The sequence below is a fragment of the Tenrec ecaudatus genome, chromosome 2 (genome assembly GCF_050624435.1).
Source record: "Tenrec ecaudatus isolate mTenEca1 chromosome 2, mTenEca1.hap1, whole genome shotgun sequence".
NCBI classification, from domain to species: Eukaryota; Metazoa; Chordata; class Mammalia; order Afrosoricida; family Tenrecidae; genus Tenrec; species Tenrec ecaudatus.
In genome coordinates this window covers 43,490,848-43,635,026 of record NC_134531.1, presented here as the reverse complement: position 1 = coordinate 43,635,026, position 144,179 = coordinate 43,490,848, and the positions used below count along the sequence as shown (strand labels likewise).

At 40.2% G+C, this 144,179-nt stretch overlaps 1 protein-coding gene across 1 annotated transcript; it reads left to right on the top strand.

Moving 5' to 3' along the window:
• Positions 1–40,435: 40,435 nt before the first annotated feature.
• FGF10 (fibroblast growth factor 10) lies at positions 40,436–139,080 on the top strand. The gene is made up of 3 exons (XM_075541014.1): positions 40,436–41,690; positions 134,976–135,079; positions 137,421–139,080. Exons 1-3 carry the CDS (start codon positions 41,321–41,323, stop codon positions 137,616–137,618), a joined length of 672 nt encoding a protein of 223 aa, XP_075397129.1. The 5' UTR covers positions 40,436–41,320; the 3' UTR covers positions 137,619–139,080.
• Positions 139,081–144,179: the final 5,099 nt, after the last annotated feature.

Sequence of the window (144,179 nt, the reverse complement as noted above, 5' to 3'; positions counted from 1 at the left end):
ACAGTGATCAATGTAAGATATGAAAATAATAATAATATATAATTTATCGAGGGGTCATGAGGTTGGGAGGGGGTAGGGAGGTAAAAAGAAGAGCTGATACCAAGGGTTCAAAAAGAAAGTAAATGCTTAGAAAATAATGATGACAACATATGTATAAATATTCTTGATACAATTGATGTATGGATTGTTTTAAGAGGAAGGTGGGGGAGAGAAGGAGAACTGATCACAATGACCTACCTATAACCCCCCTCCCAAGGGGATGGACAACTAACAATGGGGTGGGGGGAGACATCAGACAGTGCAAGACATGAAGTAATAATAATAATTTGTAAATTATCCAGGATTCATGAGGAAGGGAGGAAGAGGGAGGGGGAAAATGAGGAACTGATACCAAGGGCTCAAGTAGAAAGAAAAGGCTTTGAAAGCAATTATGACAACATACGTAGGTACAAATGTGCTTAAGGCAACGGATGGATGTATGGATTGTGATAAGAGTTATACCAGCCCCCAATAAAATGATTTTAAAAAGTAAACTATAGGAAAGAAAAAAAAAATATCATAGAGTTTTTCCATGTTCTTTTCAAAACTCCCTTTTTATCCAGACAATGAAAGAAACGGAAGAGAAGAATATACTCGAACTACAAGAACAGTGTGAACACGTTGCCGAACCCTTCGGCTATGCTACCTGTAGCAGTTCGGTGTTGTGTCCCGGGCATTTGTGTAGGGTAGAGTCCGACCTTTTATTCAGATGGGTCGGGTCACAGCCTGACAACTCCTGGGCAGGGAAGGGGTGGAGAGGTGGTGGTCTTTAGATGAGAGAAACTGGGGTCTTCTTTCTCTCTGCCCCTGTGTCTTCCTGCTTGCTGGACTCCTCCTTGCCTACCTGCGGGGGTTGGCCCAGGTGGGCTCCCTGACTCTGAAAGCTGTCAGTGCCCTGGTATCTTTCCGCTGACCTTGGATCCACCCAACTTTACACCTACCAGTCTGGCATCGTCCTGCATACTGCTTCATGGTTTAGCATAGCAGGCCTGGAGCTATGTGATTCTGCAGAGGGCTGCAGCTAGACCGGGACGCAGGAACTAAAATCAGACTGGAATGCCTTCTTGATATTAAATTACTTCTTCATCTAAAGCTCATTCTGATACATATGTGTCAACTGTTTTTTTTTCTCCTTTTCCTTTTAACACCACAGCCTAGCACACTAAGGTTTCTTACGATACCTAACGTAATTTTTTTCTAACTTACTTTTAAAAGATATTTTAATAGCAAGAAGAAGACACACAATGAAATGACAAAAATTCACTGACATTGAGTTGGTTCTGGCTCAGAGTAAACTGATATGGCACAATACAACTTCCCTGTGGGTTTCCAAGATTATAGCTCTTTACAGGAGTAGAAAGCCTTATATTTCTCCTGTGGAGTGGCTGGTGGCTTTGAACAGTTGACCTTGAGGTTAGCAGCCAAACAAGTAACCAACTATGCTGCCAGGGCTCCTGTAATCAAATTAGCCAGTATGTTAACAAACAGCAGAGAGAGCGCCAAACTCATAAATTTTTATCTTGCTTCTGATTCTGATCCCCACTGTAGAAAGTGAAGAATTAAAACTGAAACAAAATAAATAAAGCTGGTTAGTGGCAGGGATGCTGCAGTAGAGCACAACATGTCTCTAAATGGATTCAAGTGTTTCTGTTTGGGTACATTATAGTCCATCTTAATTAAAGATTGCTGACAGGGATCTTTGTGAAACTAAGATGGACACGAAAGCTTTAGAAGATGCTAAATGACCATTGTTTTACTTGTTTTCAAAGTAAGCTCCATGAAGCATGGTCTAATGAACATGTCAATACTTGGTTAGCTTTGAGACATATTTTTTAAACATAAAAGACAAAGTATTTTTCCAATAGTTTTTATTCTCTGTGCAATGGACTCTGACTCATCTTTAAATAATCTATTCAATTGCTACTTCCTTGATGCAGTAATTTCCCATTCTCTTAGATAGGATTAGTTACATTCTTTTCTTCCTTCCCATTAATCTCAGAATAAACTTTAGTCATTGTGTGAACATTTAGTTTTCTATTCACATGATTATTTTCCAACTTCAAAGGAATGGGGTTTATCCCTCTTTATAGTCCTTGGGTTCTGTTCACTGCGTGATATCTATTTGGTGTTCTATTGAGATTTCAATATCAGAATCTATAAACATATCACACACTTGTCTACTGTAATTTTAGCCTTTACTCATTGAAACAAACTCAAGACCCAATTATTCCTCTTGATTGTGTTATTCCTAGTGATGTAAATCATGGAATTTTCCGATTCAAAATGCCTAGTTCCAGCCCATTTCAGGTCACTAATGCCTAGGATATTGACCATCAAGTGTTCCATTTCATTTTTGACGATTTCCAATTTTCCTAAATTCGTGCTTCATCAATTCCAAATTCCAGTCATAAAATTTTTGCAGCTGTTTCTCTTTACCTTGAACAGGCCCCATCAGCAAGTGAAGATCCTGAAGTATCCACTCCTGAAGGCTTTATCGGACTTAAGTTACCAAGGTCGACTCACCTGCAAGAAACTACCTTCTTCTCATCCACCTCTTGAGCCCCTCACCTGGAGAGGCCCATCTATTGGCAATGTCTCCAACAATGTTCCGCTTTCTTTGTTTAGGCTTGCAGTATTTGAAAATGCTTCAAAGAGATGCATAACGTTTTCAGAGGCTGACTGGTTTCAAATGAGGAAAGGCGTGCCTCAGAGTTGTAGGCTCTTCCCATATTTGTTCGATCTGTGTGCTGAACAATCGTCAGAGAAGCTGAGTGACATGAAGAAGAGTGTGGCATCAGGGTTACAGGAGGGATTATTAACAACATGCAGTTTACAGATGACACCAACTTGTTTACAGAAAGTGAAGCGGCATTGAAGAAGCCCTTGGTGATGAAGATGAAGAATGGTAGCCTTCAGTATGGATTACAACTCAATGTAGGAAAGAACAAAATCCTCACATCTGCACCCACAGGTAATATCATGATGAATGAAGAAAGAGCTGAAGTTGTCAAGGATTTTATCTTGCTTGGATCCAAAATCAATGCTCACGGAAGCAGCAGTCAAGAGATCAAAAGATGTATTGCATTAGGTCAATCTTCTGCACAATACCTCTGTAGGGTATTGAAGAGCGAGAATGTTACTTTGAGGACTAAGGTGCTCCTGATCCAATCCCTGGTATTCTCTGTTGCCTCATATGCATGTGAAATTGGACATTGTATAAGGAAGACCGAAGAAAAATCAATGTATTTGAATTGTGATGGTGAAGAGAAAGAGTGAAAGTACCATGGACTGCTAAAAGGACAAACAAGTCTGTCTCGAAACAAGTGCTGCCAGAGTGCTCCTTAGAGGCAAAGATGACAAGATGTTGTGTTACGTGCTTTAGATATGCTGTCAGGACAGGCCAGTCCCTGGAGAAGGACATCACACTGGCCAAGTGGAGGGACTGCAAAAAAGAGGAAAACCCTCAGTGGATGGATTGGCACAGTGCCGGGCACAGTGGGCTCAAGCATAGGGTCAACTGTGAGGATAGCCCGTGCGAGTGGGCAGTGTTTCATTCTGTTGCACATTGGATTGCTATGAGTCAGAACTGACTAGATGGCACCTAACAACAACAACAATGAGTCAGAACTGACTAGATGGCACCTAACAACAACAACAACAACAACAAGAAGACCCCGTCACCTCCATAGTGTACAAACTATGTCTCAAGTAGAAATTTTAGAAAAATCCAATTAGTGTGGTCATTGAGAGCATGGATTCTGCAGTCATATTTCCTGGATAAAAATGCCAGTTTTGTCCTACAATGGCGGGTGTTGGGACAAATCGCTTGCCATGGGCCTTGTACTACAAAGCAACCCCAAATACATTGATTACATAGATAATTGAGTATGTAATTCTATGTATACATATGTGAATAGATTTTTATATATGTATATTTGTGTGCTTGTATAGATAGATAGACAGATAGGTAGGCAGATAGATGTAACAACAACAAAAACCCACTGCCACCCAGTCTATTCTGAGTCACAACAACCCTATGTGGGGTTTGTGAAGCTGTCCAGGTCAGATAGTCTCCTTTCTGAGGTAGATAGATAGATAGATAGATAGATAGATAGATAGATGATAGATGGATAGATAGATGATACATACATACATACATACATACATACATACATACATACATACGTACATGCGTACATAGATACGCTAGAACATAATAAACCAGATAAATTCTGGCTGGTACATAAGCTAGATAAAAAGGTTCTAGTGATTGTTATTTTTGTTGTTGTTATTGTGATGGTGGGTGCTGTACTTTAAAAGTTCCATGGACAGACCACCAAGTCCAAAGAGAAGTGATCAAGAGAGCAAAAGACTCAAAACGACTTCCTAAGGAATGGTAAGGTATCTTGGGCTATCATAGGACACTGAGCTGGGAAGCGTGCATGGAACAAGCCAAAGACAGTGTTCTTCAAAATGAGAGTCTTCGTGTCCTTGTTCTAGGACACATAAGAGGAGACAGAAATAAAAAGACCGAAAGGAAGAAAATAAAAAGAAAATCACATGCAGAAGATTTTGATTCAAGGGAAGAAAGACTTCTCATGTTAGGTAGAATGGTACGTATGCCTCTAGGAATATTAAAATAGGATTTAGAGAAATTGTTAGCAAAGATGAAAAATATGAAATTGAATCATTGAATGGGAGGGAAGATCGAACTAGTTGGTTTGTACGGCCTTTCAACTCTATTCCCTTCATTTTTATAAAGGGACTGAGAGACGCAATGAAATGACTTGACCATAGATGTGTATAAGCTAATTAGCTGCAGAATCCAGGTTAGAATCTAAATTGCCTAATTCACAATCTAGAGTTCTTTTCTAGTAACTCCTAATATTTGTTAGAATAAAATATTTTCCAGTACCAATATGCCCATGTTCCAATGTAAGTGTATGAGATTAATACATAAATGAGAGCAGGTGATGTTTAGCAAATTATTTAACCAGGTGTCTGCCATTTTATCAAGCTGTAGTAGTTTGTGTGTTGCTATGATGCTTGACGGTATGCCTTGGTTTCTCAAATACCACGGTGGGAAGGTCCAGCAGAATTTCCAGACTAAGACTAGGTCTGACATTCTACTTTAGGAAATTAATCAAGAAAACCCTATGGTTCACCAGATAGTGCTCAAGGCTTTGACTCACTTAACTTAGGACACATCACCAGGAGGGAAAAGAGCATTATGTCTGGATAAATGGAAGACCAGAGAAGGCGAAGGAAGCCCTTAATGAAATGAATTGGCACGGTGGTCACAATAGATGCACATATGCCATCAGGATGTTGACACGAGAGATGTAGTGTTCCACTTGTCGTGTGTCAGAACTGACTCCAAAGCAACAACTCATAACAAACCCAGGCGAGACACATAGAAGCCCTTGGCAAAGATTAAGTAGAGCAAACCACCGGGAATAAAGTCGCTGAGATCTGGGGATATGTGCCTGGAGCTTCTCTGGTGACTTTTATGTGCTATTCCCAGACATCAAGCGATATATATGCACATCAGATGATAGGACATTCTATAGTACAGTCTAGATAAACTTGTGACTGTCTTTGTCACTTTTGCTTCATGGATCCTAAATTTTCATTAACAATAAATTTCTACTGGGCTCCCATTCAGTGACAGAATTAACTAATTAATTAATTAATTATTCTACCTTAACTACTTACTTATCTAACGATTATATTTATGTTTTTCAGGTAAAACATTCTGAAAACAATGAGATTTTTGTATTTGTTTTGTTGCTTGCACAGAGATATTCAACTGGAAACATGACAGAGCCTGATGATTAATTTCACCAATTGTGGGCGTTGGCCTTTCCAATATGGACCCTGGATTGATCTCTTTCAACATGTATAAATTTAGGAAAAGTATGTACCCTTTCAGTCTCAGCTTCCACAGCTCAGAAATTGAGAAAACAATTCCTATACAATAAAATTGTGAAGATTAAATAAAGTGATGCATGCTGGAGTATTATTTAATTTCTTATTTTCTTTATTTCAGTATTTTTAAGTTCCATTTCCATATGGAAAATAATTGAAAGTTTAGAAAAAGCAATTAGAAAATTATGACCTAAGCTAGAAGGGAAGAAATGGTTCATTTAGTGCTATGTTACTGCTGCCTATTGGCATTGGTTCCAGGAGAATTCTACTCACTGATTTTATTTTTCAACCCACTCACCGCCTCCCCCCAAAATATGTATTTTATAGAAATTCATAATTGAAAGAAATCTCATAGATGATAGTGATCACTTGCCTATCTAATGCCCAAATCCTTTCTATGTCTTTTCCATCAACTAGTCTGTTCGGGTAGCTCATCCTGCTGAGTTTCAACCAGATTAAGGAAACTGAATGAAGGGAAGATACATTTCTTTCACAAAAAAACAAAATGTTCTTTAGAATAATTTATTCAACCCTATCATGTTGATCACATGAAACATGAGCTATTGGTCAATGAATTAATGAATAAAGCATCACATCCAAGAGTCCAAGTTTATTAAGAGTAAAAAACGATTAAAATGGTCAGATCAAACAAATTTAAATGACTTTCTTATACTGAAAAAATCATTTGCTGTTTATCTGTAGTTAAAATATAACAGGGCATCCTATATTTTACCTGACAACCTGACACTTAAAAGAAACAAAAAAGGAAAAATATACAATGCAAGCCAAACCAAAACCTAAGAGCAAACATATGTGAAATCATAGATATTTATCAGTATAACAAAGGAAGCCTTTTCCCCCCAGAACTATGTTGACAGCTCTTTTAGAAACCACCACAATATATGTATTAAAGAATTGAAGAGAATCAGAGGAATAAAGGGAAATTGTCTTCAGTAACAGGGTGCCTGTTTGAAATCTTGCTAGGCTGCGGGTGTGACGGCCTCCCCCACATGGGGCGTGTGGGCGTGTTTGGGGACAAACCCTGCAGCGGAGTGTTTTCTCTGTGTTGCCGTCCTTCCTGGGAGGTCAGCGGAGCTGAGCAGCAGCTGGTCGTTGCAAGCGTGGACCTCCACGTTGGCGTTCACGGTGGAGCTTTAACCGAAGTACTAGACAAAAAGGAAAATGAGTCCCAGTTCCCAATGCCAAAGCATCGAAGAGGAGTGTCATATTTACTACCATGGACAGTCTCTGGATCTGACCATTTTCTAAATCATGGCAAAATGAGAAAAAAAAAAAGATATTAGCGTTGCCTCTTTTTGGACGAGTTTCACCTAAAAGCTTCCTGGAAAAGCAACGCCTTTCACTTCTTTGGTTGATTCTTTTTATTATTTGCTTGACCCTTCCTGTAGAATCTTCTCCCCTGAACACTGGGTAAAATAGATTATGTTTAATGATGGTGCCTGGTCTTTCCAAATGTTTCCCTGTTATTTGAAAAGCCTACTGTGATAACCTTGCTTCAGCAGCTTTCAACCAAGTTGGGTTGAGATGGAGATTGATCCTACAAATTGTTTTTTTTGACCAGACCTAATTTTTTGTTTTGGTTTTTTGTTTGTTTCTATCACTGAATGGCCTGCATGGTGCTTTGTTTAACTATTTAACAGTCATTACATTAGACTATCCTAAAGCCTACTGTTTTAATAATGGAACGAAATGGTGGTGTAATGAGGTGCACAGTGGGCTGCTAACAGGAAGGTCAGCAGTTCGAAACCATCAATCAGAGAGGCTTTCTGCTCCATGTAGGCTTGCTGCCTCAGAAATCCGCAGGATCAATTCCACGCTGCCCTTCAGGTGGACAGTGAGCGGCAATCGACTCCGTGTCAGTGAGTCTTTGCTATACACAGATATTTAATGTTCTTTTCTTCATATAATGTACTCATATCTCATACATTCTCTTATACCAGGGTTATATTAATAAATAGAATTAATATAAGATTCTGATGAGAAATATTATGGCCTCACCATATTGCCAAAATTACTGCTAAATGAACTTGCATTAAGAGGGAAGATATGAGACTATTTCTATTGGACTTTTCTGCTAAAGCAACACACAGCTTTCTAATGAGATCAAATTCCAATTCTGTTAGGAAACAGTGACTGGTTTCCTCCTTGGTGCCTTTCTGGACTCCAAGAATAGTGAATCACCCCCACTGGAGTGCTGGCCAACTACCCTTAGCTCACGGATCCTTCCATTTCTCTACAGTAGTGCTCATTATCTTTTGCAATAAATATGTCGTTGATGCTATTAGTTGCCATTGAGTCAGTTCTGACTCATGGTGACCTTCTATATAATAGAATGAAACATTGCCAGGTCCTGGACAGTCATAATTATTGCTGATATGTTTTGGTTAATTTTACAGCTAATCGGTCAATTTTTCTGATGTCCTTGTCTAACAATGGGTCCTGATGACTTGCCAAAATTGAGATTAAAGCATGTACAATGAACTTTGAAAAATCTTTTTCAATATTGTACTATTTTCACTTTTAAACAAATATGTAACTAAGATTGCATGGATTTGTAGCAAAATCATTAAGTCTACCTTATCTCTTAATTATCCATATCTAATACAATTTAGCCCAGTGGTTTTTAACTTTGGTTTTGCAAACTCTTCAAAACACACATGCCCTACCTGACTCCTAGTAAATTGAATGGCATTTTTTAAAACAGTTTTATTAGTTCTTAATCCACATATCACACAATTCAATAGTTCAATCATATCAAGAAGGATTGTAGAATCATTACCATAGTCTATTTTAGAACCAATTTACATTTTTTGGTTTTTGTTGTTTTATTTTTTTTAATCATTTTATTGGGGGCTCAGGCAACTCTTATCACAATCCATACATTGTATCAAGCACATTTGTACATTTGTTGCCATCATCATTCTCAAGACATTTGATTTCTACTTGAGCCTTAGGTATCAGCTCCTCAATTTTCCCCTCCCTCCCGACTCCCCCTCCATCATTAACCCTTGATAATTTATAAATTATTACTATTTTGTCATGTCTTACACTGTCTAACATCTCCCTTCACCCACTTTTCTGTTGTCCGTCCCTCAGGGAGGGAGTATATGTAGATCCTTGTAATCAGTTCCCCCTTTCTGCCCCACTTTCCCTCTACCCTCCTGGTATTGCCACTCCCATCACTGGCCCCGAAGGGTTCGTCTGTCCTGGATTCCCTGTGCTTCCAGCTTCCATTTGCACCAGCGTGCATCCTGTGGTCCAGCCCGATTTGTAAGATGGAATTGAGATCATGAGAGTGTTGGGGAGGGGGGAATGAGGGAGGAAGCATCCCAGAACTAGAGGAAAGTTGCATGCTCCACCGCTGCTACACTTCACCCTGATTGGCTCGTCCCCTCCCTGAGACCCCCTGCAAGGGATGTCCAGCTGTTCACAGATGGGCTTTGGGTCCCCACTCCGCACTGTCCTTCATTCTCAAAGATTTTTTTTGTCCTCCGATACCCAATCCCTTTGATACCTTGTGATCACACAGGCTGATACAGTTCCATGTGGGCTTTGCTGCTCCTGAGCCAGACAGCCGCTTGTCTACCTTCAAGCCTTCAAGACCCCAGATGCCACATCCTTTGATGGCCAAGTACCATCAGTTTTCCTCACCACACTTGCCTATGCAACTGCTTTGTCCTCAGCAATCATCTGGGGAAGGTGAGCAACATGGAATGGAATGGCAATAATTTTATGGATGGAAATGTCTTCTTACTAAATTGAAGATCTTCTGATGCTTGTAGACTTTCTGGCTTCCTAATTGAGAAATAAGTTAACCATGTAGTATTTTGATTATTGTTTTACTCTATGTGAAAAGTATGTCTTGAAGGTTATCTAGCTAGTCAATAAAAACTAAAGTCAGGATACAGAAATGAGGAAATCTTATTTCTGTATAACCTGGTATATCATTTTATAACTGCTAATACCTCCTTCTTTGATAGTTTTATCTTTGGAGGGAAATGTAGGAAAACTGCCTGTAATGTTCCTTAGTCACTGGAAGATTTCCTCTCCCTGAGTCACAGTAGGGTTCTTTGATCCACAAATACCTTTTATTGTGTGTAAGAATTCCGATTTGCTAGTTGATGAAAAGGAACAACCAATGTGCAGTCACATTATGCAAATGATGTTCTTTGGGTTAATCATTAGTAATCATTTCAAACTCGAGGAAAAGGGGTATTAATTTGAATTTTAATGACTGGTGTTTGTTCATATACTTTTAGAATAATTTGCAGCTTAAAGGAAAAGAGAATGAATAAATGCACTTTAGACGCTCTATCTTAATCCTGAACATATTGTATGCATTTTAAATAATGGTAGACAGAAGATACTATATCATAGTGATTCAATTATTCATTTTAATGTTAATGAACATTCATAGAATTTGCTAATCAATATGCATCATGATTAAACAGATAACTTCTCCAGCAGTTTGGAAGCCAGGCTCAGTCTTAGTAGGGGGCAACTAGCCCCTCTTGGAAGTGTGTATTCCTAAATGTCTAGAACAGCACTTGTTCTCTGAGTCATGTAAGACTGATGCCAGAATGATATCTTAGGATGGAATGTGGTCTGTTGATTCTTAATACCTATTCAAATATTAGTTTGTAATCAATTATTCAAGGGATGATTTTCCACCTCATGAATTATTTATTTCCTTTGTTTTGGAGAGGCCCGTGTAGCTGGCAGCACCAACAGAAGAGTCAAGCTTCAGAACACGATGTTAACGTTCACGGGACATTTAAGCACGGTAAGGAGGTACCAGTTACATCACATGACAAAAAGTCTAAGCACAAAAGTTTTCAAATGTCTCAGAATAATTCTGCTAAACCATAAAATATACCCTCCAAGATGCTACATGTGCCTTTAGTTTAAAATGAAATCGAACAGAGAGGATTTGTTTGTGATGTTTGATCTAGGAAAGAGGCTAATAGCAAGAAGTGCAGCTGATTTCATACTGTTAGAAAACTTACCACGAGTCTGTCAGTTTGTCATACTGTGTTGGCTTGTGCGTTGCTGTGATGCTGGAAGCTGGGTCACTGGTATTTCAAATACCAGAAGAGTCGCTCAAAGTGAACAGGTTTCAGTGGAGCTTCCAGACTACCAACAGGTCAGGAAGAAAGAATGGAGTATAGTCAGTGGGAGTGGTCCCTTCGGGATCTTCTTTTGCTGATGAGGCATGACACAAGATGAGAAGAAATAGCTACAAAATCTATTCACAATCCAAACTTGGAGTGCACGAAGTGTGAATTTAGGAAAATTGGAAGTCGTCAAAAATGAAATGGTACACATGGAGATCAATATCCTGTACATTTGTGAGCAGAAATGGCCTGATATTGACCATTTTGAATCAGAAAATCATATGCTTTCCTATGCTCCAAAAAAATAGAATCAAGAGGAATTGTTCTGCATTCATTTTCAAGAAGGACATTCAAGATGGTTCTTGAAGGACAATAGTCTTATGATAGGATTACTTCTATCCGATTTCTAGAAAACCCAGTTAATACAATTATGATTCAAATGTATGCATCATCCACAAAAATCCAATTAATACAATTATGATTCAAATGTATGCATCATCCACAAATGCTGGTGACACAGAGAGCGAAGAATTCTACCAATGTCTTCAGTCAGAAATTGATCAAACATGCAATCCAGATTCATTGATAATGATTTGTGATTGCAGTGCAAAAGTTAAAAACAAAGAGTAAGGAACAGTAGTTGGAAAATATGGTCTCGGGGATAGACATGAAACTGGGGATCACATGATAGAGTAGGTAACATCATGAGAAATGGAGAAAAAAGTTGAGGTTTTCAAGGATTTTTGTCTTGCTTGGAACCACAATGCATGCTCATGGAAGCAGCAGTCAAAAGATCAAATGATGCATTGCATCGGGTCTATCTGCGGAACTAGACCTCTTAAGAGTATTTTAAATTAAGGATGTTACTTTGAGGACTAGGGTGCACCTGACCCAAGCCATGGTCTTTTCTATGCATGTGGCATGGGAATTTTGGACATTGGATTAATAAAATCTAAGAAGAATTGATATATTTGAATTGTGGTTTTGGAGGAGAGTAGTGAAAGCACGCAGGAGAGCCAAAGGACAGAGAAATCTGTTTGGAAGCAGTAAAGCCAGAGTGCTTCTTAGACGCAAGGATGCCAAGACTTTGTATGACATACTTTGGACAAGTTTTCAGGAGTCATCAGTCCTGGAGAAGGACATCATGCTTGGTAAAGTAGAGGGGCAGTGAAAATGAGGAAGAATGTCAACAGCTGAATTGACACAATGGCTGCAAAAATGGGCTCAAGCCCATTGTGGGCTCACAGTTGTGAACATGGCACAGGACAGGACAGTTCAGGGTTTTGTTTTGTTGTGTACCTGGTCGCTGTGGGTCAGAGCCAAGTGCATGGGTGACCTGGCACTACCAATGACACGAGAAAAGCAAACCCAGGCTGTAGATGCCATCAATTGGGTTTGTCTATCCTGAGTGCACCAGTCCCCATGAATGACTTGAGTTGTTGTTTAATTCTCTCTAGTCTTTTGACATGAATTAAATAAAGGCATACTTTATAGTTCTCGTAGGTTGAGTAAATGAAGTTTAAAAATAAAGAAAATATAAAAATTAGTGTCAACATAGGCATCTAAAAGTTGAAAAAAAAACTCTTCTAATATCATGAAAAATAACAGCCTATGGGAAACCGAGGGACTGGATGAGACTGTAACGCAGCTAAATCCTCGATGCTCATAATTACGGGTCTAGAAAACCAACTCCAGTGGGGGAAGACCCTCACAGTTATGAGATATAAATAAATCTTGATAAACATTCTCATGACTGAACACAGCCCCTATCCCCCACCCCACCCCCCACAAAAAACCATCAAGGAACTGTCATCCAGGAGCTACCATATAAGATGAATCATTCCTATGTCTGGCTACTTCTCTATGCCTGAAGGTTATCTATAGATAAGAGCAATCAGGTTCTATAGGTGAACCAGCTGTAAAATGTAGCAAAACCCTCTTCTGACATCTGTTGCTGATACTAATCAGAGATTACTCCCCTAGGGAAGGCTCAGGGGCTTTTGAGGTCAACTAACACCAGGTCAAGACGATGATTCACCTCATTGCTTATTTATTATGTTTCCCACTTATGATATTACCCATTGACTATGTAATATGTTTACTGCATGATGTGTATGCCTTATGAAAGATCTGTAAGCCCCATTGTCCATACCTGTTGGAAAATGCATTTACTCTCTTGGTCCTGACATAGGGACAAGGAGCCCCTCGGTCCCACTCTGTCTATCTGTCTTTATAATGTTCCACAATTGCAAAGTCGCTCCTGAGAATCCGTTCAACTGTGAGGACCCCTTCACCCCCACAACAGCCAATCCACCAACTATGGCCACTAACCAGAGCCTGAGTACAGTGCGTTGGCTGAATTGATATGTTGGTGGCGTGCACAGATATTATTCATGGCGGTTACCAACCTGAATCAAGAAAATTCTGTGAACAGTGTTCTGTTGAAAGCAATTACTAACTCGGATCTTTTGATTATTGGGAGGTTTGGAGGCAAATGTTACTGCCAAAAATGGCAAGAAATAGCAAAATGATGAAGCAGTGAGATCTGGAACTCCCCCAGGTTTTACATTTTCCTTCTTAACCCATGTTATCAAAGTCATCCTGGAAGCCCCAGGAAACATTAAGAATGATTTGTAGTCACACATTTTCTAAGGGAAAGTGATCTACTAGAACTCGCACATTCTTATGTCCACACAGCTCCATTAAACTTAACTTAGATAGCAAAGGGAGAGTGAATTAACATTAAACACGCTCATACAATTCTTTTTGGGAACTTTCAACCATTCCTCATCGCTCCATTACCCTCATCAGAAAACCATAAAACTGTTCTACCCATGGGCCACTCCAAAGTCACTTTAGATTGTGTTTTCATATATTTGAGAAGTGGTTTTGCTTTCCTTTCATTTATTATTCGTTTGTTTGGTTTTATTTACTGGCAGAGAAATCGCATCAGGCAGAGATTCTGCCTGTCCTGATTCTCCATCTTCTCCCCAATGCCTAACCCTATGCTAAAGACATAACAGATGCTCAGTGAATATTTTTGAATATCTAAATGATTGAATGAGAACTTCCAGTTCCAAGCCCTCACTGCATCTGTTACTAATAGAATGAATGGAGAGCCTAGACTTGACTGCCAGCAAATATCCTATGACAGAGTGCTGATCTGCTTAGCAGAGCACTCTTTGTAAACACTTTCCTTTGTCATAGATGGCCGTCCTCATGCAGGTATTAATTCAAGGATTTGTCGAATACTTGCTTCATGTCTGGTTATCTAGCAAAAAAGCTCTGACGACACAGAACTTAAAACACTCAGTGTTAAAAAAACTTTTTAAAACAAAACAAAAACACTCAGTGACTGAATAAAAGGCTAATGCTTTGAACCCAGTAGCTATTCTGTGGAACAAAAATGGACTGTTTCTGTAAAAGAGATACAGCTTTGGAAATCCCAAAGGGCTACTCTCCTGTGCCCAAGAGGGTCACTCTGAGTGAGATGTGGCTCCGTGGCAGTGGGTTTAAGTTTGGTTGTAAATTAGTGAAAGACTACAAGGGGCCTCCCGAAAGTTCATGGAGACACAGAATTAAAAGACAATGAAAATTTTCCATGAACTTTTTGAAGGCCCCATGTTTGTACACATACGTCACCCACCCATAACACATCTAAGTCGAATTTATGCTATTGCTTTACCGCCTGCTCATTCAGAAGTTCAAATACTTTGATGCTCCGCACCACTTCAGTCACAAGCAGAGTCTTGTAGGCACTTACTTCAAAAGCATTAGAACCCTAGCTCCCCGTGTCTGCTGCTCCTCTAAGGTCTACCTTGACCATCACTACTGGTCTGGTTGCTTCGCCCAGGCCTCTGGACACTCCGATCAAAAATGCATATGCTTACTTACCTTTTAACTGGCAACCTTGCTGTGCCCGGCCCTCACAGTGCTCAGTTGCATCCCACTAACTTAAGCACCACTAGGAAAGTGTTTCAGTTGTAGTGTCATCACAATTATATCAAATAGGTGCAAAACTATGTAAGGTCCACCATAAGATCATTGTAGGCATTCATCATGTGACGGGATTGGGTAGGAGAACAGGTTGTGGGAGGAGTCATCTCGTATTCAGGGAATGAATATGAAGACACTGCCATGTCCCTTATGAAGATTCCCAGGATCCCTGGGAAATGACTCCATCATAGACAGCAGAAAGAAGTACAGGGGGAAATCTTAGGTGTGTGTTTTTTATGAGCCAGGTCTAGAAGAGGCAAAATCCGTTTCTATCATATTGCATTGGACAGAACTCTCACGGTGACAACTAATGACAAGCAAAACCAGGAATTGTAGTACGTAACCTGGGAAGCCACTTTCCAGCAACAGTTCATGAATTTTTGTTAGATAATTGGCTGTGCCTGCTACAGACTCTAAGCTCTTAAGGCTATTGCCAAGTAGCTCTTTCAGTTCATACAAGTCCTTCGTGTCCCCAAGATCTTGGACTAGCCTAAGAATCTGTCAACATGTCATATTTATAACTGCCATTCTACTTGGACCCTCAGCTCATGTCCTGAATTTACAAATTCTATCCAGCGGTTCCAGTGTTCCTTGCACTTGGCTCCCAGAACTTCCATTGAATCATGACTGATATTTACATAGTTATCATTTGGAACAGAAAACTTCCACACCCAACGAAATGCGTCAATAATCAGGGAGAGAAAACACGTATTTGCATTTACTAGAAATGACGTTTAATTCTCTCCATTGTTGATATTCATAACTTTACTCCAACTCTTCTGAATTTTTGAATTTGAAATGAGCTGGCGATAGCCTGGGACTTACACAGTCATGCTTAAGCAAAGAACCACAGGAATGCATTCATCTACCCATCCATCCATTCACCACACATGTATAACTCCAAGTCTCAGAGAAAGAAAATTACTTTTGTATTTCAAACCCAGATTCCTTACACAGATTAGAAACTACTTTATCATGGTCCATAGCTGTGGTAAAGAGATTAAGAATGACTTTTAACATTGGTTATTTGAGAGCATAGTCATGGACGGAAATTGGTGGAAGATTTAGAATTTTCATTTCTTTTTACATTCTTGCATTGTTTCAGTTGTAAGAAGAGACATGTCTTCAATTAGTATTTATTAGAGAAAATTCATTTTATAGAAATCATAATCATAATTTTTGTTTTTAAAGATTGTATATATATGATCATTATATTTTCAGGAGCGTTATTTTTCTCATATTGTCTGAATTAATATTCTTGATCTTTAGGTTCTAATATCCATTTCAATGGCTACAGAGAACTCACAGACAAAATTCACGATTAAGGAGTTTATTAAGGAAGTTAACAAGTTGCAATGCCAGTAAACTATGCTTAAGGTTAAGTTGTTTATCAGGACATGTTCCAAATTCTCTCAAATCGACTAATAAATGCCCAAAGGGCATACCACTCTGCTGAAAGCACAAGCCTGAATGCATACAGAGTTTAAATTCCCAGAGCTAGCAAACCAGTTCTCTAAGTTAAGTGCCCAGAGGCATTCCCCTCCAGTAAGCCTCAACCCAAGGGCAGTCTGCTTCAGTGAGTCAGCATGCCTGAATGACCTGTAAGTGCCCAGAGGCATCCCATCCTGCACACCAGTCTCCTTCCTGCACAAAAATGCTCAGCTTTCTGTGCTCTGTGGGTTGGGAAGTCCAGCACTCTGTTTCATGCTCTGGCTCCTGGGTACCCTTCTGATCCTCTCATGGTCGAGCTGTCTACTGGCGCCAAGAGGCTCACTGCTCAGGGATCTTGGGTCCAGATGACACACTTCACGTTGGGCTTTGTTGGTTATGACATTCCTCCCCTGCTTCTCTAAGGGTTACTTTAAACACCCCAGGATGGCACTCCAAGGAATCCTGTTTGCAATTACTCACAAGTATCTTTCTCTAGCTTCTTAGCAGACCCTTGAAGGCTGTTTGGTGGGAGTAAGAGACTTTGGTTAGAAGAACCATGTTAAATAATTCACCGCCCCTGCAATTATGCCCATCTTTAGTAGTTTACTTGCTATAGGCAGATAGAGATCAGTTTAAACTCCCCTCTGTAAATTATGCCTGTCCAATGCTTCCTGAATGCCTGATAGCTTTCATATCACATTTTAAAGCTTTTATTTAAAATGTCAAATCTTATTGATGTTAAATCTCCATTGCTAGTGATATATTTCATCTTAATGTAGTTTCCAGCTCCATATATCTTACGTTTCTTTCTTTAAGATTGAATCATTTTTAAATTGCTATTTTTAATTCTAATTTATTTCAGATGATTTTCGTTGGTAGTCTAGCTACTTATTTATTCATTGATTCTTTCTGCTTTGACTATATCTGAAGAATTATGGATGGATGGATTTCCCCTTTTAAATCGTGCTGTAATATCTGATGGCTGTGAGTAAATGTCTGCTCTGTTCAGCAGTCATGAGTTTATGTTGTTAGTTCATATTACCACCCCAGAACATCTTTGTTATACTTGACTTCTGTATTTATTATTATATTTCTGGGAGACTCTGGGTAATGCAAATGGTTAATTCACTGATCTGCTAATTGGAAGTCCACCTAGAGGCACCTCAGAAGAAAGGTCTGGTAATCTGTTTCCACCAAATAAGCCATTGAAATCCTATGGACCATGGTTCTCCTTTGACACACATGGGGTCGCCCTGCGATGGCATTGAGTGGGGAGCAACTGGTATGACCTCTAGGCTTATAGGTTTATTTTGATTATGGTTGGCCCGTAAACTCTCTCGTTTCTACTTTGTATTGTCATTGATTTACATACTTTTCCATAATAGTTCTAATAAAAATTATTTTTCCTTTGAAATAATATGTAATCATTACTTAATCATACAATCATATAAAATATGTTTAATGAGATGGAGTTGATATGCACAAATCAAAATCACCTGTAACACCCTCCCCCCCAAATTATGAATCCCTCTAAAACATTGAACTGTTTCAGTGAGCCCTTACCCGAAGTTTGTTGCACTCTGGCTTCCAGAAGCCAGTCCCTAGAGCAGAACTACTCTCACCTGTGAAGAGAGCGGTCATGCCTGGTGTTTCTATCCTCTCAGCTAATGATGGTGTGGGTCGAAGGGATTGTATACAAGCCAGCTCTCTTGACCGGGAGCAGGTGAACTCTGAGAGGTTGTCTTCCCTCCAGAGACCCCTGTGGAATCGAGTTGCAGGTAGCCTACAGGACGGGGGCCTTTGCCTAAAACACATGCTTGCTTGGCTTTTTCCTCTCCCTATCTTCCTGAGTCCACCAAGAGGCAATCGGTTCTGTCGCTTCTCCCACTCCCTTCCTGGTTTTTCCCGAGAGCATTTTTCTCCATAAATCACTTGCACATGAATTCTTGTAGGAAAGTTATACTCCAAAAATACTGCTATTAAATTTCCACCCTTTTATACTGCAACCTTCATTCATTAGGCCTCTGCTTTACGTTAGGTGACAACCAATTAAACTGTTTCAAAAAGGGATTAATGATTTAGTGTCCTGTCAAAGTTCTTAGATTTAATATAATACTTCTGCAAAATAATTGCTTATTGTACACCAATAACTTTAAGGGCTAAAGTTCAACTCTATTTGCAAATTGAGTTAATAAACAATATGTTTAGGAAAAGACATTTATCAGCTTTTTTTCTTCCCCCTATCAAGTTACATTTGTTACCATTTATTTCATGTTCCTAGAAATCCTCTCTGGTAGAAATAACTTCAGCCCTACTAACTTTTTCAAAAAATGTGCTTGCTGCCTGCTCTAGCCCAGGTCCTTTCAATATACTAGCTTACCCCACCCACCTATCTTTCACCAAGAGCAAGACTAGAAGACTAGACAGAGGTATTAGACCCTCTTGACTGATGTTATTGCACTACTTCTCACATCCTGTTTACCCACTGCTTCCTGGTGTGTCCTTCCCTGGGTTTTTGTGTCTTGGCTTTGACTCTCAGATTTCTTTGGTTTGACTATGTATTTGGACACATTTCTCCAACTTGGCCCTTGGCATCTCTTCTTGGAACATAATTTGGTATTCAAACTCTGTCGTCATGTGCAAACGCAAGCAAGAGGTACTTCTGCCTTCGGAGGAGTCCCCACAAACCAAACCAACAAGACCAGGTCTGCCCAGTCTTTCTTTCAGAGAGGACAAGCAGAGAAGTGGGACTTATTGACTTTTCCAAATGCTATTGCTTAACTCCCACCCCTACCATTGAGTCGATTCCAACTCACATGGACCCTTCTTAGGGTTTCCGACATGTAAGCATTTACAGGAGGAGAGAGCCTCATCTTCCTCTGGCAGAGCAGTTGGTGGGTTTGAATCACCAATCTTGGGATTAGCACTTACCCCACAGTGCAACTGGGGCTCCAATGGCGTAACTAGTGCTCTGGAAACTGAGTTCCATACATCTTAAGCACTTGACTATGGCTTTAATTCTAAAATATTCTTCTTCTCAGCTTTACTTGTAGTTGTTTGTTTCCCAAGTTCATCTTGAAAATACTCATGACCTATTTTCATTTAAATGACCCTACTTCTGCATTAAGAAGCTCTGGCGCTATAGGGGGTTATACATTGGATTGCGAACTATCATGTCAGGTTCAAACCCACCAAGTAGTCCATGGGGTAAAGGTGAGGCTCACCACTCCTGTAAAGAGTTGCAACCTTGAAAACCCACAGTGGGGGTTCTATCCCAGCAGGGTTTGTCTGAGGCAGAATCAACTCAAAGGCAGTGACTTCTACCTTTGATTTTGAGAGAAGACTTTCTCCAAGGGCCATAGCTTTGCTATGAGCTGGAAATGCCTATGATTCAGAACCACAACAAGGAACATTTGCCAAAACAGTATGTGCCCTTTTATTTGTACCATGCCAATACTGCGGGTTTGGCATCTCTGCGGGACTCAAGTCATGCACCTTTATAAACTTCTGTGAGTTAGGGGAACAAAAATAGTCTGTAGGGACAAAACCACGGCTGGAGGATGGATGAAAGACGATTTTCCAAGGGTGGTCTAATAGGCTAGCCCTTGCTACCCTCCAGGAAGGAGAGGGCACTTCATCGTGCGGGGAATAACCTCCACGTGCAGCTTCCCTGGCATGTTTTACCAGCCACACAAGTCTTGATTTTCTGAAAACATATTGCTAATAAGCCTCTGTGATCTTCCTGTGTCCTTGCAAGTCATCTATCAGGATTAGTCCTTAGAATTCACAAAGAGCTGTCACCATACACTTCTAAGCTGATCCCACACTTCAAGATGCTTTGTTTGAAATAAACCCACATATTGATGAACTTGAACGCAAAAAGCAATACTTTTTGACATACCTTCACACGTGCATCCACACAGGCAACCTCTGCAGAACTTGTCACCCTCCGATCCTCCCAGGTTTGGTCTCCTGTAACTCTGCCACTTGTTCAGTCTGCTCTCACTTTGTCCTGGATCATGCCCAACATGTTTCCACTTAGCTCGCCTATAACAGTTTTCTGACAAACTTCTTCTTTCCTAACTCTCTCAGATCCTTAATTCTCAGCTCAGGTATGATCTTGACAGCGAAGACTCACTAACATCCCTATTAAAAATGTAAAAACTTCTCATATTCCACTCCTCTCATCAGCTCTATTATATTTTTAATAGAATGTATCACTTTCAACTAAAACACATCATTCTTACAGTCCAGGTCAGTTTGGACGCAGTTTAGAATATTTTATATTTAATGCAAACCATTTTCTTCATTGGTAGTCAATCATTATTCAACCCTTGTTATCTTTTATTATCGTTATGTTTTCCAATATTTTTTATGGAGCACATGAAACATCAAATTCATATTTTGACCCTTGGCATCTCTTCCTGGAACACAATTTGGTATTTGAACTCTGGCATAATGTACCACAAATCCAAGCAAGAGGAACTTCATAAGATTTTATATGAGGAAAAAAAGTGGATGTTTGCATTGTATTCTATGTAACCTCCCAATACATCTCTATATTCATGACCTATCATTTGATCATGAACATTTTACTGTACTTGCTTAATCACATATCTTCAATCCTTCATCCTTCTCTCCAGGCGCAAATCCATATTATTTTTGAAGTATTTTAAAGTAAATTGCAGACATAAGGATTACTTTGAATTTCCCTGGCATCGATGAACATTTTTTGCATGCTGACTGTACTTTCATATATCTTATAATATAAAATAGCTATTCAAATCCCTTGCCCATTTTTAATGAGGCTGTTTTGAGTTATGTCAAAACAAAAAACACTGTTGTTGAATCAGTTCTGACTCACAGCAAGACTTGAATTTCCAAGGCTGTCTCTGCAAAAGCAAATAACCTCTCCTTTCTCTCCGAGTCTCCCAGAGTGCCTACGTGGCCATTAGCAAGTGAATGCTCACCTGAGAGTGCCACCAGGGCTCCTCTATTGAGTTATAGGGCCTCTTTATATACTTGAATTTCCTTCCCTTTGACATGCGCATTTTGCGACTATCTGCTCCCATCTGTGGTTGAAGGATTAAGGTTCAGCAGATCCAATTCATAGGGTTTCCAATTACCTGGGATGCGTGTGAAAGTTAGCTATGGAAGAAGGAAGGCTGAGGAAGAGATGCATTTGAATTATGAGGCCAGTACCATCGTCTGCCAAGAGAACGCACACATCTGGCAGAAGACTCCTTGAAGGTGGCAAGATGTCACCTCAACTACGTTGGGCGTGTTGTCAGGAGAGACTGAGCCCTGAGAAAGGACATTGTGTTTGGGAAAAGGGCGGGGCAGAACAAACAAGAAATACCTTCAATGGGATGGATTGACCCGGAAACTGCAGTGATTGATAGGTTCAAATATAACCGTGTGACGATGGCGCATGACCAGGCAGTGTTACATTCTGTTGTACATTGGGTCACTGGGCATGGGAACTTTTACCTAAAAGTTTGATGATAACTACTTGTACATTTTAGTCAATCATCCCCCTTGAATTGTTGTTTTGTGTACTATGTGAGATAAAGGTTTAGCTTGCTTTTCCCTTCTCCTTTTAGTTGTTTAATCTGGAGACACAATTACTGCAGCACTGACATCAATTTTCCTTTCCCACTTGATTGTTTTGTTAAAAACCAAAGCACTATATATGAATGGACATATTTGTGGAATTGCATATTTTGTTCTATTGATTTTTTTTGGTCATTACCTCATGGTCTTGGTTATGTAGAAGTACACTAAGTCTCCAAATCCTCCAACTTTTAAAAAGTGCTTTAAATATTTTGGGTCATTGTGGTAGTTACATAATCTGCTGTCAATGTTGGACTTGAGTGGATTAAGAGTGAGGAGGTGGTCTCTGGCATGTCAATCAAGATATAACCAATGAGACCTCTGTGTGGGCATGGTTTTCTCCTGAGAATTCTGGGAACTCCTGTATTTTCCTCCTTGGAGGTGGGAGACATTTCTCTCTGCTCACTCCCTGAGAGATGCTCTACTGACAAGACACATGGCGCTATACCCTGGGAGCTGGTGAAGCCACGTGGACCTACCGTGATGCAACCAGACCCCTAGAGCTGGAGAAGCCACGTAGAGACCCCAGCCAGTGCTGAGATGCTTACAATGCCACGGGATCCAAAAGACTTCCAACCCACGGTCCCTGATGTTTGTGAATTTGGAGTCATTGCATGTGTTTTGTGAGTCTGAAGAGGACTTTATAGATTGGTATAAGACATATGGGCTAATATCAACATCAGATTTATGGACTTGTCTGGACTGGGCTGGGATGGTTTCTCAATATTCAATTACTCTTATATATAAACCTCTTTTTATTCACATATGAGTCTCTATGAATTTGTTTCTCTAGTCTACCCAGGCTAACACAGTCTTATCCATATCGACATACAATTTAGAAGCATATAAACTGTTTTGAATAAGCTAGCTGGGATTATGATTGGTATTTGAGTGAACCTATAGAACAAATTTGAGACAATTAACAACTGATGCTGAGTTCATTAACATAGTACAGCTTTTCACTTATATAGTTCTTAATTTCTCTCAAGAACGTTTTGCTGTTGGCAAGTTCCTTGACCTAACTTACCTAACATGTTGGGTCTCGAACCACCCAGGGGCTCATGCCCCAGTCCCTTTCTCTGCTCTCCCTTCCATCCTGGGAGTACTTTCCCTGCCTCAATAAAATCTTTCTTAACCTACAAAAAAAAAAAAAGAATGTTTTGCTATTTTCATTCTAGAAGTCTCATGCGCCCATGTTTAATATGGTATCTTAGTATCTGAGATGTAGTCGATTAATATGGCCCCTTTAGCTATAATTTCTCATGTAATGTATTATAAATTCTAGACTCTCTGCCTGTGGCTATAATCCTGATTTGGAGGGAATTCTCTGCTAAGCTAATGATCCTGATTAAGGTAGGGTAAAGTCAACAGTTCAAACCTCCAGTCACCCTGTGGGAGAAAGATGAGTCATTCTTCTCCATAAAAAGTTACTGTCTCACAATCCCACAGGGCCATTCATTGTTCCTCGTTCTAGACAGGGCTGCTGTGACCAGAATTGGCAGCGGATGGTTTTCAGTCTCAACCATAGAGTAGCATGTGTACCATCAGATGAAGGACAGCAACCAGAACTCCCAGGCATTCCTCTATGCCTAAAAGCCATCTCTGGTCAGAAGAGAACCCTCAGGACCATCAGGAGCAGGACACATTGATTAGCTCTTTGGAGTGGCCTTCCGCCAAGCCCCATCCTAGATCAGACTCACTACTATCCAGTCAATGCCAGCTCACAGCCGTCCTATACGACGGGGTACAACGGTCCCTGTGACTCTTCAAGATTGTAACACTTTTTTTTTTAAGTTTTACGGGCACTTTATCCACATATCATACAATTCAATAGTTCAACCATGTCAAGAAGAGTGGCCAGTCTGACAGTAAAGCTGTTCGAGTCCCTCACTTGTGACCAGAAGGGATCTCCCATGGTTCAGTCCGACCAGACACTCTGCAGATGGATGTTGGGCTCCCACTGTATTCCAGAGCCTTCTACAAATTGGGTGTTCACAATTTAAGCTCTGATACTTTCCCTTCAGCGTATTTGGATTTTGTTATTGTCATCTTTGGATCGCACAGGCTGGTGTGCTTCCTCCATGCGGACTTAGTTGATGCTTCACCTAGAAGGCTGCATATTTGAATACAAGCCTTTAAGACCTCAGACTCTATTCTGATTGATAGTTGGGTACCACCTGCTTTCTTTACCACCGCTTGCTGTAGCATACCTATTTTCACTGATCTGTTCATGGAGGTGAGTGTGGATCAGGGCCATGTTCTAAAAACTAACAGTTCTGAAATTAGGGCTAGAATTACATGACCCCAGACTCCATCTGCTTGTCCCTGGATTATGAATGACTCTGGTTTACGTTAGCAGTAATGTTATGGCAAAACAATAAACAAAATCAGAACCAACAGGACAACAGAACAACAGCAACAACAAATAAATCAAAAGAAAGAAAAAAGGAAAACATAGTCAATCATCATTTAGCGCATAAGGTAATTGCATATATAATATCAATAATTTATCCAACAATATACAATTTAAGGTGCTGTTGATATGGAGAGTTTATGGGAGTCTAGTCTAATTGCTAGTTGTAATCCATGAGATGTTGCTTTGTACAAAATAATTTCTTTTTTTTTATTTCTTAATTGATTGATCTCTGTTTACATTGAGGATGGGGATTGGTGCTAGAGGGAAATTTTCTGCATCAGACTGTTGCCTACTAGACAAAATTTAAGATTGTAACTATTTCTGAGAGTGGGAAACCCCATCTTCTGAGGAAGATAGCTCATGGTTTCACACTGCTGACCTTACAGTTAGCAGCCCAAGGCATAAACCATCAGGGCTCCCGAGCCTCAAAATCCCCTGTTATGTTTTTTAAAATAATTTTCTTTTCTTCTTTTGATGGATGATTGCTCTTGGTTTATCTTGACTTTCACTTACTCTTCCTTATGAAATACTTATTGTGTTGTTAGGGATCTTGTTTTTTGGTTCTAATATTTCCATCTTTTTATAAACAGTTTTTCTCTCTGTTTAGATTTCCCATCATTTTATTATTAAGAGACCATTTCTCTTTACCTTATTGAATATAATTTACTTCATTGAGTGTGATATTATTTTTGGTAGGGGCTAGCAAATCTATTGCAACTAATAGCAACTCCATGAGACTGAATAGAATGACCCCATTCGTTTTTCTTGAATGTAATCTTTATGGCAGTGGATTTCCATGTATTTCTCCAAGGAGGTACTGAGTGAGTTCCCCAGCCCCGTGATTAAAAGCTAAACAATGAACCAGGTCCTCTGAGTATAAAACCAAAAAGCCCGCTGCCATTGAGTCAATCCAACTCTTCAGGCTCCTATAAGACAAAATAAAGTTATCCATAGGGTTTCCAAGGCTGTACTTCTTTATGGAAGCAGAATGTCACATCTTTCTCCTGCAAAGTCCATGGTGGGTTCAAACAGCTGCCCTTTCAGTTAGCAGTCAACCTTAACCACTTTGTCACTGGGGTCTGCATCTAAATAGCTAACACCTAAAACCTCACTGCCATCGAGCAGGTCCTGACTCACAGTGACTCTGTGAGCGGTCGAACTGCCCCTATGGGTTTCCATACTACTGTTTCATGGGAGTAGAAAGTGGCATCTCTCTCCATTGGAGCCACGTCAACCACTGGCACACCAAGCTCCTCACGTAAGAGGATAGTCCTTGAAAATCCTTCGGCATGAATTCCAGCTTTGAATCATTTTGGCAGTGACATCTATCTATCAATATGACATTGGCGATTCTTTAGTATTGCTTGATTGATTCACTGCAAATGCGACAGTGGCTCAAGTTCAGCTCAGTTTAGTTTGCTGACCTTACAGATCACAGCCCAAGATGCATCCACGTCACTACTCCCAGGAACAGAATAGGTAAGGTCATTATAATGATTTCAACAGTGAGATCAGGAGTGAAAATTAACTAACAACTCATGCAGATGAAAGAAAGATGGATAATTATTTCCTTGGGATGAATTCCTAGGATGAAAACTACAGAGTGAAATCTATGGAGTTTTTCCTTGTAATTTACTCTTGTATTTTTGGCAACAATTTCTTGTCAATTAATTCCTGTTGACTGAGAATTTACAGGAGCCAGATGACTCGGGTGTCACAGAAGACTCTCAAACATTAAAAATATATGTAAATAATAAAGGTCAATAATCAAACTGTAGACTCATGCCATTAGTCCTGCCTTCTATTACCCTTAATTTATTATTACCTTTTGTCAAGTATTTTGGACTTGACTTACAACTCATTCCCATCCTCTAGTACCTGGTTTATATCAAAGTATTTACAGAGATTAGCAGAAAAAAATTTTAAAACTATTTACGCAGAATTCCCCTTCACTCACATTTGTATTTACAATCTTCCAAAACAGCAACAAAAATATTTAAATTGTTTGTAGCAAAATACTGGTACAGTGAAAAAATGTTAGAAATGTGGAGTACACAACTTCCCCAACTTCTTCTAATTTGCTAGATAATTCTGGGCAAGTAATTTTTTCCTTATGGTTTGTAGTTGCCTCATGGACATTGGCAAAAGAGGAAAACTTTGGAAATATGGTTTGGAATGGGTTTTCAGCTCCATCACTCTATGAGCCCATGGGAAAATTCAGAAGTCACAGGGACTGATTTTCTATTGCCACAGTATAATGCAAAACATCTTTCATTACTCTAGGCTTCAAAAGATAGACATTTTTAGAGCTGAAAGGAGTCTCTTTTTTAGCCTAAGTATTAGCCTGAAAGCACATATTTCTAAGCGCAAGAACCAGCACTATACCTAGATTTCTAAACTTTTAGGTTCGGTGCAAAATGTCACGACTATGAGCTCTGTGTGCCTGCCAAACATTTTGAGGGCTTTCCTGCAAAGTGGACGTTGTAGGTGGCACTCTGAATGTAGGTCATGAAAGCACAGGTTATAGGGCCTGTATCATTATACCCTTCACTGAGAACCTGTATAGCTTTCACGTTCTTCGGCAATATGAAACTCAAGAAAGTGACACAAGAGAAACTCTACATTGTTTCGATACAACATTATCAGAAAATGCACTTGTTACAGAATAAAACACAGAACACCCCAAAGCAATAGCTTACACAGAATCCACACCAATAACGACCGATTCGATTATTTTCCAAATATTTTCCAGTATTAGGCACAATACCTTTATCTGCTACACATTTTGTTATTAAGAGCAATTAAAGATATATGGGTGTGTTACACATTCCCTCAGCTCCAAAGAAAAGCATATTACTTTTACTAAGCATAATAATCTTCATAAGATAGTGCTGGAAATAAAACGCCAACAAATTTGCAATCAGTCCTTTATTGATGTTGGTTGTTGTGAGGTACCATCCAGTCAGTGCCAAACCATGGCAACCGCATGAACAGCAGGAGGAAACATTGCCCGCTCCTGAGCCATCCCCACCACTGCTCCTGTACTTGAGACCATTGGTGCAGCCGCAGGGCCCATCTATGTCCTTGAGGGCCTTTCTCTTTTTCACTGTCCCTCCCATTTACTAAAGATGATGTCCTCCAACAGGGACTGGCCTCTCCTGACAACAGGACCAAAGTATGGAAGATGAAGTCTCACCAGCCTTGTCTCTCAAGAACACTCTGACTGTACTTCTTCCAAGACAGGTGGGGTTGTCCTTGCCACAGTCCATGGTACGTTCAACATTCCTCTCCAGCACCGCCATGCAAATGCACCGGTTGTTCTTTGGGCTTCTTTACTGAATGTCCAAATTCACATGCATGTGAGGTGGCTGCAAAGACCACGGCATGGGCTAGGTGCACCACAGTCCTCAATGTGACATCTTTGCCTTTCAGTACTCTGAAGGGGTCTCGTGCAGCAGATTCTCCTAATGCAACATGTTTGCTGACCTCCTGACTGCTGCTCTCCTGAGCACTGACTATGGATCCAAGTATGATAAAAAAAAAAAAAAACAACCCTCGACAACTTCGACCTTTTCTCCATTCATCATGCTACCTATCGGTCCAGCTGTGAGAATTTTGGTGTTCTTGATGTTGAGTGGCAATCCATCCTGAAGGCTACAATCCTTGATCTCCATCTGCAAGTGCTTCAAATTTTCCTCACTTTCAGCAAGCAAGCTTGTGTCACTTGTATGTCGCAAGTTGTTAAAAAAAGTCTTCCTCTAATCCTGATGTTACGCTCGCCTTCATAGAATCCAACTTCTCTATTTGCTCAGCATGCAGATTGAATAAGTGTGGTGAGAAGATACAACCTTGATGCCCACCTTTCCTGATTTTAAGCAAGAATTCCCCAGTTCCATCAGCACAACTGCCTCTTTATCCATGTACGAGCTCCACTTTGACAAGTTCCCATGTACAAGTCAGTCATTTAGATACAAAAACAACAACAACAAACAAACCCCAAACTCAGACTCACTGTGGACCATGTGAGCATCAGAGATTCTAACTCTTTATGGGAGTAGAAAGCCCAACCTTTCTCCTTCAGAGTGGCTGGTGGTTTGGCACGACAGACCTTGAAGTTAGCAACCCGACATGTACAATTGTGTCACTTTTAGAAAACATACTGATAAGAGAAACGCACTTTCTTCAGTCCCGCTCCTAGCTGAGCTTCAGGCTTCCTCTGCGGGAAGCTCACCCATGACCCAAAGCAAGAGAACAACTCCTTCTTTGCACAAAAGACGTGAGTGCTAGGGCCCAAAGTCCTAATCTGGCAGCCACTTTGATGAAAGGCGGACACGGAACTCCCCTCCATTTGCATGGCAGTCAAGGGTTCCTTTTTCCAGGGGCTGGTCTCTCCTGACGGCATGTCCAAGGTAGGGACCATTCAGTTCCATCATCCTCCCTTGTAAGGAACATTCTTGCTAAACTTCTTTCAAGACATGTGTTTGTTCTTCTGGCAGACCAACACCATAGTTCTAGCCCATCGACTACACACAAACAAAGCATCATGCTTGGTAAAGACGAAGACTTTCAGTGAGATGGTTGACACAGTGGCTGCAACAATGAACTCAAACTTCTGAACAGTTGTGGGGATGACCCAGGACCGGACACGGCTGACTTTTGTTGGACAAAGTGTCCCTTTGAGTTACACCAGACTTAATGGAATTTAACAACAACAAAGGACTTGTTTGCATGTTTTCCTCTTGGCCCTAGGATATCATTAGTAGACCCGTCAGGCAAAATATTTCACCTTTACCTCATGCCCACTCAGCTGCAATCCTGTTTCAGTTGTGCTTACTCCTCTTTCCTGTTGGGAAAACTCTATGCCATCGCCCATCCCCAACTCCAACACTGACGTGTCTGCCTACAACCAGACATTTTTTATTTTAACTAGTAAACAGGACGAGGGTATGCCTGACCCAAGCCAGGGTATTTTCAATCACCTCATGTGCATAAGGACATGCATGTGACTAAGGGCATTGAATAAGGAGACTAAAGAAAAATTGATATATTTGAATTATGGCATTGGTAAAGACTATTGAAAAATACTACAGATTGCTGAAAGAACAAATAAATCCTGCTCCTTACAGGCAAAGATGATGAGACTTCACTTCATGTACCTTGGGCATGGTGTCAGGAGAGGCCATTCCCTAGAGAAGGACATCATGCTTGGTAAAAACTAACCAGGCTGTAAAAAAGAGGAAGAGAAGAAGGCATTTGACAAGATGGACTGTCACTGACTGAAATGATGGTTGAAACCTAAGAATAATTGTGAGATGCAGAGAAGAACAAGGCACTGTTTCCCCCCCCCCCCTATTGTACATAGGGTCAGATCGCTATGAGTCAGAACAACATTATTTTGTGAGTCGACATTCAAAAAATTCAGTTTGTAATAAAGTCAATTCACCAGGATTTTTAAAAAAGGCTTTCAATGATGGAAACCAACATTTCTGAGACCCCCCCCAAAAAAAAGAAGAAAGAAAAAGATGCAAATGAAACTGGCTCCCAAACATTTATACAATTAATTTCTTCTGATATAGACTTGCATATTTTGAGTTTGCCTAAAAGAAAAATGTTTATCAATAAAAATGTTTCTAAGATCCCAAACTAATTATACTTTATATTGCTAAATCTGGAAGTTACTTTACATGCGCAAAAAATCTTAGGTTTCTATCTTTACCAAATATGTGGCTTCCTTGCTGTCTGTGTTTCATTCCCCTGGCTTACTTACCAAAAGATAAACTAGTCATTTTCTCCCCTCTGTCATTGCTTAGTGATAACTTTTTGGACTATTTCAGCTTGGACATTGATAGTGAGAGGTCCTGTCTTCAGCAGTGCTATATTTTATTCTCATTTAAAACTTGAACTTAAAAATGCATTAATCAAACTTCACAGAACAAATGCAACATGTAAGTATAGCGTTGAGTGGAAAATGGCAGCAGGGTGTCTTGCCTAAATTCTAGCTCTTGAGTAATGAGTCAATAGGGATGTTCCCCCCACCACACACACACTCCTCTTTGTTCCCTAAAAAAGACAAAAAGTGACCCGGCATCTCTTGTCTTTAGTGGTCAGATCAGGATCTTGTTTCAAGAATCTTCACTGAAGGAAGCTGCAAATGTTCACTAGGAATGTCCTCAAGTAGCTTAAAATGTTTGTTCTCTACTAATTATAGAGAACCCCATGTGCTACTTTTCAGCCTTAGGTTACTAAACAAAAGGAGGCTTTTTAAAAAAAACTCTTGGCACAAAAGTCATTGTGGAGTCAGGTCTCGGCTCCAAGGCAAGAAGGATAAGTTGCCTCAACATGAATAGGCAAGTCAGGGTGTGGACTCCCTAGACCGCGGCTGCTGGGAGAAGGATGTCAATCATGGCACAGAAGAGGCAGTGTGCAGAGCAAACCTCTGCCTTTGGGAGAGGAGCAAAGGCGCAGAGGGAGTGTTTCTACTTATGTGTGTACCTAAAACCCGGAACTTTCTAAAGAAGCAATACGATCAGGCACCTAAACAAAGAGACATTGATTCAAAGTAAAGGTTTTTCTCCACACGGATAGCCCCAAACTGTCAAGTAGCAACCCTAAGGTTCAATGTACTCAAGCTGAATGCTCAAACTTTGATAGACATAGGATTGTGTCAACGGTTGGGGAATAAATCCCACTCGACCGAGGAACTTGGGCAACGTTGTCACCTTTCTGGTCTTCAGCATAAATCGAAAGTATGGAAGTCCCACGTCCCTCTCTACCTCCTTGTTCTTCCCATCTTGTCGGGCTCAGGGATAAGGAACTCCTATGTCCATTCTTACCAAAGCAGCTGTCTATACGTGCCTCTCAATTATGGCTCTTTCCTGTTCTACTAGCCAGTCCTTAACACTGGGAGAGTGTAGCTGGTCTAGAAGTTGATCTCTGATACAGACAGGTAAAGCACATAAGTAACTAGACAAAATCCAGGACTAACAGACATAAATAGCATATGTTATATGTAAATATAGAAATACAAATATATAATGTAAAATATATAATACAGATGCAATTCACTATATAAACACAAATTACATATATTACATATAATATTGTTATATGTAGATCTAGGAATCAGAGTTGGCTCAATGGCAGTGAGTTAGAGTTTTGAGTGCGGTTGGGCTACTTAAGTTTGTTTTTTAAATCAATTCCAATTGAACTGATAGGCTTTATTTTTCAAGAATTTAAAGTAAGACTATATACGCAATAAAAAGTCTTCAAAATGAATATTTTTCTGTGTGTGTGTGTGCATGTGTGTGTGTGCATGTGTGTGTGACAGAGTGGGAGAAACAGAAGGACTAATGATAGTATTAAGTATGGTGATTTCTCTAGTCTTAGCTTCAAATTTACAAAATAAAGACATGTTTCTCCTGTATATTTTCTTATTTTGACTGATAGCAAATGTGGACAAGGCAGCAAAACAGACCAAAAAAATCCTCCAAAAGGTGGTTACCCTTCTGTAAAGTTGAAGAAAATGTACACACTGCCGTGGAGTCAATTTTGACCCATAGTGGCCCTGGAACTTAGCACAACCGCCTGGGATTCTCCTGACCGGAAACGTTAACCCTGGGCAGGACGGGGAAGCTTTGTCTTCCTCCCACAGAGTGGCTGCTGGTTTCTAACTGCTTAACCACTATGCCAGCAGGGCTCCTTAAAGTTGGAAAATGTACCTGAATTCATCAGCAAGTCATGACCTAACTGTTAAAGGTAGAACAATGGCTCTTTCTTAGAAATTTGCTAAAGAAATATTTCTCAGCCTCCATAATCTAAATATTCAAGATATCCAAACCTCCATCAGTAAATGAGCTAGAAATATGAACATCAGAATTTAGACTTACTTAGATGTTGGCAAAAATCAAAGACAAATGGAAACAAGTAGACCAATGGCCTAGTGGACCACAGAAACATTAGGCCTGGTGTCTGTGCTGGGGCTAGCTGGAATAAGGAAGGCCAGGTTGCCACTACCAACTGCTCTGATCATGACCATGTCCGAAGGTCCCACGTAGAGTTTGAGAACAAAATCATAAAAGAGACCAGTCTTCCTGGTCAGATAAAGACGAGTTCTAGTCTGGAACGGACTTGACCCTTATGACTCCATTTTCAGGCAAATCATCAATAAGTCTATAAAGGGATGTGTAGCATTAGCGAGGCACGCACATCCTAAACTAAGCAACCATTTGTGAAGGAGGGGCAGCATTTGCTCCAGGGGCAAAGTGCCCTGGAAGAGTGGAAAAGAAGGTGGGAGGCTTGGCATTGCACTGAGGGGATTGCGATGAGGGAGAAGGGGCAAAATGTGAGGGAATTGTTGAGAGGGAAGCTGATGACCTGCTCTGTAAACTTCCACTGTATTCACAATAAAAAAGTAAAAAGAAATTAATTTGAATAAAAGGGAGTGTTTTGTGTTTTTTTTTAATTGTCAGTCTAACAGCAGTGTCCTTCTCCCTCAGGTTTCAAAGGATCAAGAGAGATTTTCTTCAAATGTGTGGACTGTTTCATGTGTTCTTAGCCACAAGGTGATGATCTGCTAATGGGCCATGTGAGAGTAAACACTAGATAACTTTCAAACAGTGGCTAGTGAATACCACACAAGCGCAAACCGAACCCACTGCCATCGAGCTAATTGTGATGCACTGCAACCCTATAGGACCGTGTAGAACTGCCCTTGTGAGCTTCCAAAAGTTCAATGGGAACTTTTTATGGGAGTAGAAAGTCACCTCCGTCCTGCTTCGAGAGGCTGGGGTTTCGAACTGCTGACCGTGTGGTTAGCAGCGCAACCCATAACCACTACCGCCCCTTACTTCATCCCTAGCAGCCCTTGGAAGTTAAAACTACCTCTGGAGAAAGACAAAGGCTTTCTACTCACATAAGTAGCTCCCGTCTTGGATCGCACAGGCGCAGTTGTACTCGGTCCCATACGGTTGCTGTGAGTCAGAATCCACTCAGTCACAGTGAGTGAACAGCCCTTGAAATGGCTCTTTCGCTTTCCTAAATCTTTTAAAAAATAAAAGCCTGTAAAAAAAGGACAGTAGAAATAAAGGAATTAAGGAATTTACCAGTGTAAAAGGTTCAAGATTGCTCGGTTGATAGGTGGAAGGATGGGATGGATTCTTGCCTGCATCTGGACTTGATAGTGGTGATGTTATACCAAGTGCTGTAACAAGACGTTTGTGGAATTGTCTGGACCGTTCTCAAGCCGTGGAATTATCTGAATATAAATTTAGTTCATTCAGAAGTTTTGGATATTCCATCCAGCTTTTACGCATACATTCAGAACTGTCCGATTCTTCATCTAAAAATAATGCTTTAGGAAAACCCCAAAATGTTTAGGCGGTAACTGTCCTCGGTTTAGAAAATAACATTAATAGGTTCTTTCCTTTTATCTCATCACCCTTTAAGAAGAAATCACAGATAATCACACATCATTCAATTATTTTAAAGATGACTACAGATTCATGTGGTGTACCATTTAGATGTTTTAGATGTAAACTGGAAGAAGAAAGCTAGCATTTAATAAAGAGCTCTTACTATAGTTTTCTACAAATGCATTTCTTTGATTAACATAATTTATACTTTCATGCATTGTATTATTAAATTAATTATGTAAACATATTTTATGGAATACTTAGCAATCAAATGAATGTACTCTTTAATTTGAGACCTCAAAATCATAAACTAAATAAAAATGTTTGCCATTAATAATCAGGGCCTACAGGGCCAATGACATATCTCATTATCTTTCATGCATATTGAAGAATCAAAATGTGCTTTGTATTAATTACATTGTCTACCTATGTTACCTTGCATATACACAAAACTATGTTACTATGCACTAATTACAAAGGCTGGGAGGCGTATGGTACAGCAGTTGGTATCCTGACTAAAACCCAAAACCAAACCAGTTGCCATTGAATTGATTCCAATTCATGGTGACACCCTCCACCCCCACCCCACTCCCGTGGGTTGTAATGTAGAACTGTGCACTGGAATATTTCCATGTCTGTGACCTTTGGACATTTGCAATCTTATTAGTAGTAAAGTGCTTAACTGTTTGAGCCACACAGGGAATTCGCTTCAGTTGACATAAGTTAGGAGACTTCAGTGAAGTTACCTATTACAAGGGTCTGGGTGTGGCTAAGGGGCAATCAGAGAAGACCATAGACCAGCAACAGAGGGACTCTGTTATCACTCTTTGAGCTTTAGAAGTGAGCGAAGAAACTAGCATGGCAGAAATCTAGAGATAGCTGGAGTCCTGGAGGAGGGACCAGCTTGCAGATGTGGGGGGATAGACTGCCAGCAGAGTGACACTGAAACAAAGAAGAGGAGGAAAGGACGAGATACCCAAAGCTCTGTCTCCTTCTGTGCTCTGATCTTCTGAAGATCCTGCCCTCCCATTGACTAAGCAGACGGCGCATCTGCTACCAAAAAGACAATGGTAAATTCGCTCCAACAGAAAGAAGAGGTGGTCAAACCATATTTGCTGGCGTGTATGTTCTTAATAAGGTGCCTTGATGGTGCATGCATAAGCACTTGGCTGATGGGCCCAAACCCACCAGTCGCTCTGTGGGAGAAAAGACCTGGTGCCGGCCTCCTGTAAAGACTGCAGCCAAGGAAACCCTGTGAGCGAGTTCTACTGTTTCCTACAGGGTCACTCTGAGCTGGAATTGGCAAGGCACACAGCACCAATGTGCTTTTAATAAGAGGAACACAAAACATCAGGTGGATTAGGAACTCTCATTGGAAGCAATCAAAATAAAATGCTAGAGAACATCAAATCTGCATCCAGGAATCTGAGAACAAAAGGGAAAGAGCAGTTGGCTGGAAACATGAGGCCAAGATTGACAGACTACGAGGGAAACCCAGAGTGAGAGTCTGTGTCAGGGACCGACAGCATTCAAAGATCATCCTGATCTGAGGGGAAGCCAGGGAACAGAAGTCACAGTTTGCGTCAACTCTTTCTGTAAAGCAAGGGACAAATGGAAAAGGCTTTCTATGGCTCCCTTTCTCCTTCCAAATCTCTCCATCTGCTGAGTTCAAACTGACCCCTTTTGCCTCGTATTAATAACACTGCAACTAAATATTTTATCAGTCCATTTATTCGTATTCTTTATACATTTTGTTGCTCTGTTTTATTGATAAGACCCTTTACCAAGTAGTGTCTTGCTGACACCATGTAGCTTCTCAATGACCCTCGCTTACGTACCAAATAAATGGATGAAAAAAAATTAGCACATGGTTCAGGTCTCTTGGGTCAGGATTTTGACACTTGGCCTAACCCATCCCAGTCTGAAAGTTAATGTGCAAACATAATTGACTGCGTGAAAAAGCTTGAAATGCTGAGCTGGGCATCCAAACTAAGAAACGTAGAGGGTCTGAAGTTGAAGACAACACAGATCTAAACAGCGACGGTCGAGAACACAGTAAACAACAGCCATGTGTAAATATGTTTGGTGTCTTTGGTGCCAAGACCCAGAGTTCAGTTTTAAGGGACATTTCGGTGATTTATGGTGGGCATGTTCTCAAAGCTCCTTTATAGGATTTAGACGGTTGTTGTTTCCACCAGAAGTTCCTTTCATAGTCTTGGCCATCTTTCTCCCCAAGAACGGATCATTAAGTCTGTGTGTAAGGACTGTTATTGTTGTTGTGTACAGTCTAGGACATGAAAAAGCTAATGTTGGTTTCAAACTTTGAAAAAGAAAATCTTTATGCCAGTACCCGAGTTGTAATATTAACACACAAAAAAGCGGAGTCGAGTTATGAATGTACTTATTTAGAAGGTGCCCTCTCCAAATTTCTTGGAGAAGATTCTATATATTCATATCCCATAGACACTGCATTTGAAAATAAAAAATCCTTGGGTACCCCTAAAGTGTTTGGTATGCATTGCCTTTTAAATATGTTCATTGCACAAACTTTGATATAATAGTCCCCTTTGCCAAACATACACAACGATCATTTTGATGGGTCAGTTGATACTTACAAATTTAACGCTAAATTATTGTATTTCTTTGGTTAATCAATTGCAAAAGACATTTTGAATTCCCCAAACTAAGGTCTACTAATTAACCCTCCTCCTCACTTTCAGAAAGCGTTTGTGAAAGGAGTGGAAATGACCATGAGAAGAGCGGAGGAGAGAAGGACAGGTGTTGGGTATCATTTGGGATAGCAGTCGACGACCGATCACTTGAGGTCCAGCCTCTGCTCTGCCATTGTGGGGCCTGGGCATCAGTTGCTGCATCTGTAAAATGAATGAATGTGCTCCACTCCTGCTGCTTCTCTCTGGCTCTGAAGTGCTGCCGCTAGCCTGCAGGTTAAAACCTCTCTCCTTTTACTTGAAGCCCCTTGTTTCGAAGACAAAAAGGAGAAACCATTACTTTGTTTGCCTCCAATGTAACTGATTATGAGCCGCATCTCTAGCTGCAGCCTGGGAAGACCACAAGTCTGCACAGCGCCTGGCAATTAGCATCTCCTGGACGCATAAAGGGAAAATAGGCTGTAACATATGCTCACGGAGGCTGCCCCGCAGACTGCAAAATGCGTACTGCACATGTCTGAATGGGAAAACTGCCGGGCTGACTTTTGACCTGACTTAGTATTATTTGAAGCAGTTTACTGACACTACCAATAACATCACACATAATAGAACACACATCTTGTAACTGAACCACAGATAGTGCTGAGTAACAGAAATAATCCAGGAAAGACAGACTCAAAAATGTAAACTCACTTGGAGTCGCTACTGGAGGCTCTGGTAGCCCATAAACAGATTGCGTCTTCGAGGCCTGACAGCCGCATTTTAGAGGTCTTTAATGCCTACTGCATGGCTTGCTTTTCCAGGCCCCTGAGCATTTCTCAAACATCACATTTGACGCAAGGCCACGTCTATTTCTCTTAATTATTAAGAGAATAATTATAGTCCATATAGGAGAATATATGTAGTCCAATATTACTGGATGTATTCAGGATTTTAACCAGGGGGTGGGGGGGTGGGAGCATGCCTTCCAGAAGTTGGAGAAAAGGGAGAGAGAAAAAAAGTCTTTCAGGGCTCGTTGGTACCACTCTACTCTGGAGCTTGTACTATTTCTTTCAATTGTAGCAGAGAAACAATTAATAAAGGAGCCCATTAAGACCTGATTATTGCTGCTAAAAAAAAAAGGAAGGTTGAATTTCAGTCCTTTGAAGTAACTGAGAATGATTCAGGCCTCATTACAGAGATATAATCTACATTCATACATTTATGTTAGTGATTCAAATCTATTGGGAGAGATTGAATTCCGTTAAATAGGGCATCTTTCCTGTGGTACTTTTCTCAGGCTTTCTGGGGCTAACCTAAGAGGTGACCTAACAATGCAAAGTAGTGGGGTATTTAGGGATTCAACTGTGCTACAAAAGAAAGGCTGTCCTGAAAAGAGAAAGAAGAATGAGATATAATCTAAAAAGCCATGTCAGCTTTTCCTTTGGGCTGTTTTGTAAATGCCTTTCCTGCCATCACCGCTGTACAGAAGAGCGGCAAAAGGGCTCTGGAACTTTTAAACACTGCACCTGCTGTAACCAGATTTTAATATGGAAGCTTAAAGATGTCATTTACACCCCTCCCCATTTTGAACCTACACACAAATTCAATCTCTAATAAGATCTGAACAGTTTCTTCTAAAGGAGCAGAAAGTTGGTAGGGGTGTGTGAGAAAGAAACAGAGGAGAGAGAAAGAGTGACACTATCTTGGGATAGGGATGGTATGTTAAAAACAAACAAACAAAAATACAAACCTCCATGGACATCAGTAGTGTAGAGAAACACTGAAACAATAGCTGCCTGCATTTCGGAACTTTTCATAGCAGAATCTTTGTTGTGTAGTTTCATCAAACACAATATTTTTGAAAATTAACATGTACTTTTAACTAGATGTCAATTCAAACATTTGGATTCGGAGGAACTGCTTGGCGGAAACCCAACTCCCTTAGAAACATACACTTGTCAGCTCAGGTAGAGAATTGTGAACTTGGAAACTGGAATTAGCACTGTGGGTTCCTTTGAAAATATCCACGCTTTAGTTAAAGTGCACGATTTGTTTGACATATGCGGCTTCTTCTGCTTAACTTCCCGCTGAATGGCTACAGAGATCAGAACTAATTATATTAAACTTAAGACTCATCTGCGGTGTTCGCCACATTGTCGAAATCATCTGAGTAAGCAACGCAACGTGTTACAAGTAATGGAATTAAAACCCCGGGTCAAGTCTTAAATGATTGTATTGCAAAAGTTCTGAATACAAAGAAAAATAGCCAAGTGCACGTAAAGCTAAAGTCCGTTCCGAAAGCCAGATTTTTCTTTTCACTGTATTTTCTATTGACTGTCAAGACTGTGGCCAAGTATACGCCGTCCTAGAGATTCTAATTGGTCCTCTGTACAGCACCCCTTCCCAGCCGGTGCCTCCAAATTTCAGTTGAAGGTGTTTCAACCCTCAGGTTCACCTTGAAGTCTCTCTTCTCTCCCGTGGGGCCGCCTTCGTCTTACGTGAGCCCCTGGAAGTGGCCACACGTGCACACCGACAACTGCAACATATTGGCAACGTCAGATGCTTGCACTTAGGGCAATGCCCAATTGCCTCTTACAGTGCTTTATGCCAGTACTTTTCAGGGCTCCTTCCAGTTAAGTTTTCTCTAGTTTAGAGTCATTCCTAAAGAAGTGGTCCTCTATAGCCTCTGCCTCAGATGGAAAGGATCCTCAGAGCTGTTTTGCTTTGATTGCCTTCTGGGTGCCTCTATTCCTGGTCAAGGCTGCAGAGCCTGGCTCAGGTCAGTCTCCACCTGGGTAGTGAGCTTGTTTCTGTAAACAGTGCAGAGAGGTGGAGGTGATCGTGGAAGAGACCAGGGAGGACGACCAATAGCGCAACTAAATGTGAAGGCAGAAATAATAATAACAACAACAAACGCCCCTTTATGGCAAAGCGCAGAGAAAATCGCATAGAAAACAAAACAGACGAGGGCTATTCGGCCAAATTGTACGGTAAACAACAAAAAAATCTTTGCCATCGCAATAAAGTGCGTTCGCTTTGAAGTGCACGCGTGATTCAGTAACTGACTCATGTTAGCAATTAGAAATCGGTCATTTGGGTCCCTGATTTCATTTGCGCCAAGAGAGAGGCGACTTTTAAGGGGGACGATAAATCTCCTCGAGCTTAAAAGGCAGCGAGGGCCAAAGTGTGAACTTTTTACTTCAGCAACGGAAGCGAGAAATCAGTGATTCATTAAAGCGGAGACCTCCTTGGAAGCTGGCAGGAGAGGAGGAAAGCAAACTAATTATGTCTCCCTTGTCGGGGCTGGCTCCGACGAGTTTATAGTCCGGCTGTCGGCGAAGCGGATCCCCTGCACTGCCGGCTTGCTCCCCAGCCCTCTCTTCTTCCCGGAGGGAGAGGGAGAGGGAGAGGGGAGACCGCGGGGTGGGCTGCGGGTGGGGGTGGCCAGCCCAGCACCAGGCTCCGGGTAGCTCTCGAGTCGTTCTCACCGACTAGGGGGTGGGGGTGGGGTGGGGGCGGGGGCGGGGAGTTCCTCCGGGGAAACAAGTGAGGCAGGGGCTCCCCGGACGGGCTTGGCTGCGCCTGGGAGGCAGCCACGGTCGGAGCGCGCGAGGGGAGCGCTCGCGCCGGCCGCCAGCCCGGCGAGTACCACCCCGGGCGCGGCCCGAGCCCTCCGCCTAGAGCTCCGGGCGCTGGCGGCGAGCAGGGGACCCCGCGCACCGCGCGCGGGCGGCGCGCTCGCTCCTCGCTCTCGGGCTCTGCCCCCTCTCGGCCTCCACCCCCCCGCCCCCTCCCCTGGCGTTCCCAGCAGCCTAGGGTTTCAGATGTCCCACCGCCGTTTGACCCCCTCCCCCCGCCCGTCCACCCCTGCAAATGAGGTCTGACCAGCAGAGGCAGAGCCCACCGCGGGCTCGGCATCACTGACAGTGCGACTGCAGGCTTCAACCTGTTTACAAGCGGGCTCTCCCGAGGAAGGAGGTGGGGGACCAGGGCCAAGCCCCACGCCGACCGCCATCCCCCCACCTCCTCCCCAAACCACCAGTGACTTTCTGGAGGCTTCACATCAACAGGCACCAGCGAAAGGAGAAAGCGGGAGGGGAAGGAAACTGCGGCGACCGGGCAGCCGCGTCCGGCGCTGACAACTCCGAAGGGACGCGCGGTCCGAAGCGGCCAGCGGGCAGGGGCTGTGCGCAGCCGGAGCCCAGGGTGCGGACGCGCAGGGCGGCGCAGACGCCGCCGGCGCCCCGGGCCATCCCCTTTGGGTTCGGTTCCCCCTGCTGTCATCGGGTTTGTTTTACTGTTTGGTTTTCAGACTTTTTGTTTTGTTTTGCATCTAACATGGTGCAAAAAGGAGTGACGGGGAGAACAAAGTGACTCCCGGAGGAGCGGGGAGCGCTGGTGACCATCCCCACCACCGCCGCCACCGGCTTCGGCCGCCGCGGCCACCCACGTCCAGCGTCCAGCGTCCACTGCGGACCCGGGAGGCGCTGGGCAGCGGCCCCGAGACCAGAGCGCCGAGCGGCAGCCGGCCCTTCCGAGGAGTTATGGATGTTGGTGCCTCCACTTCTGGCCAGATCCGCGCCCCGAGGGAGCTAAGCAGCGACCGCCGCCGCCAGCTGTCTCCTTGCCTTGCACCAGGTCTTACCCTTCCAGTATGTGCCTGCTGATGCGACCATCTCCAGCGGCGAGAGTTTCAGTACAATGTGGAAATGGATACTGACACATTGTGGCTCAGCCTTTCCCCACCTGCCCGGCTGCTGCTGCTTCTTGTTGCTGCTCCTCGTGTCTTCCGTCCCTGTCACCTGCCAAGCCCTTGGTCAGGACATGGTGTCACCAGAGGCCACCAACTCCTCTTCCTCTTCCTCCTCCTCCTCCTCCTCCTCCGCCTCCGCCTCCTCCTTCTCGGCCCCCTCCATCTCCGCTCCGTCCAGTGCCGGGAGGCATGTGCGGAGCTACAACCACCTCCAAGGCGACGTGCGCTGGAGAAAGCTGTTCTCTTTCACCAAGTACTTCCTCAAGATCGAGAAGAACGGCAAGGTCAGCGGGACTAAGAAGGAGAACTGCCCGTACAGTAAGTCACAAACGCGTGCTCCGCTCCTTCCAGTGAGCCACCCCCCACCCCATACGGGGGGTGGGGTGGGGGTGGAAATCTCTTCCAGATGCGGCCCGCTAAATATTTACGTCCCCAACCCCTGGAAAATGATTAAGTGGAATACTTTCACACTAACTTTTACCCCCCCCCATCCCATGTCTACATTGTGCAGTCGCGCCACCACCACCACCCTTTCACCGAGCGCTCTCTCCATGACCCCCCACGCCACCCTCGGCCACCCAATCCGCCCCCAGACGAGCTTGTCACTCGCCAGACCCCTCGGGGCGCCCGAGAATTGTGGCAAACCGGAGATGCCCGTCTCGCACCCCACCTCCCTTCCCCACCTCCCTCCACTGTCTCCCTTCCCTCCGTTCTGTAAAGGAGTCAAGTAAACACATTTTCTTTCTTGGAGCTGGCAGTCTTGTTGAGAATTTGGGGACAGGCTCCTCAAGCTGAAAAGAATTACCCGCTGCCAATTATAAGGGCTTTATGGGAACTCTATTTAAGCAAGAGTCAATTTTACCCTCTCCCTATCCCCTCCTCCACTTACTCCACCACCTCTAGTAGCGGAAAAAGCACTTTTCTGGTTTTGATTTTTTTTGGGGGGGGGTGGGAGCAAAGGGGAGGGGGCGGGTTGTCCCTCAAGTTGGTTTGAGTGATTGCAGTCCATGAAGTTAGCTTTTCAGGCACCAGCGCGGCTATTTGTCTTCTGCCAGCCTTCCCTCTTGGTAACATGATGCTCATGTCGGCGTTGTCATGTCCTGTTGTGCTCGTTTCTTCTGAAAGCTCTCATGTTGCAGAGCCATACACTACAGCACTGTAAACATCTGGGCCTGCATTCACACAGACCTCACACACATTTCATTGTCATTCTCTTATTTTCAAAGTAAAAGTCAAAAGTCTGTTTCCATGGCTATGGTTTATGCCACAGGATAGCGTTCTCTCCTCACTACAAATCATTCCCCAGGTCTCTGGGTCTCTCTCGCTTGCTTGCTTGCCGGGGTGTGGGCTGGGGGCGGGGCAGGGGAAGAGCAGGGGTGCATATTGTGTCTCAATCAGTCCTGCAAAGCCAGGCGACTCTGCCGACTTCCTTTTCCTAGTGACTTTCAAGTGGTGGGACTTATTCATCCCCCTATTGATTGTTATTTGAAAGGACCCCGAGAGGAGGCTGTGGTACTGCAGACAGTAGACAATGACATTTAAGCATCTTTAATGACCATTTAGCATTATGTCAATGGTAAATTCCAGGTCACCTTTTCAAGGGACGTGTGTGTGTGTGTGTGTGTGTGTTAATCATTTTGAATTCCAAGCATATATTTGCCAGCTACCTTAATAAATGGGGGACAGGTTTCAAAGATCTTTGACCTGGGAAGGTAGAATGAAATTAACAATTGACTAGAATTTAGCGTTTTATTTTTAGATAAAGGATTTGTGAGGAATAAGAATTTTCGATCCCCTTTGGGACTCAACATGCACCTCTAACTTCTGGTTTTCCTCAACTACAGCTTACTTGATTAAAACTAGCAATATGTCCACATGTTGTAAAAATATTTGGCAAGTCTTTTTAAAGTGCTCTAGTTTGTGTTTAACCCAAGAGATGTTGTTACCTCATAAAATCTGGCTGAATTCATGTCATTTATGTTGAAAAAATATTTTGGCCTGAAACTCATTTGTTACCTAGATACTATTTATGGCTGTTGATTAAAAATGTAATTCCTTTAATGAAGTCTAAAAGAGTAGTTTTTGTGTCATCGAGTTAGGAGGACAGAGGAAAAAAGTGTCCAATCACTTGTTGAAGAGTGGGCTGGACTATTTTAAAAGATGATGATAATTCACATGGACGAAAGTTGTTCTTTGCACCTTAATTCATGGAGAAAAGTCAAGTGGTTATAAGAACATTTTGCAGTATTAAGCTTGACCAGTCTTTTTTTTTTTTAACACAACTTCATTAAGATATTGTTATCTTTTAAGTGTCTTTACAATGTGATACAAGAAAGGCCCTCTATACAATTATGGTATGTTTGACTTGAAATGACTGTTTTCTAGAATGAAAAATTAAATGATTATTGAAAAGATCTTCCAGTGTACACATTGGATTATAATTTTGCAATGACTCTCTGACTGGAGAAATCTTACCAATTACTACATAAAAACTGGTGTGGGTATTTTTCATCCCAACTGCCCCAAATATGCAAATATTTCTTCTGTATCATCAAGTGCACAAAATTATCTTGGTTAAAATGGCAAGCTAAATATCTTCTATGGTAATGCCATTTTAATGGTTGCAAATGAAAGGGGCGGGGCTTACTCTGTTAAATAATGCCAAGCCATAAATGATTTTGGCTTTTTAAGAACATCTGTATCAAAATATAGTAAGTGAAAAGCAGAGGTTGGAAAAGCCTTCATTTCACATGTGGCTGGGTAATCAGAACTCTGCTGCAATCTCCAGCTGGGCCGATTCCACTAAAGTGCCGGTATCATTAAGATATTGTCTAAATGTTGCATAAGTAAATGTGAACAAACGTTTGCCATGCCTACAGGGTAGCAAGCAGGTCAACTCACCCAATGGTAGCCCGTTAACTAGTAGGGTGTCTAACCTCTGAAAAGTGTGTCAGTTCCTTTTCCGAAAACCACATTTTAGTCACATTTTCCTAAACAAGTTATTCATTACTCTCAATCCACAAAGCTGTTCTTTTTGAGGTTTGCTTATTTGAAGATTAATTTTCTTTGTTACTTTTGACCTCAGTATTATTGCTGCTCAACTACAGTAACAGCTTATCTAAGAGGTTATATGCTTGTGATGGCTTGTGTAATTAAACCACTGGCTTTTCGCCAGCAGAATGCTAACAAAAGGGGAGCAAGGAAATTGCCCATATGTTTTGCAAAATCATTTTAAACTTCTACCTCCAAAGCTGGTTGTCAGAAATTCTGGGATTTTAAAAGTACCACATGTACGAGAGGGTCCACTCACTTTTTGGTGATTCTTGTAAAATCTTTGTGTGTGTCTGTGCGCGCGCACGTGGGCGTGCGTTGCTTTAACCATGATATGAAAGTGGAGAATAAAGGCAGCAGAAATGAATTATGTTTCTTCTGCTAGAAGTCTGAGAAAGCTTGAATAATTTAGAATAGCTGTGGTCTATCTGTCACTGGATATGTGCAGGCTCATTTGGGTTTTATTTTATCATTCTCTTCATCTAGAGCTTTGCCCTTGAAACATTACCACAAGGCTCCATTCTGGTCTCCTAGAAAGGCTGGATACAGCTGTTAGGCACCCTTGCAACTGGGACAAGGGGACACATTTCTAGACTTGACTGAAACAGCTGTGCACTTCTCCCAGGGTTGTCACTTTGGGGGGAAGGGGGGGGGTGTAGGGAAAAGACAATGTATTCCTAAATTCCAGACAGCTAAGGATGGTCCCCAAATGGAAAACCATGGAGAGTTTATGAGCCCTTCTGGGAGAGCAGTGTGGAAGAGAACAGAAAAGTCAATGTTTCCTGAGTGCTGATGTGTCTGATCCCTTTAAATATCAAGCGCATCTAATAGGCATTACAGTCCTATAATTTACCTGTAACTATCTACATATTTCCGATATGAGAACCATGCTGAGAAAGTAAATTGTCCAAGGTCATTCCGCTAGAAATTGGCAGAGCCAGGACTCATGCCTAAGTCCATTTGAATATAATGCCTCTAGTTCCACTCTCCGTTGCTCGCAACATTGATCCTGGTTCATGAGAATTAGAATACAATCAACATACACATTATCCAAAATCCGAGTTGCTTATTGCTGTGGACATCAAAAGAAGTTCTGAATGAAATGCGAACAGAAATAAAATAAATGAAACCAAAGTAAAATATGTCAAAGACATCCCTGCAGGCAGTAGTTTAGCATCAGAAGATGTTAATAGATTCTCTAAGTAACCTTTCTTTTGATATTTTGTTTGGGGATATAATTGCTTATGGACACAAAAAGTACAAATACATCACTCACTTATGTTAACAGAGGTCATTAGGAATACATGCCTATTTAAGAAAAGCCCAGGAGTGGCATTGTCTATAGTAATTGTTTACAGCTGAGAGCCAAACGTTTAATTGTTCCCACGTGTAATAAAATAATTTGATTGTAAATACCACTGGGAAATCAGGCTATTGCATAAGCCTCTGATAAGGATTCTGAACAGGGCAGGATCCGAGAGACCTGAAGTGACATTAGAAGACTTCTTAATTACTTAAAAATGAGTCTTCAAATCAAAAAAATACTTCACCACATAAAAATGACAGATTATTGTCTCCGATGTAAGGCTTGCGTTATTGTTTTCTGCTCAAAACAAGAGCTGATTGCGAGAAGTTAAATAAAGTGAGAAAAGGTGCGGTCGAGACACAGGACTCCACCATGGGATCCCAAGAAAAGCACAAGGGTTTTCTGCGGACCAACTTACATAGTGTGTATGGCGTCTATTGTGTCTTATGTATGTTGTGGTCGTCTCTGGAGTTGGGTTGCATCATTTGTGACTGGCAGCATTTACCTTATATATGCGAGTAGAAGCCGACCCGAATATCAGCAGAGGCACCTAATTTTACCACAAAAATGGCATTAAACATGTGCTGGAAAACTTGGCTTGTCCACGAGTCATACAGGAATCACAGCATGGAGGATTTGTGAAAGTGGCGGCTTTGTATTGAAGTTTCACACGGCGCTGTCTCATCACCCTTCCTGCAGTCCTACCAGACGCACTCTCCACTTTGGTGGCTTTATCATCAATCTATTAAAAGTGCACAATTTGAAAGCGTTCTTTCTTCATAAACCTGTTTTATAGGACAAAGCCGCAGTTAGGGAATCAAGTGACACATGGCACAAGATGCTGCAGAAGATCCCTTTAAAGTGTTAAAAAGCAAAAATTACACTTTGAAGACCGAGATATGCCCGACCCAAGCCATGGTATTTTCAGTCACCTCCTGTGCATGCAAAGGCTGGACAATGAAGAAGTAAGACCAAAGAGGAATTGACTCCCTTGAACTCTGATGTTGTCAGAAGAATGGGCAGATACATATAAGCAACGTGTACAGGTGGAGTGCGCCTTAGAAGCAAGAGAAGATGCCATCTCTCCTAATTTGGGCATGTAATCAGGCGACCAGTCCTTGGAGAAGGAAATCATACTTGGTCAAGTTAGAAAGTCATGAAAATCCTGAGAGAGCCTCAATGAGATGGGCTACAATAATTCGTGCAAACATAACAAGAATTGTGAAGGGCGAGCCAGGACCAGGCAGTATTTCTTTTGTACACGACAGAGGCTCATTAGTGAGAACTGGCTTGAAGGAACCTAATAACAGCAACCTTTAAAAACCCAAGAAAAGTGCTGATAGGAAGCACATGTTGAGTTTAGAGAATAAGAAGTGAGAGTTACTAATTTTGGGGTGTTGGGGATTTTAGTAATCTACTCTCCAGGGTTTGGACCATTCTTAAAAAAGAAAAAAACAAACAAAACCAAAAAAACAGGTGTTTTCCAAAATGATGTTCAAGGACAAACTTAAAATGATAATTATGTTTTATAGAACCAAAGTAATACTACCAGATACACATTTTCTTCTATAATGTTACTGTCCGTTTTAAAGCACAAATTCTTATCCCAGTGGATAGCTTTGGTGTTTTTGAGCTTGTAGTAGACCATGAATGAAGGAGTACTTTGAATTTTTGTACCTTAATGTTCAGAGGCAGACTATTTGTTATCCAAAAGGCTAACTTCCCCCAAGCCAAAATGTTGGCGGGGGGGGGGGGGGTAAGCTGACAGTCCATTTAAAATGGATCCAACGTTCCTCACATTTATGAGCTGCCTCTGGATAACTCCATGGTTCCTAAGCTTTGATGCCTGTATGCGTATCCAAGATGGTGGTGCAAATGATATGTCATTATTATGTTGCAGAAGTAAGAGTAATGCACGTGTGTTAGCTCAAGGTGATTTTAATCTCTCTTAACATTACACCCGTGAACCTTGCAATGAAGGGGAATTCAGGTGCTGTTCTCAGAATTATTCTTCCGACCTTTTTCAGCATTAATAGTTGATAGTTGATTAACGTAAGTAAAATTTGTTTCCCAGAAAAGTAAGATCTCTTAATGTTCTGGTGAGGTGGGGTATATGGCTTATGTTGGTGTTATATTAATGCCGTTTTATCGTAGCCTAGAAATTTGAGGGACCTCCTTTGGTCTCGTGCCCTTTGGGCAGAATTATCTTATGTAGTATATTGCTATGACTTAAGATCACTTACATGTGGCATTTGATAAATGGTGTTGGTTACTTGGTTTCTCGGGTTAAATATATATTTCTTTTCATAATCTGTACTTTAAAAAAAATCAATGCACATATTATCCATGCCCAGCCTATCAGCCCCAGATAACAAAGAACAACCCAGAGATGTGCTTTTGAAATTAATGAAAAGAAATCTATCTGTACCTTGGAAAGCCACGGGTGACTGTTCAATACTCAGTTAATAATTTGCTATAAAATGTTGAAGCATTGCACAATCCAATTATGATTTAAAACCAAGTATTTAATTGGTACAGAATTTACACAAATAGAGTTTCAAGATATCTAAACGGGAGACAGGTCATCCACAAAATAATGGCTTTAAAGGCCCCCTTGCTTTTAAATCAGATCAGTTGTGTTCTTTCTTTGAACACTGCGTTCTAATTGGAATAATTAATCAAAGAAGACACTCAGAGTAGATTCCCATGTAAGGTGGACAACTGGACAGTGACTTTTTACTGCTGCTAACACGTGCATCCAATTACCATTTGATAGATTCATAGTACTGGCAGTAAAGCATTGCCTCATTTTATACTTCACCTAATAATTCTTCAACCTAAGTCTGTCCACCTTTACCTATATCTAATCTGTCAGTATGCGTGTTATCATTAATGAGGAATTTTCAAATGTTTGGCATGCTTCCTATAATGAGCAATGACATTGAGACAGTAGTGAATTATCTAACCAGAATACAAGAACTAAAATACTCTTAACTTTCAATAATTCTCAGCCAAATGTACTGATTTCACTACAACTATAGTATACCTAATTTTGAGTAGCATGGGTTAATGACAAGATTAATAATCCTATTTAAAAAGTATTTTCCCTTCTGTTCCCTGTAGCTATTGTTTTTTTTTTTTCTGAAGGAACCTTGTGTTAACATGCGTTACTAATAACCATGAATGTCGGTTCATCCTCAATCTTTTTTGGAGGTATTGCCTGTGTGCCGAGGCCAACACGACATACTCCAAAAGTCTTTACAATCCAAGGCTCACGAACTTCTTTCTAGGAGCTGAGGCAAGTGAAAATCTGAAATAAGAATTGCCCCCCTGTGACAACCCTGACTCTGAGGTTGTGGTCCTTGATACTTTATCCCATTCTCTTACCGCTCCATGATTCTGTCCCCCTTTCTTGCCAATCCACTTCCCCTTAATTCTAAACCCCTTGCATATCTTTGAGGCCGGAGAGAGTCCTATGCCTTTGTTGCTTTGCGCCCCAAGTGACATAGAGTGTCAGGGACTTGGACTGTTTTGAATGTATAGTGCACAAAACAGAGAATTGATAGTCTATGCATAAAGCCCTTCAAAGAATATAAATTCAATAGACTCCACCAGTAGCTTTCCCTTTAACCCTCCCATGAGTTCTCCCTTAGCTTAGCCTAGCTCTCAGGCCAGTTTCCTATTGGTCTACAGTTAACGAGGATGGAAAAGACAAGCACGCTTCAAGAGATGGATGTTGACTGTCCGGTTACCGAATCCTCATCCTGTACGGTCCCCTGGCTAACTGCTGGGCTCCAAGTAGCGTCCTTATCAGTTCATTTTGCTTTTCTTCTAAATCACTTTAGTACAGGCAGCCCTTACCAGTCATTCCTTTTGCCTCTTTGCCTTGGTCTGGGCCCATATAAGAGAAAATAAAAGTAAAGCTGCTTTAGGAAATTGAATATTTCCTTCTACTATAATTATCCCTCGTCACATAGAAGGTGAATGCTGACGTGTGTGTGTGGAGGGATGTCTTGGATTTTCCCATCTTACAGAATTACACATAGATTGTCAAGCCTTCCGTATACCGATGCCAATGTAGTTTTGTCTTTTAACTGCATGCTTATCCTCACTTCACTGAATGCTTATCCAGTTAGCAATGAGGAAACTCTGCAAAATATACATCTCGAGTACTGTATAGTAGGCATGTTCATATCATTATTCGAGAGCTATTGAGGCACTGTGAAGAGCTGGAATATAAATTAATGTCTTCTGTGTATTTACATACCTCTTTCAGGACAGGACTGTTAGGCACTGATTGTTGAATTAGGTTTATTTTAATTATGCAGAATCTGAAGAATTTATTTACAAAAAAGCCAATTGTTTTGTTCATGTAATAATATTAAAAGTGGAAGTTCTTTTCACAATTACTTTTAATGATGTATTTTAATGTAATTTATTTGCATGTAATTTATTGAGAGAACTATTCAAAGAAGGAATAATATCCTATAACATGGAGGAAATGGAGAAACATGGCATTGGTCTATTATTTATGATTGAAATGCAATCTATTTATAATGTTATCAGTAACAGTAACTAACAAAACTTTAAACCAGACTTTTAGGACATCTTTTGGCATTTTAAATCTTCAATATGATGGCATCTAGGATCCAAGTGAGATGGGACCGATCATACAGTGAGACCGTTGGAAGCCAGCAGGAAGACAAAGTGGTCAGACAGCGTTGAGACACATCTGTGACAGGAGGAGGAAGCTCAGCAGGGGTGATGTAGACTATCACCCCGCTCCCCAGAAAGTGATCGAGCTAAGGAGACACACTACAAAGGGGCTGACACGACAAGAAAGGTGTGAGGGAAATATAAGGCCCCTGGCATTCCGCAGGATGTTAAATGAACTGAAATGAGACCTGTGATTTAAGAGGAGTCCCATAGCAGTGATCTCAGGCGCAGTATCAAACGGGATGTAAGTCCGAGTTCTTCCCAGAGAGGCCATAGGACAGAGTGATTTTAAGTGCGGCCTTCAATGTAAAGAGGTTGAATGTGCGGGCTTGCATCTAAGAGAGATGGCAGTTAAGTCCTCACAGAAGAAGCACACCTGCTGTGTGATCCAAGGGTTGTTAAAAAAAAAATCCAAGACTCTAGGATGGAATTCTATTAGAATTAGATTCTGGGCGCCTCGTTTTTCAGAGGCCTGTGGATGCCGATGGCTGCGCGGGGAGAGTCCTTGGCTGCAACCCACGGGGTCATTAGAAGAAATCCGCAGCCTCTCCTTGGGAGAAAGACAGGCCTGCTTCTCCGGAGCTAGCTGCAGTCCGGGAAAGTAACAGAGCCAGTTTTACCCTGTCCTATAGGGTCACGATGAGTCAGCACTGATTTGATGGCAGGGAGTGAGTTTATGGAGACAGTGAATCCTCCCCTCCCCCCTCTAGTGAGTCCCTCTGACCAGGAATGTGACTAGTCTTGTTATCAGACAGGGTGCATTCAAAGTGGCCTAATGCAGATGTAGTGAGGTTAAAATGTAACACCTTATCATTTGTTCTCCCTTTGACTCATTTATAATTTGTTCTAGATTTTACTGTTTTCTGCATTCTTTGGGAATGAAGGTTGTCTGTGATGTATTTTGTCATTGTTACTGGGGAATGGGTTGTATATTTTTCTCTATATGAAATCCAGGATAGGTTAATCTATAGAAATAATCACTGAATGAATAGCCTCTTAGGATTTTGGCAGGGAAGACTGAGGGAATGGGGAGTTAATACTAAGTACAAGAATGAAGAAAAGGTTCTAAAACCGATGGTGGTAATGATTTTTAGCGGACGTAAACCATTCAATCGTATAGTATGTTAAATTTTTTTTGAAATCTGAAAGCATGGGTGTGGAATAAAAGTGGGCTTTGAAACTACAAACATGAGTATTTTTGACGACCCCAAATTGCCAGGCAATAGTTTAGGACTTCAGACAAGTTTCTATCAGTAAAACAAGGATACCAGCAGTACTTACTCCTTTCCTACGTGGTAAAGATTAAGTGTGATTATTTAATCACTCATTAGATCATTTCATAGAATCTGTTCAGTGCCTACTTTATTTCAGAGACACTGTGAAGCACAATAAATACAGTGGTAAAAAAGGTGGTACTTTTTGTACTTCTAGAGCTTGCGTTCTCCTGAGAGGGTAACATAGATGATCAATTCAACAAAGAGATGTGAAATCAAAAGCCAAACTCACTGGCATCGAGTTGATTCTGACGCATAGTGACCCTATAGGGTACGTTAAAAATTCTACTACTTCAACCTTTTCTCCATTTATCATGACGCTACCAGTTCTACACAGAAAGGTACTGATATTATCTAACTTCCTATGGTCTGGATGATTTGCTTCCTCTCCACCCCCCTGGTCCCAGTTTTCACTGAACTCCCAGTTCTAGATATGTTAAATTGACTTGACTCTCACCCTGTGTTTCGTGGGCCCATATTGAGATTTTACACACACTACTGTGTTCCCTTGGAACGGTATCCCTGTCCTTATCCTCAGCCCTTCTTTCATATTTTAGGTAGATGTCATCTTTGGGAAGCAGAAGGCTTGTGCTCACAAAGACCCGGTATCTCCCTCGGTTATAACATGCACCATGTTTGAGTAATTCCTTCCTTGCCCATCTAGGACTAAATCCATTGTATATTATTATGCAGGCATGTAGTACTCTATTAGACATGTAATTCCTATTACTGCCAAATTAATTTTATATGGTATTGGGGAACACACATGAATCAGAGTTGAACTGTTCTCGTAAGGGTTTTTAATGGCTTATTTTTCAGAATATCCCTGAGCCTTTTTCCAAAGGGACCCGTGGGTAGACTGAAACCTCCAACCTTTCAGTTAACAGCTAAGCCCGGGTTCTCACTCTGTTAATCCAACCCACGGCTATCAAGTCTACTCCAACTTACAATGATCCTGTGGGACAGAATAGAACTCTTCCACTGGATTTGTAAGGTTGTAATGTTTATGGAAGCAGACTGCCTCATCTTTCTATAGCTAGTGGGTTCAAACCATGACATTGCAATTAGTATCCCAATGCTTAACCCATCGCACCACTATTAGGCCTTCAGGACTCCTATTAGGTAAATTGCTATCTTTAATTGTATGACTTAATCAAGTCAATGAGATTATCTGGTTCAGGTATTTGTTCTGGAAAGTGTGATCAATAGCCTATTTACTTGAGAAAACTAAAAGGTGATTAAAATAAATGGCTTTTTAAGTTTCTTTCCAAAAGCCCTGGTAACATAGTGAGTTACTAGTTGGGCTGCTAACTGCAAAATCAGCAGTTTGAAACCACCAGGCACTGTGAAGGAGGAAGAGGAGGCTCGCCCCTCCTGTAAAATTTAGTCTTGGAAACCCAGGGACGGGGTTGCACTGAGTTGGAATTGATTTGACAGCAATGCTCTCGGAGTTTCGAGAGATTCATCCAGATCGATTTCATGTGAATCTAAGAGTATGTAAAATCATGTAGTAACACAATCATTCATTGAATGCCGAGTATCCAAATTCCTACAAAGTTCTGCATAGAAATTGCTTTCTTCCTGAAACAAATTGTTTTTCCATATTTCTCCCAAATTACCTATTTAGGGCTATGATTAATTATGTTCAGTGGTGAGGATGACTTCACTCCCTTATGACATTTTTGCTGCCTGTGGCTGTTTTTCGTGTCAGAAGTGAGTTTGGCCTCTGGGATAATTTGGTGACACATAAAAAATCAGCAATTTTTAGTGATTTATTTAGAGAAGAAGAATAATGTACTGCAAAGAGTGGGAGGAAAGAGATAAGTGTGCAGTCTTGGCTCTGTCAAAACATTCCCTGTTATCTTAAGCAAGGCATTTACTTTATCTTGGCCTCAAAGAATTAATCTGTAAAAGGAGTGTATTGAACTATTAAGTCCCTACGCAACAGTAAAATAGCAGATTAAGGAGTATATCTATATTAGGAGATGATAACTATTGTAGTTTCAATAAAGGTAAGGTTCTGATCCCTAAAACCTAGAAATATTAATACCTTCTATGGTCAAGTGTTTGTAGACGTGAGTAACTTAAGAATGCTGAGTGGAGAAGATTATTCTGAATTACTCAGAGGGCCGCTACATAGCATGATATGCATCTTTATATGAAGAGGCAGTTGGTAATTAGGCACACATAGAAGGCAGAAAGTAATATGCAAGAGAGAAATTAGAAGGCATAATTCTGCCACATTTTAAGACGGGGGGGCGGGGGACTCGAAGCAAAAATGTACCTCCAGAAGTTGCAAGAAAATTAGCATAAACTCTTTCCTAGAGCCTTCATAGGCAGGTTTGTTGATGGTAGGTGCTATCTCCCAACCATAGCAATGCTTTTTTTTAAATACTTTTATTGGGTACTCTTAACATCTCTTATCACAATCCATACAGTCCTCCAGTGTGTCAAGCACATTTGCACATGTGCCACCATCATCATTTTCAAAGCATTCTCTTCCCACTTGAATGCCTGATATCAGCTCCCCATTTCTTCCCCTCTCCCTCCCCTGTCCACGTTCCTTCACAAACTCTTGATAAATTATAGATTACCATTTCAATATCTTACATTGTCCTCTGTTGCCCCTCACCCACTTTTCCATTATTTGTCCCTCTGGGAGGGGGTTCCAGGTTTATCCTTGTGATGGATTATACAACAGAACAAAACTCTGCCCAGTCCTGTGGCATTGTGTTTGAGCCTATGGTTTCAGTCACTATGTCAATTCATCTAGCCAAGAATCTTCTTTTTGCCCACTCGCTACCTAACCAAGCATGATGTTCTCCTCCAGGGACTGGCTCCTCCTGATAACTTGTCTAAGATCCATGCGGCAAAGTCTACCTAACTTTGCTTCTAAGGTGCATTCTGGTTGTACATCATCCAAGAAAGATCTGTTCTTCTGGTAGCCTGTGATGTCTTTCATATTGTTCAGCAATATCATAATTCTAAGGCATCAATTCTTTATTCTTCTCTAGCTCTCACATGCATATTATGTGAAATACTGAAGGTTTGGTTCAGGCACAGCTTAGTCTTCAGAATGACATCTTTGTTTTGGGTTTTATTGTTGTTGTTGTTGTTAACATTTTAAAGTAAATTTTTAAAGCAGATTCGCTTAGTGCAATGCACCATTGGATTTCTTGACTTCTCTTCCATACACATTGATTGTGGATCCAAACAATATGAAATATGTGACAACTTCGATGATCATGTATTACATCTGATGAAGTCCACATGTATAACTTCTATTTGTGTTGCTGAACTTACATATTTGTAATGAATTAGTTATTGGTCTTACCAAATTCTACCATGTAACATCCAGCAATGTTTCACCAAGGCTATATTTCCAACAAGTTTTTTTTGTGTCCAATTTTCACATTCCATAAGGATAGATGTAGGAAAGGTAGCCATGCTAACTAACACCTTGATTTCGGCCTCATGAGGCTAACCTAAACTTAGGGCAACCATAATTGTGATAGAATGCATTTGGATGGTTTTATGTCATCATATTTACTTTTTAAAAAATTTATAAATCATTTATTAGGGGCTTTTACAGCTCTTATAACAATCCATACATCAATTGTATAAAGCACATTTATACATATGTTACCATCATCAATTTCAAAATATTTTCTTTCGGTTTAAGCCCTTGGTATCAGCTCCTCTTTTATCCCTCTCCCTCCCCCACCCTTCTACCCCCATGGACCCCTGATAAACTGTAAAGTATTATTATCTTAATGTCTTACAACATCCGCTGTCACTTTTCATCTGAGTTACTGTTGTTTGTCCCCCTGGGGAGGGAGGTGGGGAGTTATATGTCATTGCAGTTGGTATCCCATTTCTCCCCCTTCTCCCCCCCCCCCCCCGCCACCTCCCCTCTACCCTCATGGTATTGCCACTCCCACTGCTGTTCCTGAGGGGTTTATCTGTCCTGGATTTCATGTGTCCAGAGCTCATCTCTGTATAGGTGTGTATGCTCTGCAGTCTAGCTGGATTTGTAAGGTAGAACTGGGGGCATGATAGTGGGGGTAAGGAAGCATTAAAGAACTAGAGGGATGTGGTGTGTTCCATCAGTGCTGTGCTACACCCTGGATATCTCGTTCTTTCCTTGTGACCCTTCTGTGAGGGAAAATCCAACTATCTACAGATAGGCTTTGGGTCTCCACTCCTATCCCCATCATTTGTATCGGTATAGTTGTTTGTTTGGGGTCTTCTGATGCCTGATATCCCGTCAATACCTCATGACCACACAGGCTGGTGTGCTTCTTCCATGTGGACTTCGTTACATCCTTGCTAGATGGCCACTTGTTTAGTTACAAGCCTTTAAGACCCTAGACACTATATCTTTTAATAGCTGGACCACATCAGCTTGCTTCACCACATTTGCCTTTGCACTCATTTTGTCTTCAGCAATCATGTCGGGAAGGTGAGCATCACGGAATGCCAGGTCATTAGAACAAAGTGTTCTTGCATTGAGGGAGTACTTGAGTAGAGACCCAATGCCTGTCTGCTACCTTACTGCTTAACATTTAAATATATGTCCATAGACCTATATCCCTATTGTTTTATGTTAATGTATTTACATATATGTATGCCTAAATTTATACCTCTATAAATGTTTTTTGCCTCCTAATTCTTTCCTCTATTTCTTTTTGCGTTCCTCCTGTTGAACATGTTTACTTTCCTATAACAACCTTGGGAAAGAACTACAGCGTTTGGTAGCGGGAAGCGTGGTGCTGGTGTAAGAAATGCTTAAAACGTGGAAATGGCACATTTTGAGATGTATGATTTTTTAAACAGCCAGGATTGCCTTATACAGATTGGTAGTAGAAATGTGTCAATGAAAGGTGCTTCTTAAGTAGATTCAGAAGGAAAAGAGCACAATATAGTGATCCTATGATATCTTAGAGCACACTGATGAAAATGAGTCAAAAAGTATTGCTACTGGGCTTTAAAAAATCCTCTATGCACAGGTTTGCCCCAAACAAGGTGTGGTTGAACATGCCTGTGAGATCAGTGGGTGGCTATAGACAAGATCTTCAGTTGCAGTCGCCTTAGTTTCTTTAGAGTGCCCTTAAAGAAGAAAGGGGGAAAAGTTCTAATCAATAGAAGTGGCTTCTATTAATCCCCCTAGGCTAATTAATTTTAAGGTAGACAGATTAGTTCAGAAGGTTATGTTGTCTCTTTTAGGGCTTTCAAAGGATCATCTTGATAGATTTTCCTAAAGGACAAAGGCCAATCATGGGAGCTTATTTGGGGAAGTTTAAAGAAATCTGGAAATTGTATTCATGAGAAAAAGACCAGAAAAGTTGCATGAATTAATTTCCCATCATGACACTGCACCTGCTTATTTATGAGGGCAGATAGGTAAACCCCAGAAGAGTATTCTTGGGAAACCTTAATCCATCCATCCAGCAGCCCTTGTCTTGCTCATGCAGACTTCTGTTATTCTCAGAACTCAAAGCACATTTCAAAGGAGCATCATATGAGACTCCTGAGTAGCCCAAACCACCAGTTTGACGTGGTGTGAATTGCAGCGTGCGGAGTTCTTATTCTTCAATGAAGTGTAAGAGATTGAAAGCGCCCTTCAGAAGTATATGGAGCTAGTTGATGGCTATGACAAGGAATGATAGCTTCACGTTTTCATATCGGGGGCGGGGTACAATGATATATTTTTTTAATTTTGTGAAATGCTCTCTTCTTCTATTTCATGTTCATATTTTCATTTCATAAAAGCTCCTATGGGCTTACAGTGATACTATTTCATTTACCCTTACATGTACCTCCTGTTGGCAGAAAAATGAATTCTATCCTAATTACCCAGTGATTCTGCAACAGGAACACCACAAGTGGACGGCTTTAATTCACACATTTATTCTCCCAGAGGTCTCTACATTAGAAGTTCAAATTCAGGATGCTAACTCTAGGGAAAAGTTTTCCATCACTGTTGGGACCTTGAATCCCTTCCAAATCCGTGGGCATTCCTTGAGTATTTCCATGCGTCTTGAAATCAATCTCTCCCTGTGTCTAGAAGGCTCTCAGTGCAGAGAACACATTAAGACATGTGCCAGTCCTGGCTGTTTTTCTTGGTTTTAGTTAAGTCCCTCAGTATCTGCTGACTTGTTTAATCCCTTTAATCTCTCAAAGACTAACTCAAAATACATTATCCTATCTTAGTGACATAAATAAATTCTTTCTTTACAACACATAGGGTAATTACATTAGATTTTTAAAAGGAAAAAAAATAATTACTTTATTCTGAGAATTATGGCCTAGTCATATAGACACACAATTTTTGTGACATAATTCAACCAATAATATTCCTCCTTTGGGTCTCCCAAAGTTCATGTCCCTGCTCCTATAAACCAAAGCCAACACAAACCATCGAGTTGATTCCAACTCATGGCAACCGGTAGGGCAGGACTACCCTGTGGCTTTCTGACTGTATCACTTGTTAAGAGAGTAGAAAGCCTCATCTTTTTCCCTTGGAGCCACTGGTGGTTTTGAACTGCTGACCTTTGGGATCACAACCCACCTAGTTACCACAACAGCACTCAGGTGTATAAAGCACATTAATCACATCATATCATCCCAGACATCTGTAATCAACCCAGAGTCCCAGTTCTTCTCATGCAGAACTCCTCTTTGTCTGTGAACTTATAAAATCCAAAGTCAAAGCTATTGGTTTTTAAAGTCTAATGGTGGAACATGGATATATTTCTGCTATGAACGGGTGAGATCACAGGAACTAACCAAGTCTAAAACCGAACACGAGCCCTTGCAAAGGAGACCAACTCAGAAAATGTCTTTGGCATCCAGACTCTGGTACCGGCCATGCTCTCCAGATTCTGGGTGGGCTGCAGCTTCGGGGCAGTACTTTTCCACTTTGAACAGCCCCAATTCTCCTACTCTCATTGGGTAGCCAGCCCACCTCTTGAGCCCCAGCAGGGCCCATTCTTTTGTTCCTTGAGCAAGGTAGAAGGAGATTTGATACAGATAATTAGCGTCTCTCAACTACACTATCAAATAAATTAGCTTGTTTGCCCAAAATGTATTGCTGTAATTATTATGTAAATTTTAGATTGGCTATCTAAGAAATACTTGTTTTCCCAGGCTGATATTAAAAAATATTTTGGGGCAGTTCAGTTTTAATCATGCATTCTTCATTTGCAATTCCAGAATTGCTGCGCAGAAAGTAGAAAGTAGGAGATAACAGGTGCACAAATAGAAATCTGCATTTAATAATTCTCAAATAAATAATTCTCAATGCTAAATAACCTCTAAGAAGCAATAAATTTAAGGGTAACCCTAAATGTGGAAAAGCCTTATCAAAGGTGTTTTGAACATGTGAGAATATGGAAAACTTGGCAGAATGAATTTAACACACATATTTCATGTTTGCACATTTCCATTTCTGCACAGAAGTGGGAAAGAACAAGTGACAGTATATTCTCTAAAAAAGGAAGTAATTTTAAAGTGAGTTGAAACTTTGCTCAAGTTTAAATATTCCCTGGTTGGTGCAAGAAATTTCATGCTAAATCAGAGACTAGGTCAGTTTTCAGTTCACTGTTTTAGGTATCTGAGTACATTTGTGTTAAATCTGGGGATGTGGAGGGAGGAAAGGCAGGCGTGGCTCCCAGCCAGCATTGTTCTCTCAATGTTAGCTTGCTCCATTTCTGCTATTTATTTCATTCATGGTTTTCTATATTGCCAAATAAACTGATGCAATGTTTTAAATAATTATTCTTTGAAAAAACTTTCATATTTGCAAAAGTTTCTCCTTTACTGTTTTCTTTTTTTTTCAACATATATTTGATGTATCATACCATTCAGTGGTTTAATAATAGTATTAAACAGAGTTGTGTAATCTCATCACAATCACCTTTGGAACATTCCTCTTTCTCATACTCATTATTATTAGCACCCTATTCTCCCCAACCTTCCCACCACTGCTGCTTATGAGGCAGTGTTGGGATGCTACACCACATGAGAATGGTGTAAGCAAACTTTTAGAGAAATAGGAGTCTCTCCTCACTTCCCCCTCCCCCCAAATTAAATTTAAACCACAGGAATTTGTGGTTTATTCCCAAAAGTGTTGACGAAAATTTAGCCCTCAACATGATCACTTAATTTTTTATCAAAACTTAATGAAGAAAGATTGATAAGATTCTACTCTTTCCTCTCAATTTCCTTTTAAATTACAGCTGCTTCAATTAAATTTTATCAGTTGACTGTCATTTGATCTCCCTTTGACACTAAAATGTTTGTCTAGTTTTTAATGTTTTCTATTTTCTTTAGAAATGAGGTTTCTCTTTGTTTTTTGTTTCTACTTTCTTTTTTTCCTCTACTCATATTGGGGCTCTTACATCTCTTATCACAATCCACACATTCATCCAGTGTGTCAAGCACATTTGCACATAGGCCGCCATCATCATTTTCAAAGCATCCTCTTCCCACTTGAGCCCCTGATGTCAGCTCCCCATTTCTTTCCCTTCCTTCCTCCACCTGCCCTCCTATTTTTGTTTTCTTGTTGATGGTCGTGTTGGAATTTTTTCTCCTGTATTATTTTGTTTCTATAATTCAGGATAGGTAAATCTATAGACTATAGAGACAGTAATTGGATTAATAGTTTCTTAGGGTTATGTCGGGGATAATTGGGAGGATATGTGGAGATAATAATAATAAATGAAAGCTACCTATTTAAATCATGAAAGTTCTACAAAATTATGGGGACTATGAATCTGGAAACATTTAGAAAAACTGTCATATGCCCTATGAAACATGTATGTTTTCCTAATTATTTTTCCTTTTATACATCTTTTATTTTTAGTGAGGGTTTCAAACTCACTTAATGACATTAGTCAGAACATGTTCAGTGAGTTTGTTGTTGTTGCTGTTCGTGCTGTTGAGTCAGTTCTGACTCATAATGACCCTAAGCACCGCAGAATGACATTCTGCCTAGTCAAGCGCCATCCCTAAAATTGTTATTTTTGAGTCTATTGTTGAAGCCCCTGTGTCGATCCAATTCATCAATCATCTTCTACTTTTCATGTTCTTCTACTTTAGTAAACGTGATGCCTTTTTCCAGGCACTGGCCCCTTCCGATAACAAGTCCAAAGTGCATGAAGCAAAGTCTTTCCACCTAGCTTCTAAAGAGCATTCTGGTTGTATCTTTTGTCAGTCTATGGTACTTTTAATATTTTTCACCAATGTGTTCACCATTGACATTGATCATAATATATGAGGGGGCATCAGTAAATTCTTGTAAGATAATTTCTATTATCTTACGATTTCATTTTCCCATGAACATTGTGAGGCACCCTTGTGTTAGTCTGAGATGAGTACACAAATTCTCCAACGTTTTACAGAATTTAAGAAATTTGTGAAGGTTGGCATTTTTTGGTGATATGAGACACTTGACCTAATGCATTTTTGCCCAAGTGTTCTCTTCTCTAAGAAAGACATTAAATTATTTCAACAATTAAAGAACTGCCTCCTTCTGATTTTATTCACCAGATAGATAACATCATCAATTGTCAAAATTGTTTTCCTTTTCACAAAAAATTACTTCAGATTTGCTATCTGTTTATGCCCCTCATCATCAAATCATCCCATGTCCTTTATCAAGTACTGATCAAGGACTGAATTTACAAGGTTTCCAGCACATGTTAGATGTTATTTTCTGATGAAGAACTAGGAGATCTGTGGTCCAGGAAGAAGAAATTTTGTACATAGAATGAGTTGTGTTATTCAATTTCTTCTTTTTTATATTAAAAAATAAAGGAACCTAAAAGAGCTCAATATGATGGCATAACCACTCACACTTTGTCATCTTCCTGCAGCAAAGAACCAAGTGAAATAGTTACAGGTAGCAATCTGGTCATCCGCATAAGTAAATGGAAGGTTGAAGGAGTAGATTGGTCCTTGAAGGGAAGGAAAAACTGAAGGAAGCATAAAATAAGCGATGCAAGTGGCTCCAAGATATCCTAAAAAAATCTGGAGAGATTTCAGCTGTTGCAACGTGTGGACTTCGTTTGGATCTGGACGTGTGCAACATCGAAACACAAAGCGTCTTGGTGAAAGGGGAAAAAACAGACGGAAAAACTGCATGAGAACAGTGAAGGAGATTTACAGACGATAGACATTTAGCAGCCAGCCTGGTGCAGTGCGGCCACCTTGAGGCAAAGCGAGCAGTGGTCCCAGGTGAGAGCTATAGCAAAAGTCTTTCATCGGATCTCAATTAGAAAGGGGGAACTGATCACAATGGTCTACCTATAGCCCCTCCCAGGGGGATGGACTACAGACAAGTGGGTAAAGGGAGACATCAGTCAGTGTAAGGCATGAAAAAAATAATAATTTATAAATTATCAAGGGTCCATGATAAGTGGAGGGGAGGGAGGGGGAAAATGAGAAGCTGATACCAAGGGTTTAAGTAGAAAGAAATGTTTTAAAAATGATGATGGCAACAAATGGGCAAATATGCTTGATACAATAGGTGTATGTATGGATTGCAATAAGAGTTGTATGAGCCCCCAATAAAATGATTTAAAAAAAGGAGAGATTCTGTGTTGTTGAGCCCAGAGTATAGCATAGTTGGCAGAATGGAGGATCCTGGGAGTGACAGCTGGAAACATCCAATCTGCCTGGTCTCTGGACAACCCCTTGCCTCACATTTGGTGGAGGGCAGCTCCCGGTCACTGACTCAGTGGAGAATTCCGTGACACCTACACCAGAGAATAAGGAAACCTGCTTCTCTCCTACACACATCCTCCTCCTGGGGGACAGCGAGCCCTCCCCACACCAACCTTGAGAGCTGAGGCATGCACTTTTCTGTATAGCCAGATTTATGGCTACCTTTTGCTTGCCTCAACCCATGCCTGCACAGTCATTCCTGCCAATGATTTTAGCCGTGCATGCTTCTGCACTGTAGTCTTGTAATTCGAGGCCCCCAAATGCCCCTCCCCATTTCTATATGGCCACAACTGTTGATGATATGCAGTATGTGTTAGTCTGGGTTGTCTAGAGAAACAAATTCAAAGACACTCACATGTGTATAAGAAAGAGCTTTATATACAAGAGCAATGGGATATTGAGAACAGAGCCCATCCCAGTCCAGATGAAGTTCATAACTCCGATACTAGCCAATATGTCTGATAACAATCTATAAAGTCCTCTTCAGAATCATGAAATACACGCAATGATACTGAGTGCAGGAAGATCACAGGCCAGTGGGTGGAAAATCGTGTGGGTCCAGTTGCGTTGTAAGCATCTCAGAGCTGGCAGGGGTCTCCATGTGGCTTCTCTGGCTTCAGAGGTCTGGCTCCATCAGCCTCTCTCCATGCGTCTTCTCCACAGGGATGTCTCACAGGGAGTGAGCATGTGTCCCACCTCCAGCAAGCTATCTATCTCCTTAGCACCTCTAAATGAGGTCATCAAGCTACTACCTGATTGACAGCCTAGACTCCGTCCCTTCATTCTGATTCCTCAAACTGACACCAGATTATGTAACTACCACACAGCATGTGCTCGTGTGCAGCTGGGACTGTACCTGGAGGCTAATTCACTCTGTCCACCATGACGTGAGTTTCCACGTCTGCACTCCATGATGTCAGTTCCCATGTCACCCCGGCAGTAACCAATGTTTCATACACCCTTGCCTCAATCGCCTGGCACCTGGCAGTGTATACACATAGCACTCAATCCATTGACCAGCAAAACGATTCTCTTCATCCGACCTAGGTTACCAGGGAGACAGATACATCCCTCCTCCAGGAATGTCTGCCACACCCTGACCTGTGCCAGATAGAGTGGTGTCAAATGATGAGCAGGGGATCCCAGTGCCCCCATTTACTATCCACCTGGCTCCGCGTGTACACCTTCAATGTCCAAGCAGTTCCTGCAGGATGTCGAAGCTTGTACTGAGCCCCCTTTACACTTCACAGCCAACTGAGATGGCAATTCATGTATTAGCCGTGAGAATACCTCGTTCATTTGAGTAGCACTGTCTCATAGCAGATACGGCTATATTCGGCCTGACCTGCAGAGGATGCACTAACTGCTAACACCACATGGAATGCCCTGGGGACACCAGATAATAACATGCAAACAGGATGGCTCAAGCAATTGAAACTCTCAGGAATAACTAGCTGCCAACCACAATATTTATGCCCCAGACATACCAGAGAGATAAAACCATGTATATGTGATAAAGAAAGAGGATGGTTCAAACAAGTTCGCAAAATAAAGGAAGAAGTGGTCATAAAACATCCTAACAAGGAATTAAAAAAAAACATATAGAAGGATCCTTAGAGATCAAGGAAAATTTGACAAAATTCTAGAAAAAAGCAGGAAAACAATGCAAGAACAAAATGATAAAATATACCATTTAAAATCTTACAAAAACGCCTTTTGCCGTGGAGCGAGCTTGGAAACAAGATGGGTCACCGGCTGCTCTCCTGGAGCCACCGCGAAACTTCGGCCAAGGTCCCGTTCTTGCCGTGTGTGCTCAAGCCGGCACAGTCTGATGCGGAAATATGGCCTCAGTGTGTGCCGTCAAGATGTCTGCTTCATCCAGCTGGACTAAGTGATCTTTGGATGGATGATCCAAGACCGCCACCCAAAAGAAGAAGCAATGCCAACTATTTGAACAAAAAGGGTAGAAATGACAATAATAATCTCTGACAAAAAATAGACTTTAGAGGCATTAAATAACTAAAACATCAAACAAGTAGACAGCAAGCAATAATCAAAATTTAGGCACTGGGTGACTAAACTCTGAAATTTATGAAACAAAATCTAACTGCATTGAATAGAAAAATGGACAAGTCTACAATAACATTACAAGACTTTTATTACCCAACTTTTGATCATGAACAGAACAACTACAATGTAACTCAAAAAAGATAAAAACCCACTGCTATCGAGATCATTTCAACTGACAGTGACCCTATAGGAGAGGGTAGAACCGCCCCATATAGACAGTCCAGATAATTTGATCTCATTGACATATACAGAACATTCTACAGTTCTTTTCACATCTCGTTTCATTGTCCAACTTTCATATACAAATGAGGCCAGTGAAATGCCTTAGTCCTCAACGGGCATTTTTGTTCCTCATTGTTGCAAGAGGTCTTTTCAAGCAGATTTGCCCAGTGGACTATCTTGTTTTATTTCTTGACTTTTGCTTCCATTGGTGATGCTTGTAAATCCAAGGAAAAGGAAATTGTTGACCATTTTAACCTATCTTGATGTTGTTTATTGATCTACACTGATTGGTAATCCATACTGAAGACTGCATTCTTCATCAGTAACTGCCATCAGTTAAATCATGATGCTGTGATATCCTTGATAGAGTCCAGCTTTTTGGATTACTGGCTCAACATGCAAATATAGTGACAGGATTTGACCCTGGCATGTTTTTCCCTGATTTTAAACCAGTTAGTAGCCCCTTTTTTCTATTCAACACATACATTTTGTTCTATATTCAGGTTCCATATGAGTGCAAACAAGTGTTCTGGAATTCCTATTCTTATTACCCTTAATTTGTTAAGAACTATAGAATTGAATGCCTTTACATAGGCAATGAAGTGCTTGCATAGTCAATGAAACTCAGTTACGGACACTTCTGATGCTCCGCACTTTCATCTGAGATCCATCTTTATCAGCAAAGATCTCCCCAGTTCCCAGTTGTGTTCTGGATCTGGCTTATATTTCTGGCAATTCCCTGTTCATGTACTGCTGTAACAACAACTGGTTTTTAATCAGAATTCCAGAAAATTTTTACTTTTGTGATAATGATGATATTAGTTCATAATTTCTAGTCCACATGGAATGGGCACAAATTTGGATTTCTTCTGGTTGGTGGGCAGGTAGATATCTAGTTGTTTTGTGTGTGTGTGTGTGTGTTGCACAAATGAGTGCTTCTAGGACTGCATTAATTTGTTGAAATATTTTAATTGATATTCCATCAAAGATCCAATTATTAATCTCTACTACTATGGCGGAGCCCTGGTGAGTCGTGGTTAGGAGCTGGGTTAAGATCCCCATGGTTGTAAGGTGAAAACCACCTGCAGCTCTCCAGGAGAAAGACTGGGCTTTCTACTCCCATAAACAGTTACGATCCTTGGAAGCCACAGGGGGTGTTTATAAATCAGCATTGACTCGATGGCAGTGAGTTTTCTCTTTTTGAATACTCATATGGAGCAAAAGAGAATGTAGAAAATCAAAGACTCAAAGAGAAACTAACTTTTGGGACGAATGTTCCACACGAACTACACACAGCCTTTCCCAACCAGAGACGAGATGGTGCCCGGTTACCACTATCGACCATTATGAATATGAACACACTAGATGATCCCAGATAGAATGAAATAAACATCTAGACCTATTGGACTAATAGACACTAGAACTCCTGGCACTGTCATTCTAAAATAATCATCTCTGAGCATGGAATTGAAGCTATTTCTGCAAGTCATCTTTCAGCCAACTCATCGATTGGCTTATAACAGAAATAGAATCACCCATGAGCAAACACTCACTGCCACAGAGTCAATGCCAATTCACAGTGACCCTGTAGAAGACGGTAGTACTGCCCCTTTTGAGTTTCCGAGACTGTAACGTTGTTATGGAAGTAGAAAGCCCCTTCTTTCTTCCTCGGTGCAGGTGGTGGTGACAGCCAAAAGTAGAGATGAGAGGCAAGGAGGAAAAGGAATCCGGATGAGTGGAAAAGAAGACACAGAATGAAATTAACGAGAATGCTGACACATTGTGAACATCATAACCAAGGGTACAGAACAATTACTATAAAATTTGTGAAAGGGGAACCTAGTTTATTTTGTAAATGCTCACTTAAAATATCAGGCAGTCCTCTTAAAATAAATAAAAGGAGCAATCAGAAATATCATTTCTTCAACCACTTAGATTCCACATAAAGTACTTCCCCCCTTATGATAATAATAAAAATGTTTTCAGTCAGTTCACTTTTGATTAGTTTATAGATTCTTTGTGTGCCCTTGTTTGAACCATTTTGCATAACAGAAGAATTATTGAGTAGACACAATTATTTTGTTTGTTTTTAAAGCAGTGCATTAAATTCTTTAGATAGCATTTAATGATTAGTGTAACCTGAATGAATGAGCTAAGCTACTGTTACCTACCTCCATGAATTTAACTCTGTTTTCAGATTGGGATACAATAATAACGAATGATCTTGAATACTTCTTGTTGTTAGTTGTCATCTAGTTTCCGCTAACTCATGCTGACTTAAGTATGACAGAAATATCTTATTATATTTTGTATGCTTGAGTCCATTGTTAAGGCTATTATTGAATACTTAGTTCATCCTAAATCCTTTTATTTGTGTTCTAAGCTTCACGACAACCTTACACTATGGCTACAGATGAAAATCTTTAAATCATCTGAGACTAAGTGTAAATAAAGTTATAGTAAATATAGGTGGAAACAGAATTTGAATCCAAATTGTGTGTAACTCATGTGTACATGTACTTGATCACTGTGCAATCGTACTCTTCAGTAGGTCACACATTGATGCCCTCTAGTCAAGCAGAAGGAACCCTGGTGGTGAAGGTTAACCCAAGGTCAGCAGTTCAAACCCATCAACTGTTTCTTGGGAGAAAGATGGGGTTTTCTGCTCCCATAAAGATTTATAGCCTCAGAAACTCACAGATACATTTCTCCCCTCTTCTAAACTACCAGTTTGAATCAGAAGCAACTCAATGGCAGTGATTTGGGGTTTTTGTCCAGCACTGTCAACTTGGGCATGACGACGCACCGCAGAGTGGAGTGTTGTAGCTGGAAGAATCGTGTGTCATAGTCTGTTTTCTGGAACAGACTTTGCCTGCAAAGGAAAAAAGAATATACCTCCCTTGGCATTTGCAGATTTGTGCCTGAAGCTGTAAGAATCTGGCTCCTGACAATTTTTATCTTGGTACTTATCATGCCTAAAAGAGAAACACACTTACTTTTCCAGTAGTAACCTTTTTGAAGAATGATACAATGTATTAAAATAATGTTTCAAGGTATGAAGCCCCTTCTTGATCACTTCTAGCTTTAAATTTCTTATGTCATTTAATATCAAAGATGATGCTTTGACCTATTCCCCTATAAGTTGAAAACTTATTTTGTTTTCTTCCAGCTTAAGAAATATTTGTCCTCTTTCCAAATTGCTTAGAGACATACCCTGTCATTGCAGCAACAAAATTTTAAACGAAGTTTACTTAGGACAGCTATCTTTTCCCTTTCATTTAATTTCCCCACAGTTCCTAAGTTCAAGACTGGAAGGATTATCTATTGAAGAACCTCCTTCATATTAATCTCCCACGTGCACATATAACCAACTCTAGACGCAAAGCTTAAAAAATGATTCTAGTATGGCATCAAACAAAAGATTTATTTCCTCATCTTAGTAAATGCCTTTCCTAATGAATTTCAACCAAAGGAACTTAACATCAGCTTTTGCCACACCTTATGCTAATGCAGATTTACTTTTGAAGGTGAATTGATATTCACAATTCATATGTCACAAACCACTAAAAGTGTCAGAATCCCACAGCAGGCCCTTGGTGGCTTGTTAATCTCTCCTGTTTAGAGGAAACAGGCTAATTCACTTCAATGTAATGAAAGCCAGGCCTGCTGCAGCCCAGGACCCAGAGTGTCAGCTCCCGCCAGTCCGGCCTTCTTTCTTCACCTCCTTCTTTCCTGGCTCTGACAATTAAACACGAACCTAAGAAGCAAGGCGTTCCTTATTGTGGCTATGTCTGAGTTATTTCAGATGTCACATATGTGTCCCTTCAGCCCCTTCAGCACTGAAAACATCTACAAGTGTGTGTCCCCGTCTACCTCTCACCCTTGTTCTCATCAAAGCATAAAAGATAAAGCAGAATGCTACGTGGTGGAGGGACCAGATGTATATGTAACCTTTTGCCCTCATTATTCTAATTGGATTCCATGAAGAAGAAAGAGGGAAAAGTGAAATAGGACAAAGTAGAAAACAATTGATACCACGGTGAGCGAGAGAGCTTTGAGACTGGATTTGGCTACAGCCTGGGGATGTTATAATCAAAATAATAGAGCAGTTTCAAAAAGATCCAACAAAAGATGATTGGTATAACACCGATGCGGCTGAGGTGGGGGCGGGGAATCAGTTATCTGAGTTCTGTGCACCTAGAATTGACCATCCGTGGTCAGTTGAGCCCAAGCGATCCTGTGTGTTAATATGTCATGTATACTTGCGTGCAGTTATTTTCGTACTTTGAAGAGAGGACTAAATGTTTCTTGCTTCTTACTGTCCAAATACACACAATTCACACTTGGGCTAATTAGGTTTATTGTTAGCAGATTTCCTTTTTTGTGCTTGGTTTTGTTTTGTCTATTTATTTTTGTTTCCTTTTCAGAGCTCTAGCTACATGTGGTTCTCCACTCTGAAACTGACTGCAATATATAGTGAGGTTAGCTCTTCTTTGCGAGGACCTGCCTACATGGCAAATGGAGGAGCCGATGAGCGAAATGCTAACTCCTTCGAATGAGATAGATTTTTACTTGCGACATATGCCTTCATCAAGGCAGAGAGACATTTGAGTGAAAATCCGGAGTGAGGACATTTAGGGGGAAGGCAATTTTCATCGCAAGCATACTGTACATGTTGGTTATGGCTCACAGTGCAGTAGGAATTTGATGGAGCAAGAAGGGGGAGGCTAAAGAAGAAGGTTTTGAGTTTCTTTCCCAATATATATTTAAAACAGCTTCCCAGAATCGGGGTTTATAAAGAAAGGGAGACAAGAACAAAAAAAGAGAATTTTTTCCCCTTGACAAATTATTTCAGAAGTGAATTCACTACTAGGAATGGGGAACAAAGATGAAAAGGCTCTGATTGAAGAGTTCCTGAAGGCGGCAATGATGGGATCGGACAAGACAACCTGCCAAAGGCTGTTGACAGCTAATCTTGACATAGAAAACCTGGTTGGAGGTCTTAGCATGGAAGGAGCTACAAGCTACATCTACAATCTCTCGACATACCACATTTTGGTATCATTTTAGACATCTCCCTCCCACACTGTTTTTTTCTTTTTTCCCAATAATTGCTCTTCTTAAGTTGGGTCGCTTCAGACTCCCAGCACCCTTTTGTACAACAGAATTAAACCCTGCCCAGTTCTACGCCATCTTCACAATAGCTTCTATGTTTTAGCCCATTATAGCGGTCATTGTCAGACCCTCTCATTGAGGGCCTTCCTCTTTTCCACTGACTGTCTACCAAGCATGCTGTCCTTCTGCACGGACTAGTCCCGCCTAATCACATGTCTGAAGTCTGTTGGACGAAGGCGCCATCCTTGCTTCTAAAAGAACATTCTGACTGTACTTCTTCCAACACAGATTTGCTCACTTTCCTGGCAGTCCATGGTATTAATTAAGAGACATCGATTCTTCTTCGGTCTTCTTTATTCTTTGAGACAAATGGAAACGCCATAGCTTGTAGCAGGCATACCTTAAGCCTCAAAGTGATATTTTTGTTTTGTTTTGTTTTCTAACACCTTAAAGAGGTCTTTTGCCGCAGATTTAGATTTGCCCAATGCTTGACTTCTTGACTGTTGTTTCCATGGACATTGATTATGGCTAATGAAATCCTGTACAACTTTAAGCTTGTCTCCATTTATCTTCAAGTTGCTTGTATTTTTGGTCTCCTTATGCTAAAGTGACATCTTTATTGGAGGCTATAGTGTTTTATCTTTATCAGCAAGAAAAGTTATATCATGCAGCAGGTTATTAAAATGTCTTCCTCCAATTCTGATACTCTGTTCCTATTCCTATAGTCCAACTTCTTGGGGTATTTGCTCAAGTTAAGAGTGAATTAATATGGTGAAAGAATACAAACATGGGGTACACCATTTCCTAATATTAAAATATTCAATATCCCCTTGTTCTGTTTATCAATTTTCTAGGGGTATATAAATGAGTATTTTGGAAATCTCATTCTTTACAATGTTACCCATATTTTGATAAGATCCACACAATTGAATGCCTTTGCATAGTCCAGAAAACACAAGTAAACATCTTTCTGGTAATCTCTGTATTCAGCCAACATTCATCTGACATCAGCAATGGTTTCCTTCATTCACATTGTCTTCTGAATTTAGCTTGAATTTCTGGCAATTCTCTGTCAGTATACTGCTGCAAGAGTTTTTGAATTATCTTCAGCAATATTTTATTTTTGTGTGACATTAGTGATACTGTTTGATAATTTCTGCTTTCTGTTAGATTATCTTTCTTTATGCCTATAAATATTGATCTCTTCCAGTCCGTTGGTTAGGTAACTGTCTTCCAATGTCCTTAGCACAGCTCTCTGAGCTCTGCCAATGTTAAACTCATTTGTTAAAACAGCTCCATTGGTATCTCATCAATTATCAGAGCCTTGAGTGCAGTTTGGATTTCTTCATTAATAACGTAGTTTCTTGATCACATGCTATCTCTTGAAATGGTTAAGCATCCACCAGTTCTTTTTTTATAATCTGACTGTGTGTATTTCTTTAATCTGTTTGGTGTTTCCTGTATTGTTAAATTTTTAGCCCACAGAATCCTTCAATATTGCCAGTCCAGATTTGAATATTTTCGCCAGTTCTCTCAGCTTGAATAATTCCAAATATGTCATCCCCTTCTGATTTTCTAACACTAGGTTTTTTCACATGTTATCATACTTTCCTGTCTCAACTCAAGGTAGCCTGCTTCAGCCCTTTAACTTTACCGTTTAGTCCATTCGATGGAACTGTTCTATGCTCAAGAGCAAGTGTCAAGAGCAAGTGACTCTTTGTATCCATTTCTCCTTTTCTTCCTTCCTTTCCTATCGGCTTACTGACCTTTTGCTTTCTTCCTGAATGATGTCCTTGATTTCATCTCTCAATCTCTGGTCATTCGTGTTTAATGTTTTAAGTTTCTTATTGCAATGGTCTCTAAATTCAGGTGAGATATATTCAAGGTCACAGACTTTGTCTCTTATTTTAATTTCCTTCAACTTAGAATTGCCTATGAACCGTTGATGATTTGTTCCATAGCTGGCCCTTGTTCTTGTTTTGACTCATGATATTGAGCTTCTCTGTGCTCTCTTCCCATAGTTACACTTGAACTGATACCTGTGTGTTCCATCTGGCAACTTCCATGTGTATGATTGCAGCTTATGCTGTTGAAAAGTTATCTCCAACGAATAGGTCATTGGTTGGTTTTGCAAAGTTCTAGCATGTAAACTCCAGTATCCTCTCTATCACCAAGGCTGTATTTTCCCCCTATTGATCCTCCATCAATGTTTCCAACTCTCATATTTCAATCACCACTAATAATCAATGCATCTTTGTTGTATATTTGATCAATGTCAGACTGCAGAAATTGGTAACGCTTCCATTTATTGGTCTTTGGTGTTAGTAAATATTAGCCATATTAATTGGGCTGTGTCTATGGATATCATCCTATCATTGATAGTGGTTTCAAGATCTTGAAGCAGATCTTTTTGAGAATAAATGTGTTGTCTTTGCTCTCCAATTTGTCATTCTTGGAACAGTTGACCATATAGCTGTCTGGTTCCAATACCCCCCCCCCCCCACCAAAAATATCATTTAAGCTTACTAATGCCCAGAATATTGATCTTTAAGCATTCCATTCCATTTTAATTCTTTCTAAATGTCCTAGATTTGTGCTTTGTACATTGTATGTTCTGATCATTCATTAATATTCGGAGCTGTTTCTTCTCGTTTTGAGTCACGACACATCAGCATATGAAGGTCTTAAAGCTTTACTCCGCCCATATCATCAAAGTCGACATTACTCTCAGGGACAGCTTCTCTCCTGTATTGTGAGTGTCTTTCTTTCCGAAGTCATAAATCGTTTACAGAAGCAGATTGCCACAGATCTCTCCTGCTGACCAGCTGGTGGGTTCAAACTGCTGATCTTGCCGTCAGCAGGCGAGTGTCAATCACTGTGTCACCAAGGCAGCATTCCAACCAGAGAGGGGTCATCTTTCAGCAAGTCAACGGAAAATGCTCTGCTACTGTTCATAAGGTTTGCACTGGTCATTTTTCCCCAAAAGTAGTTCACGCCATCCATCCTTCCTTACCTCTCTTAGTCCACAAGCTCAGGGGAACCTGTGTAGTATTTTAAATACTAAGGAATATTTTCCAACCTCACAGCAACATGCAAGCCCCTGCAGGATGACAAACTGACAGATGAGTAATTTTTAAAATAATATTCATAATTATTGACAATCTGAAGTACTCATTAATGTTCAATTTTAGTATTTGGCCAAAGTGTTATTGTGTTTGGTGTCACCTAGTTTGTTCTGAGTCAGCCACTCTCTATGTCCAACTAAAGGATTCAGGTCCTTGTCCTGCGCCTTCCTCACATTTGTTGTTGTGATTGAGCACATTGTTGCAACCACTGTGTCAATCCATCGTCTTGACAGTTTTCCTCTTGTTTGATGATCGTCTGCTTTATCGAGCATCATGTCCTTTTCCAGGGACTGGTCCCTAATTATAACATAACCAAAGTCATAAAGATCTCACCATCCTCACTTCTAAGAAGCATTCTGGCTGTACTTCTTCCATGACAGATGTGTTTGTTCCTCTGGCAGTCTGTGCAATATTCCATATTCTCTGCCAGCATGATCATTCAAAGCCATCACTTCATCTCTGGTCTTCTTTTTCATCACCAGCTTTCCCATGCTTATGAGGTGATTAAAGATATCAGTGGCTGTAATGCCTGAAATATATTAGAGATGATGATTCAAGCCCCTGGTACTCTAATATATATATATAGCATTGCTTCTTTATTAGATTGAATATATATATTCCTTTTCAGGGAGCAAGGAAAATAGTTGAGTTATTTTAACAATATTTATACAAACAATGTTAGCATACTTCTACCTTGATTTCCTTGACTGAAAAAGATTCATTTTGTAGCCAATTCATTTGAATACTGTTAATTTAATAAATTAATGATATATTTGTTTCCCATAATATCTCTATCATCTAGTCAATGTAGGTGGTGGTATCTTCCTAACATAGGTGAAAATACAAATCATATTTACCTAAAATGGAATTCCATTCCTGCCATTTCTAGTTAATAGTCTTCCCTAGTTTTATTCACTGTTGCACTATTGGGATTTTGGAATAGATATTTCTATTGTCTCATGTTTGGGTACTATGTTCAGCAGCATCCCTGAGTTCTACCCACTAGCTGGCAACAATAGCCTTCTCCCAACTGTGACAATGGAAAATGTTTCCAGATACTGTTATAAATCATAAAGTGAGAGATGGCCACTTTATCACAACTAAGAAATAATTATTTAGTTATTTTTTAAGTACAAGGAAATTCTCAAAATATAAGATGTGTATGTTCCTATTCATAGATATTAAAGAATATTGTCATTGAGTCGATTCTAGCTAATAGTCACCTTATATAGGCCAGGGTAGAAGTATCCTTTTGGATTTCCAAAATTTTTTAAATCTTTACTAGAGCAGACAGCCTCATTTTTCTTCTGGATTCATATACACAGGCTTGCTGAATTTGAATCTTTGTATTACCATTAGGCTGATGTACTTAAAGAGGATAAATTACTTTCATGTAATACTGTGAAGACCTTTAGATTTGTATACTGATTTCCTTGCTTTTCCTTTAAAAGCAAGCACAGTAAAGCAATGTGATTTACCTTCTCTTTTTCTTATACTGAAATATGTAGTGATTTCTGTGCAATGTAAGAAAAGCGTGTGTTCTTATTTTGTTGTTGTTGTTAGGTGCCATTGAGTTAGTCCCTACTCATAACAACCCTCTACATAACAGAACAAAATCTTGCCCAGGCCTGTGCTATCTTCACAAGTGTTGTGTTGGATCCCATTGTTGCAGCTGCTGGGTCAATCCATCTCATTGAGAAGCACTCCTTGTTTGCATTGACTCTCTACCAAGCATGAGGTCCTTTGCCAGGGACAGCTCTTTTCTGCTAGTGTGTCCAAAGTAGATGAGACAAAGTTTTGTCACCCTTCTTTTTAAGGTATATTCTGGTTGTACTTTGATCAAGGCAGATTTATTAGATTTTCTGGCAGTCGTGGTTTTTCAATATTATTCCCAATACCATAATTGAAATATTCTTCTTTATTCATTGTGCAACTTTTACATGTATATAAGGCAATGGAAAATATCATGAATCGAGTAAGGTGTACCTTTGTTCTCAAAGTGATATCTGTACTCTTTAAGACTTCAAAGAAGCACAGCAGATTTGCTCCATGTAGTATGCTGTTTTGTTTTTTTTGCTGTTCTCTTTCTTAACTACTGCTTTTATAAGTGTTGATTTCACTAATGGAAATCTCCATGTATCGTGCAATGTTTTGTATTAAAAGTTGAAAATGTACTTGAAGCCTCAAAAAGTTCATGAAAAATGGAATTAAAAGATAATGGAATTCCTCCATGAACTTTTAGAAGCTCCTTTATATTATTAGTCCATTAAATGTTAGAAATTTAGAGCTCTAAGGAAAGAAAAAGCCACAGTGTTTTTATAATACATTATCTTTAAGAAAAACAGTATTCACTATTGTTTTCCTCCAAAATTGAGCTACAAAGAAATCATAATTGATTCCACAGCAATGGAGTGGACGGTGGAATACTAGAGGGGGCATAGAATGCTAGAACAGTTACCTGGGAGCACATTCATTATTCAATAAATCTTTATTGAGTGCCTATTACATTACAGGTCCTGTGAAGCTTTGTGGGACCGCAAAATGAATAATTGGTGCTTCACAGAGAAAACCCACAATCTATAACCGGAGGCAGAATGTGAATACACCGTTGTATAGTATAATGATGGAGGCACAAACTGAGGGGAGTAGAACTGCCTGAGTCTGAATGTAGCGGGTCTGGGACACTCAGGGTTGATTGATATCAAGTCTAGCTTCTCCAAGGCGGAACCTTTTCAGCAGGGTGTGTTGTTGTTATGTGATGACCCAAGCTACTTTATGTACAACAGAATGAAACCGCATGGTCCTGTGCCATCCTCACAATTTTCCCAATGCCTGAGCCCATTGTTGCAACCACTGTGTCAATCCTTCTCCTTGATAGGCTTCCTCTTTTTCACTTCTCTGTTAGAAAAAACATGATGTCATTCTCGAGGGACGAGTCTCCCCTGAAAAGATGTGCAAACTATGTAAGGTGAAGTCTCACGATCTTTGCCTCTAAAGAGCACTCTGGCTGTACTTCTTCCTAGACAGGCTGTTTGTGTTTTGGTGATCCATGGTACTTTCTTCACCAGAACCACAATTCAAACACTTCCATTCTTAGATTATATAGAATATATATCTGATTTAGGGACATTATGAATACATAATATCAGATAGGCTTGAAACTGTTTTGCATTTTCAAGGAACACATTGGCTATTATAACTAATGCTTATTCTATAACATACTATGCATTTATTTTACTGTAGGCTGGAGAGCACGATAAAATGAATACAAGAGCAGCTGCTATGAGTAATATTTTTATTTTCAAATGTAAATGAGGAAAATGGTGTTGTGGCTACATCTGATCTCTTCTGGCTGCAGAAGGGAGAAAAAGTATTCAACTCTACATCAGCCCAAGGCCAATGGTCATAAAACAGAAGTCAGATATATCTCTACCCTTATTTGATGGGATTTGCAAAGATAGAAGAGCTATAAGACTCAACAAGTTTTATTACTTCAAAAAATTTTTTCAGGAGAATTCATGGGTGACTTGTCTAAGTTGACATGGATGGTTTGTTACGGGATATTGTCTCGGTTCTACATACTTTATCTGGGTAACCAAGCAAGCAAAACACATTGTCTATGAGTTGATTTTATAGCAACTCTTTAGTAAAAGGCGAAAGATTTATGCAATCTGAATATAGCAACTCTTAAGGACAGCATAGAACTGCTCCATGTTGTTTTCACGATTGTAATTTTTATAGTATGTTCCTGTAGAACATCTGGCAGATTCAAACCACCAGTTTTTCAGTTCGCAGTGGAGCACCTAACCATGACATCACCAGGGTTTCTCGCAGAAAGCATAAAGGTATGGGATTCGCTTGAGCAAAATAAGCACCGGTCGCCTTTCTGATAAAGGAAGCCATTGGAAGAACTGTCAGAGGTATCTTTGTTTGTATGCACACTTAAGAGCTATATTTTCTTTTCTGCAATTGCAGATGGAATAGAATGAGAAATGATATCCGGGTGCTTAGGAAATGAAGATCATAAAACTGCTGAACACACAAACCAAAATCAGTGAAATTTTTTCTAGCAAACTTACAGAAAATAGCAAATACAGATTTATTAAGTGCAACATCATAATGAGTTTGTAAGGCACAAAGAATCTGTGGAAGCCCAAAGTTTCTAAGTCTTGCCAGACTATGCAAAAACAGATTTCTCTCTCCTTTCTGGCTCAGCTCCTAAGTAGAGCTATTATCTGGGGAGATAATTCCAGATGCTCTGACCTCTTCCAAATTCTTACTTGATGATCAATCATCTGGAGTAGAACCTGCCTCCTCATTGGGTTTTCAGAGTGATGCACCAAGCTTTGCTCTCCTAATTAACATTGTGGGTCATCTGCCTGCACCCAGTAGTGCTTGGATACTGTCAGACTCTTCAATCTTTGACATTTCCCCTGGGGAGGAGTGGGATGGTGGAAACCTCGAGTGGCCTTCAAATGCCTTCACATTAAAATAGAAGACTCCTCTGAGTGTATGAAAAATCTCAGCTGTTATTTCTGCAACTGGGAAATGTTTGAACTCAGAGAGCAATAAACTACCAATTACGTAGACCGAGGGAGCTTCTGTGGGGCAGCAGGGGCTGAGTTCAGCAGAATTAGCAAACTGATTGTCGCCATTGCAGTCAAGGTTTCAACAGTGAAGCATAATCGTGACACAAGGTGGACTCAGCAAGGTGATGCTTTTCATGTAAAGTTTTCATGCTTGCTTGTAAATGCACAGAATACCTCCTAGCACAGATATGTCAGGGCGTTTGGGTTTGTGTTCTATACTGGATCAATGCGATAACTAGGAGAATATTCATTCAAAGTTAAAAATTGAAGTTAGAGAATTTGCCCCTATTTTCACCAGGAGAAGCCCTCCTTAGAAGAACTACATGCTAAACCCATGTGCTGGGGTGGTGGCCTGCGTCACTTTTCATGTTACAATTTTAGTAAGATAACGAACCGAGAGCATGAAGCACCTGACCACCACCAAGAAAGAACCCGAGCACGCTTTAGATTTGACTTGCCTGCCCCAAGCATCTCCTAGATCCCAGGGGAGACTGATATGGAGACGCCTGGAGATATGCAAGGAGCACCTGGCCCACGGAGATGAGAAGGAAATAAGAACGTGTTCTCTGAACTCACATGAAAAATGTCTTCCCTGTAGCTGGTGCCTTGACTTCCGAGTCACAGCTTCTTAAAGTGGGAGAGAGTGTCATTGCCCCGAAGTGTATTCCATCTCACTCCATCCCTGTGTACCCAGAAAAAACAGTCCTGCCCAGTCCTGCACCGTTCTCCCGATTGTTCTTCAGCTTGAGCCACAAGGTCCTTCCTCTCTTTCCAAGCCCCTCTGCATTACTAAGCAGGATGTTTTTCTCAAAGGGCTGGTCTCTCCCAACCACATGCCCAAAGTACTTAAGACAAAGGCTCGCCTCCCTGGCCTTTAAGGAGCATCTAGGTTGTACTTCTTCCAAGACAGATTTTTTTGTAGTCCATGGTACTTCCAATATTCTTCACCAGCACCATAATAAAAAAAATGCATCGATTCTTCTTCAGTCTGCTTTATTCAATATCCAGTTTCATCTGCATATGAGCTGATTGAAAATACCATGGTTTGAGACAGGTGTGATTACGTTGAGGAGATTTAGTCCTCAAAGTAATGGCCTTTGCTTTTCAACACTTTAAAGAGGTCTCATGCAGCAAGTTTACCCAAAGCAATGTGTCATTTGGTCTCTGACTGCTGCTTCCATGAGCATTGATTGTTGATCTATAAGCAAACCAAAATCCCTAACAACTTCAACTTTTTCTCCATTTATCATGATGATTCTTGGTATCATTATAAGCGTGTGCCTCAAGCCCTCCTGGCTTCCAGCAAACAAAGTGGTGTCATTTGCATATCACAGGTTCCTCCAATCTTATATAGTCCAAATGCTCTCATGATTTGCACAGTATACAGATTGAAGAAGTATGGAGAGCCCTGATAAGCACCTTTCCTGATTTGAAACCATGCAAATATCCCCTTGTTCTGTTGGCACAGCTTTCTTTTGGTCCATGTGTAAGTTCTGCAGGAACACAATGTAGTGTTCTGGAATTCCTGTGCTTCTCAAAGTTACTCATAATTTGTTATGATCCACACAGTCAATGAAAGAATGAATTTGTTAAGTAAAGGTGTCTGGATTCCTAAGACACTTTAGAAATGTGACAAAAGAACCCAGTAGCACAGTGATTAAACAGTTCCCTGCTGCCTGAAATGGCAGGCATTTAAACCCATCAGCTACTCCATGGGATCTATGGGAGAAAGATGTGCTGGTTTGCTTTCTTAAAGATTAAAGACTTAGAACCCCTATAGAAGCAGTCTATTTTGTTGTGCAGGGTCACTCCGTGTTGGAATTGTTTTGAGAACAATAAGTTTTCAATGTGGCTGGTGTGTTCAGGGATCACGATCAAATACTTAAAGTTGATTCAATGGTTGTCACAGCAAGAGATGGTGGATGAGGAGCTGATTAGATAGAAAAATAAAATAGTCATATCAAAAGTGATCAAGTGATCTCAAATGTCACGCTAAAAAGGAAAACTCAATTAAATCGTTAAATGCTTTTCCCTTCAAAAGTACTTTCTTGAATACAGTATATGTTAAACAATCTGTGTTAATTTAGATGGCTTGTATGGGAGCAATACAATGACATTTCACAGTGGATAATGAGTTGTAACATTTGGATTAAAATTATCCAAATATATTCTGACAAGCGCCCTACCAAGAAGGCATGGCATGTTTTGATGAGCCTTACAATGCTAAATCTCTGTGTGGTTTAGAGACTCTTTGAATTTGGATGACTTGGTGGGTGTCCTTTAGGGTAAAGATTTTCTAACAGCGTCACTTAGTCCAACTAGCATTTCCTAAGTGATCTCCTCATTAAACCATATACCACATACTTTTAAGATGGAATTGATTTTCCAGTCTTGACAAATTTGGCCAACGTTACCTAACATCATGAGCTACATTGAGAAAGGAGCAAAATATTAAAACTTTAAAGAGTTTGCATCATATGCAAATAAATGTTCATATATTGTTTCCATTCTCTATAATGTGCCAGATAAGAAAATGTCATTGTCTTCAGTTTAAAATTGGGAAAATAGGATTCTGAGATAATAAATCTATTTATTGAAGTGAATCAATATTGATCAAGCCCCTCATAGTGAAAAGCTCAATCTATAGCACTCTCCTTCCAATTCAATTTGCAGAATTAGCTTAGAAAATGTTTCTCTACCCCTGACTTTCCCCTCCTGGGTAATGTGAAGGTTTTATGATTCTGTGATTTTTCCAAAAAGCTGCACTGTGACAAATGTCAGGTAGAATAATTAAAGTTTTTTGTTCCTTATAGAGTTCCAGAACATCACAACAATATCTTTTAATACGTACCTAATTTGTGCAAAACCAGCTATCTTCCAGGATTTGACTGCTAACTAAATTATTAGCAGTTTAAACCTCTCAGTCACTCTGTAGAATCTCTATGAAGAGGAATACACTCAATTTCAGTGGGGTTGGCTCTCTGGTAGCTGTCCAATGTGTGCCAGTGTCATTATCCTTCATAAAACCCCCTGCTCGAAAATGCACACCTAAAAATGTGCCGCAGAGCAAGAAGGAAACCCCGAAGGCTTCATTTGTACCTGAATTCGATATCGCATGCTACCAAGTAATGCCTGGGGGGGGGGGGGAGGAAGTGCAAGATGGGCTCCTCCCTATAGGGGCTTAGACTGTTGTTCGAGGCTCATCTGGTATATACAAGTGTGTGTAATCAACTGCTGTAAAGGCTTGAGCTTTTGTACATAACAAGTTTTAGCATGTGTGTATGACATCATTCAGAAAGCACATGTACTACAAAAGCAAAGAGGCTTTCTTGGACAATATTATTCTGAGATATTCTATTTTGGGGAGCTAAATCCTATTAATTACTTAATTTTCATTTCTCCCTTGGCTTTTAGAATTGATATATCAATTTACAATATAATGTACAAACTTTTAGTGTTGTCATGGGTAGAGCATGTACCATTAAAATTGATGTGTGGCGATAATATGCACCACATGGTTTCTTACTGTCTATATGTCTGGCTTTAATCACAGATTCTTCATGAAATGTTGCAATCCTGGAGTGAGCTGGTTGTTAGATTCTTCTGGGGTATGGGCAGTGGATGATAGGTGAAACTGCATGATGAGGCTGCTAAGGTTAATTACTTCTGACGGTTTGCAGCACAATCTACATCAGTTGACACTGTGCATACTACATAAACAATCTGGATGGAGACCTTCATTAGTAAAATAAGAAAGCAGCTAACTATCTGTATTCTCTAATATTCCCTGTGTTTTACTGTCTCATAGACATAACCTTTCTTCATTTCATAAGCATTTATTTTATAAGCCTAAGCAATTGTCCCATTCATAAGGTCAAATAATTAAGAGCCAAGAGACTAAAATCTTGAATATAAGTTCTCTACCTCTAGAAACAGTTCTTTAATTTGTTGTCATATATATATATATATATATATATATATATATATATATATATATATATATATAAAACAAAGCATCTGCCACCCAACTATTTTCCCACAAGATTGTGGGAAATGTCCATTTTGTGGAATGATTACCATTGGATGTTTGCAAAATTTTCATTACCATTTATAGATGCTCAGTACCCATTAAGCAATAACTTTCTGTTCTCTCTAATAAGAGTTGCTGGTCTCCATTTATTTGCCTATTATCAGTATTTCACAGTGTAGGTCTTTCCATTGTACACAGGGTCTCGATGAGTCAAAACAGACTCAATGACATCTATGAGTCCAAACAGGCTTTCATGTAGGTAAGGTTACAGAAGACTTGTCCGTTTGTCTTTGTCTTATTTCACTCAACATGTACTTTTAAGATTTCTACATGACACAGTTGTATCAGAAGTTTATTTCTCTTGATGGCTGAATATTATTTATAGACTTTTAAAAGAATAGAACGTGTTTTTGTTGTTGTTTTTTTGTACATTCACCTGTGGCCACTTGCGTTGTTTGTTCCTTTGGGCCCTTGAGAACAGTGTTGTAATGAACATTCGTGTACAATTGCTGATGCTTCTGCTTTCAAGTATTTTGAGCATAGACCGAGGAGTGGAGTTGCCGGATCATATGTTAATTCTATGATGAGCTTTTTGCAGAACCACCAGGATCCTTAAATTAAAATCCTACATGTCAGGACAGATGGAAGTCACATGATAGTTCACACATAATTTCAAAGTAGGTGGTTCTGAGCTGGGAGCCATCTCAACCTGCAAAAATTGTATAAAAGAATTAGCCAGTGGCCACGGCTTACTCTTCTCCCTGGGATGTGTTGGATCTGATACATTAGAACTTTTCCTCGCCGACACCTCTTAATTCTCAGTGAACCACGTCCTTCTTCTCTGGAACACTCTTTCTGTTCTTAAACAAAAGAAAGTTAGGAAGAAACCTTTGTGCCCAACATTCCAAGGTCATCTGAAATGCCTTTGCAGAACATGAAGTCTTCCGACATTGAAGTCATTGTAGACTCATCCCACTTCCTTAATGCCAACTGTGCTCTTCATGAAGCGACGGGCTTAATGCACTCTGGAAGAGGTAGATGGTAAGATATAATTCCTATAAGCCTTTCTAAGTAGCTCTATGACATTGACAGAAACAAAACAGGAGGGACCGTGATCACTATATAGGTAAAAATGCACTGTATTAAATTATAAAGAGAAATCTATATTCACCAAATTTGAGAAATCAGATTAATTTTGTACCAAATTTAAAATTTGAAAAAATCGAAATCAAGTGAGGTTTGTGCCACGATTTTATCTTTTTGCTAGTCTTGTTCAATCCATGTGCTGAGCAAATATTTGGAGAAATTAGACTGTACAAAGAAGAATGTAGCACCCGCACTGGATGAAGACTCATTCACCACCGCTGTCTATAGGTGCCGCAGCTTTCTGCCTAAAATAAAAGAGGATATGAAGGCCTTACTGACAAATGTCAACAACTACAGCCTCCAATATAAATTATACATCAATAAAAAGATAATGAGATTCCTCACACCTGTTTCAATAAGCTTAATGATCAATATATAAAATATTAATAGGGTCAAGATTTTCATTTTACTTGAATCCATAATCAATGCCCATGGAAACAGCAGTCAGGAAATCAAAAGACACTGTGTTGGGGAAATGTACTGCCAGAGACAGCTTTAAAGTATCAAAAAGCCAAGATGCCACTTTGAAAACAAGTGACCTGATATGAACCATGATATTGTCAATTGCCTCATAGACAGGTGAAACCTGGACAATGAATAAGGAAGACCAGAGAAGAATCGATGGCTTTGAGTTACAAAGTTGGCAGAGAATGTTGAATAGACCATGAACTTCCCGGGGGGTGGGGGGGTGGGGGGGTAGGGACCTCTCTTGGGAGAAAGTCAGCCTTCTCGGGCGATTTTGTTTCACATACTTGGGCTATGTGAGAAGGACAGCATACTTGGTAATGTAAAGGATTGTAGAAAAAGAGGACCCTCGAGAAAATGATTGACAGTGGTGCTTACAATTGCCTTGAACATCACTAGTGTGAGAACAGCCTAGCCTGCGCTGGCCTAGTGCTTTGTTCTGTTGTACATAGCGCTGCTAAGAGGAGCCTTTAGCGGCAATAGCCCCTTGCTGTCTACTCTCCCCAAATCAGCCCTTGAAAAAGCCCTTGGAGAAGCACAGTGGTACTCTACCACACAAGTTTCGAGTCCATTCCATGACAGCTGCTTTGTGTTTTGCTTTGTTTTATAATACTTAAGTCACAGGGTTCTCTGTTGGTTAGAAGGATTGACGTGTGTTGAACAAAATTCCAAATGCAAGATCTCCTTCCATCCATTTTCTAATTTCCATGTCATTCTTAGTTGTTTACATTGACCTCAGGTTTTCTATCCATAAATCACTGGAGGTAAACCATCAGAAATTACAAGACAAAAACATTTTAGTTCCTGTGCCAGCACTGGCTGCCTGTGTGCCTTTGTGCAATTATTAGACCTTTGTGGGTTTAGGTTTCCTCAAATATAAAATAAGAAGTTCAAAGCACATTACTTCTATGACCTTTTAAAGTCTAATATCCAATTGTTTCAGCTTTAGGATTTTGATGTTGCTAACCCCTAATACCATGGTTCCAAATTGTACTTATGTTCTTGTTAATTTTTTCATAAAAGCTTAAGACATTAAAAAGATGGCAGTAATAGTTATCTAAATGTCAATACTAACCTACATATAGATGTGTGTGTGTATTAATATGTGTGTATGTATGTATTCTGGTAGCTATCTCTTTTTTTCTAACAGCTTAGGCAGTTGGAGCAGGAAGATTTGAGAGCAAGCTATATTGGTGGGGGAAAGGGTTGAAAGGTCACCTGGTTAGTCTGAAGTGTGCGATTCTCTTCTCTATCACCTCATTCTTGCTTCTTTAGAGCAGCAGTTGGGTAACACTGCATCTGTTTGATCAGGCTCCCTTGCCCTTCCTAACAACTAAAACCATCCTGGACACCTTCTCACGGACACTCCTACTAGTAAAACATCAGAAAAGTTTCAAACTGCCTTTTAAAATAGCAGATGCATTAGCAATTTTCTTGAGAAACACATTGTACCAGAAAAGGCTGACTGAGAAACGCTGTGTAGTGCCATGCAAAATCCTTTATATTAACTAACGAAAAGGAGCATTTCTGCCTCTAGAAACATGCTCAGAAAAGGACCCTGAGAGCCTGATACTCGAAAAGGAACAGACACAAGCTCCACTGCATTTGGCTGCCAGCAAAGAGCTAGTTTTGTTTACATCATTCCTCTCCAAAGAAGACAAGATGAGATTGTCATTATCCAAATGTTGTCCAGTGTTTTCCAACTCAGTTCCTGAACTAAAGTTAAGAGTTTGCCAAAACTCATGTTTACAACATTGAATGCATTGTGTAATAAAGTGTTAGGTAGATCAGCTAATAAAATTACTTATTTTAGACTTAAATCTAAGAAGAGCTTGGATTTATTTCTCTTTCCCAAAGGGGACCAAGAGTTGATTTTCTGATAAAGGGGAATATGTCCAACTTTTTGTTGGTAATAGGGGGAAAGATCCTTCAACTAAATATTACCCATGGGAATCACTCCTTTTGGGAGAAGAAGTTGGTCAATTTCAAAGTGAATTGCTAATGTTCATTTATATAATTGATTTTGATCCCCAAATTTGTTAAAACATAATTGGCAAAAATATTCTTTACTGTCTCCGTTGGCTGACCCATGGACTATGAGCTGGAATGGAGCTGAAATTAAATCCTTAGATTCCCATCACTTCTCTCCTAAGGGAGATTGTAAGAACTTCATCTCCTACCCTTTTTGACGCTGAAAGTTGTGTATCAGCATTCCCCTGTTAGAGCATGTGTGCACCAGCTTGTTAGGATGAGCTTTCTTAATTTATCCTACTTATAAAATGTAGCAAAGCAGCCCTGGTGATTCAATGGGATAAGCATTAGCCTGCTAATGGAAATGCCAACAGTTCCAACCCACCAGATGCTTCCTGGGAGAACGATGAGGCAGTCTGCTTTCATAGAGGTGCACAGCCTTAGGTGGACTCCTGCGAAGAGCAGTTCTGGTCCATCCTATAGAGTTTCTATGAGTCAGAATCAAATTGAGGACTGTGAGTTTTTGTTGTTTGATAAAATGCAGAAGAGGAACCCTGAACCATGATTCTCCAAATATAAGCACTTCTTCCTTTCAAAATAATGTTGGAGAGTCGACTATAGCAAGTCTCCTCTGTATGCGCCTTACTGTTGTTACTTCATTTTTTGCCCAAGGATTTCAGAAAAACAAAAGACAACAGGATTCTTCTTATTTTTATTTTAGGTGGTGGTGGCGGTGGTGGTGGTGGTGGTGGTAGTGGTGGTGGTGGTGGTGGTGTGTGTGTGTGTGTGTGTGTGTGTGTAGTGGGGGGGGTATCTTCTGCACGTTACAACCTATTCAGTCTTCCTTTATTTTGAGTTCAGAACTTGAGGTGCTCAGTAGTTCTGTGCTTTCTTAGTCAATTGTATCATTTAACATGGCATAGCTAATGTGTCACCGCATTAAAGAAGCCCTACTAGCACTGCTAGGTTAGCGGTGGGCTGAAGAAAGTGGGAGAGCAGTGATGGTATCTGCACACCTGTAGATTTACAACCATGGAAGCTCTAGAGGGCTGCCCTGAGTCAGCTTGACTTGATAGATTTGGTATATCACATTTGGAGTCTCCAAGACTCTGTTCTTGAGTCAATTAATATCGGATCTTTAATACGGTTTTTGAAATAAAATGTTATGTCTATATCAGATGGATTGTTTCTGTTCAGTCTTTAATCACATCCAAAACAAAATCATTAAGTAGGAACGGACTAAACTTCAGTTGTTCTATGTATACTTCACTTAGACCCCCAACCATAACATTATTCTGTTGCTACTTCATCACTGTAATTGTGCTACTGTTATGAATTGGGCGACCCCTGTGAAAGGGTCATTCAACCCCCAAAGGGGTCGCAACTCACAGATTGAGAACCACAGCCTTAGAACGTCATTTTAATATTCATTGGGGCTACTTACACCAGAGTGGTTAGGTAAAAACGCCTTTACATGTCCTGAGACTACAAGAGACAACGCTCTATGCATCAATTCTCTTGTCCTCCACTCCATTTTTCCAACACTAAATTACAAATGATATGAATATTTTTGTAAGTTCCATTTCCCTTTCATGCCAGGCAGGCCCTAGTTCTGTGTGGGCACACAATTTAGGGACCGGGCACGTGAACAGACAGAGAAGTCTCTGCCTCTATAAAGACCGCGCTAACATCAACATTGTGCAGCCAGCTAGCAGGCCTAATGAATGGAAAGGAAACTGGTATCACAACGGTAGTGAATCATGAAAGCTAATAAAACCGAGATTTGACCAAAGCCGCATCTGGGAGTGAGGTTTTAAGGAAGCAGGCAGGAATGTGTACTAATTATTGAACTGTTAATATGTTACATGTGTTTGGGAGAGGGGAGAATGTGACTCAGGGCAGGCAGTAGCTGCACCAGTAGCCCTGGGTTGTATCCGTCACAGATCTAGTATAGAAACTCCAGCTGTGTTATAATCTTTCTAATGGAACAAATTCCCATAGAGAACCGGGCACTGTGGCCAAACACACCTCCACTTCCAAAGGTTCCCATGTTTATATGAGGACCGGCTTCTATTTGGACACCTGCGGAGTACAAGGAAACGGTTAGATGTATCCGTTAGGAAATGTTTATAGCTCTGCTATGAACAAAATGTAAGGACTCTCATGATCTTGAGATGCACACAACCCTAACATTAAATCGGCTATTTGGCTGAAAAACATACTTGGCCTTTGACAGGAAGTGGGTTGAGAATCAGGAAAGATATAGTTTAATAAAAAAGTAATACTTCAGAGACTACTCAGAATTAAAAATACATCTTCTTTTTGACGAAATGTGAGAAATGCCAATAATTATCATATTAAGGCAACTCATATGTGCTAAAAAAAAGGAAATTCAAATGTTGCTAGCGCTGCTGCTTAAGATCTTGATTCCTTTTGGCTAAGTGGTCTGTTTCCTTGCATTCTCTTAAAGGAGGGGGGCTTTCTGGCATTTAAAATGTTTGCTAGATCCAGTATTTTCTAATTCACTAAAGTAAGAAAAGAACCCTGAAGAAATATAGTTTGTGCATTATTTATTACTTTGTTGGACGGTCACCAGTAGAAAACAAAAATAGAGGGGAAATCCGCTGTGTGTGTGAGATAATAATTGTGTATGTGAGCGTTTCTTTTCAGTTCAGAAGTGCAAACATCTGTGGTAACTGGATCATCTACCAGGGGTCCTTTCCAGCTCAGCGGCAATCAAGCAGGAGAACAAGACACGTTTTATTGTGATAGATTCCTGCTTTCTCTCTCCAGGGATGACTTAGTAGACCATTGACTTAATCTCCGAGCTCACAGGAAAAGATTGTAGAGCCTCCACAATTTACTGACCTATATTCTGATTGCACTGAGAAAACTCTAATTAGAATGATATCTAAGACGCTCTCATTATCATGCTAATATGTCCTTCGGATCTCTTTTATTTTATACCCCTCCTACTTTCTAAAGACTTTGAGGCCATTTCAAATAAAATCCATATATAAAACAACAAGATTAAAATAGAAACATAAAACCTTCATTATAAAATGAAGTGCAGTAGTTTTATTAGAAACCACACGAAGGGTTGCTATTAAGTATAATATTTATATCTAAACTTCTTAGAATGTAAAGAAATAAGAGCCACAAAACAAAAACAAACACACAAATAAAACAGAATAAAGTCAAAGACAAAACAAACATATAACTGAAAGCAACAACAAGCAGGTCATCTGGACAACATAAATGTTCCTGGCATTAGAATCTTATTTAGATACTGAGCAGGGAGGAGACATGACTGAAATGGAAACAAATATTAACAAAGAAAAAAATCATAATCCAGATAATGTGTTAGATATTTTACCTGAATTATCTAATTCACAATCATCACTAGAAGTCTATGAAGTAAATAAGATTATCTTCTTCCTAAAATGTGGTTTTATTCTACCTACATATGGCTCTATTATATTAAGAGAAATATATATATTTAAAATCTAGAGCACTTTAAAAATATCTCTCATCAACCTTTATTGCAAGCCTATGGTATAATATTGACGGTGCCTCAAAGTTTATTTTTTAATAGTAGTACAAACTGTATGATTTAACATTAATTGAACATAATATATCAATTTAATAAAACCTTACAAAAATTATAGGTTTAACTAATATCCCCATTCTACAGATGAGGAAAGCGAGTCATAAAGAGATGAACTTACCTGGTTTCCCACAATTATAGAACTGAACAATTTCCCAGGATGCTGTTCAAACATGGACTCCTGGTGATTTACATTAACAGACAGAGGGTGGTTCCTGAGGTACCTCTTGGCCTTTGAACTTCACAGACTCTTCATTTCAAAACTAAGGAGTCCAAGAAGGTTCTTGAGAAGCGCAGTTGATAGGTTTTTTGTTTGTTTGTTTTTTAACCTAAAATGCAGGGGGGCAGGTATGTGTTCCTGACTTGGCAGCTTTTACGTTGTTTGCTAAAAGGCCCTAAGGCCCCACCTTACTGTATGTGTCAGTGGAGTAGCTTTACCTTTGCTCATCTGCCCCAAGCTTACGGCCAGGGCTCAATGCTGGTGAGTCACCGCCCTGTCAATGTGTCCATCAATGTAGAGTTTGATTCTTATTTGCTATTCTGTCTTAGAGCTTGGGTGAAAGTTCACAGAGCAAATTAGTTTCCTGTTCAACAACACATACACATGCTGTTTTCTGACATGGGTTGCAAGCCCCTCGAAGTAAAAAATATATATAATATGATTCCTTCACAAATTTGCAGGTCATGCTCATGCAGGAGTCGTTGCTGTGCTCCATACTGTTCAGTTTTATCGTATGTGCTGCTGAGTGGAGCATCGTGAACTAGGATTCTAACGAATGTTTGTCCTCACCCTAAAATGGAATCACTAATAACAGAATAATGGATTCTAACAACTTAGAGTTTGCCATTGGATTCAAATTTAAACACCATTTCCAGTTCTTATAAAGTCTAACTCTAAAGCATTTTAGGCATAAGTCAATAGATATTCAACTTACCAATTAATTTTCTATTTGAAGAACAAAATCTATCCTATGGGCATCTTTTGACACATTATTAGGTTGAATTTTACCCATCCGATTTCCATCTACAAAACGCACATTTGTGTAATTCAGTCTAGTGCCTCCAAATACCAAACTGTTATTCGTAGTAACAAAATATCAGTAGAAATGGTTGTATAACTATTAGTGGCAGGCAACCTTATTTTTTAAGCAGAAAAGATTCCAGAGATGAGACTCCCCCTGGAAAGCTTACACCGCAGGTATCAGAAGGACAGTTCAACACTGAAGTGTGTCTCTCTGTTTCATTAAATGAACAGCAGTGTTTGTGACCATCTAACTTGTTCTCCTTAGTTGTCAAAGCCTTAAAGATTTCGGGATTGGGAAATCTTTGGAAAACCATTTAATTTAAAAGTAAATAAGAGGACCTGACGACAAGGATTGACATATAACCTCCTTCCTGTGTTGGACAACAAAAAAGTGGACAAAGGAAGATCTCGGACAGTGTAAGATACGACAAAACAATAATAACTTATGAATTATCAAGGGTTCATGAGGGAGGGAGGAGAGGAGAGGGAGGAGGAAAAATGAGGAGCTGATATTAAGGGTTCAAGTAGAAAGCAAATGTTTTGAGAATGATGATGGCAACAAATGTGCTTGACACAATGGATGGACGGATGGATTGTGATATATTGTATGAGCCCCAATAAAATGATTTTATAAACAGAGAGAGACAGATGTGTTAATATCAAATAAATATTAATATGCCAAAAAGTAAATAAGAATAATTAAAGGTGATCAGTCAGAAAAAGGCACCTGTCAACCGTGAGGCATCTCAAGATAGCCCCTAATCATTTCTGCAAGTCATGTTTTGTCTTTGTGATTAAGTCATGAATTAATGATGTGGATCCTGATTTTGTCCCTGCTAAAATGTGTCACTGCGACAGAGTTGCAGAGCTTCCCTAAACCTGTGTCCTTACATTGTAAACGGAGGTCATAGTGCCTGCTCCGTAGAAGTAGTTTCAGATTAAAGAGGATCGTGCGTGACAACTGCTAAGTATAGTGCTCCCCACTTTGGGAGTGCTCATTTATAGAGAGCCATTATCATCAGTATAAAGCTCTGCTGTGGGGATTCGGAGCAATATGGCGAATCAATCACAGACTCAATTCATCCATCGTTTATCTCTCGATAGCTAGCTGTCTCCTAAATACTGGCTGTCCATGAATTACAAATGCATTCTGTTCCCAAATCTGGTTTTAAGCTAAATGTGTATGTAATTCATTTCAACACAGTCCATATCTAATGTCACTTGGTCGAATGTGCGTCTTACAGTGTACCTTTCTACGCACAAAGAAATTCAAGAAGCGCTTCCAGATTTACTAAAGCATCTTTAGCATTATCAGCAATAGCGACAATAATGTTTGATATGTGTCACGAAGTAACTCCTATTTGTTATTAGGGAGCCTTGTGTGCACCTGGAATGTCACTGTAATAGGCTTTAGACGCGGGGTTGGTTTGTAACTTCGGGTTGTAAGTAAGTTACCCATTCATAGCCTGAGGAGAGCCTGGAAGGATTTGTAGCTGTCGGAGGACTTTAATGCTCTTAGTATCCCATTGTTCAGAAGATGAGAGATTTTTTCACAACTAGTGAATAAGTGCAAAACTAGGGAGAACCTAGGGTTTAAACTCAGCTTTGTGTTATTTCTTAGAAGCAGACACCCTAACTCAAAGAGTATTCATATTTTAAGGTTATTCTAATATGTTGCCAAACAATTTCATTTATTTCCCTAAAGAGAGCTAACCGTAGAAACAGTAGATTATCAATCTATTTTCAAAACCAAGCCTGAGTCAAACCCCTATGACATAGGCAAGTAGGCCACATTTCATTTAACTTCTTTCAAATTAAAAAGAAATTAAAAAAAAACACATCTTGAGAAATAAAATGACTAATCTAGGGGGACAGTAGAAACCTTTGGAACAGGGGCAATTTAATCATGTATGCATCACAAGTTATTCAACTCCTTAACTATTTTGATGATAATAGATTGCAGATATATATTTCTTCTGTAAAACAGCAACTATATTAAAACATAGACATAATGTAATAATTTTACAATTTACCCCCATGAAACCTTGCTATTATGATGAACTACAAAGGGAAATTTGGCATTTTCGTATATATATGACTCACCTTTTACTCCTTAACACCTATACAATAAATTTGTTTAATAATCCTCTTTTTAAAAGGGGAAAATAATATTATTCTTTTAAAATATGACTTTGAAGGAATAATCTGTAAAGTGAAGCAGAAAAGTTGAGCTAGCTAATGCTATTGCATGTTAATCAAATTTGGCTGGGTGGTAAAGAGAAGATTGAATAAATTGAAAAGTAAATGAAACACAGTAGAAGACTCTGGTAACAATGGACAGTGAGAACGTTGCTCCAGCTGAGAGTGGGAGTGAAGTAGGGACTATGACCAAGCTGTTTTGGGAAACAAGTACATTCTTTATTTAGTCTTGGATTATTTACACTGTTAAAATCCATATCCCCCACCTCATTCCTAACACAAAATAAAATCAGCTACACACACAAATGCCTTGAGTGAATTTGGAGGGGGAAAAAAAAAGCACTACAGAAAAGCCCTGTCTCACAAAACTGCCAGTGCAGAGAATAAACAAGAGATGAGACCTTGGAGAGCGATCCTGAAATTTCAGTGAAAGCACAAGATTGAAAGGCTAGTAGAAGGAAGGATTTAGAACAGACACGAGGAGGAAAATCCTAAGTTGTCACCTCTCAGGAAGCTCCGTAAGTAATGCTGCCAGATAAAATATACAAGTCTCCATTAGATGTAAATTACAGATAAACAAGAAATTATTTGTAATATAAATGCCTCAAATATCGCACAGGAAGAACATACGAAGATTATAATCTGTTTATCTCAAATTCCAATTTAACTAGTTCTGTATTTTGATTTGCTAATTTGGAGGTGTACCCTTCAGAACTATGCCCATCATTAGAATGGTGGTCTTTCTGTCTTCTCTGGGACTGTTGTTATTTTCAGGTCCAGACACATAGACACCCTAGGTAGAAACACAACCCTCTCGTGGGCCAGCCTGACAATGGTTCTTATGGTTGAGCCCCTTGTTACAGCCAACAGTGCACATCAGTGGAGGTGGACATATCAGATATGCCTTCATCCTCCATCCTTCTTCACTCTGACACCGATCATCCCTTCCATGGCAGTCTGCTTTTGTGCTAGAGTTGGTCACTCATTGCAAGGGCCACATAAAACTCACAGACAATCATCATGCTTAAGGGGGTTTATTAGGGAAGTCAATAAGTTACCACAAGGCGGGATCAACAAACAGAAGGATATAGTCCTTGGTCCACAGCAATACTTCTCGATCTGCAGCCAAATCTCCTTTAGGTCCTCGGTCTCTCAGACATTGAGACCATTGGTCTTTGCCTCCATGAGCCTGGAGGCCAGCCCTCCTGTCCCTCAGTCTGACAGTTCTGTAGCAAGTGGTTCAGCATTGCTTGAATTGGAAAAATGAGGTTGAGAGGCCCAGACTTGGCACACGGGGTCACAGAATCTTAAGGGATGTTCACACTTTCTCAGGATAGTGACAACAACATATATTTATAGGTTCAGTAGTAGAGTAGCAGATGGACATTGGGTCTCCTCGTGCATACTCCCCCAATACAAGAGCACTTCACCCTGCTAAGCAGTCATTGCATGATATCCACCTTCCCAACATGATCACTGAAGACAGACGTGTGTGTAAACAAACGTGATGAAGAAAGCTGATGGTGCCCGGCTATCAAAAAGATAAAGTGTCTGGGGTCTTAAAGGCTTGAAGGCAAACAAGCGGCCATCTAGCTCGGAAGCAACAAAGCCCACAGAGAAGAAGCACACAGCCTAAGCGAATACAAGATGTTGAATGGACCAGGCAGCAGACACCAAGGAACAAAAACAATCATTGTGTGATCACCTGCCTCACATAAATGCTGAAGATGAAAGTGTGCATAAGTAAGTGTGGGGAAGAAGGCTGATGGTACCCGGCTACTGAGAGATATAGAGTCTGGGGACTTAAAGGCTTGAAAGCAAACAAGCGGCCATCTAACCCAGAAGCAACAAAGCCCACACGGAAGCAGCACACCAACATGGGTGATTGTGAAGGGCAGAGGTGACCAGGTCTCAAACAACAAAGGTGGGGGCAGTGGGGGGGGGATCACATCACTGTGAGTGAGGGGAGTGTGTGATGGGACCCAATGCCCATCTGTAGACAGCTGGACATCCCTTGCAGAGGGGTAGTGGGGAGGAGATGAGTCACTCAGGGTTCAGTGTAGCAACAATGAAACTCAAAACCTTCCTCTAGTTCTTGAACCCTTCCTCCCCTCCCAATTATCATGATCCCAATTCTACCTTGTGGACCTGGTTAGACCAGAGGATGCACAGCGGTGCAGTAGGGATCTGGAAACACAGGGACTCTAGGACAGATGAACCCCTCAACACCAGCAGTGGAAGTGGCGACACTGGGAGGGAAAGGGGTGTAGAAAGGGAGAGCCGATCTTGGAGATCTATGTGTAACCTCCTCTCTGGGGGATTGGCAATGGGAAGGTGGGTGAGGGGAGACACTGGCCAGTGTAAGATAAGATAAAATAATTATTTATAAACTAATAAGAGAGCAGGGGGAAGGGGGGAGCGGGGAGGGAGGGAGAGGGGGAAAAAAGGGAAACCGAGCTGATTCCAGGATCCCAAGTGGAAAGTGAATTTTGAGAATGACGAGTGCAACGAATGTATGAGTGCATTGCTCAATTGATGCATGTATGGATTGTGATAAGAGCTGTATGAGCCCCAGTAAAAAGAAATAAAAAACATCAAAGTCCGAGTGTGTAACTTGATCATACAAGTCAAGTAACTTTCGATGTTTACTTCAGCGGTGACAAGAAAATATTGAGGCGAGAATAGTACCAGGGAATCTAGGGAGGAAATCCACCACAAAAGTGTTATGACACAGACCTAATTTCAATCTGAAACAAAAATGAGGGATTCATCCATCCGTGCAGACTATGGGCTAGACCCCATCCTAAGCACTGGATATATAGATGCAAACAAAGAACCTTTCAACCTCATAAAACTTATAATGTAGCTGGGGGGGGGGGGTCAGACACTAACATCTTGGTAAGCCATCAGCACTTTAACCCCTGTGTCCCCCGGGAACCTCCATCAGCACTAGCCATCTTTGAAAGAGGTGTTCAATAATCATAGCCATGGCAGCATAGACGATACAACATACCGGTCCGGCAGAAAGTTCAAAATGGAGCTACCTTACGCACGACAGTTCATGTAGGAGCGTTATAAGGAGATTCTTATACGCACTGCGGCCTGAACGCTGGGCTCGGGTCAGTCATATCCAAACGGCAGAGGAAGGAAGTGCAAGAATCCTGAAGAATGGATATGTCTTCATGTTGACTGGAATGGGAGAGGGAGGTGTGAGTAGCGTTGCTTTTGGCCGACATGGAGAAAAGCTTGGTGAGGAAAATCAGTTTAGTTTTGGAGATACTAAGAGCACGCGTGAAACTTCAAACACGCCTGCTGAGTTGTTAATTGAGTAGGAAAAGGGGAGATATAGAAAAATGACTAAAAGGAATACCAAAGAGACAGTAAAACAGATCACAGAATGTGACATCTCTGAAGAAATGGTTAAAAAAAATTCCAGAAGTATGAAAGGTCAGTTATGTCAACTGTCCTGAGAGGAGTGAGACAATTGGAAGCTGTCACACGGGCCCAGGTGATGCCTTGGTGCAAGGTGTTTCAGCAGGAAGAGAGAAGAGGAAGGCAGTTCTGTCGAGCTGAAGAAGACAGCAAAACATGGTGTTTCTGTATGCCTGAGCACAGAAGCGGAGATATGGGGAGACACTTAGAGAAAAGCTTGAGAGGTCAGAGAAAGGATATTTTTAAGTTTTAATACCTATGCGTGTTGCAGAAAAAGATCTTGCACGTGGGCAGAAATTGATGATAAGCATGATCAATCACTTATGCTGAGATACATGGAAATTCAATAATAAAAGAAACCTTTAATGTATTGATATTTTCTCATCAAAAAGAATAAAAATCCAGGTGAAAACTATTAGGATGGAGAAATAAAATTTTAATTCAGGTAAATGAGTAGTTACCCACCTAAAAAGCCAAACCCCCTGCCACCGAGAAGATTCTGACTCGTCCTGGTTAGGTCCCATGGAGCACAACAGAACAAAGCACTGCCCTGGCCTGGGCCAGCCTCTCAATGTCACTATGTTTGAACCCAATTTTACAGTCTGTGGGTCACTCCGTTTCATTCAAGGTCTTCCTCTCTTGCACTGGCCCTTTACTTACCAAGTATGATGTCCTTTTCCAGGGACCGGTCTCTCCTGACAACATGTCCAGAGTATGCGAGAAGTCTTGCCACCCTTGCTTCTGGATGTTTATGGGAGGCTTTCTGCTCCCATAAAGATTTATAGCCTCGAAAACCCCTGGTTAGGGCGCTGACTCATAGTGATCCTATCCAGGATGCCCGAGCCTGTAAATCTTGACGGGAGCAGGTAGCTTCAACTTTCTCAGTGACGACATAGAATAGTTATTTTTATTTGAATGTGTCTTCAAATCAAAAGCTCTCACTTATTGTATCACTGGTTATTTTCCAATGAAACAAAAATATACTACTAGTAATTCCCAACCGTTAGGTGAAAATGTTTTGCAGAGTAGTACTTGTATAATGATTTATAAGGAACAATTTAAAATAAGTTGTACTAACACTAATATTATTCACATGTATTTGAAAAATAATGTACTATATTTTATATAAATAATGTATGCCGTATATATGTTTTGAAAACTGCACCCTCCCCCAATGTATTTATTTAAGTTAGCTCTGCTAATTATTTTATATATTGCTTGCTTATAGAAATACTTTGCAGGGAGGATACGGGTGGCCAAAAATGTTTCACATGTCTGTTATTTACTTAAAAATAAAGCATGTGGTGAGATATAATGCTTTTATAGGCTATAAACAATGCAAAATGCAACTATAGATTATAATAACTGAAACCACTTCCACAGATTAGAGGTAGACATATATTATGAGTAGAACGGCGTCAACAAATAATTTCATATATTGTGTGTGGTCTGAATTAAGAAAGTTCCTAAGATTTTACAACAAGAGTTTTATCCATATTTAGAAATTTATTTACAGATAAAATCCTTTGAAAGTCCAAAAACTTCCTTTCTCCCACTGACCTGGGGAAACCACTGACCCGGTACATACCATCAAGTCAGAACCATGTTGAAGCTGACTGTTGTCGTTGTTATTATTTTATTAAACGTTTCACAGAAAATCTTCTTGAAAAATGTGTACCCTCACTAGTAAGTATTAGAAATATTAAAGTACTTATGCCTGGGAGCAGAAGTTGCTTCAGGACTCACTACAAGTTTTTAAATCGTAAAATCCTAATTTGGGTGAAAAGTGTGCATGCCACAGTCAATCTGTTGTTGTTAAATGCTGGCCAGTCGTCTCCGTCTCTGAGTGAACCTTCGACAGCAGAACGGAAGGAAGGTTGTGTCTGCTTGAACCTTTTGTGGTAAACCCTATGCCAGCTAGTTCATTGAGCATCTCCCTCTTTTTCACTGACTACATTTTACCAAGCTTGATGTCCTTCTTCAAGGACTCCTGATAGCATTTGAAGGATGTAAGAAGTCTCACTACCCTTCCTTCTATGGGCCCTTCTGGCTGTACTTTCCCCAGGATGGATTTGTTCATTCTGTCAGTCCTCCGTATATGTAGTCATCTTTGTCGACACCATAACTCAAGGGCATCAAGTCTTCTCCAGTTTTCTGTAGTCACTGTCCAGTGTTCACACCCATAGGAGGCAAACAAAAATACCATGAATTGGGTAAGGCACACCTTCAGTGATATTTTGGATTTTTTTAACACTTTAAAGAAGTCTTTTGCAGCAGATTTGTCCAAGGTAAGACCTATTTTGGTTTCCTGACTGCTGCTCCCAGGGGTATTAACACTGGATCCAAGTAAAGTGAAGTCCTCCGCAAATCCATCTTTTCTGTTTTGTTACCATGTTGGCCAGATTCTTAGGATTTTTTGTTTTCTTTATATGGTGTATTATAGTGTTTGATCTTCATTAGTACAGGCTTCAAGTCCTCTTCGTGTGTATAAGAGTGGTTGAATATCAAGAAAACACCCTATCCCAGTCCAGATCAAGTCCATAAATCCAACATTAGCCCATATGTCCAATATCAATCAAAAAGTCCTCTTCTGACTCACACAGCACATGCAATGATGCCGAATGCAGGAAATCTCCGGCCAGTGGGTAGAAAGTCTTGTGGAACCAGTGACGTTATAAGCATCTCAGTCCTGTGATGGGTCTCCACATGGCTTCTTCAGTTCTAAGAGCTCTGGCTGCATCATCTGGTAGGTCCATGTGGCTTCACCTCAAGGATGTCTCCCAAGGAGTGAACAGAGACAGAGACAGAGAGTCTCCCACCTCCAAGGAGGAATATCAGAGTTCCCAGAATTTTAGGAGAAGGCCATACCCACACAGAGGCCTCATTGGCTATCACCTGATTAACAGGCTAGACTCCACCCCTACACTCTTATTCCTCTCAAATGGACAAATGATTATATAACTACCACAATAGGCAATAAAACTCAAGCAAACATCTATAGTGTCCCTTGCTTTCAATCCAAATCCATCATATTAACAATGTTATCTCTTGTTTCATATCTTCCTTTTTAAAATAATTAAATCACTTTATTGGAGGCTTGCACAACTTTCATCACAATCCACACATACATCCATTGTGTCAAGCACTTTTGTACATTTGTTTCCCTCATCATTCTCAAACATTTGCTTTCAGGAGATAGGCAGTGGAGAAGTGGGTGAAGGGAGACATCGGACTACGTAAGATAAGACAAAATAATAATAATTTATAAATTATCAAGGGTTCATGGGGTAGGGGGAAGTGGGGAGGGAGGGAAAAAATGAGGAGCTGCTACCAAGGGCTCAAGTAGAAAGAAAATCTCTTGTTCCATATCTTCTTAAGAATTCAACTTGAATTCCCCACAGTTCTCTCTTGATGTACTGCTTCAGTCATTTCCACATTTCCTTCAGTACAATTTATGTGTGATATTAATAATATTTTCAACAGTTTCTACATTCTATTGGATCACTTTATTTTTGAGTCTTTTCCAGACGGTTGGCCCAGTGACTGTCTTTCAAATTTCTGGCACAGATGAGTGAGCAACTTCAATGCTACATTTGTTTGTTGACACATTTCACTTGTCCTCAGTCAGTTCCTGGATTCTTGTTTTTCACATGTACGTCGAGTGCCGCTTGAATCTCTCCCTTCAATACCACTGGCTCTTGAGCACGTGCTTTTTCCTGAAATGACCAATTCTTTTTGACACAGTGGCTCTGTATATTCCTTCCACCTTCTTTTAACGCTTCCTGCATTATTCAAATACTGGCCCAGGGACTCCTTCAATATTGAAATTCAAGCCTTCATTTTTGCCTTCAGTTCCTTTAGCTTCAGAAATGCTTAGTGCGTTCTTCCCTTTTGGTTTTCTCACTCCATATCTTTGCATATTACTTTGCATACTTTACTTTGTTTTCTGGATCTTGTTTTGATTTCTTTATGTGTGAAATCTTTGATGTCATTCCACAACTCTTCTCATCTTTGCTCACGGCTGTTCGGTGTGTCAAATCTATTCTTGAGATGGTCTCTAGATCCAAATGGAATATACTTATGTATGCATGTTTTTTGACTCTCACCCACATTATAATTCAAGGTCATGTTATAACTACTCAAATCTGACATTTGTTTTTAATTTAGTAAATGATTAATATGAGATTTGTTTCCTAATTTTAAAATGTTCAATTGGGTTATTGTATGGTTCTATAGAAAACTAGTGAAGGGTGCAAGTGCTCCGACGTCCATTTCCTAAGAGTTTGTCTTTAGTGGAACACAGTATCAGATCTGCCTACATTTACCACCAGGCAGAGATGCAGTTCAGTTAAGACACTGAGATGCATGAAAGTACTTAGCTTTGGAACACTTTGCTTCAGCCTTTCCTGTGTGGTTTTTGTTTGTTTGTTTTGTTTTTTGCTCAACTGCTTCATTTTCCGTGTATATTTATGAGCGTCCAACTTGCCTTTCGCTTTGGGTCGCTTTGTCTTTTTTCATAGCTGCCCACTTCACTAGTCCTTGAAGCATGGCCATGCTCTTATCCATCTACATGCAGCAGGGTCTTCTTCCTTCCTGGGGTAGACCATCACCTACATGTCTCGAAATTCAGTCAATACTAAACACTGCTGGTGCACCAAATGTTGTCCTTTCAGTCTCCCTGTCCTATCACTTACCCTTCCTCTCTAATTGACTTCTTTATTCTTTTCTAAATTAAGTTATATTTTAAAAGAAATTATCATATCACTCTATTGAGTTGGAAAACTAGTGTCTGTTGCCAAGAATGGAAGGCAATCAAAGGCTATGGTATAATAAAAATAATGCATGGTTGTCAAATCCTAGCTGCAGACAGTGTTTTGCAAGGAAATTAAATCTTATGCCTCAGATTCCATTTGTTAAGGAACTAAGCAAGCTTTAGAGACGTGTTAAAGATATTAGCATCAAACTGAGACTTCATTTGAAGGACTGAAAGGAGGGTATTATTTTATGATCTAACATTATCTCTAGGCATATTTATGTGTCACCTCAAAAACATCTCATGTGCCTACTACAGATTGCATGTGTTATCTGTCACATATCTTAAAGAGTATTTCAGTATAAAACGATCCATATATACATATCAGAGAGGTTGTAGTAAATGTAGATAAAATATAAAGTAGATTATAACATTAGCTTAGGCATCATTTTCAGCCATAGTTTGCATAGCTGAGCTATAACATTAGAAGTAGACTTTAAGTATCCTGAGGTAAGTCATCATTGTGATGCTTGTCCTTGCCCTTGTCCCTTAAGACTTTATTAGGCTCTATAGGCTAAGCTTTAAAAGTTCCCTCACGGTGCAATCAGTTAAGTATCTGGCTCCTAACCAAAAGGTGGACAGAAAAAAGACTTGGCCATCCGCTTCTGAGAGACCGTAGCCATGGAAACTATAGAATACAGTTCTACTCTGAAGGCATAACGAGCACTCATTGAACCTGGTTTGGGTTGATGGCCTACTGAAACTGTGCAGCACAGGTGTTAGGGGAGGTCTTTATTCATCCCCGCCCACCTCCCTAGTCCATCCTCTCAAGATGTCCTTCTCGTCATTGGGAGACTTTGGGGCTGAATGACGAAGAGATTATTTTGAAAAGAGTAAAAATCTATGGATTTCTGAGAGCACTTGGGAAAACAGAGTGATGCCTTGAGGCATTAATGTAGTAAAAGGTAGGCACTCTCTTCATTAAATTAGAATTCTCTTAGGATTCCAGATTCTACCTATTAAAGTCATTGATACCCCTAAATTTGAAGACCTTACTGAACTCTTCCAGGACTCCCTAGGTTTCATTACTTAAAATCTCTCTGACTATAACTTTAAAATAAAATCTAGACAAACATTTTCATGGGCAAAGCTTTAAAGATTTTTCTATTTTCATTTCCTTTACTGTAAGGCTCCGTTGCCTCACTCCTGCCTGTGTTTTACTGCAGTGCTCGACCTGTAGCTGACAGCCAGTAAATGCTTAGAGTAATGAATTCTCTTTGGCTGGCTTTTTTGATTTGGGGGTTTTTGATTTTCATAAAACTTCCATTACCTCTCTAATCTCAAATATCTGTGTTCATTTTAAGTCCTTGTCTCCTACTGAAGTTTATATGATTTATTTAATAATACATTATATTATAGGCAGATTTGTGATATCTGCACCTAACATGCGGCCGCCTTTCGCAGAACTGTTTTGCCCTTTAAGAGAATGTACTTAATATAGTTCATGTTTAATGAATTTTAGACCTTGCTGGTGTTTGTCTTCTATTACCTGTGTTTTACAAGATATTAATGGTGCTTGATAGTTTGTGCTTTCATAAAGATCAAATGTAACACTGAATGAATATAATTTCATAGCAGCGTCTATTAACTAAGGAATAAATAGCAAGAAGTGGCATGGGCTAAAAATGTAAATCCAATCAATTCTAAATAGGTTTAAATTAATAAAGATTTTTGGTGTAGTGTGATTATTAAGCAGTATACACCTAGATTTTTAAACTCATGTTAGAAAAGACAATGTGGCCTTCCCAGCTCTTTTATCATCCCCAATTTGTGTGTCTGAAAAGCATACTGAGTTATAAACTAAAAGCCATGGCCTATCACTCATTTGGAAAATCTGTTACAAAATACAACTAAGAAATAGCACATTTTCTTGAACATTTTCCATGAATAAGATAAGATGTTCCTTATATAAAGTCGTTCTTATGCATTTCATTTGTGGTGCTGGCAACGTGCATCCAGCCGAGGCACGGACTGCCAAAAGAACAGACAACTCTGCCTTCAAAGGAGCATTGGAAGAACACTCCCTAGGCTCGAGGCTGGGGAGACTTTATCGCAGGTGCTCTGGTCATGTAATCAGGAGAGACTAGTAATCTTTACAGGAGTGAACCACCCGCCCTTTCTTCTGCGGAACCGCGGAGGGTATTGAGCCGCCAGTTCCGCCGTTCCGTTACGACCTGAGGTCTTCACCACGGCACCACGGGCTCCTTGGACATGCTTTGTTCCCGTGTTTGGGTTTCAGTGCCATGCCTCAGGGCTGTCTGTTTCACGTCCTTCTTCTGTGAGGGTGCAGAAATAGAGTAAGGAACAAGCTCATTCTGTCCACTTAGCTATCTGACCTATCATCAATATGTAGAGTCATGGACTGTAATTATATTGGTCTTTCAGTATTTTCAATATGTGAAATCCATGATCTAATTGTAGTGGAATGAAAAAAAATTAATAGGGCTCTTCTTCCCAGGACTCTGTAACTCCCACGCAGTGATCAGGTGTGTGTAGTGCTAATAGAGGGGGGGATTGGTTTGTTTTAGTCGCCAGCCCTGTAACTGCAAGTGGAGCCATCTTTAAGGCGCAGGGGGAATCCCGGGATCATTGGTGAAACAGCCCCCAGTGAGGCACATTTGAGGGCTCTGTCTGAAACGGTGGAGGCTAAGACCAAGGGCAGCAGAGGACAAGGCAAGGGAGACCGTGAAGGAGCCCAAGAAGATGCTGATGTAGAGCACTGGGCTTCAAGGACTACTGTTTACTGATCCTGGCTGTGGTAAACTGTTCACTCACACTCCCCTCCCCACCGTAACTGTATTGCCTGTGTGTTCTGTGTGGCCATTGGAATGAATTGTCAAAGCAGAGCAGTAGAGTGCTGTAGGAGGGACAGTTGGTGTCGGAATAAGGCAAAGAAGGATGGAGGGTGGAGGCCTGTCTGACCTCTGGCTTCATGGCACTAGGGAAGGAGAGGCGGTCAGACACGGCCTCCCTCCAAACCATGTTACACACTAACAAAGTACAAAGTGGGTAGTGTACTGTTTGTTGTTTTTAAATTTTTCTAAGAAACCTTTAAAATTGCATAATATAGATGCAGAATATTGATGATACATTTCATTTTCAAAGATGTCTCTAAATTAGGGATATTAGATTTGAAAACTTTTCCTTTTTAAATCTCACGTTAGCACTCATATGCATCTTCTCACTCTGAAAACCTAGAGATTCAGAGAGCCCTGAGAGATGCTGAAAATTCAAAACAAAGAAAATTGCTTAAGGGACATTTTTCTCTTCGTAGATGGAAATGCTCCCTGGGTGGCACAAGGAGTCAGGCACTTGGCTGGTAACTGACAGGCTGCCATTTTCATAGGAAGTGTGATAAAGCCATTTCTTAGAGGCATTGGGAACAGGATTTAGTTCTGTCCTGTGGTTAACATCCTTTGTCTTAATACCTGAATGTCATATTCTTTAGCATTTTAATTAGTTCTCATGCTATTTCAGAATTAGTTGAGGGGCATGTGCTTTTTCAACAAAGAAGCCATTAAGAACCCACGGAGCACAGTCCTACTCTCCCACAGCTCATGAATTGGGATTGGTCACCATAAATTGGGATTGCCTCAACCTGAAGTGCTTGGGGATTTAGATGGAAAATATATTTCCAGTCAGCATATAGAACAATCCTTAAATTGAATGGAGTGCTACCAATCTTAATTTATCAGATTTATATAAGAAAGCAGATTTTTTCTTTCTCTCTTGGTCTGATCCTCCTTTTGCCTGCCAATCTTTAACTTCCTTTTATGTAGAGAAAACTGAATAAGGTGCTTTAGGAACTTACCCAAGGGGGTAGATTTCAGATCTTGGGAAAAGGGCTAACTGTATTCCTCCCAACAACCCCCTCCAAAAGCTATTCCATTGGTGCCTAAATTCTCAACAACTATTCCTTTTCAGAATTTAATGCTTGCCAATATGCTCCAGTTAAAAGTGTAACATCATTTACATTAGCGTGGTCTAAATAATGAAAAATAATGTTATCATGTTAACAAAAGCCATTCCTTAGACACATTGTAGTAAAGGATTTAACTGTGTCCTGGGGAAAAAGACTTCTTAAGACCTGAAGATGCCATATTTTTTCAACTTATTTTTTAAAAATTATCTCCCCAAAATATTTCCTTATTGGCTAAGTGATGTGTGGTTTGTTTTGTTTTTAGCTGTGTGTTTTTCAAAGAGTTGAAAAGGAACACAGAGAAGCTGAAAGGACTGACCTTTCTGAACCCCAGATTTCAAGTTTATGATCCTCAGGTGCATGGGTCGCTCTCAGGCAGCTCTTCCAGGGCTAGAACTCAAGCAGGCTCAGAGAAATTTCGTTCTTGCGACCATCTTTCATTTCACCTCCTAAATTCAGTATCGTTACAGACTCCTGCACTTTCCCTGCACTCACTACTTCTGGGGTCATCTGTTTTGTTTGGTATTAAAAACAAACAAACAAATCCTCTCTTCTGTCCTGCCATTCCACCTCACAGTGAGAAGTGGTGGGATGTGTATAAAGTGGGAGAATGCTTCATCATGACCATGGTCATAACTATTTCTGGCAGTTGGGCACTAGGTGAGTGGGACAAGGATACTGCCTTCTGCAGTCCCTGGCCTTTGGCTTCCCCAGAAAAGCTCACTTGTTACCATGATCTACCCTAGTGAGTAAGTCATGGAGGAAGAAAGTTAAAAGTTAAGGAAAATGATTAGTGTGTACCTTGTTTTTCGGAACATAAGACCTGAGACCCGTGTCTTCCGAGGCAAGAGATGGGTGTTGACAGAGACTGGAAATGAATGGGGGCAGATGGCTTGAAGTGCTTCTCCTTTGTTTGAGATAATCAGAGTCAGTAAGAGTGGAAGAATTCAGTCAGAAGTGGGAAGGTGAGAAGCTGAAGAGCAAAGAGCAGCAAACAAGATGTCCAAGACAGGGGTCAAATGGCCAGAGGAAACCTTTAAGATAAGGAGGCACTTTTCACAGAAACTCAAAGCATGAAATGAAGAAGCTTGTGGAAATTTCTCGGCATGGGCCTAATTGGTTACTGCTTCAGATACAGGGTGTTGATAGGAGGTCATCAGGGGATTTTAGATTATTTTCAAATACACAACATAGAAAACTGTCTTGCTATAAAGATAGCAATTCCTTTATATAGTCGTTAAAAATGTGCTTCATTTTTCTATTTCCGTCCACCTCACTTTTATACATTGTAAGGAAAACATAGCTAACTGTACGTTTAAAATCTTAAAACCTGTTACATTTCAAACTGTAAACACTCCTTCGTGGGGTTGATGACGTGTGCAGGGAGAATTCATTTGCATTTACTTGTATTAGTGAACACAATGTGTAACTTTTCAGGCCATCTCTTTACAACATTGAGAATGTAAAGTGTGTGGAATTCAAATCAAGATGATTAAATGAAGTATAGCTGTGCTTTGTGCTTGCATGTGGATCTCTTTGGAGGCAAATAACATCTTTTGGAAAGTTTTATATTCTTAAAAAAGCATATCAATTATATGCTTTGAACTCCTTTTAGGGGAGAAAAAAACCCCTAGCAAAACGACAAAGAGCTTTTTAAAATTGATACCCAAGAGCCAAACTCACTGCTGAGTCAATTGTGACTCAATTAATAAGACACTTAGATTATACTCAATTTGTCAGTATTACACATAATTATTTCTACGTACATTTTAACACATAATTATGTGTTTGGCAACTCAGCCTATTTCTTGGGTAAAGATTTCTAAAAGTGAGATTGCTTGGCCAAGGGGTAAAAGATTCACGGATTGGACTTTACACAAACATCCACGTTCTCATTGCTATTCTAAGCACACTTTAAATTCATTATTTAAGTAGCTGATCATCTAATCTATAGTTTGCTTTTCTACATTAATTTTCTGTGTCATCTTATATTCCTCACTGAATACCGATACTTTTGTCTTTAATATTTGACAAAGGACCAAAAAATATTAACCAAGTGTTTAAGGGTATTTCTGCCAACTAATGTTATAAAGAGACTGGGTTACGGTTCAAATGTGAGGAAGAGGCTTTTGTTACCATGTACACGCTTCATAATAAATGTTTCTTTGAACTTGGGCTGCAATGAGGGAAGACAAGGAAAAAGCTTTGCTGATTTTTAAGCACATCAAATAAAGCCTAAGGAAGCTAATCATGCTGGACAGATGCTTGTGTCAACAGGGGAGGCGTGTGTCCCATCTTGCACTCTAGCGAGGTCCCTCACCTCCTCTAACGGGCAGGGGCAAAGCCCCTGGGACTGCAACAACTCCAGGAAGGTCACCTTCAGACTCACGGTTTCTGTTTCTGTTGACAGCCCTCAACATAGACTAAGAAGTCAGCGCTTCAGAAAATCAATTTTGCACCCCTGACAAAAATTGTTTGTAGAAAATAGACACCAGGGAGAAGAAAATGGAAAACATCAGTCATGTCCTCACTAGGAAAAAATCGCTTTTATTTGATTAGATCGTCCTCCTTTCTGATATGTAAAAGACCAGGTATGCTATATAATATTGAGCTTTTATCAAATTGTGATCAATGACATCATATTTAAGCATACATTATGAACTGTTGCTCAAGTCATAGATCATGTGATTTCTGGCATGTTTCTAATGTGCTTTCTAAAATTGCCAGTGGCCTTATAATTATCATATGATAGAACAAGTTGTATTCAATACATAGTTTCAGGTGGGCTTTTAGATCGCATTCAATTTTTCAGTAGGACAAATAGTCATTTCTATGTATTGTTTAATAGGTCTAATACTATTGACCCTGGTTATTACAATCTACCCTTTTCCTAATCTCCATTAGATTATTTTGTTTCATGTTTACTTCTCATTATCTTACAGTATTCTTTTCCAAAGCAATGTTTTCTTTAACTAGAAATTTAGAATTGACTTAAGAAAAGATCCAACTACCTCTCTTTTACCCCAACAATCAATGGCCCCCCCAAGCCTATGGTAAAACTATTTCTGACTTTTGGTACTGCTTTAATCATACACTAAATTTGAAATGGTAAATAATTTGTTATTATTTCCAATTAAGAAGACATGTAAATGTAAAAGTACAAGAAGTAATAAGAATGAAACACAGAAAAATAATTGGAGTTATAAATGAAGTCAGAGTGAGTTAACATAATCTGTCTCCTTATATGCTGTGCAGATGCAAGAAATGAACATCACTCATTACATTAAATTTTTTTTTTTACATTAAAATTTCCAGCAGCTCCTGAAAAGTTTTTCACTAGCTGTGGTCAAGTTTTTGTATCATGAGTTTTGGGATTCACTGGCATAAATATATGCGGTACTCTTTAAATTCTTGCAATATATTCTCATTGAGACCGGAAAGATAAACACTGTATAAAATGATTTTAAAAGGCTTTTCTATGTTTTTAAATATATATATAACAACCAGAACAACACTAAAATTGGAGTCTGTTTTGTACTGATATGTTATTTCAATCCCCTGGCTGTCTGGTGAATTACTTTCATTAAAATGTCAGAGTCCTATTTCAAGGGGCAGATTTCACCTCCTTCAAAATGTTGTATCCCATTTACGGAAGACACAGAACAGCCATACCTTTAAGAATACTCCACCTGAGAAGCACTCTGGTCCTGCTAATGCAAGCAGCCACGTGACGGAGTAGCAAGGGTTAGTGACTTGAAGAATTAGGGATAGAATTGACATCTACCAATGCAGGAATACTAAAAAATGATGTCAGGTTTCTCAGGGGAAACCCTTTTCACCTCTGCTTAAAGAAAAATAAGATGCAGTCTATTTCATTTCTGGATGATGTACTTCAATCCTCAATCTATCTTTGTGCCACTGCTGTGCTACTTAAATCATCATGCCTGTATAAAATAGCCTAATAGGGGAGTAAAGCGTTTCCCCCTTGATACTTATTTTTAATGATGAATATTTTAAATTAAATTTTATTTTACTTTGGACATTTACAGAGCAAATTAGTTGTCCATTCACCATTGTATATACATTTGTTTCGTGACATTGGTTGCAATCCTCTCAATGTAACAGCATTCTTCCCAGTTCCTCCCTATGTTCCCCATTTCCATTCATCCTTTGGTCCTGCCTTTTGAAATTTGATTTTGGGCATATACTGCCCTTTTGGTCTTATCTGAATGAGTACATTACTCCCTAATGAATGGTAGAACATTCTAAATGACTTGTTTTCTTAATGAAGTAAAAGACTCTTGTCGAGTTGAAACAATTAAAGCAATTAAAATGAAAAACTGACCTGGTATTGTATCTATACTCAAGTCATCTTTTTCTTTTTCACTCTTAAAAATTTCAGGATAATTTATAGGCTTCTTCCTCTTCACTCTGTATAATTTTTCTGTTGGCTTTTTAAAATTATTTTTGAGTTGTATTGATTTCAGAAAGGAAATTTGTGTTATTTTCTAATAATGGTTGACATATAGAAAAACTATTGCTTTTAAATATCTCATCATGAGTCAACTTAAAGAGCTTTTTGGGCTTCAGTAGATTATTTTATTATATAATTTGGGCAATCTTATCTGCTGAAGGTAGGAATACTGTGACTTCCTCTCTTCAATGATTCTACTTCTAATTTCCATTTCAATGCTATATCACATTGACCTAAACTTCTTAATTAATATTAAATAATGGATATGCCAGTGGGGATGGTTTACCTAATATTAAGCTCTATGTAAATTTGTGGAATAAATATTGATCTAATGGTATATTTTTATATTATACTTTGGAATGGAACTGATTAGTATATTATTTAGGATTTAATGGTAGCTTTAACTTTGTGTTATCTCTATTATTTTTGTTAGAAATGTTGCTTTTGGAAAACAAATTGGGCTTAGTGATATACCATGGGCTTACCCGTTTTTGAAAATGTAATGTGGTTCACAAGTGAAATCATGAGACACTACTGGAGATAGCACTTTACAAGTGTAATGGACATATTGGTAGAAATAGCACTGATGGTGATAATGATAGTGAAGGTAATCTCTACTCAATTCAAGAAGCCCTGGTGGTGCTGTCTGATCACATTGAGCAGTCTGGCTGTTCTAACCCACTCTGCTCTGCTCTCCTCTGGCGAAAGCTGGAGCTATCTGCTCCAGAAGGATTTACAGCCCCCGAAACCCTCTCGAGCGCTGGTGTGAGTCGCGGTGGACCGGATGGCAGTGAGTGGGTGGCAGTGAATGAGCTCTGTGTTGGATTCAAACCCACTTGCTGCTTCGTGGCACCAAAGATGAGGCTCCTTGGTCTCCTAAAGATGTTAGTCTTGGAAACAAACGGGAGCAGTTCTACTTTATCTTAAGGAATCACTACAAGTCAGAATTGATTCTATCACATTGAGTTTGATGTTTGGATCTAGTTTCAATTTGGGTCAGCTGATGAGAAATATATGTTCTGAGGATATCTGAAGTTCTCCTACTTATTTTCCAGATTCCCACTCTGCCTTCCTACCCAAATTTGTTGGCCAACGCGTGTTCTTTCCATGTTACTTTCTATATCTAGATTTCGTGTTAGAAATCGAAACTAAAAGTCTATGGCTTCTGAAATATGCAAAACAAGAAGACTGTTACTAATGATTTACTGTCATTTGTACTGCGTACTATCATCCTATATAACTTAAAGACATAATGTCTTGTAAGTCTCACCAAACTTTTATAAAGCGAGTCTACTATCCCATATTCAAAATTGAGGAAATTGTGGCTCGGCTAAGTGGAATCATTTGCCCGAAGGTACAGAGCTAATAGGTTGCAGAGACAGAGTTTGGGCTCAATCAGTCTGAAAGTTTCCAAGTCCAAGTACATAAGCTTTGCTATAAACAGCATCCATCCCTTCCATTATGCTGCTCATTTGAGGACTCCTGATTTGTGACCGTGCTGCCTGTTGCTCTCAAGAGGAGAAGGAATTCAGTAACTGTAATGTGATTATATCAAAAACAAAACAAAAATATGATAGCCAGTTACTTGTATCAGAGTGTGTACCTTGGGACTGAATATCTCTCAGTATTATGAAATCTAACCATAAAAACAATACTGACTTATACAAAAACCTTCTTATAATACCATGAAAGAAGATGTGGAAAAAATAGTAATAGCCTTAAGCTGTTTAAATAGTCTTTGTAATAGAAAATAATTTTATATTTTAAGACATTTTTTTCTAAATCAGTGTTAAATTGATTTAGAAATAAAATAATGAATACAAGGAACTCAGACTCGTGTTCAAATGACATACTGATTAGCAGTGACAGGGGCCATTAATGAAATGGTTGTGATAACTCATTTCTTAAATATGTATGAAAATATGTGTTCACTGAGATGGAATGGTAAGCATTAAGAAGTCCTAGCCTATTCATCAACAAATGAATCCCAATAGCCAAGTGCACATGATAGCATAAAAGATGGCTCTTTCTACGTTTTCTCCACTATCATTTTCTAATCTGTCAGTTACATGAATGCTTAAAATTGCCCCATATTTCCTTCAACCTCTGTTGAAGTTATCATTCACATTTACTCACTATTTCTAATATGAATATTCAAGAATATAAATAGCAATATGAGTTCATTAAATGGACACGTATGTAAAGTAACATATTCTATAAAGTTTGCTCACAGAATTGTTTCCATTTTCACAATCTGTGTCTCAACATAGGAAGAAAGTAGAGTCAATATGGGGGAAAGCAGTAAATTAAACTCTCAGTATATTAATAATCACTCAGCAAATTTATATGTAATTAAAATCTAAGCATATGTAATTTACCTACTATGTGAATATTAGGAGCAAGCCCAGATGGGAGCCTGATGGGGACCACATCTGACCTCTCATGGCTCCCAAGGGTGATTGCCACAAAGCAGGCATCGGCGAGTCTCCACCCTCCATCCTTCTCAACTCTATTCTGATACCAACTGTTTCTCGCACGGCTCTCCCTTCCCTTTATTAAGGCGTGGCATTCTAAGTACAGCAGGAGTTATAACCAAGAGTGGAGATGCAGTCCAAGTCCCAGCTTAACTTGAATGAGAAATAAGAGACTTTCGATTTAATAACGCTTGTTTATGGGAAGGTGGAATTGGCCAGTCTTTATTGTTTAAGAAGTGATGGGGTAGTGGGTGATGCACTGGCTACTGACCAGCAGCCACGCCAATGGAGAAAGAGGAGGCGTTCTCCTCCCCTAACGAGGCACCGTTTCAGTAGCTCACCGGAGCAGGCCTCGCCTGGGCTTAGATTGCTGTGAGTCAGAACTGACTCCGTGACAGGGGGTTGTCTTGTTTTGTTTTATTCATTTTAAAAAACACACAAATGTTTCATAATCTTAAAATGTCTCTTAGTGAGGGTTCATTGCTGTGAAATAGCGTTGTCATGTTGTGACCCACGTAGCCCCGGCTGTAGGCTCTGGTCCTGATAAATGCTGATGAGAAAAAGGCAAGCTAGTCATATTGCTAAGTGGTCCTCTTGCTTTTGGCAATCATTCTCTCTTGTGAAAGTTTAATCTGAAGTTGAAACTGTGGAAGAGATTAAATGAAACACCATTTCTTTTTGAAACCTGAAAACTATCATAGGGGGATTGTGCTTACTTGGGAGTGAGCGAGGGAGGGAAAAATTTTGCGTGAAAAGCGTTTTCCTCATGCTCAGTTAGGACTTCCTCCCAGTCTTATGGATATGTCCCCACTTAGCTCCCCTGAGTTTGTGTCTAGTAGCGTCTTTTTCCAGCAGACCAGCTCAAGTCAGGCATCCTCGATCTTGTTCTCCTGCATTCCCATCTCAAGTAGTAGTCGCTTCTCAGTGTAATTTTTTTTAAATTGGGAACCCGCAGGGTTGCAGATGTAACAATAGAGTATTACAACCTTTCTTCAAAAAAACCCCAAATATTATTTAGGGCATCCCAAAGCTTCCAGACATCTAGGGCCTGCCAGCCACCAAAGGATGTGTTTGGATTAATTATTGCCTTGACTGTAAGAAAAAGATGCTCTTTCTTTATAGGAAAAAATGAATGAGAATTGCCTTTTGGCCCATATAGCAAGTGTAATTTGTTTCTAAAAAGAAAGAGCCTGGAGCCCAGGGGTCCATGGTTGGATGAATGGAAAGGGTAGACTAGGGACCCCAACCTAGGACAGGGACAGGAGGGTCAGCCTCTACCTGCCTTCCCTCCTCCCGTGGGGTATTTCTCCTTGCTCCAGTCACACTCCACATGCTTAGCACACAAATGAAGAGACAATGTCATCCATACACATGTCATTTGTTATTTGAACTGGCAGCCTCAACTTCATTCCCTTCTGTGTTAGTCTGGTCCTCCAAAGCACTGGGTGGGGCATATCTTTTCAAAGCTTTCTTTAAAGGCCTAAACCCATCTAAAGATCAAATTTTAATGGCTGAAAGCCAGTGGGCATACAAGCTTTCTATTTTCATACTTCCCCAAAGCATTATACCAATAAGAAGCAGAAGAAATAAGTACAAACAAAACTAGAATCAGATACTAAATTAAATTCTTAAAAGTCAAGTTCAATCCTTATCTAGCTAATCTAGTCCTTATCTTGAGTATTCTGTTTATACAGAAACATGAGATTAGGTCTCTGAAAGCATTAAACCAGATTCAGGCTTTTTGTCAGGCATTTTGACCTTCTGTCAGCCATTTTCCTTCAGTAGCATGATTTCTGAGAAATTCAGATGGCTATTTCTACCCCTGAGCTCAAAATATACATTAGTCACTTTTTTTTTGCCATTTAAACAAGAATAACCAAAGACTACAACCAAACATAATAATCAAAGCTTCCCATGTTCTTTCCAGAAAACAACCCAGTAAACTGCATGGACATGTCTGACTCCTGGCTAGCCAAAGGAGAAGCACTACCATGAGGCAGAAGTCAAATAACCATCCACTCTGCATCTGTAGGACTTGAGAATAAGAAAGGAAATCTCCCAAAGGGAAATGACTGCCTTCATCTGTTACCAGGAGTGAACATTTTAAAAACCAACAGAACGTAGCATAATCTAGTGGCGAAGAACCTACACTTTTACTGTCAGATACGAGTTTGCATCTCGAATGTGAGCATGTGGGACACTGTAAAATCCCATGTAGTGTTCTTAGCACTGTGTGTTGTACACAGTGGGAATTCATGATCTATTAGCTATGTCACACATGAAGTAGCATGGGATTTCACTCTTCCCACTGTGAAATGAAGTCTTTGATGCAGTAAGCACGACGGTGTCCTCATTCATGTCTATACCCTCAGTACTTCCAAAGCTCCAAGCTTAGTGCTTCCAAGTTGATCCTGACTTTTAGGGACCGTACAGTAGTGAGCGCCCAACATGTACCCCAGCCTCTGCCACCAGGGCTCCTTCAGTACCTAGCACAGTGCTTTGATCATTTAAAAACACAAACAAACAAACAACCGAACACTTGCTGTCAAATCCGCTCCATCCCATGGCATGGACGGCAGTGCAGAACTGTGTCTGAAACGTGCTTTCCACAGATTTTCTCCTGAAGTAGTTCACCAGGCCTTTCTTCCAAAACACCTCGGGGTGGCATTGAGCCACCAGCCTTTCAGTGAGCAGCCAAGTGTGACTCCATAATTGATGACAGTCATTTAACAGATACGGTTCGTTGTTGCTAAAATGAAATCATTTTGCTGTCTGGAAAGAAATTTCACTGGGCAAGATCTCAGCACATTTAATTGCATATGCATTCAATATGACATAAATGGGTGTTACATTCGCATCTTACTCCTGCAACAAATTACAGTCAGTCCTCAGTATCTAGCAGGGTTGTTCCTTTGTATAAAATGGCACAGTAGTATTTGCTTATAACTCACACAAACGCCCGTCAATTTGAAGCCATTTCTAGACTATTTTAATGATTTTACATTTGTCAATGCTTTATAATTGCACTCTATATTCTTTGGTAGCCTGTGAGGGATTCCTTTGCCCACCTGAGTGCTTCTCTCAGCCCTGAAATATTTTTTATCTACAATTCATTGAACCTTTGGGTGCAGAATCTGTGGCTAAGGAAGGCCAACTCCACATACCATGGGGAATGTTTCCCATTGAGACTACTGTAAATGCCTGTTCTTAAGTCGTTATAAAATGATGATGGTCTGACTTCAGTTCAATGGTTCCTAAGATCTGAGTGAGTATGTGTGTGAGACAACAAGACAGAGGGGCCAGGTGGCATAGTGGGCTAGCACCAGGCATTAAAGGGTGCGTCTACTGTGTTCTACATGGGGTCTTCATAAGGTGGAGTGGACCCAGTCATAGTGGGGATGGTTTTGTGGTGTGTGCATGTGCGTGTGTGTAAGCGGGTGGGTGGTCTAGTTATTAATGAAAATGTATTGAACTATAGTAAAATTTAAGAGTGACATAAAGTAAGACCTCACACATATACTCAACAGCACTTAACAATATATATACTACCATATTAAGCCTAGTTTTAAAAATGTTTTTACAAAATTAAAAGTTTTATATATTACTAGTATCAAGAGCCACGCCCTTTGTCATTTGGAGCCTTTCAGTCTAATGGGTCCCCCTCCTTATTTGTCCCCATTCTCTTTCCACTCCAGCTCTTCTTATTCCCCTTCATCTCCTGGTTTCTCTGTTCTTCCTCATCTTCTCCAACTAGAAAACGACTCTACATCACTGTGTCCTTCCTTTCTCCAGCCAAGTAGGTACCATGGGCTAGTGATCATTTCGATTCTTGCTTCTCAGCATATAGTGCCAACCAGCACCAGCAGCGTTGAAGCCACCAGCTAGCCTGTCATGCAGAAATCCAGGCACCATCACTATTGATTTGGGTGTGCATCAAAGTCTGGGAAACGTTGGTTTAATGTTGGGCCAATCTTGTGACTAATCTAGAGATGATATGGTCCTACCCACTAGAGGGCAGTAGGTCATGTGCACCACTAGGAGTTGTGCAAAATTCCTAAATGCGACTAAAAGTTCTTTTAAGAACCACCCACAGTTGCCAAAGGGAGGTATACTTAGTTCTTTTAAAGGAAAAACAACAAAAGTCAAACCAGGTTACATAGAGAAATTCAGCATGTGAGATTAATGAAGTAAGCAGTTTCATGGCACGAGCAAAGTATAAAGTTAGGTGCCAAATTCTAAATTGTAACTTTGGCCTTTGTTCATAGACCCTAGAATTGTTGATCTGGAAAAGGCTTTGATAGTCACCTCTGGGGCAACCTCCTTATTTTACAGATGTGGAAGGAAACTCTGAGAGGTTAACGGGCTCTTCCAAATTCATCGAGCTCACTGTTTTGCCAACCCAAGGCTGGAACCACTATCAAAAGCCCGCATACCAGGAGTAAGAAGAGATGTTAACAAGATGCTCAGCAGATCTCTGTATGATTCCGTTAGAAAAGTGGGGTCCGTAGGTGTGCTTTACACATGGCGGGTTTTGAGGTTGCTACCTATTGTTTCTGAAGGGTTAGACAGACAAAGAGGAAGTTGTAGTTTGGGCAGGGTTTTTCTGGTTATTTTTCAGTTAGCTATACTCAACTAGACGTCTCCCTCTCTAGGCCCAAAGTGTCCACATGTAAATACCAACTCAACAATAAATACTGATTAGCCACAAGATGGATGGCACTCTCACATTCCTCTTAGCACGATGTGTGATTATGCTCTTGGTGGTCTTGTTGATGTGTGTTAGAGTTGCTTGGCTGGTAGCCACTTTTAATTCTCAAACCCACATGTTTTGGTTTTTTTTTTTTTTGCATGCAAAATGGGATCAACAACACTATGCCAGAAGGTGATGAAAACTGATCCTCATTTCTCTAAAACGCTGGCAAGTCTTTACAGAAAAGGAACTCTAATTGCACTTATAACACCCTCCATGCAACTTACTCATGTCTGCAAAATGACCTTTCAAAGACTGTTTTAAATGTCAAGGCTGTTTTAGAAAACATTGAAATCACATGAGAAAAAAAAATTCGGAATCCAGTGAAAAGGCACAAGAGGCACACTTTCAAGTCCTTTCTTTTTCTTTTTCTTACTTAGAAAATGCAATTAGCTCATAAAAGCCAAAATCATGTAAGCTGATATTGATGGATACCCTGCAAGTTTTGTTTTGTTTTCGGGAGAGTCCCAATTGTTGCAGAAAAGTCCAAGTTGAAAATTGTGATGAACTAAGGTCTTGGTTGCTCGAGTGACCCAACTAACCAAAAAGCCCCTGAAATAGCTGCTTAAAAAACTTAAGGAACACCTTCATTTCTTAATTTCGACCTTTAAAAAAAAGTAAAAGAGTAGGTGGAAAATTAAATTAATTTCAAATTAAGAAAAGAAATCTCCCAGAGTCATCTCGTCAAAATACAAAAACATTGATATTTGCTCATTTTACTTTTACCATTAACTATAGTGTATGAATCCAGTCATGACTAACTCTCTTAATGCGTCCAGTCCTGACTGCTTACAGTGAGTTTCACCTACAAGTTCGCCTGTGACTACAGAGAATATGAATGTGAAATGCAGTCCTGGTGACTGGCTCCAAGTGAGAAGCGAAAGATCCAAGCAGTTTTGTCTTTGGGTTTGGTTTTTTGCTATTTTAAAGCAAGCAAGCATAGATATTAACCAAATGTGATATTTTGTCAATTGAGTTAATTATTTATCATCTATAATTTCTGCATCTTAAATTGCATATTTGGTATTTGCTAAGAGATAGACCAAGTTATCTACTTTTCACATGAGGTATGTAGTTTCTCTATCATAGTAACAGTATGAAAATCATGGCAAACAACAATAGCATTTCATGTCTCTTACTCAACACTGATGTATATGTGTCTGTGCAATTGTTTTAGGAAAGTAAGATTCCCACTTTCCCTCTGTCTGAAGACACTTCCTGCCCACCCCCTCACGCCACCCCCAGTTTACTAGACCAACAGCTCCCAATCCTCCCAGTACCATTCGTGGCACACTCGCACTTAAATCTCAAATACGCTTTTAATTTTCTGAGACAGAAGCAAATTGCTGGTGATATCTTAATTTTTGAAGTAGTTAATGCCAAAAGGCTTGGATCTGATCTTAAAACGGAATATTTCCCAGATGTGTGGTAGGGGGGAAAGGTGGAACAGCTCATGGAAAACAACTTCCTGTCCATGTTAGATTTACTTAGGTGCATTTTAAGTAAGGATTAATTAGGCAATGAGACCTTCTGAGCAGACAACTTCACAGCTTCCAGAGATAAAAGCTGGGGCTGTAACATAAGCCATATGTTGAGAAAGAGAAGTCTCAACTCCACTGTCTCCTTACACGTTGTTTAGTACGCCCTTTTAACTAACGCTTTTTGACTGTGCCATGCTTTTGGAAATGTTGAAAAGCTATTCACCAACTGTTCAATCGCTTACCAATTTTTTTAAGTGCAAGATAAATATCCACTTAGAGAAAAATATACATAAACACTTAACTCATAGGGATGAGCTTGCAAATAATGAAGGATGGTTTAAGAATGACACCAAGCTCTGAAACTCTGTCTCTGTGGGAAGCCATCCATGCAGCCCATTATCCCAGGAGGACTTTGGCGGACATTCACAGTTGTTTGTCTATATCCAGCAGAAACTAAAGATGATTTGGAACAAGGGTTTGTCAATTATCCATTCCGAAGGGCTAGGTGCTTTAGCTTGGCAAAGTTTTGCCACCTAAAACAGCTGTTTTGTATTGGAGTCTAGAGGGTAATTTTTGCTAGAATTCCTTATAAAGATGGTCTGAGTTGTATGTTTCAAAGGGGAAAAAATTTGATTAGTTATTGAAATTATGTGAATCTGGGCATCTGTTGAAGTTAGAGGCATTGATGAAGAGGAAGGCAATGATGCCAAATTAAACAGCAGTGATCAAAACTGGTCAGTAAATTTGAGGGATCTGCTTCAGCAAACACAAGAATTGTTAGGGGCCATCTAGTCCGTTCTGACACAGAGACCTTAGGGAACACAACGGAAGTTGCGCTCCCCATTCCTGCGCATCCTGGCAGCTTCAGTCCGCTGTTGCTGCCACTGTCCATCCACCTCCTGGGACCGTCCTCTTTTTTTGCTGTCCCTCTACTTTACCAAGTATGATGTCCTTCACAAAGGTCTGGTAAACTGGAAGAAATCAGTGAGATTAGCAGGAAGAGGGGACAAAAAGCAGCATCGGTAATCTTGGTTCACTATGTCCTCTAGTGACAATAGTTTGCTTCCATTTCAAAGTGAAAAATACCTCTGACTTTTCAATGTGATTGCCTTACCCGGAGTACTTAGCTAACAAGGGCAATTGAAAAAGGAAGGGAACAAAGCCTATCAGGTTCCAGTGAGCAGTACACTCCCTCCTCTGCAGGAACGTCCTTATTTTCACAGCGGTTGAAAGAAGGTGAAAAGGCGGGGTGGGGTGGGGGCTGCAGAGGAGGGACATGAAAATGATTTTTAAGCACAGCCATCCAACTGTATAGTGTGCACATCCCTTGAAGTTTATAAGTGAAAAGACAGCTAACAAAATCTCTCTTACAGCTTTCATTCTGGAAATCAAGTTTGCATAACTGGACAAGACAGGTGCATTAGATCACGTAGTCCAGTACCGCCAGCATAATTATTAGCGGCTGGCAGGTTAGAAGGACAAAAAGAGGGAGAACGATGATAATGATGATGATGATGATGATGATGATGATGATGATGATGATGATGAAGGAGAAGAAGGAGAAGAGTGTGAAGTGTGAAGAAGAAAGAATAGTGTGAAGTGTGAAATGGTTGCGCTTTTCAGAGTAGTCTTTAACTGTTCACGCACATACAGAACCACTTCATCATCCCCTCCAAGACTAGTGTTGAATTGCAAGAAGACAGAGAAGAATGCTGCTTGTTGGCTAACGCAAGAGAGATAGGATCTCCCATCTTGGCAGAAAGCAGTCAAGAGATTGTGTCTGCCTGTACGGAACCTCTTTGCCGTACAACCTTGATCAAGTTCTATGGCATCAGCCATTCAGGGTGTAGACTAAGATTTGGGCCTTGGAGTCAGTGGTTTTGTGTTTCTCTGCGTGTGTGTGTTTGGCTTTGTTCTGATTAAAGCAAACGGTGTGGTGTTTGGCTTTGTTCCACAAGGTGTGGTGGTTGGCGTTGTTCTGGTTAAAGTTCAAGTGCTTATGAATGGGAACAGAGTGAGCACAATCATCCTGAAGTTCAATTTGGACTCTGTGTGAGGTATTCTTTTTCTTCCTATAACAACCACGTCACTCCAAATAAGTAAATAAATGAAATTACTGCCATCAAGTCGATTCCAACCATATAGGACAGACCCTCCCAAATGGATTCTCCATGGAGTAAAAAGCCTTGTCTTTCCCCTGCAGAGTGGCTGATGGTTTCAAAGTGCTGACCTTGAGTCCACTATCTAACCCCTACAACACCAGAGTTCTTTCTCCACCCACAGAAACTTTGCTGCTCAACAGGTGACTGTTATATACAGTAGGCACCAAATATTTATTGATGGTATTTTCATAGGTAGTTTCTTAAGTACCCATCCATTGTTTTGAGTCAAATATGCATGTGTACACTGGAGGGATCATTCTACAAGTTAGAAATCACGTTGATGAGAGCTATGGGGTATGCATAGTGATATGTGTCATGGTATATGGAGCAGTAGTGCTTGGAGGACACTATTACTCTATCCGTTCCTGTCTACTCCAGAAGGCGAGGCTGCTTTCTGATTTTACCCCACTGGGTACAGATAGTATGCTCAAGCAAAGAGACAAGATCCCAACAGAAAATACTTGCCCTCTTCGGCTAATGTTCTTTTCTACTGGGCAGATAGGAATACCCAGTCCTTCTTTTATCTGCCCTCTTTGCAAATGAAAATGAATTTACTCACATGAACATCTTCAAACAAATTCATTTGTTCCATAATTATGTTGAGCACTTGCTTTGGGGAAAGCGATTGGAGCAAGGCACCAAGTAAGCGGGAAAGATGTGGCTATACAAAGAACTCCACTTCAGTAAACTTAGAACGAGTTGAATTTCTTTCCACCGCCAGCCAAATTCCCTCTCATCTATCTTTACTATAGTTCTCACTTCTGCTAAATTTGAGAAGATCTTAAATATGCATGCTAAACATTTCTCCCTGAAATGAAACTATGTCTAATTCTTATTGCAATGCATAAATAAATCAGAAAACAGTAGCTATAACCTGTTTATGAATAGAAATCAGTTTGCAGAGTTTTAGCTATTTGCATGGCTTGTAATATGTTAATCAAGCTTTTCAATGGCACTGATGTGTTTCTGATATGTATGTCTATATATCTATTCATATGTGTAGTACCGATCTCTGTGAAACTTCTTTCTATTATGATTTGTGAATTTTTTTAGTGAGCTTTGGTAAACTTAGGTCAAATATGTCTTTCTCTAAAAATTAAATTATGACACTAACTTCCCATTTTTTTGGACATCATTTGTGTAGATTCCTATATGAACACAAATAAGCAGGATTTACTTTGAATCGTATCCAAGAATAATCTCCACTGAAATGTTTCAATATTTGTAGTAATTAAATTATGTCACAAGCACATTTTTTCCTTCCTCTGCCTTTCTAAAATTAACAGAAGCAATATTTGCAAACTAAACTGTATTATATGAATATAGTTGCTGCTGTGTGCTGCTCACTCTTCTTATATATTTACATTGCTTTGTTATCATGTATTGCAAAATGCCAACTATTTTCCCTAGAATTGCGTTTTGCCATTTTGATAACTTAATAAATTATTTTTCAAATTTGTCCCTTTTAGCGACTGCGAATTTTCTTCAGTTTGATATATCACATGTACTTCATCTATTTTCAGGTTTTAATCACCATATATTATTATAGATGATTTTTCCCATTGAATTTAATAAATGGCTTAAAACACTTTACAAACTTGCCAGAACTGGGGAAGCCAATTCAAATTCCATCTTGCAATTGATTTATGTATGCCAGATATTAGTAAGAAATCCTTTGTTTTGTGGGCAAAGCCTTTAGATTTTGACAAATAAGCAAATCAATAAAAGGGAAGATTTGACAAATAATGGGAATATTTTTTCAAAATAAATAGAGATTTTTATCCATAGGAATGGAAGTATGTTTCAAAGATGTTTGAAATAATTTTTTTGAAAATGATTCTTTTGTTTCTACACTTTAAACTTTTTAACAATTTTGAATGAAATTTGAACTGGATGAAATGAGGCATTTGTAACTGGCATGCATTTTAGTACAAGATAGACAAAACCAAACCTGTATAATGGGTTTATTCCCTTCCATGTTTCTTCCCTGTGAACTTTAAGCTTGACTTCTATGTCCTTTTCATGTCTTTTATCTACAGTCGCAATTCCAGAGCTATCTTTTAGGTATGAAAACTCAAGAGCACGGTGTTGTTATATGCCTTAGACTCGATTCGGGCTCAAGGTGACCCCAGGTGACAGAGTGGAACTGCCTCACATGGTTTCCCTGGCGGCAATCTCTTTATGACCAGATCCTAGCCTTGTCTACCACTGTGGAGCTGTGGGTTCACTCAAACTACCAACCTTTCAGTAAGCAGCGGGACCCAGAGCTTAAGTAGCTGTAATGTAGCTTCTATTCTGAAATGCCAGAACTTTCATAGTATATCCTCAACCAGGTTATCCTTTTCAGAATGTCTGACCCTTCTACGAAGTTCTAGTCTTTTAATTTTTGCTTTTATGCTCTCTCAAAATGCCATTTTTAAAGACCAGGAAATGACTTTAAATTGATTTCTATGAATGCAAAATACTGGCTTTGTGCTTTCCTGATGCTCAAAACAAAACGAAGAGAATAGGCGATGTTATCGTACTGAATCCCCAGCCTAAGTCTGTGTTCCTGTCCAGCCAGGTGTGCCAACGGCAAGATTACCCTCTTGTGTGAGTATCCACCAAAGAGGCAGTCTTCAGTTTAGAAGATCGTGACATTCCTAAGGATCTGGACTGAACGTCCCCTTTTCAACAAGGAGCTCTGGGGGCATAGTGGTCTTGTGTTGGACTGCTAATCTCATGGATAAGTTTGAGAAATAGTTTGACAAGTATGTATTAGTAGATAAATTGCCTCTGTGCACAATTAAAATCTACATACTACAAACAAAAATCTAATACAAACAAAATCTACATACTAATAGTATATGAATATTGTTAGCCATTTTCATTGTACTCATGTGGAACTTGTGCATGGCTCAAGAGGTTGTGTAAACAGAACAAGGGAATATTGCAATCTTTGACCTCAGAGAAGATGTGCATCCGGGTTGTATATTCTCACCATACTTATTCAATATGTACGTTAGTAAATTAGCAGAGAAGCTGGAGGGCTTATTAACAACCTGCAATAAACAGATAACCCTGCTGGAAGAGAGGAGGACTTGAGTTACTTGCTGATAAAGATCAAGGGTTGCATCCTACAACGTGGATAACAGCTCAATGTAAAGAAGACCAAAATCCTGCAATGCAGCCAGTAGGCCACATCATGACAATGGAGAAAAGGTTGAATTGTCAGGGATTTCATCTTGCTTGGATCTATAATCAAAGCCCATGGAAGGAGTAGTCAAGGGGCAAAAGACCTGCTTGCTCCCTTGGGTCAATCTGCTGCATTCGACATCTTTAGCGTGCCCAAATGCAAGGATGTTACTTTGTGGACTAAGATGTGCCTGACTTGAGCCAGAACATTTGTAATCACCTCATGTGGGCATGAAAGTTGGACATTGAATAAGGAAAACCAAAGAAGAATGCATGTGAATGGTGGTGCTGGAGAAGATATTGAAAGCGCCACGGAGTACCCAAAGGATCAACAGATATGTCTTGGATGAAGCTCGGCCAGAGTGCTACTTAGTAGCAGGGACAGTGAGATTTCGTCTTACGTATTTTGGGCATGTTGTCAGCAGAGACCAGTCCCTGGAAAAAAGATACCATGTTTGGCAAAATAGAGGAGCAGCCCCCCAAAATTTTAAAGGCCTCAGCAAGATGGATTAACACAGTGACTACTGCAACAGGCCCAAGCTTAAGCACAATTGTGAGGCTGGCGCAGGACGGTGCAGTGCTCCCTTCTGTTGTGCACAGTGGCCATCACAATGGCTTGGAACTGGCTTGGTAGCACCTACCTACACTGTTCACCACTTTCTAAATTACCATAGAAAAATCTTTGTAAAAATTAAGATGCTAGCATATTATGCTATGTCTTGGAACCTTGGAAACTTTATAATATAGATGTTCATGGGAGCTTTGAGCTTGAGTCTTAAAATGTGCTTCTTCCATATTAAGTATTTTGAAATATTTTGGGTCACTTATGCTTAACTAATTTGTGAGCAAGTCAATGCATCAAGTAAGATATTCTTGCCAGAAACTCAATATCAAGATTGCTCAACTGATCCTTTTTATTTTGTTATTAAATTCAGGGGGAAATTCTATATTGTACATTCTATGTCTCAATTTTATGTATTATTTATATTAGAAAATAATGAAAGCTTAGTGAATGTGGTAGACAGTTTGCAGCAATAGCTTTAGGAAAATATCTATGTTAACATGGTGGTCATTTATGGAAGTATAGCATCAAGTGATTTTTTCATATCAGCCATTAAATATTTTCTTCCTTCTACATATAATATGCAGTGATCAAGTTTCTGTGTAAAGAATAAGATAATTAGTCTATGAATATTAATTAGATATAAAATATTTCCCTGGTTGCCAATGATTTATAAGTATTTATGGGTGGCTTATGGTGTGGTGAAAACAACATGGACTTAATGATTTCAGGCCTATCTTCTACCTTGCGATGCTTGAGTAGGTCTGTTCCTCTCTCTTGGTCTCCCATGTGCCTCACCTGCAATAAAAGAGAGTAAGAAAGGAAACAGATAACTCTAGGTTTCTTCGGATTTTGCAGTTTTTTTAAGACATAGCCTCTGGCTAATCATTAATGATCTGATTTTTTTTTCACTTAAAAAATGAAACTAGGTAATTTGGTTAAGTTGTTTTAGTTCACTTTGAGGCTTCAAACTCTACACGTGAGACAGACGGCTCTAATTAATGAATGCTTGACTTTGATAAACCCTTAACAAATTTCTTCTTTTTTTAACGTCTTTTGTGTGTGTGTGTGGCATTGTAGACAACTAGACATACACCCATTCATGGTTTCTACATGAACAGCCCAACAACTTTGGCTACATTACTTCACTGTGTGTCATCATTCTATATACACATTGTTCCATGACCATTAACTTAGGCACGCTGCCTCTTAACGTTCTCATCTGTGCTTTTATTGATGGTTATCGATTTACACTCCTAAGGACAATTCTTCACAAGGGCACTATGTTCACGGCAAACATTCCTTGTAGATCTGGCTAGCCCGTTGTTAGGGTTAAAGATGGCCTCATGGGAGTCCTGTGACCTCACATCTTAAGAATTTACTCTGAACATTAGATTTGGGCTTCCCCATTTCTCAGCGGATTCAGTAAATCTGCCCTCAAACGACCTTGTGGTTCTGCTCCACGCCTTTCCTCTTTTTGATCAGGATTCACCAGTAGAAGTAGATGGGGATGATTCATTGCTTCTGGTCTCATGAAAGTGAATAACAAGTTTACAATATTGTTTTTGCATTATCTGCAGACTTTTCCCGGCAGCAGTAGCATTGCCTTTTTGTCCCCTATTGTTGCATGGTTTGCATACACAAATGGCCGCTCCTCCCTCCTTGTAAGGCACAATTAAGCTGTATGAGGATTCCCTCCAATTTTATTCCCCCCAAAATGTGAAACACAGGAAATATTAATATATAACTTTAAAAAGAATAAATATAATCAGAATAGGGCAAACATTGAAGCGTGTAAAGATTTCCAACTTTTGAACAAATCTGGAAAAGTCTGGGAGGAAATCGGAGTTGAGACAAAACTGATAAGTCACTTTATAAAACTTTATATACAAATATAATCTGATGCAGAAATTAGTTCACCTTCAGGAAGAAATGTCTTCAGTAATTACTCCCTTGCTTACTGCTTTGTCGCCATTAAAATAAATGAATGAATCGTGCTGGGCAGTACTAAGGCTGTCTTTATTCTCCCTTTTAAAGATAGTAGGTTTTGTGCTATTTCTCCTCATTTCGTCCTTTGTAAAATTAGATCAACGTCAATTATCTTGGGTCTCAGAACATGACTCAAGCCTTTCTTCCCAGTGTTGCTGGGAGGTAGGGTAGAGTGCTTATCTCCCAAGGCACACGAAATTTTCTATATCTTTATTTCATCCCTACACTTAGTCATAGAATTTTGTCTCAATTTTGCCCTGGTGTGTATCAATAAGGCCATGTTGATGACTCTTTTTTCTTTTATGATTCAAATTACTAGGTGACAATATAAAAGGTCATGTTGGTCTTTAGCAAATTGGGAAAGATATACCTTCTTATATAGAGATCGTAAGGATTTTCTGCTAATGCAGGTCCTGTTTCTGTCTGCAATTCTGAGTGAATGTCAAGGGTATCTGAAAGAGCTGTGGCTGATAGAGAAACCAAATAGCTCCTCTGTATTGTGCTGAAAAGGCAGCCAGAGTCTCTGAAGGCACAAGGTAGACCAAATCTAGATGAATGATTAGCCCACTCGGGTATCCTTCTTTTAGAGAAGAGTGAGATCCTTTTAGACTAAGTATATGCCTTTAACTATGAGTAGTGGGGCGGGGTCAGGCTAGTGAATTGAACTTCTTTGTAACAGTGTCTTGGCCCGGAGTGTGACTTTATGGGGCTATATAGTACTTTAATTCTCAATGTCAACACAATTAGCCCTTTGGGAGGGCCTATAAAATACTTACAGGAATAGTAAAAAGGACTTAAGTTTCCACTGATAGTTTCACCCCCTTATTAGAAGAAACTAAAGATTCTGATAATAATCTTATTGTAAGTTTCTTTGATTGCTAACAGAGATGTAGCATGTATCTGTATGCAAATTCCAAAACCCACATGCATATGCTGAGTCCCATACCTATTAAAAACAAGCAACACCCAACAACAAGAAAAGCCCAGTATGTCCTTCTGTCTTTCCATTGTCTTTAAAATCATTCTTTGGTACTAAGCAGTCCCCATTATTTTCGTATATTCCTGTTTATGGTTCTGCTTCTCTGCACATGTTTCTGTCAATGCTTTTTTTATGTCAAAGGGCTCTTCTGTTTCTGAATGGAAGTGCATAGAACAGTGTGTGGTCCCGGGACCAGCAAGGCCCGGAAACCTACTAGCAATGCAAATGTTCTACTGCCCCCAACCAACTAAATAAAAAAGCCCAGTCCTCCAGATGATTCAGATGCATATTCAAGTTTGAGAGCTCCTGGCATGGAAGATTGCTTAACATGTGACCATTCTGATTCCACAGACAGTAAATACAGTAAATGCTTATTCAAACCCGACTCCCTGCGGTTCTGGGCAACTCTGTGAACTATAGAGGCAATTAGCCCTGACTTTGTTTTTTTAATTAGCTCTGATTTAAAAATGAGGAAATACCAAACTCAGGAAATAGAATCCACTTATCCAGAGTCATGCAGCTATTAAATGATACTCTGAGATGCAAAGCCAACTCTTCTGCTCTTTCAGTTATTATTTATTTCCCTTTCATACGGAGCCAAGCTATTTTATTAATTTCATCACATAAGATGTAGCTTTGCTGTTCCCGCTAAAACATTGGATATAAGTGTGCACATATAGGTCGTTAGATACTTAATCCTGCATGAGAGTGGGGGCCAGGGAAAAGAAAGTGAGGTGTGTGATGAAGGAATGAATAAAGCCCCAAGAAACAAACTCACTGCCATTGAGTTGAGACCAACTCACACAGAATAGGACTGCCCGCGTGTGCTGAGACTGTGAGTCTTTAAGGAGTAGAAACTCCCTCTTTCTTTCTTGAAGCAGCTGGTGCTTTGAAACTGCTGACCTTGCGGTTAGCAGCCAAGGCATAACCACTGGATCGTTTTGTTTGAAATAATAATAGCTGTATCCATATTCCAAAGCCAGTTGGTATACTAAATTCAATTACTTGCAAATTGATCCGACAATTACACGTTTTAAGACACAAAGTATTACGTGTTATCATAGATATAAAGCTACATATTTTATGCCTGTCCACACCTCATTTTCATGGGGGTGTCACTTATCTGAGAACCTATCCAAAGATACTTGGGTTCGAACAAAAACTCTTCCCCAGGTTACCAGGAGGGGTCTGGATGTGCAAGCCCCTCCTCTCTCCATCTTGCCATGTTTTTCAGAAAGAATTCACATGCAAGCAACAAATTATTATTATTTTCATATATTACACCGACTGCTGTCTCCCCACGGTTTCTGTTGTTGGTGCCCCTGGGAAGGGGAGAGGTGCTCCACCTACCCCTCTGCCCTCCTGGTATCGTTACTCCCCTTCCTGTTCCTGTGTTGTGAGCTCTTCTGTCTTATCTGCACCTGAGCACATGCTCCGGTCCAGCCCGCAGTGAAAGGCAGGACACGACTCGTAGTAGTGGGGGGCGAGGAAGCCCCAAGGAACCTGAGGGATACTGTGTGCTTCATCGGTGCTTCACTGCATGCTGTAGTCTTGTTGGCAAGCCTGAAACCAAGGGTCAGGTCAATCAATCCCTGTGGGTGTAACAGACTACCCTCTTTTCTCTGTCCACACCCTTTCACTGTTGCCTTCTAGAAAACTATTGACAAAGAATTGCGTCTTCTTGACCTGCCACATTCCTTGGTGCCAGGAAGCTGTTGATAAAGGAACATCATGTGCCTTCACTTCTGACTGTGCTAGAAATTCCTTCCATTGGCCCCAGAATCTGTCTCCCTAGAACTCTCCACTCAGCAACGAACACGACAAAACCATGTTCCCATTTCTAACAAGCAACTATATTTAATTTATTGGTTTGTGTTATAACATTGGTGCTCAGTAGCTGTAATGCACAGGAAGCCTATGTTGGAATCATTTGACACCGCCACAGAGGAGCCCACAAACCAGACAGCAGGTCAGGAGTATGACAGGACAATAAGCAATAAGTGGAGCAACGATTTAAAAGGCACAGTATGCTTCAGTCACAAAGTGGGTCCTGCTGTGACTGGAGGAAGACCCTGTCTATTGGCACAGCATTCGATTTTTTAGGGGTTTGGGGGCGGGACCCCAGGGGGCTCACCTCAGCCCATATCCTGCTTTCCCATTGACCTTTGAATCTTGATAGGTCCTAAGAACAGCAACCTGATTGGTCTTGACTGCCGCACCAGAACTGGCGTTGTGATCCACGCCTCGTGCACCTTATGGGATGAGGCAGTTCGGGGTGGGCCCCCAGGCCTCCGGGGGTGGAAGGGAAGTGCTGGCCCGCTGATCCGGCAGTTATTGGAGCTCTTGCTCTGGGCCAGTGCCATCAAGTCGGCTCTGTGCACCACAGAAGGACACGCCACCCCACCTTGGGCGTCCTCACAGTTGCCCAAGGCCTTGAGCCCCTGGTCGCAGCCATTGTGTCAGTCCCTTGCATTGAGACCCTGACAATCGGTCCTGTGATCAGTCCAGTTTTGCATCAGAAGCAGTTAGCCAGCAAAGCACAGCAGATGCCACACGGTTGTAAAGAAAGACATTAAATTTTGCCTAGCCATTTCGGTAAAGAGCAGCAAGCAGATAAATAAACTTCAGGTTTAGGTGCCAAGTGTTTTGGACGGTTCAGCTAGTAAACTTGGTGACGTGTTTGCTTATTTTTTCAATTGGGGTCTTGGTCAAAGTTGACAGAACAAATTCGTCTCCCAGTCAACAATGTAAACAGCTTTTGTTTTGTAACCTGAGTTGCAAATTCCCTCTTCTCTTCTTGGAGTTTCCGTCTTCCTTTCCTGCCTTCTCACCTCTGCTTTGGGACAAATGCTGCCCTTCGCATGCGGTTGATTCTTCTGAGCACATGCCTCCCAAGGGTTATTGTTCACTTTGCAGGCTTTAAAATCAATGGACTCCCCATGGCACTTTTCCCTTCACTACAACCCGATAGCCTAAATAAGGTTTCTTACCCATGTTCAAGCCTCTTTCTTCACATTTTCTATAAGGAATGGTTGCCAATCTCTCCATATATTATTTAGAATATTTTTCAAGGTTTCTGATTTATAATTATTCACCCCAAAATTAATATATAAAATATATACAGTTTGGAATGCGTTGACTTTTCCTTTGAAACACGATTTTTCATTTGGTGCTCGCTCCCTTCATTTTGGTTGAACATGGACTTATTAACTCATCTCAAGATTTGGCAAGTATGACTATTGTTGAAAGGAAAAAAAACTATATTAAATACGTATCTGCCTTGCCTTTGGTTCCCCAGTCCTTTAACTGACCACTTATTGTTTGTTCATTCAATAAATATGCATTAAGGACTACTAAAACCACTGTGACTGCTATTTTTGTTTGGTTTTTATTATTTTTTTTTTCGAGGAAAATGCAGAATTAAGGGGATAATAGTCAAATTAGCTCTGAATCTAACATAAGACCACATTTATGGCCACTTGACTGGATGCTACTAGCCACACAATATATGAGATAAATAATGTAAACCTGATTTTTTTTCATCCAAAAACTATTTGGGACATTGTGGTGAAATGAAATTACTTACTGGGTTAGTCTGGGTTGGCTAGAGAAACAAAGTCAGAAACATGTATATGTGTATAAGAAAGAGGTTTATATATAAGAGCAGCTAAATATTGAGAAAACATCCCAGCTCAGTCCAGATCAAGTCCAAAAGTCGGATATTAGTCCATATGTCTGATACCAATCTGTAAAGTCCTCTTCAGACTCATGCAGCACATGCGATGATGCTGAAGGCAGGAAGATCACAGGCCAGTGGGTTGGAAATCTTTGGATCCAGTGGCAGCGTAAGCATCTCAGTGCTCATCAGGGTAGGTCTATATGGCTTCTCCTCAGGGATGTCTCTCAGGAAGTGAGCAGAGAGAGAGAATTTCCCGACTCCAAGTAGGGAAAATAGGATCTCCCAGAATTCTCAGGAGAAGGCCATGCCCATACAGAGGCCTCATTGGCTATGACCTGATTGACAGACTAGACTCCACCCCTTCACTCCACCCCTTCCTCTCAAGTCCCAAATTGACCCCAGAGTCTTTGTAACTGCCTCCTCTCAACTGAATGAGATCATGCAAATAACGTGATGTAGAGTACTCTAACTCAGGGATTGGCCGGTTTTGCCATTCCACTGGGTTTAAAAACGAGCCGTCTTAGTCTTAGAAGTGGGCACAGGACATGCCATGTCCATCAAGAAAGAAGAGCCACCAACTGAGCAGTGTGTGAGATTGCTCTTTGAAGTGGCAGAGGCAATCGTGCCAAGTCTATGGGCAACTAATTCTGAAACCGCGATGTTCTGGCATTTATTGGGGTGCTTCCGAGTTTCACAATAAAGTGTTTTGGGTTTTTTTAAAAGGAAATTCCTGACAGTGAAAGTACTGCTGCTGCAGTGAAACAGGGATACTCATTTTGTCTACAATAACCAGCTCAACGTGCCACGGGAGTGGAGAAAAGGGCAGGCAACCAGTGGCTGCAAGCACAGCCCACACTGAGCACTTTCTCCCTCTCCGCACCATCTGTGCACTTCATGGAATGTTCTCCTTAACCCTCCCCATCCATCAAATTCCTATCCCTGAAAAGTAGACCTCAAACACCAACTTCTTCTTCAGGAAGACTTCCTTACTATTAAAGCTATGTCATCAAATTTTCTTTCTTATGTCTTAATATAGTCTTTGTATTTTAATTATTTATTTGTGACTTTATCTTGCCCCATTTGAAAATCCCTTGAGGGCAGGGACTGTGTCTTGGTTTTCTTTACATCCTTAATAGTGTAGCTGAGCTTCTGATTGTGAGGATATGGCGGATTCACATATGGTTGTAAGACACGGAGCCATCCCTGTATGCTTCCACCCATTCTCCTGAGTAGTAGAAACTTGCCTTGCTACAGTGCAATAGCACCATCAGGAATGCAGGTGTGGATCCCATGCTCCAACCTTACTCAGCTTTCAACAGTGGTACATGCAGTCCTGTGTGTGTCTCACATTCAATGTGATTTCATCACATGTATATGCTTCCTGCAACCCCCCCCCCATGAAAACATCATTTTTTCAAGTCACCAGACAATTTTAAAGAAGCCATCTTAGCTCTGAAGCTAAACACAGGCGACCCCATTCTGAAAGCGGTATTGTGGATGGGAGAACTCATTTGATTGCGTTAATTCACTTGTTTTCCTTAAAATCAGATTGACTGACATTTATAGAAAAATTTCCATTTTAATGTGAGGACCATCAATCACATTAAGTTTAAATTTCATGTACCAACCTTGGACTCCAGGAAGCGACCATTCCATTGGCATTGAATTTTGCATTAAAATGTTCATCAATGGAACTGGAACCCTTATGTATCTATCAATCATAACCAAAATCTGGCATTCCCTTCCAAAAATGCTTTTCTTAGCAAACCTGATCAACCTTACTAACCAGCAGAGAACCCGGGAGTGATCTTGGATGAAAAAACATGGCCAACCTCCCGATTTTAGTCCCTTCGAACGCCACTCTCACACTCGCAGATGTTTCTAATAAATGCACGACGTCCATCACCCACAAGATTGTCAAATTTTAACACACTGACATATGGAACATCCAAAAGAATTTATTTCAAAATGCAAAAAGCCCCTAATAAATCATGTAGACCTGATCGCTTTGTATTTTAAACTACCAGTAAGCCTTTTTAGCCTACCTTTAATTGGCTAAGGAATGGGGTTGATTAATTCTTTGAATATTGAGTTGTTGTTTTTTTTTTAGTATTGCGCGCGCACACACACAAAGGTTGGAGGAGGAGCAAAGCAGACAGAAATTGAGGGGACATCAAGTTAAATATATGTTACTATCCCTTCAAAGGGAGAAAGATGACGCTTTCTACTTTGAGTTAATAGTCTCAGAACCACACAAGGACAGTTCTACTGAGTCCTGTTGGGTCGCTATGAGTCAGAATTGACTGGATGACCATGACATAGAATCCTCTTAGAAACACTCAACCAAGGACTCTTTAATATTAGTATCACATCTTTTTGTCCATTGATTACTATAACTAAATCCTATATTCCTCACAATAAAAAACTTTGCTAACATACCCTTTGTTCATCTTCTTTCTACCAATTCCCTGGAATGAAAGAATACAGTAAGGGGGATCTTGCAAACTCCTACCAATGCTTACTTGCTTCCCAGGCAGGCAAAGGAAAACCAAACCAACTGCATTGCCATCAAGTTGAAGATGATTCTTAGCACCCCTGTAGGACAAGGTAGAATTGCCCCCTGTGAGTTTCTAAGACTGTGACTTTCTAGGGGAGTAAAGAGCTCCATGGTTCTCTGGAGGACCAGCTCCTTGCAGTGTGAAGCCCCACATATTACCCATACGCACCAGGGTTCCCAGGGAAAATAAAGAGCAGCCTAAATATTTGGTCCCAGATTTTTACCTGTCATATTCTTTATTGTCTGTTGACAACATAAAGTGTATTAGATTTTCCTTTGCCAAGACTCAGTTGTGATCTTGGGATAAGTAGCACATCAAATTGTTAAGAACTAGGAGCTTGAGGAGTCAAGATGTCAAGTGGTTTCCCTCAGGAATCCCTGTGGGACAGGAAAGAAGAGAGGGGCTTGAAAGGCAAAAGAGTGAAGCTGAAAGTCAGAGGCTTAGGTGTTGGGTCAGTCGTGACTAAAATATGTTACCATAGGACCTTGTATGTGAGATGTATAACTTTACCATTTCATTATTATTATTAATCTATTTCAGGTATCGTTAGTGTTTTTGAGCCCTTTGTTTTAATGCATTTTATTAACTGTATAAAATCATTTTATTTATTAGTTTATAAATCATAAAGATGGTGCAAAAGCAGGCAACATTCTGCTCTGTTTTACATCAGGTCTCCACCAGTCACAGCCTATTCACCTGCACCTACTCACAAACAGCATCCACTTGACTCTTCCCACATTCTAGTCATTTTGCATGTACTATCTCATTTCATCCTCTCAACAACACAATCCCTCAACTCACTGTCTTCAAGTCCCTTCTGAAGGTCTCCTCTCTCTTCATTCAAAGGATCTGTGAGTTTGAACTGCAGCTCGGGTGGTCAGGAAGCAATGTACACTCCACTGTGCTCCCAGGGCTCCTTCCGCAGCACAGTGAGGGAGGTGCTACCCTGATGCTCGTTATGCAGATGCGATTGGAATGTGCGTGGCTCCTGTGTGCTCTTGCTGCCATCGCCAAGAAACACAGAACCAGGATTCAAACCCCGACTCTAGGTTCAGAGACCACAGGCTAAAGACAACACAGAGCATGATTAGAAAATAAGAAGTCCTCCCCCATCTATCATGATCCCAGTACTACCTTGCAGACCTGGTTAGACCAGAGGATGCACAGCGGTACAGTTGGGATCTGGAAACACAGGGAATCTAGGACAGATGAACCGCTCAGGACCAAGGGTGAGAGTGGTGATACCGGGAGGGAAGTGGGGGTAGAAAGGGGGAACCGATCTCGGGGATCTACGTGCAACCTCCTCTCTGGGAGATGGGCAACAGAAAAGTGGGTGAAGGGAGATGCCGGCAGTGTAAGATAAGATAAAATAATAATTTATAAATTATTAAGGATTCATGAGGGAGGGGGATGAGGGAGGGAGGGGGAGGGAAAAAAGGAACCCAAGCGGAAGGCGGATGTTGAGAATGATGACGACAACGAGTGTATAAGGGTGCTGTACTCAATTGATGGATGTATGGATTGTGATAAGAGTTGTATGAGCCCCAATAAAATGATTTTTTTTAATGAAAAAAAGTCATTTTAGTTTCTGAAGCTTTCTCCTTCTTTTTAAAAATTTTTTATTGTGAATTAGGTGTTGGGGTGGGGGCAGCGTTTCATTTCAGCCAATCAGTTCTGCATTTAACAGTTCAAATCACTCAACAAGCCCCAGCCCCTGAAGCCTTGTTTACCTAAAATGAGTAGAATTTTGCAGCTCTGCACCATAGCTAGCCTCAAATATTTCCACGGAAAATCATGTTTACAGATACTCATGAAAATGTATACATAAAGATAAAACCATCTCTAGTCTATTAGCTACCAATTCCCTGGGTTTCCTAGTCTTTATGAGAACACAGTGAAAAGAATGCTGATGGGCGCCCCCACCCTGCAGCCTTCCATCTCAGAGTAGTGACTGCTCTTTTAAGAACAACGTGGATGCGGAGGTTTGTCTTGCTGCATCCCAAAATGTCAACACATTTGCCCAAAAGTGAATTTATCAGCTACATGTAGCCAAAAGATTTAGTTTATCTTAGTGTCGTACAAAGAAGAAATAGTTTACCACTGTTTTTGCAGATTGAGGTAAAGCTGACATATTATTGACATATGCTACAGATTTAATTTAATACCATGGTACAGATGTGTGCTCTGATAAGAGTTTGTGAAATCTAGGTTAAGATGAGTAGAGTTGTTTCAATATTTATGGGGTTGAAAATGCAGAGTTAGCAAAGGAAGCATTTTAATTAAAACAACATTTTTCCATATTGGCTCACAGTAAAATGGAAGAGAAGTCTATTAAAAACTCGGGGCTTTCCTCCATGTATTTTCCGGGGTTTTAGGCACACTGAAAGAGGTGTGTTGGCATTTTCGCAATGTTTTTAATTCCATCAGAAAAAAATAAACTCCATAGTTTCCCTCTCCCTTGTTTCCTTTAACATTTACACAACTCCTCAAGTTCAATCTTCTAAATTTTTATATTTCAGGTATCCTGGAGATAACATCAGTGGAAATTGGAGTTGTTGCCGTCAAAGCCATTAACAGCAACTATTATTTAGCCATGAACAAGAAGGGGAAACTCTATGGCTCTGTAAGTAGGCTGCTTTTGTTTTCAAAATACACTGCAGTAAATCATGACCACAGCCTGGGAATGTTCCCCCAGACATTGAATAGCCTTGTTATCGTGCCATTGCTAGTAAATAGGGCCCCAGTGGGCTGGTCACCAGCGTTTCTTGGACTGGCAAAGCAGCTCCTCTAATTCCATCATCTCCTCTGTTGTTCACCCATTAGTCCACCACACAGGCTGCTGCTGGCATTTCTCATGAGTGTTCGGAACTTCCAACCAATCAGACGCTCACGGAAGCATCTGGTCTGACTGGCAGGAGAGCTGCAGACAACTTGAGAGAAGAATCATTAAAAACAAAGACCTTGTATTGAGTAAAAAAAAACCATACACTATGCGTCTGTGTTTCCACTGAAGATGAAACAGGGGCTCAGATGTTTTGTATTCTGTTCAAGTCGGAAATGGTGAACAAAAGAAATCTATCATTTGATGAGCTGCTCAATCAGCATGAGGATTTTATTTAAATAGACAATAGCCCCTAATTCAAGTTAGAGTTGAACGTCATCTCCATGTGTAAATATGTTCTCTTGCATGGTTGCATCGTGGGTTAAGAGTCGGGTTGCCAAGTCCAAGGTCAGCAGTTCCAGACCACCAGCCACTCTGCAGGAGGAAGATGAGACTCTCCATTCTTGGAAAGAGCTACAGTTGGGGGAACGCACAGGGGAAGTTCTATAAACCCTGTCCTATAAGTTTGCTAGGAGGTGACATGACTTGTTAGAAATGAGTTAAATTGAGTAGCTAATCCATAGTGAGTGGTGTTAAGTGTTTTGTGTATAATTTCCACATTTTGGATGAAAATCATGGACCAATTTCTTTAGACTGAGATTTCACTTAAAATTGTAAATGCTTATTACAGATTTAAATTGGTAATTGCAATTACAGTTAAATTGTAAACAGAACAATAATTTATCAGAATCAGATTTTAAAATAAAATATGTCAGTGAATTATAATTAATACAGGATTGCTTTTTGTCAATGACAGTGTGTTTGGGTTCGATGTACTGTTTAACATATCAAAAAAGAATAAGAAATGGGCCTTGCCTTATAATTTATAATACTGGGGGAAAATGAATGCATATTTCATAATTACAGAATAATTATTAAATGTAAAGAAGGAGCAGCCCTATGTTAGAGTTTGGAACCAAGATTTCCATCTCCGATGATCATTTAATGAAGACAGGGTAGCTCCTTTTATGAAGTTATTGTGTGTAAATTTCCTTAGACCAGTCCCAGAGCAAGATCAAGTGAATGCCAATCAAGTTTAAAGAGTTTTTCTGGATACTATTCTGAAAATTCACATTTTTCGAAGTAGATTTTTTTAAATCTACTTAGAGAGCGTGTGGGAAAGGGAGGGAGAGCAACATATAGCAACCTCTGTGGCCAAGAATTGAAACCTGTGAAGCAGTAGCCTTAAATAATTATGATTTCCCCCACCAGCTCATGCAGCATTTTTAGATTTTTCATGGAAGCAAAAAGGAATATGTCTTCTGAATGCTTAATTGATATACTTTCTGGTTTCCCGTAAGAATATTGCAGTGGCTATTTGGAACAGTGGGTCTCAAATGTGATTCCATATCAGAATCACCTGACGGGCTTATGAAGACACAGATTAATGGGACATCCCTCCCCTCTCCCCCCCACCCCACGCCAGATTTCCTGCTGTGGTAAATCTGGTAAAGTCAGAAATTTTATATTTCTGAATGTTGCCAGGTGTTGCTTATGCAATGACCACAATTTAGGAATATTGGGAATCCTGGCGGCAGCCTGGTGACACGGTTTAGGCTGCTAATCAAAAGGTCGATGTTTTTAACCCATCAGTTGCATCATGGGAGGACCGCATGGCAGTCCATCCGCTGCCATACAGTTTGAGAACCTTGGGGACCCTCTGGACAGTTCTTCTCTGCCCTATGGGGGTTCTGAGCATTGGAATCCACTCAATGGCAATGGGGATTTGGTTTTCTCTAAATATCAAACAACCTTGCAGCCGTATCAAATCCATTTATTATTTAAGGAGGCAGGCAGAGTGTGGTCAAATGGTTTCTAGGTCAGAAGGATGGCAGTCAGATTTCTCCATGATAGATCATTCTGTTTTGTTTTGTTTGATACATCACTCTATTAATGAGTCTAGAAGATAGTTAACCATAATAAATGTGTTTCCATTTTGAACTTCCCGTCATAATCACTTTGGAAGCTACTGAAGATGAAAGCCATGACCTGGCATTATCTACATCATCTAGATGGGTTTTTGACAAATGTGCGCTATCCAGTATTCCTGTTATTGAAATAAAAATGATACTTTCTTTTGCAGAAAGAATTTAACAATGACTGTAAACTGAAGGAGAGAATAGAGGAAAATGGATACAATACCTACGCGTCCTTTAACTGGCAGCACAACGGGAGACAAATGTACGTGGCATTGAATGGAAAGGGAGCCCCCAGGAGAGGACAGAGAACAAGAAGGAAAAACACTTCGGCCCACTTCCTGCCAATGGTGGTGCACTCCTAGAGGAAGCCACTGCTTCCGGGTCAGCAGCACCCAAGGCTCTATTGTCAGGCACGGGTGGCCATCTTCAGGAAGACAGTGGCTCGAAAGGCAAAGACACACTGCTGGCCTGAACAGAAGGAAGACTTGGAAGGGGTTGTGCTCAAGGATTGACCTATGATGTTCTCTTCATTAGTTCAGCATCACGCCTTAGAATCACGATATAAGCAGATCAAATGGGTTGTAAGTGATTTCCAAACAAACAACGTTCTGGCTGGGTTCTTTGTTTAGTTCTTGTTTTTGTCTTGTGTGTGTTTTTTAACCTCTGAGTAGAACTTTAAGGACATGAGGCAATTGGTTGAATGATCTTCGGGGGAGTTATTTATGGAACACGAACTCATATCAAAGACTTTCATTGCTCATTCAAGCCTGGTGACTCAATGAGCAGAAAGACATGCAAGCATTTACTGGAAAGCACTTGGCTCATATCATCGGCACAATCAAAGGCGTTTTGGGTGTGGCATCGTGGAAGAATTGGAAAGGATTAAGAAATATAAACGTGCTAGTGTAAAACTGTTCTAACCAACCAAATAGTATGGTATGCTTGTGCATTCTGCCTTCGTCCCTTTCTTTTTCTTTCTAAGTTATTTATTTAATAGGATGTTAAATATCTTTTGGGGTTTTGAAAAAGTCTCCACAGCAGCTGCCCTCAGATCTATCTTTTTCTGTTTCTTCAGCATGTCATGTGCATGTTCATGACAAAATGTTTTTAAAACTTGGCAAACATTTCAAGAATAAGAGATGGGGTTAGAGAAGTGGCGGAGTGCACGCTGGGCTCTATCAGTCAACTTAACTTGCACTCCTGCAGCAAAATTGACTAAGGCTAAATATGGTGGTGCTGCCTCGTGACCTGAATGAGACCTGTCTGCCACGATTTAAAAATATAATATACCTCTGAGGCTTCCTCTCCAAGAAGTAGACGTAAAGGCCAAATGCTCCTGTTTCTAATACATCAATGAATCTCTATGACTCTACTAAAAGGAGGAAAATTCATGGCAAAAAAAAAAAAGCATTCTAGTAGCCTAGCCTCATTATTCACTAATGATGTTTTCTCATATGTCACAGCAATAAATTATGAAGAGGCTGTCTGCATATATAAAACCCTTTGTAAGTCCTACATAATGCTTCCCCGAACGAACTGTAGAGGAATTTTGTCTGAAGAGCAACTCTCCCACGAGCTTAAACTGAGCAAATAATATATCCTGGTATCTGTGTAATCATCTACTGAGTCCTGTTCAAGCTATATGATCTAGTCTGTACAAAACCAAATAAAGCATATCTTCTGTAAATTTTAAGATCTTCAGAAGGTTCCATCATGTAATCATATCAAGATTCATTTTCTTAGAGCAGGTAAATAAGGAACAGTACATAAGAGTGTACCAGTCATCACCACATTGTATTCCACTAAATAAACACATAAACCTTATTTGCAGTGTCTGTAGTGATAAAATTGTAGTAAAATATTATTTGTTTCAAGTGCTTTAAGTGACATCCATAAGATCATATTGATGCTGCAGTTTTGTCTCCATTTCTTATTTTTAAAGTCTGTTTATTTTTATTGTTTGGACACAGTATTTCGGTACAAAGGAAGACTCACTAAATGTGTCTTCTTACTGAAATTTCACCTCTAGAAAAGCTAATGTATTGTGCTTCTCTTGTAACTTATTTGAGTCAATACTTACCTGGTACTTCCAGTTACTCCTTTATTTTTAAGAATTAGCCTTATTAAGGAATGTTCCCATAATATAATCCCATACAAGGTCACATTCCTGTCAATCCTTAAAAAGCTGAGTAACTCAAAAGGAAACGCCTTGAATGCACAGTGTTTAGGCTTATGGATAAAATTGCTGCTTCTCATGGTCCTGGGGTGTTGACTTGCTTTTTGACAAATAGGATTCTAAAAACGTTTTAATTTTTGTGATGGGAATCTGTATGTTGAATTTTAGTTGGTAAGTGGGTCTGAAAGCTCTCATGTCATACACTCCTATCAGAACCAGCTCTCTTTGTTCTCTAGTTTAAAATAATAATTGAACCTAACACAGAAACAGGACTACCCACAACCAAAATTAAATGTTGGGTGCGACAAATACAGTATTGGATGTCCATTGTCACAGCAAATAGGACACAAACTGGATTCTTATTTCGCATAGCCACTTAGATCGCCTAGGAGACTATGTGTAAACAGTCATCCTTACAGTGCTCAAAACACTAGAATTGCTTCGAGCAAACTGTACCAAAGCTTGCAGACACCAAAAATAGAAAGCATTCCCTCCCTTCCCCCTCTTTTCCCACAAACACATCAAGAGAGATAAAGGCAGAAACCTTTTGCTAAGCAGTAATGAGATTCTCCTGCATTTAAAAATGGCATCCTTTCGCAATCTTGAGATAGAACTCTGGTCCCTTCTGCAGCTGGACTCTGCTACTGAAAGAACAGCGGTTCCAGCTCTTAATGGCTTAAGGTTTTAAATCAATCACTCGATTGAGGTTTGGGGAGCTCTGTCTCTGTGGACAGCGCGGGCCTTGCTCACTGTGCTAAGTCCAGCGGCCACAAACGTGTGTTCACATGAATGCTGGTCTGGGGAGAGTCCTCATCAAGGCCCAGGCTTATTCCCACCCCATCTCCCAAAAGGCTGAACAGTGTATAGTATGTTACGTATAAATAAAACAATAAAAATATTGGGAAAAGTAAAAAAAAAAAAAAAAGAAAGACTGTCCTCTGTTTTATTAGCCTAAAACTATACCTGCTAATAAAGCGTTGTGTGTTTGGCAGGATGTGGTTAAATGCCCCACAGCCCCAAACAACAACAATTGAAAAATGAGAGAAAAAAAATCACTCAAACATTTGCAAGGTTTCTTTAATGTTTTACATGTGTGAGTCAGCTATCCTTACTCTAATAACAACCAAATGCTTTCAATTTTTCCTGGGTATTCAGGTCCACCTAGTTTACACAGTGGATAAAGAAAGGGGAATTGAAACAAGGATGGTGGGTGAAACAACGAAAGGGTTTTGGAAGAAAGCCAGGGGCTGCAGAGTCTGATTTCCAGTGGATGATGGAGGCCCTGTGAGTTTGATTTGTAAAGGGCAGAGAAAAGAAAATACAGAGTAAGGCAAGTCGGGTCCAAAGCCCCAGCTAGGCGATGGACACCGGTTAAACGGATCAGCATTAACGTTGTAGATATCAGAGAATTCAGGGGTGAAAGAGCCGAGGTGGCACAAAGGTTGAAAGATAGGTTGCTAACTGAAATCTGGCCATTCAAAGCCACCCATGGGAGAAAGACACGGCTCCTAGAAGGTCCACGTCTGGAAAACCATGTGGGGAAGTTCCACTCTTGTCACATGAGATTGTTGTGAGTCAAAAGCCTCCAATAATCACAACTTGAAGGCACATAACAATAACAAAAACTATTCAGAATTTATGATTATTCAGAGAAGTAAAATGTATCCTTCACCAGTGAAGGTTTCCCTGGTCTGGATTTGGTGGTGTTACTGTTAGTTGCTGTTAGTGGAGTTTGCACTGACACATGGCAATCCCACATGCAACAGAACTTAGTTTTGTCCCCATGTTGTGCCCCATTCTGCAGTATTTCCTGTGTGTAGTCAAGTCACCGTGTATTTTTGACTGCCTTCCCCAGTACTAGAGCAGACAATGTTCTCCACTTCATAGGTTTTTCATCTGCTAATTTTCAGAACTAGATTGCCAGGCCTTTCTGCGTATTATGGCTCAGTCTGAAACTGCCGCTGAAACCTGTCCACAGTTTGGGATCCTGCTGGTATTGGATGTATACAGTGGCTTGGCTTCCACGGCTGCAGCAACACACAAGACACCAGCATACATCAAGTAGACAGATGGCGGTGCAAAGATTTCTTTACTTAAGAGCAGGATCTATCTCGTGTGGTGGGCCATCAAGTTGACTTTGATGAAGTGTGACCCTGGAGGATCTTGTGAGACTTTCTCATACAGTGTCGTAGGATGCCATCTTTATGGGAGCAGATTGGCAAATCTTGAATTCCATGGAACCACTGCTGGGTGGCAATCATGGGCCTGGGATTAGCAGTTAACCTGTGCCACCAGGGCTCTTCAGGGTATCTCCAGTATTAAAAATTGCATCTTGATGTGTGCATACCATAGTGATTCAGAATTCCCACTGTATCTGGGTCATCAAAACGGTTGAGTTTGACTTCTAAAGTAAAGACTGATGGATGGAAACCACCACCTTCCCCACCCACCCCCGCCCCGAGACCCTTCAGAAAGATAAGCCTGGTCATCACTCGCTGACGGTCTCAGCCCCGAAAGCATCACACATCATTTCCACGCCGCACACATAGGGTTGCCAGGAGTTGCAACCATCTCAACAACAACGAACAACAATTGCCCTACCTGGACCTTGGTAACTTAAACTGTGAGGGAAACTGAGAGAGCTCTCTTCAAAGGCTACTAGAGGGGAAATCACGGAATCTGTGGACTGCATCGGAAATGGAGCACAAGTCAACTAACACCTCCTCATAGATAGTCATTTCCTCATCTCTCAGATTGCCTCAAGTTGTTTGCTTCCGTTTGCCTCTAGTTTGCTTTTTCTGACTCCAAAATGCAACCCCCCAAACCTCTTTTTCACTGGTTCCCCAATTAAGCATCCTGGAGATTACTCATGAGTCACGCTCAAGTTACCTACCAACCTCTAAACCAATTGGTGGTTAAGGTGCATGTATGGTCATTGTTTCGGCAGTCTTCAGTCCACCTGAACACAGAGCAACTCTGAACTACACAGTGAAGCTGGGGAAGACTAGGCTCCACAGGAAAAGGGCGGTCTTAGGCAGGTACAAAGCAGTGATTGCTACCACATTTATTTCAGTGAGACTTGATTAAACAGACTGCTTTTAATCTTACATTGTTCAGTATTTCCAAGTAATCTTACCAATTAGCACCAACCAGAGGGTTCAAGAACTTATTTTAAACTGCATATTTTAAAAGACAAAAATTTTACTCGTTGGTTTTGCTTTAGCATTTTAAGTGAAGAATAGAGACCCAAATTAGCCAATCTCACTGTAGTTTACAAACTGCATACAATGATAACTGGGATGAATGCAAATTTGCTGAATATGTGGGCCCTCTAATATTTCAACTTACACCACAATATGAAACTCATTAAAAGCATTTATTTAAGTCTTTGCCCAAGAATATGTATCATTATATTAAAATATTACAGCATAGAAGGAAAAATACTCATCTAACCACATTATTATGTTAATAATTTAGGAAGCAGAAAAAGGGAGAAAACCCCCACTTTTTTATATTCCTGTCTTGTGTTCATTCATAATCATAGAGAAGAAAAACTTTATAACCTGCATATATCATTCCTTTAGCTATTGGGGAGAACATAAAACACAACATGTCCCTTTCTATGAATAATCTATTGTGAATATCATAGTAAAAATCATATATATTTAAAATAGAATAATCATGATCAAATTAATGAGATGAAAGGGATTGGACTCATTACTAAGTGGCTAATGATGAACGTTTCCGGGTGCCTGTTTCATGATAGTAACCAAAGACAACAATCCCATACTCACAGAGGAAAGCCATATGCCACCCATGCATGCATGTGGCATGTATTATCTTACACATTATTATCCTCCACAAGAGTCTATGTTCATTTTTAATAAAGGCACTTGCATCCTCTGGAGATGAGCACAGCAAATGAAGAATCAAAACACCTCGTGTTCCTCATTACAGCTGTGGATTGAACATACGCCTTCGGACAACTAAGGCAGTGACCCGAGTTACAGAGGAACTAACTACAGTCTGGCCTTCACCCTTCTAAAATTTGGTTCTAATTACCTTATATACATCTGAAACGCTTAAGTCATCTTACAATTTAAAATTTTATTTCGTTATCATTTCTGTGGTCAATGTAAGCTGCTGACAATACAAATATTCTTATAGACATCGTTTAAAGGGAAGTAAATTAAAACCAGTGTTTCATGAGATATTCTGAATTTTAAAAAGAGCGGGTTTTTATGGAGAGGGCAACAATTGGGGCTAAGAGGTCACTTATCAATTCAGTTCAACATTAACAATATCTTAAAATGACTGATATTTAAACAGTAAGCTCTTCAAGTCTCATATTTTCCACAGTGAAATGATTAATGTGAACATGCATGAATGCTATTTAAGCCAATATATATAAATATGATATTTTAGGAAGCTTTCTGATTGAGAAACATAGATAAATACTGAGTAATGGCATTACATGAAAGTAAAGATACAAGCACTATCTAACTTACTTTCCAGATAATAGTGACATCACTAGGGTTGGTGTGATCCAGTGCGGTAGCTCATCGTGTCACTTTCTGGTAGGCAGGTTGGTGGCAAACCCCACCCCTGTGACAAAATGACCCAGCCCCAAGCTGCCCGATCCCCCAAAATTCCACACAGCAACTTCCTTCTTGCATTGGGCCTTTTATTCGCCAATGGCAGAGAGAAGGTGGGGTGGATTACCACACTGAGTGATGAGTGACATCAC

Bases quoted from the DNA above. Each gene is read 5' to 3' on its own strand.
- FGF10 (XM_075541014.1), top strand. From the start codon at position 41,321: ATGTGGAAATGGATACTGACACATTGTGGCTCAGCCTTTCCCCACCTG. The intron at 41,691-134,975 runs GTAAGTCACAAA...TTTATATTTCAG, and splicing joins GAAGGAGAACTGCCCGTACA to GTATCCTGGAGATAACATCA. The intron at 135,080-137,420 runs GTAAGTAGGCTG...TTTCTTTTGCAG, and splicing joins AGGGGAAACTCTATGGCTCT to AAAGAATTTAACAATGACTG.